We start from the raw sequence: 140,719 nt of genomic DNA on the forward strand, positions 1-140,719 counted from the left end.
GAAGCCAAAAGCAGGGCCGAGCACTGAACTGGGGTCTACTAACATCCTAAGTTCCGGAGCTCCTCAATCCTGCCTGCCCAGGTTTTCCTCCCAACCCGCTAGGCGCAGACCTAACGCGCAGGCGCACAGAGAGACGCAGCACCTCCTCCGCCTTCAGGGCCCGACGCGCTTCTCCGACCCCCTTCCCTGATTGGTCGAGTCGCAGCTCCATCACGCCCCCTCGGCCCCCGTGCTCAAGGTTGAGGAGGAAGCGGAGGGCCGGGGCTTCCGTGCGCGTGCGCATTGCTTCTGCTGGTCCATTGCTGCTATTGCGTTGCAAAAAAAAAAAAAAAAAAAGAAAAGAAAAGAAAAAAAAAAAGAAAAATTTCTGCCTAGGTAGCTTTGGGCCTTTCCTGTGGTAGAAAATCTAAAGGCAAAGCTCTCTGCAGCCGAAGGGACGGCGGAGTAGCGTTACGTCTTCGGTACCAAGGCCGCTCTGGGCTCACCGGAATTTGGCCAACGGGATGAGGGAAGGGCCTTAAGAGTTGAGGAGCGTAGAGGCTAAAAGCCTTAGTTGTCGGCGCCGGGCGTTTGGCAAAGCGTCGCAGGTTCTGTCTCCTCCGTAGTCGTCTCTCGACTCCCGGTTTAAACACCACCCCCGAGCCATACTGACAGTCCTCCGCGGCCGCGGCCCCTCCTCGCAGCGTGTGGGAGCCGCCAGCGCGGCCAGCAGCTAGCCCTCCTGCCGCCAGAGGAGCCTAGCGCGTGCAGCGTCCCCACCCCCTGGCCGCCCTCCCCTCCTGCTGCTTTCACGCACTCGCACTGATTGTTTTGCCCGCTCCCGCCGCCGCCGCCGCCGCCGCCAGAGGACCAGCGGCGCTTGTGCAAACCGGGGAAGATGGCGGCCGGCGGCGGCGGAGGCAGCAGTAAGGCCTCCTCCTCGTCGGCCTCGTCCGCAGGGGCCCTGGAGTCCTCGTTGGATCGAAAATTCCAGTCGGTGACCAACACCATGGAATCCATTCAAGGCTTGTCGTCCTGGTGTATAGAAAACAAGAAACACCACAGTACAATCGTCTACCATTGGATGAAGTGGCTCCGGAGATGTGAGTGTGGGGGCGACTAGGCAGGGGGAGGCTGGAGAGATGGAGGAAATGCGGCTCCCAAAACACTCTGGGGTTTGGCCACCGAGCCTCTGCATTCAGTTGGGGTTCACATTAAAGATCGGGCGCGAGTGTCCCCTAGCCCAGACTCCATCCTAGGCACGGTTGCCCTGCTCTGCAGGGGGCTCATTGCTTGGAATTTTTCAGCCTCACATTTGGCGTGACCTTGGGCCGTTGGGCCTAGACCCGTAGAGATTTACGCGTTTCCTTCCGAGCCCTGGAAGGTGTGCTGTTGATTATCCTGAACCTTCACGAAAATGGTCGCGTCCGTTTATTTCTTATAGGCCTTGACGTGTTAATGATCTCTGGGTTTCCTGTTGGCTAGTCTAGCCATGGTTTAAGCTGTCCACTTCCCTGGAATATGTTAGACCCGGCAGTGTTTTCCGCCGACGTGAAACTTGGGTTATGTCGAGAAAGGGGCCTTCTCTTGATGTCTGTGGGTGAAACTTGGCGTTTGTTTTAAGGAGGCTTTCCCTGGATGAATGTGAAGCAATAGGAGCTCTACAGAGCTGTGAGGCGACCACCTGTTTTCCTTTTACCTGTGTTTGCAACACTAAAATACAGACTACGGAATACTGACGAGACACAACTGGGAGACTGTAATCATCATTGGTACCGAAGTATAAAATATATCCGGCCACTTTTTAATCGCCTGAAGTACACTTTACAGAATTGAGTTGTTTGCATAGGCAATCAAAATGGGAAATGTGGGTTTTAAAATATTATTTATTTGTTTTAGTATATAACCCCCCATCTCAAGTTATACTTTTTTGTCTTCAACCTGTGGGGTTCTCCCCACAACACTGCTCTAGTATAGAAAAGAGGTCTTCTAAAAATATGAATTGTTAAACTGGGCGTGGTGGCTCATGTCATTTCAGAGGCTGAGGCAGGAGGATTGCTGAAAGTTTGAGGCCAGCTTGTCCTACCCAGTAAATTTTAAGAAATCATAACCCCAACTCCATACATATTTATTCAAGTTGTTGTTTGCTTCCTATCTATATAGCCTCTTGCCAGTGGTACTCAGCTAACAGTTTTCTTATTCCATGTCTGTCTTCACTTCTATAATATTTTTGAGTTTGTTAGTGAACAAGTGGATAAAACTTCAAAATTATAGGCCCCAAATTCAAAATCTTTTGCATTTAAGACAGTTGTTCTGTGGTTCTTTGAAATATAGTGTTGAGAAGGATATTCGAGAGAAAGGACAGGATTAGTTAGTCTTTATTATTATTATTATTATTATTATTATTATTATTTTGGTTTTTTCGAGACAGGGTTTCTCTGTATAGCCCTAGCTGTCCTGGAACTCACTCTGTAGACCAGGCTGTCCTCGAACTCAGAAATCCGCCTGCCTCTGCCTCCCCAGTGCCGGGGCTAAAGGCGTGCGCCACCACACCCGGTTTAGTTTTTATTTATTATTGTCAGATTTTTTTTTTTGTTTACTTCTTGCCAAGAGGTTAAACTAGAATCTTCAATATCTGTCACCTTCAAAGACTCACATATTATGTATCTGCCACATGCCTGCCATTTCCTTAGTCCTTCTAATACACTTTATAGTTTGTTGAATTACACATGAGGAACCTAGGGCTCAGAAATGTCAGGTAAAGCGATGTGGTTAAGGTTGGGCTCTGTTAGCTTTGTGAGACGGTGCTTGGTGTATTGAGTGTATCAGTGTAGTAAGCAGTGCTGATGTGGGGACATCTTCCACCGTTTTAAATCATTTTACCAAACTATGAAGCATTTTTACATTCCTTACTGTTGGTCTCCAGTGCTTAAACCCCGTGGTTATATATTTTCAAGAATAAGTTGGTCCCTATCTCTGCGTTGTGGGATCACAAGTGACAATTACACTTTTTTTTTTTCCTAGTCAGGCATAATGAGAAATGCTAGGACCAGAATTTTCCCTGTCTCTGCTGTTGTTTTGTGTCTGAGTTTATTTCCTTTGTTGGTACTAAGAGTAGGAGGGTAATTTTTTTATCTGAAAAGTGGATTCTACATAATTTAAATGAAGTGAAATGCATTTGACTTTTTAAAGTCTGCAATCAGTTTCATAGTGGAGTGAAACTTAAACTTTCTAAAATGGCTAAGAATAATTTGTGGACATTTGTGTTTACAGGTGATAAATATCTGCCTCACGAATAAAGCCAGAGTGGTGAAGGCTAGGATGCAAATGGCTGTTCTATTAGCCCAGTATTTTCACCTAATGTTTAGACCTTCACAGAGTTGCTAAGTTTGCTCAAGCATTCCCAGTCTTTCTGTCCATTTCCCTGAGGCTACTCCTGCTTCTTCCTTTTCCTATGACATCCATTATTTAGTCATTTAGGTCTCAGTTAAATTTAAGTGACTGTACTAGAGATATCAGGAGATGTTTTCTTTTTTGTTTGTTTGTTTGTTTTGAGACAGGGTTTCTCTGTATAGCTCTGGCTGTCCTGGAACTCACTCTGTAGACCAGGCTGGCCTGGAACTCAGAAATTCGCCTGCCTCTGCCTCCCAAGTACTGGGATCAAAGGCGTGCGCCACCACTCCAGGCTGGAGGTGTTTTCTTTCTGTTATTTTGTGGTATATCTAATTCTGTGCAAACACCACCATTGAGCTACACCACCAGAGGGGTTTTCGTTGAATTATGGTGTGTAATACTAGTAACGGGCTTTTTATTCATTGTAAAGGAAAGCCTTTAAGGAGCAAGCATGCTTCCTGAAGATGCATTCCATAGGCAGGCTCCGCTGGTTTCACCTAGGCATGTCTGTAGCAGCCATTAGCTTCTGTCAGTCTGGGTTACCTTGACTGGTTTGATATTTAGTATGTAGCCCACATTAGGCTTCAGCCCAAGCATCTTCTCTCAGCCTTCCTGTTGCTAGCCTTGTAGCTATTCACTGCTTATTCGGCAGCCATGATTTTCTGAAGTGGTCTTTCTATGGTATGAACAGATATTATGCCTCTACTATCTATCTATGTATCTATCCATCCATCAATCCATCCATTTAGAGACAGGGTCCCTCTGTAGTCCTGGCTTTCCTGGAACTCGTTATGTAGACCAGGCTGGTGAATTGAAAGAGATGAGACTGTTTCTGCCTTCCGAGTGCTGGGTTAAAGATAGTGGCTGCCATGCCCAGCTCATGCTTCTACTTTTTAACCTTTCAGTGATCTCCTGTTGCAGTAGAGTTAGGTTATACATTTTTGTACTGTGGTCTCTCCAAGAGCCTGTCTTACCCATACTGCCTGCTTCTCAGGCTTCTTCAGAATCTGCCACCTTCTCACTAGATCTCATCGAAAACGTTCCCTCCTCAGGATGGCCTTCTCTCATTACCTTCAATTGCTTTTATATCATTTTTGTTTTTGTTTTGGTTTTTGGTTTTGGTTTTTGGTTTTTCGAGACAGGGTTTCTCTGTGTAGCCCTGGCTGTCCTGGAACTCACTTTGTAGACCAGGCTGGCCTCGAACTCAGAAATCCGCCTGCCTCTGCCTCCCAAGTGCTGGAATTAAAGTCGTGTGCCACCACCGCCTGGCATATCTTCCCTTTCTTGTTTTCCTTCCCCCCCCCTCCCCCAAAGACAGGGTCTTACTATGTAGCTTTCTGGCTGTCCAGGAACTCACTATGTAGACCAGGGTGTCCTAAAACTCAAAGATACGGCTCCTCTACCTCCTGAGTGATGGGATTAAAGGTATTCTCCACCATACTAGACAGGCATCTTTTATTTTATTTTATTTTTCCCAGCATGATAAATTACTGTATTGATTTGTCATGTCTTTATTGCTTATTTATCTCAAATGTCAGGGTTGTATCTTGTTTGTCTCTCTATCCTGAACCACGTGATACAGATCAGTAACTATTTGCCAAAATAATATTGCAAAATGGCGAATAAAATTCTTGTGCGCCACCATGAGTGATTCATTTTTATCTTAAATTATGTGTATATGTCTGTCTAGGGGTATGTGGGTTGGATCCCCGGAACTGGAATTTGAATGTCTGGTATGGGTGCTGGGAACTGAACTCAGGTCCTCTGTAAGAGCAGTGTGCACTCTTAGCCACTGAATCATCTCTCTAGACCCTGCCCTGTCTTGTTTCTAACCTCTGAGTGGTATGATGTGTTGTAGGAAGCAGAGTGAGGATTTAAATGAGCTCCTACAGGAAAGTAGAAGCCTAATTAAGTCTGTAAGCTACAAAATTTCTTAATGCTCCATGTAGCTATTAAAAATATTCTTTTGGATTTGTTTTAGGGAAGGGGACACACCCATGCCACAGGGCATGTATGGTCAGGGGACAATTTCTTCCTCCGTCTTGCGGGTTCCAGGGATGGATCTCAGATCAACAGGTTTGATAGCTGACTCCTTTCCCACTTGAGCAATCACCCTGGCCATTTCTTCAACTATTTTTAGTTAAATTTACAAAAAATAGGCACCGAGGTATGGTGGTGCTTCCCTGTAATCCCAGCATCCAGGAAGCAGAGGTGGGAGTAAAGCAGAGCCTGTCCACAGGACACACGAGAGAGGAGGAGAAGGGGACAGACAAGGAGACCCCTTTCTGTTCAGTTCAGTGATCTTCATACAGACTTCAGCATGTACAGCTAACACTTTTTGTTGTTGTTTGCTTGCTTTTGGACTATGTAGCCCAATCTAGCCTGGAGTCACAGTTAAAAGCCTTTGGTCTATGGGATGGTTTCTCAGTTTTCAGTTCAGGTTCTAGAGTAGACCATAAGGCTGGCATGGTTTTATAATTGTCTTTGATTGAGTGCTTCCTATGTCTCATGCTCTGTTCTAAGAAGCATTTTACACATACTAACTCAGAATGAGACACTAATCCTCAGAATAATTTTTAAATTCTTTTCTCATATATTACATTCTTACCTCTACTTTCCCTCCCTTCTCTCCTCCCAGGTCCACTTTTCCTTATTTCCCTTCAGAAAAGGAAAGGGTAAGCCTCCCACAGATATCAACCAAACATGGCATATCGAGTTGTAATACAACGAGGCACATCCCCTCATATTAAGGCTGGACAAAGCAACCCAGTAGGAGGAAAAGGGTCCTAAAATCAGGCAAAGGAGTCAGAGAGAACCCCTGCTCCTACTGTTAAGAGTTGGAATGAGGGCTGGTGAGATGGCTCAGTGGGTAAGAGCACCCGACTGCTCTTCCGAAGGTCCAGAGTTCAAATCCCAGCAACCACATGGTGGCTCACAACCATCCGTAATGAGATCTGACGCCCTCTTCTGGTCTGTCTGAAGACAGCTACAGTGTACTTATATACATAAAATAAATAATTGGGGAAAAAAAAAGAGTTGGAATGATTCTTAAAAGTAGGTGTTGTTAGGAGATCCACTTTACATTTGAGAAAATAGGAACAGAGAGGTGATGTAGTTTGCCTCTGGTTACATAGCTAATAGGTATGTAAACTAGAGTTAAACCAGGCATTTTCAGCCACTATATATATTATGTAGCCTTTTTTACTGGTACAATCTATCTATCTATCTTTCTTTCTTTCTTTCTTTCTTTCTTTCTTTCTTTCAAGATTTATTTATTTATTTATTTATTGTGTACAGTGTTTTGTCTGCATATATGCCTGCACACCAGGAAAGGGTGCCAGATCTCATTACAGATGGCTGTGAGCCACCATGTGGTTGCTGGGAATTGAACTCAGGACCTCTGGAAGAGCAGTCAGTGCTTTCAACCTCTGAGCCATCTCTCCAGCCCCTTACAATATTTCTATAATGCAGAAAACTTTTGATAATTTGCTTACCATTCAAGTCTAGGCCATGTAGATTAGCCAGAATGTTGAGTTATTGTTTCTTGTATTTTAATCTTTTAGGGCTTCATGTGCTTCAGCCTGGCCTTGCATTCCTTATTCTCTGCTTCCAATGTTGGCATTATAGCTGTGTACTGCTATGCCTAACCTTAAAACAACAAAACCCAGGGTGTTGTTGGCTGTCCTGAAACTTACTATGAAGACTTGGGGGTTACACTTACTTAGAGATCCTCCTGCCTCAGCCTCGTGAGTGCTGAGTGCACACCTGCACCACCACACCCTAAGAACCTAAATTGTACATACTTGTGTTCTTACTGTATAGTTATATATTTATATTGTATATAATGTTCAAACCAAGGTGAATGTTATTTTCTCAAACACTTGTTTATTTGTGGAGAATGTTGAAATTTTTATTTTTATTTTATGTATATGAGTGTTTTCCCTGCATGTGTGTGTGTGTGTGTGTGTGTGTGTGTATGTGTGTGTGTACCACTTGAAGGCCTGGTGCTTGCCTAGCCAAAAAGTGTTGGATCGTGTAGAACTGGATACAGGTGGTTGTGAGCTGCCATGTGGGTGATGGTATCATATTTTTGTTGTTGTTTGCTTGCTTGTTTGTTTGCTTGCTAGCTTCTTTGACTATGTAGCCCAAACTAGCCTGGAGTCACAGTATTGTCTTTGAGCTATGCAGTGATTTCTTAGTTTAAACTTAAGGTTCCAAAGTAGACCTTACAGAGGAACCCAGGACCCTCTTTTTAGCCTTGAAAGGTTTTAGGTGTTTGTTTTTTTATTCCCCCACTGTGATAAAAATAATTATTTAATGTTTTGAAAATCATGTTTGTTTTTAATCTAATGAAATAAGAAAACCAAGTTGAACATATTTAAGCTGAGTACTAAATAAAAGCCTCTCTGAATGTGAGGTTCATTTACATTAAATAATAAAAGGAAGTCTTGGTCACATAATGTCTGGAGTGCATGCTGGTCAGGAGGGAGTTCAGTCTGTAATCACACATATTTTGTGGAGTAAAGTGCTTGGGATTGTACCTAGAATCTTGAGGTGCCAGTCCTGTAGTCTATGGTACCACTGTGCTAACTCAGGCGGCCAGCTTACCTCTGATTATGATACTTATCAAAGATCCAGGACCACTTTCTGCAGGTCTGGTTTCTGAAAGGTGGTTCTTCCCTTAACTATTTACGTTATTTGTAATCTATATGTTGTAGCAGGTATCTGGGCTAGATTTGAAGGATACAGCAGTACTACATAGATACACAGAGTTTATGTGAGTCATACAGGTGAAGCAGATACTGCACTCAACTTTGTTATGAAAACTTTCTGTGTTTTGAGATGGAGTGTTGTCTGGGCTTTGTTCGGCTCAAGATCCTCTTATCTTAGCCTCCTAAGTAGCTAGACTGAGAGGAGTGACCATAGCATCCCGCTGCAAGGTACATTTGCTTATAAGTCTCTTCACTTTATCTCTACTTTCCCAATAATTATTTCCAGTGTATTTAAAATTATAAATAACTGTACACATTTGTTTGGTATAGTGTGATATATTTGTATTTAAAGATTTTATTTATATGTGTTTGAGTATTTGTCTACATGTGTGCATTTGTACCACATGTTTGCCTGTTATCTGTGGAGGCCAGACAAGGACAAGGATCTCCTGGAATTGGAATTACAGATGTTTGTGAGCTACCATATGGATGCTGGGACCTCTCATCAAAGGTCTTAATAGGAACTTGAAGGACTTTGGATTTTGCTTTTTGTTTTTATTGTTGTTGCCTTTGTTTTTGTTTTAAACAGTCTCTCGTGTAACCTAGGCTGGCCTCACACTTATCTTGTAGCTGAGCATGACTTTGAATTTCTGATCCTCTTGCATCCAAGTCCTGAGTGGTAAGATTGCAGTCATAACCACTGTGTCCAATTTATGTGATGTTGAGGATTGAACCCTCGGCCTTGTGAATTCTAGGCAAACCCTCTATGAATTGAGAGTTCCTTAGCCTAGGACTTTTATACTTAAAGCCATTGAGCAGAGGAGGATCATCTGATTTATGATTGTGTCTGTGTCTCTGTGTGTCTGTGTGTGTGTCTGTGTGTGTCTGTGTGTGATTGATTGATTGAACCAACCAAGAGCTGAATATATGCTGATGTTCATTTGTTTTTTAAGACAGAGTCTTACACAACCCTTTGTTTTTCTTCTTTTTTTTTTTTTAAGATTTTTTAAATTTTATGTATATGAGCACACTGTAGCTGTACTGATGGTTGTGAGCCTTCATGTGGTTGCTGGGAATTTGAATTCAGGACTTCTGCTCGCTCCAGCCAACTCCGCTTGCTCTGGCTGGCCTACATAGCCCTTTCTAAGCTTAAAGATCTTAAACTGATCTTTCTGCCTCCCAAGTGCTAGGATTGCCTGTGATAGAATGTAGGATATCATGAATGCTACCCAAGCATTCTACAAACTGAGCTGTAGGTGCTGGAGAGATGACTCAGCAGTTAAGAGTACTTGTTGCTCTTGCAGAGGACATGACTTTGGTTCCCAGCACCTCACATGGTAGCTTACAACCATTAATAATAACTTCAGTTCAAGAGGCTCCCAACAGCCTCTTCTAACTTCCGTAAGCACCAGGCACATGTGGCACACACAGATACATGCAGGTAAAATACTCACACACACACATAGAATAAAATCTAACAAACTGAGCTATATCACTTGTCCCTGATTTAAGTATGTGAAAGGTTATTCTGGTTGCTGCAGAAACAAGGACACTAGTTAGATGACCACTGTAATCTGTATACAATGTTAGCGGCTTGGACTGTGTTTTCCAGGTAGCTCTAACCAGATCTTTATATTAATTAATATTGTGTCATATAGCCCAGTCTGGCCTTGAACTCACTAGGTAACTCAGGCTGGCCTCAAATTTAACAGCATTCTTCCTGTCTCAGCTTTCTGAATGTAGAATTTGAAATGCAGAGTCATGACACCTGCCAACAAGATTTACTTTTATAGTTATATATTCATTATAAGGAATGATAGATTTCATAAAAATCATTCCATACAGGGATATTGCGTAGTGTTGGGTGGATTCGATCTGGGCTAAGAAGAGTAATTATATGAAATGTCTTTGAGTTTTGCCTCAGTGACTACAAAGAATTAGTGGTTACTGGTGAAGGTTGCAAATGGAACAGAATTTGAAAGGTATATTAGAAATTTAGTTTTGAATATGTTAAATTTTTGGATGTCTGCTTTTTAAGATACCTTGAGATACAATTCATGGCTGTAAAATTCACCATTTGACCTTGTTTTAGTGCATTCACAGTAATGTTTAAAGTCACCATATTACCTGAAGTTGAGACATGAGGACTGTGAATTTGCAGCCAGCCCCGGCTACATACCAGAACAGAAAACATGCTTCATATATTCTAGACATAATAATTAAGTTTCATGCTTGGGCAGGGACTGACTATGAAGTAAGTGGTGGAGTTCTCACACTTAGATCCATCCTCAAGCATGAGGGAAAGAAAGAAAGAAAGAAAGAAAGAAAGAAAGAAAGAAAGAAAGAAAGAAGAGAAGAGAAGAGAAGAGAAGAGAAAAGAGAGGGAGAGAGAGAAGAAAGAGCTTCATCTTTTTGAAACATTGCCAAGAAACATGGAAAATATCTGTATCTCCAGGAACCTAACACACTCAGACAAGAAAAAGGTGATGCAGACATTCAAAGGGAAGACTGGAGGACATGGCTCAGTGGGTAAGAGTGCTCGTTGCTCTTCCAGAGGACCTGAGTTGAGATCAGAGTCCCCATGTTAGCTGACTCACAGTCTTCTGACAGTCTAACTCTGACAGATGTGATTCTGTCCTCTGGACTCCATGGGCACATTCATGCACAGGCACGTGTACACACTAACATGCTCATATACATAAATAACAAACCTTTAAAAAAAATCCCTTTACCCTCTATCCCATCATACACTCTGAACTGTCTGCTAATGAAGGCCCATCTTAACTGTTTTCCAGCCACAAATGTTTCACATTGTTCCTTTAACTCAACAGGCATACTCTAGCTCAGGAACTTAGTCTTTTTCTGTTCTTTTAACTTTTTAAATTATATTTATTTATTAGGGCACCATGGGATGTCCCCTTGTTTCTGGTACTTTTATTTCTGCAGAAATCAGAATAATCTTTTACAAACTTAAATCAGGAACAAGTGATATAGCTCAGTTTGTTAGACTAATTTTATTCTATGTGTGTGAGGTTTTTTTTTTTTTAACCTGCATGTATCTGTGTGTGTCACATGTGCCTGGTGCTTACAGAAGTTAGAAGGGGCTGTTGGGTATCCTGGAGCTGGAATTACTATTGATGGCTGTGAGCTACCATGTAAGTGCTGGGAACCGAACCCATGCAATACTCACTTCATGACTAAGCTCTGCAGCAGCTTCTACTCAGCGAATCCATTGGAGATGTACCTGCTTCTGCCTCCCTAGAGTCAGCATTAAAGCTGTGCACCACCATGTCTGGTGTACTCATTTATGTTTGGTGATGTGGCTTCCTGTCATGTACAAATTAATATCCAAATTACTTTCCCTCTTAGGCTTTTGTTAACCAAGTGATTATTATTTAGCAGTAGTACTTCTAAAAAAGTTCAGCAGGGAGGTTTGGAATTATTGTAAAAATTTGACTGTGGGGCTGGTTAGGAGCATGGCTATTCTTCCAGCGGACCCAAGTTTGGTTCTCAACTCCCACATGATGGCTGGTGGCTCACAGCTATCTGTAGTTTCAATTCCAGGAGGTCTAGAGCACTCACCTGGGCTGTGCAAGTACTACCCGCACCTGTTACCCATTAACCCCCACAAGCACACACACATAAATTAAAAAAAAAAAGTCTAAAAACAAAAGTTTAATGGTGATAGCTAAGTGCATGTGAAATTTAATTTGTAGAAGGGCCTCTAAGATTCTAGTAAAAACATCCGAAGAATTATAAAAATACAAACCAACAGCTAGACTGACTGGTCATCTATCATCAGAAAGGAGCAGTAGGTAGTGTTTTGTCGTGTTACAGAATCCAGCACCCCCATAGAGTTTAGTTAGAGAACAGGTAAACACATCTTGTACAGAAAGAGGTAGAAACTAGCTATTTCTCTCAGAAAAGCAGCTATTTCTTTGTGCTTTGAAACATTACAGCTTTCAGGGTAAGATAAAGATTTTTTAAACTGCCCCACCTTCCTAAGACAGGCTTTCTCTGTGTAGCCTAGGGTGGCCTTGAACTTAGATTCTCCAGCCTCAACCTCCTAAGTACTAGGATTATAGCTGTGCACCTCACTGGGTTGAGAAGTAGAGGCTTCTTGCTTTGTTTGAAACAGGGTCTCTCAGTGCTAGCTTGAAAGTCAGAAGTTTCATCTGCTTCTGCCTCCCATGTGCTGGGAAGGCATATCACCAAGGCTACTGACAGAGGTAGATGTTTTTAAATGAAATAAACTAAATCATAAGCGCTGTCTTTAAATGTTACTGCTAGTTGGATTATGGTCTGTCCCCCTAATCTGTATTTCTCCTTCTGTTTTACTTCCTTGACTTAGTTCACTTTCTAGGTTTTTTTCTTCACTGTTCAAGGTTTATTTGGTGTTTTCATTGGCATGACACTTAAGTGGTTGGTACAGTCATCCATATGCAGATCTTATATTTCAATATACGCTATAATATATAATATTGCAATGTATAGTACAGACACTGTAATACATACAATAGCCTGTAGAACAGTTATGCACAAGATATGCACAGTGAGCTGGGTGTGGTGGCGTATGCCTTTAATCCCAGCACTCTATTATCTGCATCACTACCCAGCTCTGGGTTCAGAGACTTCAGGGAGACACCACGCCACACAGGCACAATGGAGTCTCCAGTTGGCAGAGGCAGGTGGATTTCTGAGTTTGAAGCCAGCCTGGTCTACAAAGTGAGTTCCAGGACAGCCAGGGCTACACAGAGAAACCTTGTCTCAAAAAACACGCTGGAGCCAGGTTATGACTAACTGGGAACTTGTTGGCCTAAGCATGTTTGCTGAGAGTGCATAGCACAACAATGAAGCAGGCTCACAGGATGATCAAGGCCTGCAAGCAGTTGGCAGTGTGTCTTGGAGACAGTGGGACTGTCACACTAACCAGGTTACCACTACACAAGTACCACCTAACAGCAGGGCAGAGCTGTGGGGACTGAGATTTTTCCGCAGACCACCTCAACACCATTGTACTAACTACAACTCAGATGAGAAGGGTGTGGTCTCCACAGAAACCCTGCTGCAGCCTGGACAGTGAAGTGCTAGCACACTGGGAAGACTTTAGAACTGCAGCTCCTTCTGGATTCTCCAGAGGGTATCTGCACTCTTCTTCAGGCCAGCCTCGTCCTCGGGAGTCAGTCACAACATCCGAGATTCCATTTTGTCCCAGGATACATGGAACACTGAGGAAGACATCATCATTGATTCCATAGAGACCCTTAATCATGGTGGAAATGGAATGCACCTGCCTAAGGTTCATTATGCTCTCAACCAAGTCTACGATGTGTAACCTCTCAGCTTGATCACCTCGTACGCACTGTCAACCACCTGCTTGTGAACCTCCTTCCACTGCTCCTTATCTGCATCGCTACACAGCTCCGGGTTCAGAGACTTCAGGGAGACACCACGCCACAGAGGCACAATGGAGTTGCCATGTTCTCTCAGGACCCACCTGTGACAGCTCAGCGGGTGACCTCCAGCCTTTCTCCCATCAGGTAATGGAACCGAGCTGATTCCAGATTGCAACCACTTCCAGTAACTCGGCTTTTGGGAAAGCCACTGATTTTCTGAGCCACGTAGGTCAAGATATCCACTGGATTTGAGACAATAAGCAGCTTGCAGTGTGGACTGTGCTTCACGATGTTGGCAATGATGAACGCAAAGATGTTCACGTTTCACTGGAGCAAATTGAGTCGGCTCTCTCCCTCTTGCTGACAGCCCCTGCCGTGATGATGACCAGCTTGGCGTTTGCAGTCACACTACAGTCTTTGCTGGATACAGTTTTTGGTGTTTTAAGGAAGAGGCTGCCATGCTGGAGATCCATCATCTCTTCCTTTGCCTTCCATGACGTCAACCAGGGCAAGCTCACCCGCCAAGTCCTTAAGATACTGATGGCACCAGCTGTGCCAACAGCACCAACCCTAGCAACTGTAGTCTTGTTCTGGGGCACCTGGTGTTTTTCCTTGGTCCTTGAGGGTTGCCATCATGGACTTGGAATCTTTTGAGACTGCTAGTTGCACTGTCCAGGCATAATGGTACTTGCTTTTATCTTAGCGTCCAGCATTCAGGGTTCCAGCACAGCCAAGGCCACACAGAGAAACTCTGTCTCAAAACCAAAGCCAAACAAACAAAAAGTTACAGTGTTCCACAGAAATAAAATCTTTTTTTTTTTTTGGTCATTGTTTTCTGAGACAAGTTCTCCTGTGGCCCAAGCTGTCTTCACCTCCCTGTAGCTGAGGATGGCTTTGAGCTGGTGAATCTCCTGCTTCTGCCTTCCACGGGCAGAGATGCCGTTAAGCACCATGTAATTTACCATGGATTCGTTTGTTTGTTAATTAATTTGAGACAAGGTCTCACTGTAGCTTCTTAGGCCAGGCTGATCTTGAACTCAGAGATCCATTGCCTTTGCCTCTAGAGAACTGGAAATAAAGGCCTGTACTACCATTCCTGGCATAATTTACAATTCAAATTTTATTATTTATTTGGTGGTATTGAGAGTCCAATCTAGAATCTTGTCATGCCAAGCAAGTATTCTACCACTGAGCCATATCCCCCAGCTTTTCCCTTTTAAAAATAAGTTTGTTTTCTTAAAAACAATTTTTAAATCTTATGTGCATGAGTGATATGCCTGCATGTATATATGTGTGCCACATCTTTCCTGGGAGCCTGCAGAGGTTGGGAGAGGGTGTCAGTTTCCCTGGAACTGTAGTTATAGATGGCTGTGAGCCACCGTGGGGGTGCTGGGAGCTGAACCTGGATCCTATGCAAGAACAAAGCCATCCAGCCTGTAAAAGTATCTTTCACCTGATGTAATTGTCATATTGGAGGCTTAATATCCTTAGTCAGGGGCCTAGTACTGAAAGCTTCTAGCCTCTGTACAATCTTATCTAGGCCTAGAATATTTTCAAGCCTATGAGAATTGCTGCTGAATAAACTCACTCCTTCCTAGTTCTGTCTGATCTCTGGCTGACTGATTTAGCTTGAAGTTATGGCTCATACTCCTCTCCAAGCTGACTGGTTCAATCTAGCTTCTCTCTCTTGGCCTCCTGAATTGCTCTGCTTGGCCTCAAACTAACTCTGGCGTTCTCTTCTAGTCTTCTCTCTATTTATTTATTTACTTTATGTGTATGAGTGCACTGTAGCTGTCTTCAGACACACCAGAAGAGGGCATCAGATACATTACAGATGGTTGTGAGCCACCATGTGGTTGCTGGGAATTGAACTCAGGGCCTTTGGAAGAGCAGTCAGTGCTCTTAAGTGCTGAGCCGTCTCTCCAGCCCCCTCTTCTAGTCTTCTCCTATCCATTCTCTGGTTCGTTCTTTCTTTACCCATGTCTAGCTTGTTCTCCCTTCAGCTGGTCTCTGTAAAACTCTCTGTAACGCTGCCTTCCTCTCCTCTGCTCTGCCCCTCAAGAAGCCTCCTCCCCCTCTGAGGAGACCCGTGCTGTCCTGTGAGTCTTCCCTGACCCATCTTTGTCTGCCACTCAGCTAGTCATCACTTTCAAACATGACTGCTTCCTTCTGCAAACTAACTCTACCTTCATTGTTTGAGATTAAAGGTGTGTACTAAGGACTGAGCCACACCACAACTAGAAACAGGTTTTTTCAATAAATAACACAGTCTTGGGGTTTCACAGTATGATTAGATATTCTGTAACACCAGCCCCTTAATTATCTATCTATCTATCTATCTATCTATGACAGCTGTCCAGCTGTCTTAGGGTTTCCATTGCTGAGAAGAGACACCATGACCAAGAAAACTCTTATAAGGGACATTTAATTGGAGCTGGCTTACAGGGTCAGAGGTTCAGTCCATTATCATTATGGCAGATGGCAGGAATCATGGCAATGTGCAGGCAGACATGGTGCTAGAGAAGGAGCCAAAAATTCTATCTCATAATGTAAAGAAAGAAGACTGATTTTCAGGCAGCTAAGAGGAGGACCTCAAAGCCCACCCCCAAAGTGATTTACTTCCTCCAACAAGGCCACACCTCCTACTAGTGCCACTCCCTGGGCCAAGCATTCAGACCACTGTAACAACTTCATAGTCACTCTAAGTCCTGCTTTCCCTCCAGACGCCTCCCATGCCCCTTTCCAAATTTTTGGTCTCTGATTATTGTTGTGTGTCTGTGCATATGAATACTCCAGTTAGTGTTGCTCCTATGTACATGTCTAGGACTGGTCATTTGGAACTAGACCTGTTATTTGGGAGCTCATACATGGAGAGAACTAACTTTTCTTGTCTCAGTAGCCACTGACCACCTGTATCTCTTTATCTGGGGTGGAACCATGGAGAATTTTTGCTGCCCAACCTGGCAAATAAACTGTGTTGTCATCATGCTGGTCTTGTTTAGGCAAGCATTTGTCTATCTAAAATTTTATTGGTTCATTTTCCCTGTCATACATACCTAGAAGACATTATCTAGCAATAGATGTTTTATGCCTCTGGCTCTTTTTTTTTTTTTTTTTTTTTTGGTTTTTCAAGACAGGGTTTCTCTGTGTATCCCTGGCTGTCCTGGAATTCACTCTAAAGACCAGGCTGGCCTCAAACTCAGAAATCTGCCTGCCTCTGCCTCCCAAGTGCTGGGACTGCCTCTGGCTCTTAAAAATCTTTTCTACCCTTCTGTCATGATTTTCCCTGACCGTTAGGTGTAGGAATTGTGTTGTAGATGTATTGGTTGGGCAACCCATGGTTCCTTATGTTGCTGAAAGATGCTTTATTGATGAAGGGTAAGAACTACACATCAGACTGGGCTAGGCACAGGATGTCTACAGTTACTTATTTGTGTGGGTATGTGTGCCTGTGTGCACTTGTGCTATGGCATGTATGTGGAGGTGAGAGGACAACTTGCAGGGGTTTATTCTCTCCTTCCACTGTGTGGAACTCCAGTCACCAGGCTTGGAGGCGCCTGTTGAGCCAGGCTGCTTGCTTGTTTACGCTCAGAGCTCTCCCTCCCCCTCTCTCTGGCACTAGGAATTGAACACAACAGGTGGGCAAGCTACCGTTTGTATGTTTGATTTTGAGACTAGGACCTATGCCCATGTTGGTCAAAAACTGTTAGCATTTCCTCTGCCTTCGATAGTTTAGTGCTAGGATTACAGATGTGCTCAACAAAATTCTGTGTGTGCCTGTTCATATGTATGGGTGCACTGTGTGGTCTTCCTCCAGAGAGCATCGTTGGTGATCCTGGGACACTGACAACCTAGGTTTGTTTTTTTAGATTCATTTTAATTTATTTGTTTGAGTTATTTGCCTTTGTGTATGTATGTGCAGTGTGTGTGCACGTGATGCCCACAGAGGTCAGAAGATGACATCAGAACCTCTTGAACTGGAGTTGTGAACCACTGTGTATGTGTCAACAGTCTAATAACCCAAGGCCTTAATTGCTAAGGAGACTCCCCTCACTCCCTTTGTAAAAGACAGGGTCTCAGTGGCCAGCTGCTTGGCCAGTGGGCAGTCAGCTAAGTAGGACTACCTTGCCGGCCAGTCCTAACCAGCCGCCTTCCCCACCAAATGTCGTTTTTCTTTCTTCTTTTTTTAATGTGTAAAATCTTTTTTTTTGTTGTTTTTTTTTGTTTGTTTTTTTGGTTTTTCGAGACAGGGTTTCTCTGTATAGTCTTGGCTGTGTCCTGGAACTCACTCTGTAGACCAGGCTGGCCTCAAACTCAGAAATCCTCCTGCCTTTGCCTCCTAAGTGCTGGGATTAAAGGCGTGCGCCACCACCACCACCCGGCTAAAGTGTAAAATCTTAAGTTTGTCAATTTATTTTACCAAAGACCATAAAATGCTACGATTGGTTTAATTACTACTGTTTTACAAACTGTTAGAATTAGAAGCACAATATCTCAGAGTAAAGAATTATAATCTTTAAACTATTTAAGTTGACCTGTTTGAAACGTGGCCTCGATATCTTTGCCTTCCATATTGGAAATGTCACCTTTATAGTTCCCGAGTGTGCTGTCCTTTTCTGCCCTGGACTTACGTGTCTTCGGCTTCACTCTCCCCTTCTGAGTAAATAGTCCTCTCAGAACCATTTGTTTAACCAGTACTTCAAAGTTTCTAAACTTTAAGTGGAGGCAGAGGAATTCAGGGTCATTTCTGGCTTCATAAGTTTGAAGTCACCCTATGCTACATGATCCCGTCTCCAAAAAGAGAAAGGAAAAAGAAGAGTGAACTTTTAATTTTCTCTTGGCTAACTTAGGAGAGATTGCCCTAATCCTCTGTAAAGTACATTCGGGGGCTTTTCTGTTACTCCTTTTATCTCCTAAGTAAATGACATGGAGACCTGGTATATGTATTTAAAGCGTCAGGCACTAAGCTGGACAGGTTCTGAGCTGTTCTAACCCCCTATAGCTCCCTGGCCTACTTCCCTGCCATGTGTCCGGTTACCTGCCTTCGTCTGTGTCCTCATGGAAACTCCCCTGGCAATCTCAGGGTGAATCTTTTTCTTTGGTCCTCACCAGAGACCTCCTTGGGATTGGAAGTCTCACCTTATTCTTTCCTGCCCAGCTGTTGGCTGATCAGCACTTTATTAACCAATCAGATGATGGAAAACAGTTTTTACACAACATGGAGACAGGAGATGCTTGACAGTGCCACCATCCTGACTGGTACCAGATCTCTGGGCACAGTCATCAGTATCTGAATAAACAGTACACAAAACCCTTGCCCAGCAATCATGACTCCTTTTCCTTTTCTTTCTCTCTCTCCTTAGGGTCATATTCTGTGAGTTATGAGGTGGGGTACTGGGATTAAACCCAGGGCATTGTAATGCTGGGCACAGAAAGGCTCTACCACTGAGAGAGTGACAGGCCCAACACTCTTGACTTGTAACTACAATAGAGAAAAGTGAGCTGGGAGTTTCCTAGGCTGGGTGGCAGAGAGGGTAGGATTTGTGGTGAAAGTGACATTAGGGATAGTTGACATTAGAATAATTAAGAGACATTTGTGTTAGCAGAGGCAGGTAGATTTCTGAGTTTGAGGCCGGCTTGGGAGAGTTGGTGAGGCCCCATTTTTTTAAAAAACAAAACAAAACAAAACCAAAAAAACCCCAAGAAAGTAATGAAGCTTGATGTGCATGCTGTAATACCAGCATCAAGGGAGCCAAAGCAATAAGATTAGAGCCAGCCTACCTTATGTTCTGAGTTACGGGAAAGCTGGAGCTAGGCAGTGAGTTAGTGGGAAAGATACAAAGCTGCTTCCGTTTTATATCACCAGCATTACTGTATTTTATGAAGCCAGATGTGCCCCCATCTGCAGAGCACAGCACTAGGGGATGGAGGCAGGAAGATCAGGAGTTGAAGGCTGTGCTTGATTGTATAATTTAAGACCAGCCTGGGCTACATAGACTCTATCTCAAATAAAAGGAGGAAAGCCCTGTAGTCTGTTATTTAAAAGAGCACTGCAAAGTGCAGTATCTGAAACTGATATTGGTTACTAAAAATAAGAGTGAGTTCAAGGCCAGCCTGAACTTCATAGTGACACAAATAAAATAAAATAAATGTTAGAAGGCTCTTACATAATCTGACCAAGAAAGTTGGAATTAAAACAGAGAGAAAACATCTAGAAGTATTTAGGAAATAGAGCGAGACAAGCTTGACAAGGTGGGTGTTGTGGGTGGAGGGAGAGAAAAATTCAGAAGATGGATTCTCTGTGTCTGGCAGGGAATTTAGAAAGAACAGATGAGACAGATGTGAAACTAAATGGAGCTGGAGGTCTGTAGTGTCTGACAGTTGTGTAGAGAGAATTAGCTGCATACAGAGCACTCGAGCACACTGCCAGCTCAGACTTTAGCAGTCATGTACTAGTGCTGAAGTTGCAGTTTTACATGTTTTGAGTCACATAATCTTTTTTTTTTTCCCAGACAGGGTTTTTCTGTGTGGCCCTGGCTGTCCTGGAACTCACTCTATAGACCAGGCTGGCCTTGAACTCAGAAATCCTCCTGCCTCTGCTTTCCCAGCGAGTCATATAATCTTGACACCAGATAGAAACTATTATTGCTAACATATCATATCCATGAAGATACCAAGATCAGTGTTTGGAAGGCTCACAGAGCTGAACAAGAGAGGCTGCCTGGTCTTCAATCTAAGAGACATAGATTATCTTGGTTTGGTTTGGTTTTTGGTTTTTTGCAAAAGGATTTCTCTGTATAGCCCTGCTGGCTGTCCTGGAACTCACTCTATAGACCAGGCTGGCCTCGAACTCAGAAATCCGCCTGCCTCTGCCTCCCAAGTGCTGGGATCAAAGGCGTGCGCCACCACACCCGCTGAATAAGTGCTTATAATCTAAGCATTTAGTTCAAACTTCAAAAATACTTTAAGAATATTACAAAGAGCTTGTATATACTTTTCCTCCTGTACCCCAGGATAACCTGAAATTTGGTATGTGTTACTAGAATGACCCTCAAGTCCTATTCCTCCTGCTTTTGTTCACTCCCCAGGCTGGGAATACAGGCGCCTGCCCCCACGCAGGCCTAGCAAGGTGTTTTGTTTGTTTATTTGATGGTTGGGGCTGGGGCTGCTGCTGCTGCTGGTCTGTCTTTGTTTTGTTTGAAACTTGAGTTGTTCACTCTTTTGGGCTTCCACTGAGGGTGTCAGGATTCCTCTAGGTAATGGGATGGGGATGCTGCACATGTTCTTTAGAAGACAATTCTCATTTAATGCTACTTTGTATATAACATAGCATGTATGCTTATGTCCCAAGAGTGAGAGATCTGTGTCATAGAGTCCTGGGTGGTACATTGTGAAATACTTCTTAGAGCAAGTGAGAGAAGCCACTGCTGAAGGAGGAGCTGTTACAGAACGGGCTCATTTGTAGGACATTAGTCCCCTTCTTGTGTACTTTTCCTTTAGTGGAATCTAACAGCAGAATTAGAGGTACAGCAGACTGTGGCAGCACATACCTGTAAACTCAGTGCTTGTTAGGTGGGGTCAGGTTGTTCTGGGGATCAGGAATTTGAGGCCACCTTGGGCTTTTCAAGACCCTGCCTCAGAAACAGAACAGAACTCCGGAGGTAGAAGCAGACAGATCCCCAGAGTTTGAAGGTAGCCTGGTCTACATAGCAAATCCCAGGCCTTACATAGTGTGAGACCTTGTGCTCAAGACACCATGACCAAGGAAATTCTTATAAAAGAAAACATTTAGTTAAGAGTTTGCTTACAGTGTCAGAAGCTTTGGTCCACTATTGTCATGGCAGGGAACATGGTGACAGGCAGGAATGGTGGTAAAGTAGCCAAGAGTTACATCAGGATCAGCAGACAGAGAGACCGTACACAGAGAAACAGAGAAACTGGGCCTAGTATAGGATTTTGAAGAACTTTTGAGACCTCAAAGCCCACCTACAGTGACACACTTCCTCTAATCCTTCTAATCCTATCAAAGAGTTCCACTCCCTGGTGACTAAGTGTTCAGATACATGAGCCTATAAGGGCCATTCTCATTCAAATCTGCACACCTTGTCTCAACACAAAACAAAAATCAGACAAGAAGGTGCTAGAGAGGTGGTACACATTGTTGATGTATATGCATCAATGATGTATACACACATTGTATGTATACATGCATGCCAAGCACACATAAGGAAAAATAATAAATGTAATTTTAAAAAACAGAAAAGAAAGGTACAGGAAAAGCATTCATTTAGACTCATCCAAATTTAGGGTTTTGTACTAGAAAGCTAAATTAGGTAGAAAAGGAAAAGAAAATGAGGGTTTTGGTAAGAGTAATTTAAATAATGTATCAAATGCAGTGGAATTCTTAGAAATAAATGAATTCTGAAGGAGATGGAAGAGGTAGAGAGCATGGACTGCTGTCTGAGGTTGTAGAATGGTAGAATGGGAATGGGTGAGTGTGGTCAGAGACAGGGCTGTGTGAGCAGATCCTAGAAGGCAATGAGTGTGAGGGTGAGGAGGAGCCTGAGTGACTGTAGAACACTGGTCATCCAGGTGAATGTTAGAATTGCCCAGCATTTTAACAGTGAACCATAGGTGGGTTGAGCCTTTGAAAAGCTTAACTAACCTTCGTGTAAACCTGGAATCAAATTATCCCCAGAACATTCAGATATTTCAAATAGCTTCAGCCAGTAAATGGGGGCCTTAAATGTTTTGTGAGAAGTGTCTGGATCCGTATATGGAATACTATTAAACATGATTTGCAGTTATTTTCTGGTTTGAGGTCAGTGTTGTATAAGAATAGTTTTCTTCTAATCTTGGTATTTTTACAAGTTCATTCAACTCCTTTTCCTTTCTCTTCTTTTCTCTTCTCTTCTTTTCTTTCTTTCTTTGTCTCCACAAATACTTGGGGAAACGATTTTGCTTTGGTTTTATTTATTTATTTATTTATTTATTTTACAGTCTAGATTTTATCCCCCTCCTGGTCCACCTTCTAACTGTCCCCCATCCCTACCTCCCTATCTCCATGAGGATGTCCCCATCCCCACTCCCCCCCCCCCCCCACGAGACCTTCCTATTCTCTGGGGCCTCCAGTCTCTTGAGGGTTAGATTGCACCTTCGCTGACTGAACCCAGACCCTTCAGTCCTCTGCTGGATATGTGTTGAGGTCCTCATATCAGCTAGTGTATGATGCCCAGTTGGTGGGTGGTTCAGGGTCTGAGAGATCTCAGGGGTCCAGGTAAATTGAGACTGCTGGTCCTTCTACAAGTTCACCCTCCTCCTCAGCTTCTTCCATCTTTTCCCTAATTCAGCCACAGGGGTCAGCAGCTTCTGTCTATTGGTTGGGTGTAAATATCTGCATCTGACTCTTTCAGCTGCTTGTTGGGTCTTTTGAAGGGCAGTCATGGTAGCTCCCTTTTTGTGAGCACTCTATAGCCTCAGTAATAGTATCAAGCCTTGGTGCCTCCCTCTGAGCTGGATCCCACTTTGGGCTTGTGGCTGATCTCCTTTTCCTCAGGTTCTTTTCCATCTTTGTCCCTGCAGTTCTTTCAGACAGGAATAATTATGGGTCAGAGTTTTGATTGTGAGATGTCAACCTTATCTCTCACTTGATGTCCTCCTGTCTTCCTGCTGGAGGTGGGCTCTGCAAGTTCCCTCTCCCAACTCTAGGGCATTTCATCTAAGGTCCCTCCCTTTGAGTCCTGAGAGTCTCTCACCTCCTAGGTCTCTGGTACATTCTGGAGGGTCCCCCCACCTCCTACCTCCTGAGGTTGCCTGTTTCCATTCTTTCTGCTGGTCCTCAGGGCTTCGGTCCTGGCCCTCAGGGCTTCAGTCCTTCCCCCCACCCAATACCTGATCATGTTCCCCTTTTTCTCTCCCTGACCCCTTTCCCCCTCATGAGTCTCCCTCCCTTCCTCCCCACCTTGTGATTGCTTTCTTCTCCCTCCCAAGTAGGAATGAGGTATCCTCACTTGAACCCTTCGGCTTGTTAACCTTTTTGAGTTCTGTGGACTGTATCTTGGGTATTCTATACTTTTTTTGGCTAATATCCACTTATTAGTAAGTACATACCATGTATGTCCTTTGGGGTCTGAGATATCCTCACTCAGGATTTTTTCTAGTTCCATCGATTTATCTGCAAAACTCAAGATGTCCTCATTCTTAACAGCTGAATAGTACTCCATTGTGTAAATGAACCACATTTTCTACATCCATTCTTCTGTCTCTAGCTCTGGGTTGTTTCTAGCTCTGGCTATCACAAACAAGGACATAATGGAACATGTGCCCCTATGGCCTGGTGGGGCATCTTTTAGGTATATTCCCAAGAGTGGTATAGCTGGGTCTACAGGTAGATCTATTTCCAATTTTCTGCAGAATCTCCAGATTCATTTCCAGAGTGGTGTACCAGTTTGCAATCCCACCAGCAATGGAGGAGTGTTCCTTTTTCTCCACATCCTTGTCAATAGGTGTTGTCACCTGAGGTTTTGATCTTAGCCATTCTGATTGGTGTAAGGTAGAATTTGCTGTTTCCCTGATCATTAAGGACTTTAAACTTTTTTTTTTTTTCAGTGTTTCTCAGTCATTCAAGATTCCTTAGTTGTGAATTCTCTGTTTAGTTCTATACTCCATTTTTTAATTGGGTTGTTTGGTTTTTTGGTGGTTAGCTTCTTGTTTTAATTTCTTTAATGGATTTTTTTTTTTTTTAGTGCCAAGTGTCTACAGAATGAGGTGGTCTACTTGGAAGAGTACCTTGAACACAAATTTAACCTCAAATAGCTAAGGGTTTTTTGGTGCATTTAATAAATTATCCATTAGTTAATTACTTATTACCCCCTCCATGTAATTAGTCCATGTAAAAGCAATTACGTGAGGCTGGAGAGATGCTCAGGTTGGAAGCACTGGCTGCTTTTAAGTTCCTTTCTGGCCTCCATGGGCACTACATACATGTGATGTGCATACAAGCAGGCAAAGCACCCATAAGCATAAAATAACAACATGTAGTTTTTAAAAAGTTAGGTGTTTGAAAACAGTATATTTGGGGAAAGTTAATGACTTTTTTTTTTTATCTCTTCTCTCCAGCTACATATCCCCACCGTTTGAATCTCTTTTATCTTGCCAATGATGTCATACAGAATTGTAAACGGAAAAATGCAATCATATTTCGTGAATCATTTGCTGATGTGCTTCCTGAAGCAGCTGCTCTAGTGAAGTAAGTAAATCTGTATTGTACTTGGGGATTAATTTTTTTTTAATTTTTATTTTCTTGTTTTTGCACTTACTAGCAAAAACTTAAATAATTGTGCATACCTCAAAACCCAAGTAAAATATTGTGTTATTGGACAAGTGTAATGGTGTTTGTTTTTAATTTCAGCATCTGGGGAGCGGGGAAGGTGGAACTCTTAAATTTGAGACCTTGTTTCAAAAAAGCAAAAATGGGGTGAGCATAGGAGGCGGTAGCTCATTCTTATCTCTCTCTGGATTCATTCATAGTTTAGTTTTTAGTGTTCTTCACTTAGAGATTTTTTTTTTAAATAATGAAGCAATCTCAGCATAAAAATATAAGGAAAAGAATTAGAAAACACCAGGGTTAGTGTTTTATAAAAGTTCAGTATAACTTTGTGTTTTGTGTATATGTCACTAGGTAGCTCTATGTACATAATATCACAGACGGTAGAATGCAAGCAGGAAGTCTGCCTCGCTAGTTGCAGTTTGCTTGGTTTGGGGCTGGTAGGGCGTTCGTTGTTTTATTTATTTTAGTTTTTACTTACTTATTTTTTATGTGTATTGGTGTTTTGCCTGCATGTATGTATGTGCACCATGTGCAGGGCCTACAAAGAGCAGAGAGGGTGTCAGATCCCCTGCAACTGGAACTTATAGATGGTTGAAAGCTACAATGTGGATACAGGAAATTGAATCTGAGTCCTTTGGAGGAGTAGCTAGTACCCTTAACTGCTGTGTCATCTCTCCAGTTCCCCTGTTTTAATTTCTTTTAAGGCATGATCTTGTCATGGAGCCCAACCTAGCCTCGAATCATAGCCATTCTTCTTTCTCTGTCTCCCAAATACTGGAGTCACAGGTGTGAGCCACAGTCAGGTTAATTTTCTACTCTTAATACTGGAGTGTCTGTATATTTTGGTGGGTGTGCTTTAACCATGGTGGCTCTGTCGCCTTTCATGGGTATGTCGGTGCTGGTTGCTCTCGCATCCTCTCTCCTTACTTTGCATTTTGAGATCATATCAGTTCAATTCCTCCTTTTTCTTTTCTTTCCACCATGCCCAGCTCATTGACTTGTTTTTGTTTTGTTTTATTTTCCTGTGTTGAGGGTGTTCTCTTTAGATTTATTGGCCTTTCTTTTGTGTGTGTGTGTGTGTGTGCATGCCTGCCCGTGAGTGAGAGGCTGCCATCCGTTTCTCAGAGCTACTGTTGTAAGGTGGAGCTGATTCATGGTTAGTGCTCAGGAAACCTTAAGGAAGAAAACCTTAGTGTTTCTTCGTACTAGTGCAGTTATTTTGGTTTTTGTATTCATGTTTTGTTTTGGTGTTGAAGATGTAAAACCGGGCCTTTTGGATGGATACTTGGTAGGCCAGTGCTGTGTCACTATGATATTTCCCAGCTCTTTGTTCTTTGTTTGGGTTTGTTAAATTTTTATTTTTTTATTATTTATTTATTTTTGGTTTTTTGGAGACAGGGTTTCTCTGTATAGCCCTGGCTGTCCTGGAACTCACTTTGTAGACCAGGCTGGCCTCAAACTCAGAAATCCACCTGCCTCTGCCTCCCAAGTGCTGGGATTAAAGGCGTGAGCCACCACTGCCCGGCCAAATTTTTATGTGTATGATTGTATGCCTATACATACACGTGTGTGTGTGTGTGTGTGTGTGTGTGTGTGTGTGTGTGTGTGTGTACACCATATGCATGACTTGTGTCAGTGGAGACTAGATCCTCTAGGACTGGAATTACAGAGAGTTGTGAGCCCCTTGTGGTTCTTCTGTGAGAACAGTGAGTACTTGTAACTGCGCATTTGTTACATTTACTTAGTGTATGTGTGCCCATACCACAGCATGCATATGGAGCTCACGAGGACAACTTTCAGGAGTTAGTTCTCTCATCTCACCTCATGTGGGTTCTAGGGATAGAACTAAGCTCTCAGTTTTTTGACCAAAATCTTCCTTAAAATTTATTTTAAAAATTTTACTTGTTGGTTGGTTGGTTGGTTTATTTATTTATTTTGGATTTTCAAGGCAGGATTTTCTGTATAGCTTTGCCTGTCCTGGAACTATCTCTTTAGACCAGGATGATCTGGAACTCAGAGATCCACTTCCCTCTGCCTCCTAAGCATTGGGACTAAAGGTGTGCACCACCACCATCCCACCCCTGATTTAAATTTCTTTTAATGCCAAACATAATTACAACAGTTGGGAGGCAAAGGCAAGCAAAGTGTTTTTCTGTGAGTTCAAGGACAGCCTGATGTACAGAGTGAGTTCCAGAGCAGCCAGTATTACAGAGTGAGACCTTGTCTCAAAAAAGAAAAAGAAAAAGAAAAAGAAAAAGAAAAAGAAAAAGAAAAAGAAAAAGAAAAAAGGAAAGGAAAGGAAAACAGTAAACTTGGGGAGTGGGGGGATATGGTGTCCATGAATACCAGAAGAGGATGTTAGATCCCAGGAGCTGAAGTTCCAGGCAGGTGGAAGCTGCACGTGTGGGTGCTGGAAACCCAACCTGGGTCTTCTGCAAGAGCAGTGCACATTGAACTGCTATGCAGTCTCTCTGGCCTCATAGTTTTATTTTGTTAGATTCAACTTTTCCTTTGTAATGCTAATAGTTTCAGGCATTGACTAGACCTTTGAATTTCATAAGCATCACAAAGTTTATTATATATCTGTAGCCTTATTTTTGTCATTGATAAAAGTATTAAATAAGGACATTTTCCTTATAAATAATGCATGAAAAATTATGTAAAGATCTATACAAAGTGAGAGAGTTGGCTCAGTACTTGCTGATCCTCCAGAGGACCCAGGTTTGGTTCCCAGTGCCCATAGGACACTCAAAACCTTCCCTAGTCCCAGTTCTGGGACATCCATCATCCTCTTCTGACCTCCTTGGGTACTGGACACATATGTGACACATGTGTATATGTGCAGACAAAACACATAAAGTAAATAAATAGATCTTTTTTCATAACTAAAAATATATGTAACGCAGAAGAAATTTGGGTGATAGTAAGTTGTTGAGTATGTAACACATTTCTAGTTTGAGGATAAGTCAACTTTTTGTGTTGTGTTTGATTTCTGAGGTTGGATTTCTCTTTTTAACAGTCCTGGCTATCCTGGAATTTCCTTTGTAGACCATACTGAACTCACAGAGATCCACCTGCCTCTCCCTCCCATGTGCTGGGATTGAACAAAGGCTTGTGCTACCATACCCAGCCCATAAGTCAACATTTTTACATTTTGCTTTTCTTCCAGGGATCCATCTGTCTCTAAGTCTATAGAACGAATCTTTAAAATCTGGGAAGATCGAAATGTGTACCCAGAAGACATGATTGTGGCTTTGAGAGAAGCTTTAAGTAAGTTCCTTTCCTTTCCTAAAAGAATTTAAGTCAGTCTTTACAGTTCTGTCTATACTCATATCCTTTCTGTTGTATAACACTAAAGGGAGTGGAAGAATCTGGATTGATTTGTTTAGAATTGAATACATAAATGTATGAATGTTTGCACTCAAAATAGAACTGGATGGTGTAGGGACTTGGATCTTTGTCTCTGCTGGCTAAAGCAGACATGTTAAGTGAGGATGCCCATCTGGCTCTTCCTGTATTTGCTTTCATTAAGTATTTCAAAGTATTCATTGGTTATGTGTAATAAATTCTGCTCTGTCTTCTTACTGTTGGAGAAAGATTGGGCATATTTTCACAGCTTTTCAGTTGGTGGTGAGCATGCTTGAGTAGTCTCTAATCTCCATTTGACTTAGAGTTGCAGTAAGTTATATATCTATTCTTGGGTTTGTGTGCGTATGTGTTTGTATGTGTGTAAGTAAATTAGTTCTTACATATAAGATTTAAGTAATTAAATCACCAAATAGAAGTTGATAGTAATTATTACTGTGACCATTATCAGGCCATCACTAGGAATTTGGTTTTAAAAGAACACCTTCTAAGAAGCTGTTAAATCCTTCATATGATTTTGTGTTCTATTCAAAAGTAACTTATTTTTAGCATCTGACCTTTTTTTTTCCAGAGTTGGAGGTTTCATTAATTATATTTTTTATATTTATTTAATAGCTTCTTAGATTTGGTGGGTGTTTTCTGGTTTTGTTTTTTGTTTTTATAAAACTGAAAGAAAAGAAATGAAAGAAACTACAGAGTCACGGATTGCCTTTTTTCATGCTACAACTTTGGCACTGAAGTGGACAGACAGAGCAGCTTCCCATAATGCCAGACTGCAAAAACTGCAATGTTTTCCAGGTACCACTTTCAAAACTCAGAAGCAGCTGAAAGAAAATCTGAACAAACAACCGAATAAGCAGTGGAAGAAATCACAAAGTAAGGAACAAAAATCTCAACTAACATAAAATTACCTCCTCCTTTTGGAGCAGAAGAAAATGTAGACCATTTGACATCGTACCTGGCCTAAACCATGGGCAAGCTTGTGTTTTCCAGGCCTGGGAGGCTCCCAGTGACTTAGACTAATCAAGCCAGCATGAAGTTACTTCTTTTTTTAAAAAAAAAAAAAAAAACTACTGTTAAAGGAAATACAGAAAAGGGTTTAATTGAGTGAAGATCCAGGAGTAGTTGGGGTATTGAAAGAAGAAAAAAAAAAAAATACTTGCTAGTACCCAGGCAATTCCCACATTCAAAGATTTGTGAAATTAGAGGCAGCTGGCATTGCAGCACAGAGCGGAAGAGGAGACTAGGCATTAAGAAGCGTTTCTCTGGGAGCCATGAAAGCCTTCAGATTTGGGGATACACTCTACCACATTAGACATGGGCCTCCAATTTTGGCCAGAAACATTCTCTATGTGGAGCTCCTGTTGTGTTTGTCCCATTTGCCCAGCATGATATCAAGGGAGCGGATGCTGCATGTGATAGACTGTTGTGGGCAAACTGAGCAATGTCGAGAAACTGGAAGGTTTGGAGGGATGAAGGTGAAAGACAGTGGAGAATTGGGAGGTGACACCAGAGAGTTGGGATGTTTGCTCCGTCAAGCATGTGATACTCACCATGGTTAAGGGAGTCCTCTGGCATCCTTTTGTCATACATTGCATGCTTAGGAACAACAGGACCCATCAGTTTGGCCAAAGTTCAATCACAGTGATAATGCGTTTAGACCTTTGTTGCTATGAACTGAGTCAGCTAAAATATAATCCAAACTTAACCAGATGGGAATTGATATTTGTAGAGAATCGTCTCCAGCCAGTGCTCAGGATTAATCGGATGTCCTGTCCCTGAGCACTCTTACACTGAGACACTGAGAGTCTCTTACACTTGGTGAGACTAGGAGAAGGTGCTTCATGTACCTACCTCAGTCTCAGTCTGTTGGAGGTAAGTTGGTTAGACTTATCGAAGTAGTTTATTTTTCTACTGGCCATATTTAGGAGTGTTAAATTTCGTAGTTAATTTACTGCAGGATTATATTATGACTATGTATGCATGGCTGCTGTATGTTTGCAGAGTATACCCTTCACTCTACATTTCAGTTTTCCTGGATTTGGTTAAGTCTTTGTGCTGTATTCTTAATGAATTTTAATTTCATTCAACAGCATCCACGAATCCAAAAGCTGCTCTCAAATCTAAGATTGTTGCTGAGTTTCGAGTAAGTTACAGAATATGCTAAGTATACCAAAGATCATTTACTCACCTATGAAACCAGGTCCCTGTTATACTCATTTCTGCTCTGTTGTACATTGGGAATCCAGAACAGGAATAGATGGCCTAGAGTTTACCTGCTTTCCTAATGGAGAGACAGCCTTGCAGCACTTCTGCTGCTGGCTTAGCTCTGTGCGTAGTTATGATATCAGGAAGCCTCCTTTTTAAATTCAGCGCTATTAAATTTAAGAAGGGTGTTAGGATTTATTACAGTGTTAATCTTATATCTGTAAATTAGTTTGAATAATTAGGGACTGGGGAGGGCCACCAAGCCTGCTAACCTGAATTTGCTTCCTGAAACACACATGAAATGAGTCAACTCCTGCAGGAGTTGTCAGCTGACCTCTACACATGCACTATGGCACCCATGTGCTGCACAGATGAAAAATCAGTGTAGAGTTTAAAAACATATTTTTTTGTTTTGTTTCATTTTGTTTTGTTTTGTTTTTCGAGACAGGGTTTCTCTGTGTAGTCGTGGCTGTCCTGGAACCCACTCTGTAGCCCAGGCTGGCCTCGAACTCAGAAATCCGCCTGCCTCTGCCTCCCAGAGTGCTGGGATTAAAGGCGTGCGCCACCACGCCCAGCTAAAAACATATTTTTTAAAAAAGGATTTTTTTTTTAAGTATATAACTTGCTGATTGTGGTGGTGAAAGGCTTATCCTGTCACTCAGGAGGCAGGAACGCATTTGAGACCAGCCTGGTCTTTGGAGCAAGTTTCAGGGCTATGTAGTAAGATCCCGTCTTCCAGAACCTAAAAGTGTGTAGCTAAGAGTACGGTTTGACATGAGCACTAAAGATCAGTTTCTGTTTCCCCTTAAGGGGTTTGCTAGTCACTAGTCTGATGTATCCAGTGGGTAGAATATGGAATCCTGTGAATGGAATTTGACTGTGGTTTGTGTTCAGTCTCAGGCCCTCATTGAAGAATTGTTGATGTACAAACGATCAGAAGATCAGATAGAACTGAAGGAGAAACAGTTGTCAACCATGAGAGTGGATGTCTGCAGCACAGAAACTCTCAAGTGTTTAAAAGGTAACACACACATCTTTTCAAGTAAAATAGCTCAGTGTTTCCTTTCTTTGATTTTTGTGTAATCAGACTAGTTCGTCCCATAAGGAGAATTTTCGATGTGTTTCTGGGATGAATCACCCAGTGTTTAAAGAGAGGTAGGGTGAGACAATTTTCAGAACCCTCGTGGTTCCACTGATTTCCCAGGTAGCAGTTTGACTTGTATAAAGCTTGTAAATCATTCAATAAATTTCCCTGGGGAGAGGTAGGAATTTGGTTTTGTTTTTTGTGGATTTTAAGATTCATCTTATTTTCTATGTATCAATATTATGCTAGAATATATGTCTATGCGTCACGTCTGTGCCTGGTGCCTACGGAGGCCAGAAGAGGGATTGGATCCCCTGGGGTTAAGGATGGTTATGAGTCATCATCAGAGTGCTAGGAACAGAACCTAGGTCCCTTTGTAAGAGCAGCAAATGCCACATGAAACTGAAGAAGAATGAAGACCAAAGTGTGGACACTTTGCCCCTTCTTAGAATTGGAAACAAGCACCCATGGAAGGAGTTACAGAGACAAAGTTTGGAGCTGAAACAAAAGGATGGACCATCTAGAGACTGCCGTATCCAGGGATCCATCCCATAATTAGCCTCCAAACGATGACACCATTGCATACACTAGCAAGCGTTTGCTGAAAGGACCCTGATATAGCTGTCTCTTGTGAGACTATGCCGGGACCTAGCAAACACAGAAGTGGATGCTCACAGTCAGCTATTGGATGGATCACAGGGCCCCCAATGGAGGAGCTAGAGAAAGTATCCAAGGAGCTAAAGAGATCTGCAACCCTGTAGGTGCAACAACATTATGAACTAACCAGTACCCCGGAGCTCTTGTCTCTAGCTGCATATGTATCAAAAGATGGCCTAGTCGGCCATCACTGGAAAGAGAGGCCCATTGGACATGCAAACTTTATATGCCCCAGTACAGGGGAATGCCAGGGCCAAAAAGTGGGAATGCGTGGGTAGGGGAGTGGGGGCGGAGGGTATGGGGGACTTTTGGGATAGCATTGGAAATGTAATTGAGGAAAATATGTAATAAAAAAAAATTAAAAAAGAGCAGCAAATGCTCCTAACCTGAGCCATCACTGCAGTCCCTGGGTTTAGTTTTGTTCTTTCATTTTTGTGGGGTAGGGAGTTGTTTGTTACAGGGTTTCATACTGTAGACCAGACTAGGCTTTGGGCGGGGGTGGCGGGGGGGGGGGGGTGCGAGACAGGGTTTCTCTGTGTAGCCCTGGCTGTCCTGGAACTCACTCTGTAGACCAGCCTCTGCCTCCCAAGTGCTGGATGGAACTAAAGGTGTGCGCCACCACCACCTTGTCTTGAACTCACAAAGATGTAGATCATCTCACTACCTGCCTCTGCCTCCTGTGCACAACTCCGCCTGGCTTCATATACGCATTCTTATTCTCAGTGTCTTGCTGTACTGAGTTATGAGCTCTCAGCTGGTCTTTCTCGTTGGGGCTCATTGGCTCTGTTCTTTAGCACACTGTCATCTTGTAGCGTCTGCTTAGTTTCTTTCCTTGTTCACATTATGATAGTTTAAATTGTTTTATAAAGATCTATTTATTATTATATGTAAGCACACTGTAGCTGACTTCAGACACTCCAGAAGAGGGGGTCAAGTCTCATTAGGGATGGTTGTGAGCCACCACATGGTTGCTGGGATTTGAACTCAGGACCCTCAGCAGTCAGTGCTCTTACCTGCTGAGCCACCTCACCAGCCCAATAGTTATAACTACACTCGTAATTTATTAGGATGTAAGCGTCTTGCAGTCAGAGATTACCTGCTACTTGATTTTGCTCTGCTCTAGTGCTGTGTATTTGGTCTCTGGAATGAGTAAGTGGTAATTAGCTGCTCACTTTTGTATCTGTTTTACTCCTGTACCATGCTTTGATTTTACTTAGTTACTTGTAGAATTACAGAATATTTTACTAGAACATGAGATTTATAGGCATTTCTAGATAAGCCATACAAAATGGTCACAAGCTCTTTTTCTTCCAAAGAGTGAAATCTACACTTCATAGCAAAGTCATAATGCTGTTAGTGAGGGTTGTGGTATTTGTTTAATATTCCCATTTTGCTTCAGACAACATTTACAGTGTCTATATGAAGTTAGACTTGGCTAAGAATGTATCCTAAACTGGGTAGCTGTGTTAACAGCTCGTGAGGGAAGGGAAGGTGTGTGCGGCAGCCAACACATACACACACTGTTTATAAACAGTTCACATTGACACAAAGATGCTTCTAGCTCTGCTCCTGCTTTACCACAGGGATGTAGATCTTGCACATTTATTTTGTAATGTTTCTAAGGGTGTGTCGATTCAGTATAAACAGAATATCTTGGCAGAACAGAAGTAAGTGATAATACACTTGAGTGGCTTCAGTATTACCCACTCATCCCTGTCCTCTGCTCCACACTAAATTGAATATAAGATGTCTAACTCAATCCTAATCACGATGCAGAAGCATCCTGCAAAGCTCTGGGATCCCAGGGGAGAGCTGAGGTCTCATGAAGGTTTCAGCACTCACCAGGAAAGGAACATGTGCTGGACTTTAAGGACACTTTGCAGAGAAGAGTGAAGAACTTTTGTCTGATGCCCCAGAGATGATGTAGCTTCTCTGAACCTTAGTTTCTCATGGAAGAGACATGTTGTAGACTATTCTGCACTGCAGCGCAGGGAGAAGAGTGGGCCTTTGTCCTGTGACCCACGCTACCGTCTCGCCAGCGAAAACGCACGCAGGCCACTCGGATCCTTCTGCAGTAAAGCTTTAATACATCTCGAGAGATAGATGATCAGCTTCAGGAGAGGAGACCCAGAGAGCAGAAAACCCTTCCCTTTTATAGGCTGCAAAGAATGGTTGGAAACGTGCACCACCCGGATTGGCTGCTCACTATCAGTCAGTTAACGCCACGAGAGAGGCAGGGCTCAGGTAATGGAAAGATACCCTGACGCCTGCACACACTTACGAGCAACGGATGTCAGCGCCATCTTGTAATGGCGACTGTGAGGGCAACTCCTCACAGTCCTGATCTTCCTGAGAAGGAGTATGGAGAATCTTTGCAAAATGAAGAATGTGGAACAGAGAGGTCCAGTGGTTAAGAATATTTGCTGTCCTTCCAAAGGACCTGGGTTCAGTTCCTAGCACCCATGCTGGGTGACTCACCACAATGGCTGTAATTCCAGTTTCTCATGTGCTCATATACATAAAATAAAATAAAAAGTTAAAAAAAAAAGCAGTTCAGCTAAGCTTTGTCTTAATTACAGACACCTCATTCACTCTCACAAATTTACATGGAACTGTTTCTGTCGGTCTGTGCTGAGTGTGTTAGGGTGATGGTGGGGAGATTTGGTTTATAGTCTGGTGGCACAAATCTATAATATTAACCACTCAGGAGAAGTTAAAGGACAACCTGAGCAACTTCTTGAAACTATCTCAATAAAAGTTTAGGCAAGAAATATTACACACTGAAAGACATGTGCTGGCACAGGCTAGTGCTCTCAGCATTTGGGAAGCTGAGGCAGAAGATCATGAGTTTGAGGCCATCATGGGCCTCATACATATGAGTTTAAGACATGGTTGCTCTACATAGTCACTCTCTTAAAACAAAAATAACTGCACACCAAGGCAACAAGAAAAGTGTCACAGAACAGTAAGAACTGTGGCATGGAAAGAAATTTCACTCAAAGGTTTTGGTTTTGTTTTGTTTTGGCTTTTAAGTGAGTTAGTTTAATTCAAAGTGGTACAGAATTCAGAGTACAATGAAGATGGAACAGTAGGCTCTGGTGGGATTCCAGACTGGGTTCACTTTAAATTCACCGGTTGAGGTAGGACTTGCTGAATACTGGAGACAATGAGCCATTGCATTAGTCACTTTATTCGTTTTTTTTTTTTTAACAAAAATTTATTACAATGTACAACAGGCTCCAAGATAACACTCCATTCTAGCTATTAGGTGGCAAAGATGTTATGACAGGGAATCCAGATGTTTGACAGGTTACAGGATAACACTTCATTCTAGCTGTAGTGGCAAAGATGTTATGGCAGGGAATCCAGATGTTTAAATAGGAATGGAAGAGGGGGTTCACCATCGCCCAAGATGTGGGGGACAGCTTTTTGCCAGATTTCTTAACTCCACCTGTGGCCAGGGGGCTCTTCCCCTCGACCTTGGCTTTTAGCTCCTCGAGTTTCTCCTGTTCCTCCTTTTGTTTCTGCCTGAAAGCCTTATCTTCCTCGTCCATCTCCTTGGCCTGCTTCTTGGGCTTAAAACAAAAATAATTGCACCTTATTAGAATAATTTCAATGGCTTCTTCTTGCCACCTTCCTGGTCTGACATGGTGCCTCCAGCCACTTCCTTCTAATCGTGATATAAATACTTTCTCCATTATTTCAGATAAAACAGGTGGAAAGAAGTTCTCCAAAGAATTTGAAGAAGCAAGTTCCAAGCTAGAGGAGTTTGTGAATGGATTAGATAAACAGGTGAAAAATGGGCCCTCACTAACAGAAGCATTAGAGAACGCTGGAATTTTCTATGAAGCACAGTACAAGGAAGTGAAAGTGGTCGCTAACGTAAGTAATTCTGGCTGTTTCATATTGAGTGCTTACTGTGTGTCAGATACTGCTGATACGGGTGACCAAAACTGAGGATAAGCATTTGGATCTGTAGGAGTATCCTCATCCAAGACATTATAGCTGGTAGATCAGATTAAAACGTGGATCTTGGGAGCCGGAGAGATGGCTCAGTGGTTAAGAGCACTGACTGCTCTTCCAGAGGTCCTGAGTTCAAATCCCAGCAACCACATGGTGGCTCACAACCTTCTGTAATGATTCTCTTAAAACGACATGACTCTTTCAGATACTGACACTCGTGTGCATCCTGAAAATTGTGTCTTAGTATTTTTTTCTTTTCCTTTTTTTTTTTTTTTTTTGGCTTTTTCGAGACAGGGTTTCTCTGTATAGTCCTGACTGTGTCCTGGAACTCACTCTGTAGACCAGAATACATTTAGAATAAATATACATTTAGAACATTACAAGGATACTTTTTGTTTGTTTGTTTGTTTGTTTGTTTGTTTTGTTTTTTGAGACAGGGTTTCTCTGTGTAGCCCTGGCTGTCACTTTGTAGACCAGGCTGGCCTCGAACTCAGAAAACTCAGAAATCCGTCTGCCTCTGCCTCCCAAGTGCTGGGATTACCACCACACCCAGCTACAAGGATACTTTTTAAAGGTGGGGTACCATAATGACTAGAGGTGCTGTAGTGATTTTTTAATTACTTTGTAAATTTAAATTTTAATGCAAGTGGTCAAAGAGGCAAAGATTTGATAGTTGAGGGTGCTGGAGTGAAGTAGTTCTCCTGAGGAGAAGTGGTGTCGTGACCCTTGCTCCACCAAGTCATGCATACGTACAAAGATACCAGACATAGACACATAGAAGCTTAGCCCTATGGGGACAGACCTTAAGGAAAGCCTGCAGTCATTTCCTAGAATGTTTTAATGAAAGATTTCAGCTTCACTAACAGGAAGTACTTCCTCTGACCTCCAGAAGTGTATGCGTTACCATAACAACTCATATTGTAACTAGTCCCTCTGCTTTTGATTTTTTATCATGCCTTAATGTTTCTTTTTCCTTTCTATTAATTTTACTCTTTTAGAAGTTTACAGTGTTATAGAAATGAAAACTAAAACTAGAAATATATATGGTTAAAATATATCTGATTCTGTACATAGATATCTGTAATAGTTTTAGGGTCTGGTGAGATGGCTTAAAGGGTGGTAAAGGCACTTGCTGCCAAACTTGATGCCCTACTCACATGCTAGGAGAAAGCCAGCTTTCCCACAATTTTTTTTTCTGACTGCTGTATGTTTGCTGTGGCATACACTCACCCATATGCCCACCTCCAGAATAAATATGTGTAATTTATATATTTATTGAAATATGTATTTGCTATTATATAGTATATATAAGTTTTATAGAGATGGGGGGAGGAGAGAAGGAAAGGGAGAGAAGCAGAGGTCCATGAAAAACTGGGTGGTGTCACATGCCTTTAATGTAGCACTCAGGACGCGGACGTGGAGGCAGGTGGGTCTCTGAATATGAGGCCAGCCTGGTCTACAGAGTGAGGACAGCCAGGGCTACAGAGAAATTTGTCTCAAAAAAAGTGTGTGTGTGTGTGTGTACATACATACACATACATATATATTTTTATATGTATACACACACACATATTTTTATATATACACACACACACATACACACACTTTGTACTGGCTGGTTTTGGGTATCAACTTGACACAGGCTGGAGTTATCACAGAGAAAGGAGCTTCAGTTGGGGAGATGCCTCCACGAGATCCAGCTGTAAGGCATTTTCTCAATTAGTGATCAAGGGGGAAAGGCCCCTTGTGGGTGGGACCATCCCTGGGCTGGTAGTCTTGGGTTCTATAAGAGAGCAGGCTGAGCAAGCCAGGGGAAGCAAGCCAATAAAGAACATCCCTCCATGGCCTCTGCATCAGCTCCTGCTCCCTGACCTGCTTGAGTTCCAGTCCTGACTTCCTTCAGTGATGAACAGCAATGTGGAAGTGTAAGCTGAATAAACCCTTTCCTTCCCAGCTGCTCCTTGGTCATGGTGTTTGTGCAGGAATAGAAACCCCGACTAAGACACACTTTTAAACTTTATTCTTATTGGGTGGCATGTGTGAGAGAGAGTGGGTAGGAACATATCCTATGGCACATGTATGCATCAGAGCATGACCTTTGGGAGTCAGTTCTCTTCTACGTTTGGATTTCAAGAAGCAGTTGGCAACAAGTACCTTTATCTGCTGCGCTTCCTGGACTCTCAGAAAATATCATGAAGGAGAAAACAGTAACAACAAACAAAAAGTGGTTAAGTTAGTTCTGCCTTCCTCTTGTCAAAATCTCAGCCATTTGAGTATCTAACTTTGATTCCTTATACTAAAAAGACTGCTAAAAGCCCTGCTCATTAGTGTACTTGACATTTTCTGTCTTCTGTTTTGGATACTCAAGTTTTTACACTGCTCCCCAAAAGCCAGACCTCAGAGAAAAGAACACTACTGACATGAACCAGCTTTCCTCATGGTCTTTCTGCTGGTGCCGGCAGTTTCCAGTACATCCAGATAGATGCTGATAGTCGTCATTCGTGTGTTGTATAAGAAGGTGTGTGCATGTGCAGTGCCTGGGTGTGCACAGGGGACGCCAGAGGTTGTTGACTTCAGGTGTCTTCTTTTTTTTTCCCCCAAAGATTTATTTATTTTAATTTTATGTGTATAAGTGTTTTGTCTACATGCATGTCTGCACCATGTGCATACTGTGGGTTCTGAGTGAACCTGGGTCCTCTCCAGCCCTCTTCTTTATTTGAAACAGGATCAGTCTTTCACTGCACATGGATATGACTGTTTCAGCTAGAGTTGCTCACCAGCAAGTCCTTGGGGTCTTCCTGTCCTGTCCTGACCCTTCCACCCACAACACTGTGTCAGAGTCACCACACAAATCTTTAAATGGGTATTAAGTGTCTGAACCCAGGTCCTGAGGCTTAAATGCAAAAACATTGAGCCCAGTGAGACATCTCCCCTACTTCTGAGTTCCATCTGTCTAGGTTCTTTTGGTGTTGGGTGTGTGTGTGTGTGTGTGAGTGTGTGTGTGTGTGAACAAGAGAGAGAGAGTTGAGGGAGAGAAGGGGGGAGGTTTCTCTGTGTAGCCATAGCTGTTTTAGATTTCACCCTCAAACTGACCTTGAATTTGGAGGCCTGCCTCTACCTCCTGGGTACTAGGGTTAAATGTGCATGACACCACGTCAAACCTGTGTTCTCCCCATCCCACCCCCTCTCTTAAGATTTATTTATGTATGTGGGTGTTTGTCTTCATGTCCATCTGCACACCAGAGAAGGACATTGGATCCCATGGGACTACAGTTATAGACATTTGTGGGCTGCCATGTGGGTGCTGGGAATTGAACTCAGGACTTCTGGAAGACCAGCCAGTGCTCTTAGCCACTGAGCCATATCTCTAGTGCATGTGGCCCCATGCCCACCTGTCCTACCTCCTGTCCCTTTTGTAAGAATTTTTTGAGATTTTATTTATTTTTACTTTTTAAAATTTACTTAATGCCTCTGTATGCACATCTGTGCACCATATTCAGTGTCCTTGGAGTCTAGAAGACTGTGTCAGGTCTACTGGAATCTGTAGATGGGTAAAAGCCACCCATGTGGGTGCTAAGAATTGAACCTGTGTCCTCTGGAAGAGCAATCTGCTCTTTAACCGCTGAGTCATGTCTCTAGTCACATGCCTTTGTATATGAATGTTGTCTACATGTATGTATATGTACATGATCATAACATGTGTGCCTTGTGCCCTCAGAGACAGAGTTAGATCTCCTGGAGCTGGAGTTACAAGCAGTTGTGACTTACCATGTGGGGTCTGGGAAACTGAATGCAAGTTCTCTGTAAGAGCAGCCAATGTTCTTATGTCCTAAGTGCTGGGATTACAGACATGTGCCACTGTGCCCAGTATTTTCCTTAGTGTCTTTTAAATAATGTAATAATGTTTTGAATATCTAATCAAAATAAAGTAATACCTACAATGTGACAGTTCAAAACTCTCAAAACAAAAGGAAGGGGAGGGTTAAGGTGGCTTACTGTGTAAGCACCTGCCACCAAACCTAAAGGCCTGGGTTTGATCTCTCGGACCTTAGCAATGGAGGGGAAGAACCAGGACCCACAGGGTGGGTGAGAAAGAACCACCTCCCAACAGTTGTCCTGTCTTAGGGGTTGCATGTCATGGTGCATATTCACACATGTACATATACAATAAAGTAGTAAGAAAAGGAGCCAGGTGCTGGGCTTACATCAGTATCAGCCGTGAGGAGTTGGTGAATGAGTTAGAATGGCAGCTCTCTGCTCTTCCCCCAAAACACTTGTGACCTCTGTCTAATCATAACAGAAGTCACAAGACAAACATCAATTGACCTTTCCAGTATTCCTCAGAATTCTTAAGGTAAATATATACAGTTGTTAAGGTCATCAGAAACAAAGAAATTTCAAGAATGTCACACACAAGAGGGACCCGGGAAAACATGACTTAGAAAAAGAAATAATGGGTAAAAAAAGAGAAAATCTGGACAAAGTAAAAAAACTTTAGTGAATAATTAACTGTGACTAATAGAGCATTTCTATCAAATTAAGCGAAGTCTCAGCACATACAAAGCATACAAGCCTGTTGAGACTTGAGTTTGATCCTTGGAACCTGATTAAAGATGGAAGAAAAGAACTTATCCTAGCTTTCCCGTGAGTTCCACATACATGCCATGGCCTGCACACCCACATCCATCATACACACGTACGCAATAAACTTTTAAGAGATCTCTAACAATTGTGGGTAGTAGTATTCATTGAGCAGTAGATGCCCAAGGCTGCTCTGTGCTCTGTGATGTTCTGGCTTTGTTTAAGTCTTGTCAGATGATACCTGGGTGGGTGTTCCTCACGTCACGGAAATAAGCAATATTCTCTCTCTCTCTCTCTCTCTCTTTTAGGCTTACAAAACCTTCGCTAACCGAGTAAACAACTTAAAGAAGAAGTTGGATCAATTGAAGTCAACCCTTCCTGATCCTGAGGAATCACCAGTCCCCTCTCCAAGTATGGATGCTCCTTCCCCAACTGGTTCTGAGTCTCCATTCCAGGGCATGGGAGGTGAAGAATCCCAGTCACCAGCCATGGAGAGTGACAAATCTGCCACACCCGAGCCTGTAACAGATAACCGTGATGTGGAAGACATGGAACTCTCAGATGTGGAAGATGATGGATCAAAAATCATTGGTAAGGCCTGCTATGGTTACTAAGTAGCTTATTGTGTATTGTCCCTACAGTTGATGAGCACACAGAGCAGGTAAAGGTGTCTCACTGCTGTCTTTCTCAGGGCTGGAGACCTGACCAGGGCCTGACACAGGCAGTGTGCCAGTGCTCAGAAATGATTTTATTTCTATACAGTACAGAATAAAGATAGTTTGGGTATATTGAATAAATTATAATACTAGAATTTGTAACATTAGAGTATTTTTTGTTTGTTAATGTAACTAGTGTGAATACATGGCTCAGCAGTTAGGAGCACTTGCCAGTCTGCAAAGGACACAAGTTCATTGCCTAGCACCCACAACTGGCTGTGACTCCTGTGCAAAGGGATCTGATATTCTCTTGTAACCTTGGACACCAGGCAAAATGCACATGTGAATACAGGCAAAATACTCATACAGAGATAAATCAAAAAATAATGTAAATAAAAAGAACTCAAAGCTGCAATTTATTAACTACCTTTTCACAACTAACCTGAATTGATTTTTATCTGGCATCTGTACTTTTATAATTGTTCTTAATAAATGCTTTGTCTTCTGTTGAATTAAGCTGCTCACTATGCTCTACACAGTAGTAAGAGGCGTATGGTCTAAAGTGGCTTTTTGGTTTTTTACACACAATATTTTTATTGATTATTTGGAAATTTCACATTACGACCTGGGTCATACTTACTTCCCAGTTCCCTAGGTCCCTAACCCTGTCCCCTGCCCCACCCCCACCCCCACCCCCCGCCTTGTGACATTCACTAGCAAAAAAGGGAGAGAGGAGTCCAACCAAAGTTTTTTTTGTTTTGTTTTGTTTTAAAGATTTATTTATTATATATGTAAGTACACTGTAGCTGTCCTCAGACACTCCAGAAGAGGGCGTCATATCTTGTTAAAGATGGTTGTGAGCCACCATGTGGTTGCTAGGATTTGAACTCAGGACCTTTGGAAAAGCAGTCAGTGCTCTTAACAGCTGAGCCATCTCCAGCCCCCAACCCAAGTTTTTAAGACTTAAAACATTGCAGTTTCAAATGAGTGCCTAGGGGATGGACCGATGCTCAGCAGTAGGAGCACTGGCTGTTCTTCCAGGCTCCAACACTCAATGGCAGCCCTCTGCTGTCTGTCAGTCCACTTCCAGAGAATCTGATGCCATCTTCTGATATCTTGGGGCATTGCATACACATGGTACACAGGCAGACAGACAGACAAAAATACCCATATACATAAAATAATTTTGAAAAATAATTAGTGTTCATTATACTCACAGTTGGACAACTTGTAGAAACAAAATACTACTACTAATATGTATGGAGTTGTTGTTACTAAGAAAGTTCTAGAAAAATGGAAGAACAGAATACCTTGGCAAACACCATCTCCTTAAAACAGTACAAATAAATAGCAAGGAAAAATATGTTGTCAAGAATTTAAGGGGATGCTGCTGCTGCTGCTGCTGCTGCTGCTGCAGTCTTTTCAGTTATCTTTTTCTCCCTGAATGTCCTCATCTCCCTCCCTGGCATCTCCCTCTTGTTGGGGAAAGATGGATATTTATATTTAGTACTGCACCAATCATAATATACAAGAGAATTATTAAAAAGTAAGATGCAGTTAATTGGTGGGATGTCATAAACTATATAGACTGATCTTCTTTATCTTATATTTCTTTATGTGTATGAGTGTACATCTATGTGAATACATGTGTATGCATATCAGAGGGCATCAGCCCCATGAAGCTGGAGTTTCTGGGTGTTGTGAGCTGCCGAGTATGGCTGGTAGGAACTGGTTTGTTTTGTTTTGAGGCATAAAACTAAGTGGTGTAGAACTTTGTGCCCTCAAATTAGGAAATATTATGTCATAAAATTATCTCCCTTGTTTGTTCAAACAGTGGAGGACCGGAAAGAAAAACCTGTGGAGAAACCTGCTGTCTCCACTGGTGTGCCCACCAAGTCAACAGAAAGTGTCTCGAAAGCCTCACCGTGTGCCCCACCGTCTGTGCCCACGACAGCAGCTCCACCTCTCCCAAAGCCTCTGAACACTTCACTTCTGTCCCCTTCCCCAACTTTGGTTTTGCCAAACCTGGCAAATGTGGATCTGGCAAAGATCAGTTCCATCCTTAGCAGCCTAACATCAGTCATGAAAAACACGGGTAAGTGAGCCACTGACGATGCTGAGCCACTGATTTCCGTCTTTGTTTCATTGAACTAGCAAAGTGGGGGGGGTTTTTTGGTGGTGATGGTGGTGATGAAATTAGTACAATTTTTTTCATTAAAAATACATTAAAAATGAATAGACACCCTAGAAAAGCCAAAAAATAATCTTACTACACCAAAGAAAACCACCTATATATATATATATATATATATATATATATATATATATATATATATACATACACATGTATGTGGATTTGAGAGATTAGATATTTAGAATACTTTTTCTTTTAATAATTGAAACATTGCCTATATTATCTTTAAATCAGCTTATTTAAAACTTAAGTATGTATGACAAAATTTTAGTTATTAAATATTCATTTAAACAGCTGCTGGTTGTGGTGGTGCACACCTGAAATCTCAGCACTTGGGAAAAGAGGCAGGATATGAGGGGTTCAGGGATAGCCTGGGCTATATGAGGCCCTTTCTGGACAAAAATGATGGAGATGGGTAGGAAGATGGTTCTGTGAGTGAAGTGCTTGATTTCGTAAGCCTGAGGGCCTGAGCTTAGATTGCCAGCACCCACACAACAACCAGGCTTAGCTGTGTGTGCTTGTAGTGCCACTGTTGAGAGTGAGTACCCACTGGTAGATACTGGGGAGAAGCAGCCAGTCTAGCAAAAACCTGAAGTTCCAGATTCAGTGATTGACGTAATCTCTCCCAAAATTAGATAGTGACAGAGAAAGGCACACAGTTTCATTTTGGTCTCCAGGTACACACAATGTGGGAATGTATAACTGTGCATGTACCACACACAAGAAAAGTCATGTGCATCAATCTTAATGGCTATTGTAGTATATGGTAATTCTTGTTATTAGATATTACTATGTTTTCAGCTTTTCATTTTATAAAGAATACTGAAGTCCTTGCCATGCAAACCTGATGAGACCTACATTGAATCTCCAGGATCCATGTACAGGTGGCAGGAGAGATGTGACTCCTCAAAATTCTCCTCTAACCCCCATCATCCACACACTAGCAATGATAATAGTGCAGAAGGACAGACAGGAACATTGTATCTCATCTGCGCCATGCCCGCAGTAGTATTTGGGGGAATTAATCAGCATGAGAACTAGACCTGTGACCCGAGCCCTGAGGAAGCCAAGCAGGAAGAGTAAGAATTGAAGGCCAGCCTGGGGTATATTGTGAGTCCCTGTTTAAAAAACACAAAACCAAAAAGCAGCATGTAGCTTTTTAAGTTGTTACCTAAGAGCATACTATTTTATATACCTAGTGTTTGGAAATTTAATTGTTCCTAACCTTTTCCATTGTCACGTTCAATCTTGAAAAGATAATATTTTAATTAAAGATTTTTTTCATTTGTTCATTTATATTTATTTGTAAAACATCTGTTCATAGTGGTTTGGTCATATTTTAAGAAATCAAATGTTGTTCTTGTGTCTGCGTTTACCTTTTTACTGTGCTTTGAAGTGTAAAGTGTAAAGGCGTTTATTTGTATAATGTCACCTTAAAGGCTGTGTAAGAGGAAAACCCTTGCCACTCCCATAGACATGCGGTGACGGTGCTCTGCATTGGTAGTGCCTCTGATGCTGTCGTCCTGCTGCAGTCACTGAGCACCGTGGGTGCAGAAGCAGGTTGCCGCTCTGAAAACCAAGGAATGTGCATGAAAATAACATAGTGCTTGTTTGTTTTAAGAATATTCCAAACAGAAACAACAGTTCATATTTTCAGATGTTTTTCTTTGTATGTGTCAAAACGGGCACTATTTGTGGATCAGTCACCAGAATTACTATTAAACAATCTTTCATTGACTGGAAAGTGTCATGAATTGAGTATTGCATTTTCTTGAGTTCATCTTTCTGCCACCAGGGGTCAGTTCTGCATCAAGACCTTCTCCAGGAACTCCTACCAGTCCCAGCAACCTCAGCAGTGGCCTGAAAACACCTGCACCTGCCACAACACCATCTCACAACCCTCTGGCAAATATCCTGTCAAAGGTGGAGATCACCCCAGAGAGCATTCTCTCTGCTCTTTCTAAAACCCAGACACAGTCAGCCCCTGCACTCCAAGGTAAACTGACATGTGCCAGAGGGACTTGAATTGTGAATGTTTGTCTCCAGGGTAACCTTGAATTCTAACTCAGAGGAATCCAAAGTCATGAAATGTACAATACACTTAGTTCATTACTGTCTTTATACTTATAATTTATGAGGTAGCAGAATTGCAAATGTCAACACTAAAACAGACTCTAAATATTATCTAGTAACACCCTCCCATTCATGTAAGGAGACCAAGCTCATGAGGTGATGTGGTTGGTTAATGTAATGCGTTTGTCTGATGTGTGATGAACTGAGACTAGAAGCCAGACTTCTTGGTTTGCTAATAATATTCTATCCTATAGCAGGGCACTACTGTAGCTTACATTAACCCTAGCTCTTAGTGCAGGGTAGTGTGTGTGTTGAGTTTTAATATATAGCCTATATCAAACATAACCTATATATCTTGTTTTCTCCCTTCTGTTTGTAATCTCTGCCTCATTTAAACTTCTCCTTTTTACTTTCTCAGTTGTCTTGTACATACAACTGCCTCAGTTTTTCATGAATCACTTGATCTTTCAATTCTTATTTTCCAGATTCCTACACAACCTTCTTAAACATCTCAGTATAATGATGCAGTTAATTGTAAATACTAGAACTGTATCGTTGTTAAAGCCAGGGACTTCTAGGTGACATTTAGTAATAACTAGAGATACTTTTGTTTGTTACAACTGGGACAGAAACTCCTAAGCACTAATGGGTCAATGTCAGAGAAATGTCATTGAATATCTTATAATGCATAGAATAGTCTCCAACCACAAAAATGTATCTATGCTAGAATATCAGCAGCGATAAGGTAAGGAACTCTGTCCTTATGAGTAGAGCATATAAATAGCTATTACTTTCTGTTCCTGAACTGTCCTGGGTCAGTCTATTACTATTGCTTTTTCAGTAGTCATTCAAAGAGAGTTTTATTTTACAGAACTAAATAGAAGATCCATGATCTTCTGAAATCCTTCTCTGTTGGAACTAGCAATTAAGAATTGATGTTTCCAGTAATCCCAATTCTTAGACGACTAGATCCCCAGTTACAGGCTAGCCTGTGCTGCAGTGGGATATTACTGTTTTTTCATTTTCCTTTTTCTTTTTTTAAAGATTTATTTTATTTATATGAGTGCACTGTATTTTTTTCTTTTTTATGGCACAAAATATTGATGATAATCTACAATATTTGATTGTGTATAGCTCAAGAGATTTTGATGCTTTTGACTTTGCACTTTCTGTTGCCATCCTATATAGATACAGAAAATCTTGAAGTCACGTCTATTAGTTTCTCCTATAGATGCAACACAGTATTTATAGAGTTCTTTTTGCTCTGCAGATTGCATGTGGTCCTTTTTGTCACTTGAATCAGTTCTGACAGGATGAGAAATAAAAACACAAAAAATACCTCCTTATGGAATAGCTGAGTTTGTCATTTTTCTTTTGCTTTTAGAAAGTGGAATTCCTAGCCAAGTGTGGCATGCTGCAATCCCAGCACTTGGAAGGTAGAGGCAGGTAGATCTCTATGAATTCAAGACCAGCTTAGTCAACAGAGCAAGTTCCAGGGCTACATAGAAAGATCATGGAAAAAAAGGAAAAATTCCATCTTCGTGGGAGAAAAAGAGTGGAGTTTTTCCTTTAAAAAAAAAAGACTTATTTATTTGTTTTATATAAGTACACTGTCACTGTCTTCAGACATACCAGAAAAGTGCATCGGGTTCCATTACAGATGGTTGTGAGCCATCATGTGGTTGCTGGGAATTGAACTCAGGACCTCTGGAAGAGAAGTCAGTGCTCTTAATCAGTGAGCTGTCTATCTGGCCCCATGGAATTTTCCTTAACCGTTCAATATGCTAAAACGTAAATGCTCACGTTTACTCAACACTATAAACAAAAATCTTTCAGAGGCTAGCAAGATAGCTTAGTGGGTAAAGCCACGAGCTGCCAAAGCAGACTACATGAGACCCACGTGGTGAAGAAGAGAACCAGCTCCCTAAAATTGTTCTCTCTCTGTCACACACATACACACAGTACAGATTTTTAAGGCTTTAATTTTTTTTTTTTTTTCACAAGAAAGAAATTTTTTTCCAGGTGGTGGTAGTGTATGCCTTTAATCCCAGCACTCAGAAGGCAGGGGACAGGCAGATCTCTGGAGTTTAAGTACAGCCAGGGCTACACAGAGAAACCCTGTCTTTTAAAGAATTTTTTTTCTTAGAACTTTATTTTTGTTATCCACAGTTCTATTGATAAATTTAAAAAAAAAAAAAAAAAAAGACTTCACAGCTTGTTGAGGTAAAATAAATGTAGAAAAGACCAAAAGAATTTCCTGTCTTACAAAATATAAGTAACAGCTGTCTCTTTAAGTTCACTTATTTATAGAGGAGGGGTTATATCTGCTTTCATGCTTATGGACTACCGAGGGGTATATTACAAGACTGCATCACAAAGATCCTCCTGAGCTAGGAGTGTACCTCAGTGTAAAGTACTGGCCTAAATATGTGAAGCAAAAACAAGAATAATAATAAAGTTTGTTTCCAGTGCCGTGGGTTTGTAAACATTTTAGCCACTGTGAAATTAAGGATGAACTTTTCAAGAAATGCTGAAAATGGAGCTCTGGTGAGACTCAGGTACTTTTGCTCCTGAGTTTACACTTGAAGAACTCAACACACAGAGGTTCTGTTGCCTTTAGCAGTTAAGGAATGGAGCCAGCCTCGGTGCCCATCCACAGATAGTTAAAGTATGCACATATGCTCATATGGATTCAATTCAGCCATATAAAGAAAATGAGAAATACAGTATTTGCAGGGAAATGAGTATAGCTAGAGACCATTGTGTTAATCAGGGTAAGTCAGACACAGAAAGACAACCAGTAATTTGGGCCCTCTGGAAGAGCAGAAAATGCTCTTAACTGCTGGGTCTTCTTCAGCCACTCTTCTGGCTTGTTTGTTTGTTTTATGTGTTTATTTTTGAGGTGGGGTCTCAACTACATCGTTCTGACTGACCTTGAGCATGCTGTGTAGACCAGTTTGACTTTGACTGCATGGAGATTCACTAGCCTCTACTTCTGGAGTATTGGGATTAAAGCCATATGCTACCACAGCCTGGCTCTTTTTTCTATTTGTGGCTCTGATATATCTAATGCCTTCTGTCCTCCACATCTACATAAACATACACAAATAAAAACAGGCAGATCTCCATGCATTCAAACCCAAACTAGTCTGTACATTGGGCTCCCAGCATTTAGAAAGTGGAACCAACGCCGGGCGTGGTGGCACACGCCTTTAATCCCAGCACTCGGGAGGCAGAGGCAGGTGGATTTCTGAGTTCAAGGCCAGCCTGGTCTACAGAGTGAGTTTCAGGACAGCCAGGGCTACACAGAGAAACCCTGTCTCGAAAACCAAAAAAAAGAAAAAGAAAAAGGAAGTGGAACCAAGAGGATTAGAGTGTAAGGCCACTTTTAGCTACATAAGGATTTTGAGGCCAGCCTGGATTACATAAGAACTTCCCACCCCCAAAAAAGACAGGGCCAGAAAGATGATGCTCAGGACTAAAGAACTCTTACTACTCTTACAGAGGACTCAAGTTTGACTCTCAGCATCCACATGGCAGCTTATACCCAAGCCTAGCTAAGGAGATCTGATTCCCACACACACACAACTCATACACATAAAAAAATAATTTTTTTAAAAGAGAGAAGGTGGGCAAAGATGCTTCAGTGGATAAACACACTTGTCACAAGCCTGATGACCTTGTTCAGTACTGGAACCACTCTATGCACGCTGTGGCACATGTACAAACACACAAACTCATACACAGTAAAAATATAATTTTAAAAGAAAGAAAATGTTCCTTAAAAAATTCCAAGCTGGGTGTGGTGGCACACGCCTTTAATCCCAGCACTCAGGAGGCAGAGGCAGGTGGATTTCTTGAGTTCGAGGCCAGCCTGGTCTACAGAGTGAGTTCCAGGACAGCCAGGGCTACACAGAGAAACCCTGTCTCCAAAAAGAACAAAAAAAAAAAAATTCCAGTCTCTGGCTTTGGTGATTCAGACCTTTAAGCACGGCGTGGGAACAGGGGAGGTTGCGCAGAGGCTGGTGGATCTCTCGTAAGTTCACGGCCAGCCTGGTCTCCATAGAAATGTAAGAATATAGAGTGAGATCCTGTCTCAAAAGAAGGGTACACCAGAGACAGAGACTCGAGAGATGGTTTGGTGGATAAGAGCACTGGCTATTCTTCTAAAAGACTTGGGTTTGATTCCCAGCACACTCATAGCAGTTTACAACTGTTGGTAACTCCAGCTCTAGGGATCCAATCCCTTTTTCTGGCCTTCTTGGGCACCAGGAATGCATGTGGTACATAGACATACATAAGGACAAAACACCCACAAACATACAAAATAAAAGCCTTGATCTAAACTTGTTGGAAAAATGTATTCCAGACTGAAGTTTTGGGTATGTTCTTTTCCCCTTGAGAATAACAGTGCATGCTCACATGCTGGCATAAACTAGAAGATGGAAAGGCGGGAATATCCTTTTGTGTTTGGAGAGATTCCACAGCTCAAACACAGACGCTGGTTGAGAATGTTGTGTTAGGAAGACTTTGCTTCCTTTCCTCTGCTGCTTGGCTTTGTTAAGCTGTGAATGATCCTGACATTAAAAATCCCTCTCCTTCCTGATTCCTTTCATTACAGGACTTGCATCTGGAATGTTCTGGGACTATCTGAGTGCTTTGCTGTCTTAGATTGATAAATAGACCTGTTTGGTTTTTGTTTTTGTTTTTCGTCTCAGCTAGGCACTGCCTGTTTAGTCTAGATTCCTTTTAACTTCATATTTTAAAGTCTGTCCCACCAGAGTGAGTGATAATATCTAATAAGCCTGCCTTGTTTTCATTATAATGTGGGTAGTTGTTCTTTTTAACCCCTCTAATCTGTGTTTCTGCAGGCTTGTCATCATTACTTCAGAGTGTTACTGCGAACCCTGTGCCAGCCAGTGAAGCCACTTCCCAAAGCACCACAGCCTCCCCTGCGAGCACCACAGGCTCTGCCGTAAAGGGGAGAAATCTACTCTCCAGTACCCAGTCTTTTATTTCCAAAAGCTTCAACTATTCTCCTAGTTCTTCAACTTCTGAAGTCTCTTCGACTTCAGCAAGCAAGGCGTCAGTTGGGCAGAGCCCGGTGCTCCCAAGCACTACGTTTAAACTACCATCCAGTTCTTTGGGATTTACAGGTACCCACAATCCTAGCCCTGCTGCCCCACCTACTGAAGTTACCATGTGCCAATCCTCAGAGGTCTCCAAGCCAAAGCCAGAATCAGAGTCCACCTCTCCAAGCCTGGAAATGAAGATCCACAACTTCTTGAAAGGTAATCCTGGTTTCAGTGGCTTAAACTTAAACATCCCGATCCTAAGCAGCTTGGGATCCAGTGCCCCATCAGAGGGCCATGCCTCAGATTTCCAGCGTGGTCCTACTAGCACTTCAGTTGACAGCATCGATGGAACTCCTGTTCGGGATGAGCGGAGTGGGACACCCACCCAGGATGAGATGATGGATAAGCCCACATCCAGCAGCGTAGACACCATGTCCCTGCTGTCTAAGATCATCAGCCCTGGTTCCTCAACACCCAGCAGTACAAGGTCGCCACCTCCTGGAAGAGATGAAAGCTACCCCCAAGAGCTCCCCAATTCTGTGTCTACATATCGACCGTTTGGCATGGGCAGTGACTCTCCCTACAAGCAGCCTTCTGGTGGAGTTGAGAGGCCATCATCACTGATGGACTCTTCACAGGAGAAGCTCTTCCCAGATACTTCCTTCCAGGAAGACGAGGACTACCGAGATTTTGAGTATTCAGGGCCGCCTCCATCTGCCATGATGAATCTAGAGAAGAAACCAGCCAAATCCATCCTGAAGTCAAGCAAGCTTTCTGATGCCACTGAGTACCAGCCAATCCTGTCTAGTTACAACCACAGGGCCCAAGAGTTTGGGGTCAAGTCTGCCTTCCCTCCATCTGTAAGGGCCCTCCTGGACTCTAGTGAGAACTGTGACCGTCTCTCATCTCCCCCTGGGCTATTTGGTACCTTCAACGTAAGAGGGAACGAACCTGGGTCTGAGCGGTCACCATCACCAAGTAAAAATGATGCATTTTTCACCCCTGACTCCAACCACAGTGGCTTGTCTCAGTCTACTGCTGGGCATCTCACGTTGCCACAGACACAGTACCCAGACTCTCCACACTCAGCCCCACACCGTTCCATTTTCTCTTCACAGAGTACCCTTGCCGCTCCAGCGGGCCACCCACCCACATCAGGTGTGGAAAAAGTCCTGGCCTCCACAATTTCCACCACATCGACGATTGAGTTTAAGAATATGCTTAAAAACGCCTCACGTAAGCCCTCAGATGATAAGCATTTTGGCCAGACACCCAACAAGGGTACTTCAAGTGATGGTGTCGGTCTGTCAAACCTCACCCAGCCCAGCTTGCCCACCACTGACCAACAACAGGAAGAACACTATCGAATAGAAACTCGTGTTTCCTCCTCCTGTTTAGACTTGCCTGACAGCACAGAAGAAAAGGGGGCCCCTATAGAAACTCTAGGTTATCATAACGCAGCTAATAGGAGGATGTCAGGGGAGCCGATACAGACTGTAGAGTCTATACGAGTTCCTGGGAAGGGAAATAGAGGACATGGGCGCGAGGTTTCAAGAGTGGGTTGGTTTGATCTGAGCACACCAGGCAGCTCTTTTGACAATGGTCCCTCAAGTGCCTCTGAGTTGGCATCCCTTGGGGGTGGGGGCAGCGGAGGCCTCACTGGCTTTAAGACAACGCCGTACAAGGAACGGGCACCCCAGTTTCAGGAGAGTGTCACCAGCTTTCGTTCCAACAGTTTCAACTCAACATTTGAGCATCATCTCCCCCCATCCCCTTTGGAACATGGGGCACCCTTCCAGAGAGAGCCAGTGGGGCCGTCATCTGCCCCACCTGCCCCTCCTAAGGATCATGGTGGTATCTTCTCTCGAGAGGCACCCACTCATCTGCCCTCTGTGGATCTTTCGAACCCCTTTACAAAGGAGGCATCTCTGGCCCACACTGGCCCACCACCTCCTCCAGGAGAGCACAGCGGAGTCCCTTTCCCTCCACCTCCCCCTCCTCCACCCCCGGGGGAACTTAGCAGTGGAGGGACTGGTGTCCCCTTTGCTACTCCAGCCCCGCCTCCACCCCCTGTTGACCACTCTGGGGTTGTACCTTTCCCAACTCCACCACTGCCAGAGCATGGAGTGACTGGGGCTGTGGCAGTTTTTCCCAAGGACCATAGTTCCCTCCTTCAAGGGACCATGGCTGAGCATTTTGGGGTGCTCACAGGACCCAGGGACCTCAATGGCCCTGGTCTTAGCCGTGCACGAGAGAGCCTGAGCCTGCCTTCCCATCCTCTGGAGCACCTGGGCCCAGCCCTTGGAGGAGGTGGGGGAGGCAACACCAGCAGCAGTGGCCTTCCCTTGAGTCCCGCACACAGAGACGCCATCGGCCGGAGTGGTATGATTTTACGGAGTCCCCGGCCAGACTTTCGGCCTAGGGAAGCTTTTCTCGGCAGAGACCCATTCCACAGTTTAAAGAGACCCAGGCCACCTTTTGTTAGAGGCCCTCCGTTCTTTGCACCAAAACGCCCATTCTTCCCTCCCAGGTACTGATGGAAATCTGGGGAAGGCATTTTGAACAGTCTAGAGAGCATTGGAAGTAGCAGTTTGGGTTTTTGTTTAAATTTGTTTTTCCTTTCTTGATTTTTTTTTTTTTTTTGCTTTGTTTTGTTTTGTTTTTTGTTTTTTTAAATGAAGGGCCTTCCTTCCAAATTCAGAAAGCATATATGGTAACAGTTTGCTATTATCCAGTCCTCTCTCCACACTTAGGGCCTTTCTAAGTTGTTTGTATTTTTTCTTTAAAAAAAACAAAACACACACACAAGTAAACATAACCAAAGCTACATTATTTGGCTGGGGGAGTGGGGAGGATAACAGTATTTATCCCATCTATTGAGAGATTACTTACATCGAAATAAAACTTGGGTCAGTCCAGGTAATAACGTGCAATGCTGGGGTGTTATTTGGGTCTTGGCCTTGCTGATGGTCAGTAGGAGCAACCCTGTCTCCTTCCCTCTCCAGCTCAGCAGCTTCTGTAACCAGCTTGGCTCCCCGCTTTGTATTTTCTACTCTGCAGAAGACCGAGAGTGTTTGCAGAGGGGAAACATGGGCAGTGTGGGGCCTGTCGGGTTTATTTGCTTTATTCTAAAGGCATGTGGAGACAGAATGCTTTCCTCTTTCCTTTTTTAAGCAGCCTCGTCTGAACTTTTACCAGGCAGTGACTCTGAGGCAGTACAAACTTCATTATGTGCAGTAAAAAGTTTTCTCTTGCTAGATGTGGTAGCACACATAAGTCCAGCACTGGGAGGCAGGGCCAAGAGAAGGGCACCTTTGAGGCCAGCCCGGGCTGTAGAGTGGAACTTTATCTCAGAAAGAAAGGAAAGTTTCTTTGTTGAAAGAAAAAGCTGAATATAATAATTTCAAGGTTAAAATGGGAAATGATCACAATATGTAAAGCTAGGGACGGACCACTCAGTGGTGCTATGTGACCAACTGTCCTTTGTAAACAAGGAAAAGGGAAATATTTTGATGGTTCTCTGTATCTATTCTAAGCCCTTGTCTCCTGCTTTCCCTTTTTCTCCCTCAGTTATTCTGACTAAATTGATAATGAATGTAGGTAAAATGTTGTCCCTGCCTTCTTAAATATTTAAGTAGACACTTAACTTTACTATGGTGCCTAACTGGTGGTTTTCAGCAAACATTAACTATTAGAGAAAGGAAAATATTGTGTCTTTATAGTTTCTTTCTACCCTCACCCATCTCAGTCCTGTATTCATCCTGTTCTTGCTGTTTCAGAGGCGATTGGGTGATATCCTTACATGATACTGTGTAGGTGTGTCTTAGAGGCAGGGGGTACTGCTGGCTGTGTCTTTACTGAGAAAGCAGCGTCCTGAGGAATCCATGTTATCCCTCAGCAAATAGTATCTTGGTGCTTTCAGTACCCACCTCTGACCCTCACCCTCACCCTCATGGCAACTGCTCGTTGCCTGAGTGAGTCATTGCTGTGGAGGGGAGAGCTTTCTTCCCTGCATTAAAAGGTTTGTTTGTGGTTCTGCATCAAATCCCTAAGGGGAAGACAATCGTGGAGCTTGGAGTGCTTCTATCTTTGTATCTGGGAAGCAGACACTGCACACTAGGTTTTCTGGTAGTGTGTTGCACTGGGGCACACACTGAGGACCTCCATCTAGGTGTGCTGCACCAGTGATGAGCTTTTGAAGGAATTCCAGCAAGTTCACACAGAACTCTACAGAGGAAAAGGAGGGCTTTGGATTCCTCAGTGGGGTGGGTAGCGAATGGAGGGAAGGGTGGCCTGTGGTTGAAGACAATCCTTTTGTCTCGGAGCAAACCACTTTTTTTTTTTTTCCTGAAGAAAGGCTGTCCAGCAGAGCCCCGGAGCTGTGATCTGTGTGAGGTACAGCAAGACATCCTCAGAATTCACATCCATTTTGAGCCAGTTCTTCTTTCCTCTCTCAAGCCTTTCTGCCCTATAGATCTCCACAAAAATGCATGATATCATGACCTCGTGTTTGGGGTTGGGTATAACATAGCAAAGCAAAGGAAATATAGTTATATATTGAGTCTTAAGACATTTGTTTAGTAAAAAAGAAAAAGGTATCAAACAAAGAGAATGGGGGCGGGGGCAGGGAAATTGTGACTTTTAGAATTGATTTTTTTTTCCCAGAAATTAAGTGGGGGTATTTTTCAGTCTAGAATAAAAGAATGTGAATTCTTTCTACTGCTCTTATTTAAACTTAAATATACTGTTTACTTGAAAAGGCTCTCTGACTATTTGATTTTCTAAGAAAACAGGGAAGTATCAGGAAAGTGGTTTCTGAGGTGTTGAAGCAGGATAACTGTCTTCAAAAGCATAGCGGCCGTCACAAGACAGGAGTGCGCTGTACAGTTCAAGGACGGACTTTTCAGGGCTTGGGGTTTGTGGGATATTTTTTGTTTTGTTTTTGCCACAAGATCTTCAGTGTGTTTGTTTCAGGGTGGAAGTGGGTGTTATATGAAGCTATCAGATATTTTAAGGAAATCTTCCTACAACAGTAAATGAAGACACCTGTATATATGTGATATAGTGAAACAAAAGACATTTCTGGTATTCATAAAGATAAAACAAGGATTTTATTCTTCCTGTGTCTGTGATTTAAACTCGGTACCATACTCTGGCTTTTGTATTTCACCCTAAGTTTAAAAATAAATAAATAAACAAGATATTTTTTAAAGAATGCACAACATAGTGTGTCTTAGCAAGGACATGAGTCATATGAAGCAGAGTGAGTAGTTGTCACTAAGTTCCTTGATGCTCACTGTAAAAACACAAAGAGTTCCACGAATACTCTAGTACCACACAGAAGTACCACAGTGGTGCTGTGTCAAATAGGACCCTGAAGGATTTTCTGAGAGTTGATTCAGCTTAGATGGGAGCTCCCTCCCTGCAACTCTCTGCCTTCCTGGTGTCAGCAGAACTTGGTTTGACTCCTAGGAAGGTATCATGAGCAGACTAGGACTTTTCTCCTCTCTGAACCCAGAAACCTTGTTTATGAAAAGTGTGGTACAGTAAGCTGGTCTCGACCATGTGAGTGGGCTCAGGTTTCTCACTGCAGAGTATCCACCCAGTCCTAATATTACCTGTTGATGGAGTTAGGCCTCAGCTGTTAGTTTTTGAAGCGGCTGTAAATTACTGCTCCTCCCCCACCATCTTCATATTTTTAACTGGTGGGGTTACCTGTTAAAATTTAAAAAAAAAGATATGTTGGATTGATATTCTCTCACGTGTTCAGTGTGGAAAACAAGTACATGCTTTAGAGGCAACAACAGTGAAATCCTTTTGGAATGTGTATTAATATCATTTAATAAAATAACTAGTTCTAAAGGTTTGACATTTTTCTTTGAGATTGGGGCTTTGACCAAGGGCCCTTGGCTTTTCTGGTAAGTGCAAGCAAAAGTGACTTCTCCAGGAGCCAAAACTGCAGCATTGTAGCACAGACCTATGGTCAGAGATACTAAATTTCCTCCGTTGAAGATGCATCATGGCTATCCAGGGCCAAAGGTGAAACAGGCTACAGAATGGAGAAAGAGTCTGGGGACAGCCCTGAAGATGCCACTAGACTGCCTTTCCACCTGAGGGTATGTGGGAAGGACAAAAGGTGGTATGTGTGGGCACACACACCTGAGGCACATGTGCCGCAGACCCCCACCCCAACCCTGTATGTTTTCTTCATAGCCACTTGCACTTACCTCTCCCAGCGTCTTGGAAAAAAACAAACTGTCTCCAATACTTTGTTTTCCAGCTTAATAAAATATGTTTTTGTTTGTTGCGTGGTTAACTTTTCCCCTCTCACATTGGCCTTTGCCAGCTCTCCTCTTGACTCGTGTATTTGTGTCACTGAAGTCTAGCTGAGCCTCTAAGATCCTGATGGCCTTCTGGGTTGTTTGTTTGATCCTCTATATTGTCATAGGTGGGATGAGACCATGGTGCTCTGGAGGGTGGTCGGTATATACTATGTAGATAATTGTGTTTTACAAATACTGTACCTTTGTGAACCAAGGGGGAAAAAAGGTTTTCATTGTAGCACCTGAGTGCCAGGCACCCTACCATTGAAGTACATCCCTAGCCTTCAAGGAACATTTTTAAAGTAATCATAGAATTGGAGGGAATGTGTGGAAATGGGTCCTTCTGGTCAACTATCCATATCTGTCCTTGGTGTCATATTGGTGATTGATATGTCATGCAGAAACCATACTTAGCTCTTCTCTCTTACTCCATCCTTTTTCATAACCTAGTGAGGCTTAATAAATGGAATGTCGGCTTTAAAGGATCACAAGGGATAGTCACTTCATCTGGGCCAGGCCTGGGTCACTGGCAGGGTAGAAGACTCTGAATAGCAGCTCTGAGTTCATGAAGTTCCATGTGTCACGAGATCTCAGAAATAGCAGCAGTCTGGCGAGCACACCCAACTGCTAGAGTGTTCTACTATAGAGACAATGGAATCTGGCTCCACTTCAGAGTTCAGTACCTAGCTGACAGCTCTACCTTTGAAAGAGCACCAATTTTTAGACTTCTTCCTTGGCTTCTGCTCCCCGCCCCCAGATTGTTTTATACACAGCAGGAGTGAGTTACCTCCTCTTGTGTGTAGACTTAGTAACGCCATCAGAATGGGTTTGGGGGTATTAGGGTGTTTCTCATACTTATGAGTAACTAGAGACAAGTCTGGTCAGTTGCCGTTCACAATTGCTAAGGAATAACTCACACGGATGCTGTGGAGATGAGGCTTCTAGAAGGTCACCTGTAAGAGCCATCTCTAAAGTAAACATCCTGTTCTGTGTAGAAGGGGAGAACATGACTTAAAGGAAGAAGTGTGATTTTTTTAAAAATGACGTCAGAGTTACTTGTGGAAAGAACTTTTTTTCCGCCTTGGCCGCAAAGATGAGGTTGGGAGGGCAGGCTGATTCATTGTAGAGCATCTGCTTAGCACATAAAAGGCCCCAGTTTGATTCCTTAACATCAGGAAACAAGAAGACTGGAATTTATTTAGACATAATTATGGTTACCTGGGGGGGGGGGGGAACAAAGGGGATTGGGTTGTGATTTGTTTGGGGTTTGTTTTCTTTTTTGTGCTTGGGGTTGAACTCACGACCTCATACATATTAGGCACTGTATCCCAGCCCCTCCTGGTTTTCTCTTTGTTTTCCTCGTCCCTTTGTTCTCACCTAGGCTGGAAAATATCAATATGGGTGGAGGCACTAGTGACAGCTGAGAAACAAAAGCCACATCTGTTCATGTTTGACTCAAAAGGATGCTGGCTAACCCAGTCCACCCTGGACTTGTAGGTTCAGGGCAAACCAAATGTTCTCAGCCTCTTTTATTTTCTATCTCTTGTATCCTGTTGTATTTGTAAGATGCTCAAGTTCTTTGTCAACTGGTCTATGGAAAACAAAGGATCTGATGCTCTCTGTCTTTTTCTTAGGGTACCTATGAGAATGAGGAGAACATTGACAGCATCCAGTCATTCCCCCTTTCATGTGCTAGAGCCCTGGGCCCCCTACATGAGAGTCCTGTAAAGCAGCTGGTCCTTGCTGAGGGCAGTAGAAATAAAAGTATAAAGCTGGCCCCGTGTTAGAATGTACACAGACAATACTGAATAGTCTTAAACCCGAGTTACCAGCACGACTTATGGACTGGAGCTATAAGAGTGGCAAAGTTACCATTTTTGAGACTCTGAGCCCCAATGTCTCTTGGGAAAAGTGGCAACAATTTTTCACATTTTGGGTGCTAGTAAGCAGAATTTGCTTCCAATAGCTAAAATGAATTTGGGACTATGTACTGATCCCGATAAATGAAAAGTATTCATTGGAGATAGTTACAAGTAGTTTGAACCTATAAAATGAATATTTTTTTTTTTTTTTTTGGTTTTTTGAGACAAGGCTATACAGAGAAACCCTGTCCTGGAACTCACTCTGTAGACCAGGCTGGCCTCGAACTCAGAAATCCGCCTACCTCTGCCTCCCGAGTGCTGGATTAAAGGCGTGTGCCACCATGCCCGGCCCCTAAAATGAATATCTTAACCAAAACTTTGATCAAGTGAGGATGCCTGGTCTAAAAGTAGAAGAAACCTGAGGAGTTGCTTTATTTTAATTAAGGATTTGGGGTGCCCTGTATTGCAGACTTCCTTCTCCTTCTGTGGACCTCATTTACTCAGTGTCTGTAGCCAGTTTGTAGGAACAAGTTAGGAAACATCACATTTCTTGACTTTTTCTTGAAAGTACTTCACTCTAAAAGTCCTGTGGGCACAAGTGTCTGGGCCATGTGCTTCAGGGAAGGAAAAGGAAAGAAATGCATGTTAGCAAGCATGACCCATTATGAGTATGGTCTTAGAGAAGTGATGTGACTCTGAGCAACCCAGGCTGTGGCTTTGGACAGACTAGGACTTGGCCTTGAGATCATTTTCCAGGGTTTCAAGGGAGCATAAGAACACTACTGACAGAGTTGTTCTGGGAATAAGATGGAATTGTGAAATAGTGCCGCATCTCGGGATCCTGGCAGGCAAGAGTGGGCTGAGCAAGAAAGTTGCAGAGGTGTTTTCCAGGTAGACTAAAAGTTTAATACCTCCTGAAGCCAAGGCATGTACAAGGAGAACAAGTATGTATTGGCCTTAGATACCTGGCTTGCTACAGTGGGTGAGGGAATAACACAACATTCCTTCTTCCACTGCAGGTTGTGTGATGTTGGTAGCTGAACAGTCAGCCCAGTGCACTGCACATAGTAAATGTTAAAGGATGCGTGTAAGAAGCTGTCATTCCAGGGTGGTCCCCCCCTGTGATCCTAACAAAAGGACACTGTAGAATCATTTTTTAAATTGTGACAAAAATCTCTACCTTTTGAAGTTTCCAGTCACTACATGATCAGTACATATTTAACATATATTTATTGAGCACCTCCTAGTTTGTTGTCTGCAGTATGACGCTACCCTGCCTCTCTTATAGTGCCACAAGAAAATCTAGGTCTGCCATTGCCATTCTTTCTGAATGCTGCACTCTGACCACAAGAACACACACACACGATCTTCCTCCCCACAGCCTTGTCTCTTTCTTTGTATTTCAGGATGCCTAAAATATCAGAAGATGGAGCCCCAGAGTGGCCTATGACTCAAGTCAGCTGCCCTCCTCAGGCAGAACGAACGTTGGGCCTCTTTGGAAGCCTAGGTTAAGCAGCTTGTACTGACAACTCTTCCACAAGACCCCATGACCCCATCACCACTGCAATCTGGGAACGGACTAAGTGTCCCCACCCCCAGGTGAGGGACAAATTGAGCCTTCACAGGTGCTAATAAGTTCATTTCCCTTTATGCTTCTCCACACATCTGACTGTGTTTCTGTTTTTACTGTGTAAAGCTAATATGCCTAGCTCTGCATCTGAGATTTAATGGAGAGAGATCAAAGAAAGAATAAAGAAAGATGAAGGCTGGGGTGCTGATGAGAGACAAAGGCTTATGTAAGGAACAGAGAACAAGATGTTGGATGTCTCTAAGATGGTCAGGGAGTCTATTGGAAATATGGAAAGAACAAGGTAGTTTGGAAGAGTGCACACTGCAGATTCATCAGCACGCATGTTTTTTTACCTTAAACTACCTTCTGTGATCTTTGAATTCCACATCTGAGACCTGTAAGATGGATCAGCAGATAACAGGTACTTGCTGCCCAAGCCTGGCAACGTGACTTTGACCCCTAAGACCCATGTAAGGTGAAAGGACAGAACTGGCCACAGAAAGGTAGCATGTGACCTACAAAACTGTGCCACCCACGCCTTCAAAGATTCTTCACACACACATAATAATGATTGATTGATTAAATTCCATATCTGTGATATTAAGAGCTCTCTAAAGTTCCTCCCCCACGACTGCAAAGATAGTCTTAGAGTTGTTACATTCAGTGGTAATAACAGTGTCTTGCAAGCCGGGCAGTGGGCGTGCACGCTTTTAATCCCAGCACTTGGAAGGCAGAGGCAGGCGGATTTCTACACTTGATCTTAGCCAAAAGGCCGAGAAGCGATGGCAGGCGGATCTACAGAGTGAGTTCCAGGATAGCTAACAACATAGAAAACAACAACAAAAACCAGTGTCTTGCTGCTGGTGCTAATTATCATATAGCAAGCACCTAGATGAGCAATTTACACAAGATGTACCTTCAGAGCTGGAACATATATTTTTATTCTTGTTTTATAGATTAAAAAAAATCGAGATTACAGAAAGTTTATTTAAAAAAAAAACAAAACTTAATGCCAGATCCAGGATTTACACTAGATGTTTAGTTCCAGTGTCTATACTTGTTTCTTGCCAGCTTTAAGGATGCTTAATAAATTTTATAATTAAAGGAAAATGACTAACTTCCACTTCCTGTTTTTCTCTCATTCTTGCCCCCAGGAGGTATGCCCTGTCCTCAAAGTTGGATGCCTTCTTGTCACTTTGGGAACCTAGACTGCAGGTGTGTGCTACAGCTTCCACTTTCCGGCCAACCGGAACCTTTCCCAGAGCGGCTGCTGCTGTGTGGGTCCTGCCTCAGCGGAGTTCCTGGGGGTGGTGCCCGGCCGGAATGGCGGCTACGTTATCCAATAGGAAAGGGTATTACTGGCTTAGAAGCCAATGAGGATCCTGGTGAGGAAGAAGCGGTGATCTGAGCATGGAGATACCGACTTGAGACAGCATGGGTCTCTGTCTGAGGTGGCGCCGGCTTGGGTTCCCACTCCCAGAGTTCCGCCGCTGCGAGCTCCACACCGTGCGTGAGGTACGCCAAGCTCTCAACCATCTGGTCCAGCAGAGTCCAAGGGGGCAGGCTATCCAGCCCCTCCTGGACCCTGCTGCCCCACTCGGAAATGTGCGGTCCCTTTGAATCCCCAATTTAAGACCTAGTGTCACCCAGTTCTCACCTTAAAACCAATGCTTCTTAAACACCCATAACCCCTACCTCCCCCATTCCGGAGTAGTGGAAATAAGCCCGCGATACCTCCTAACGTGCCTTTCCCTTCAGGCCTCTGCACCAACTCCTCCACATTGGTTGGCAGAACGATTTGGCCTTTTTGAGGAGCTATGGACCGCTCACGTGAAAAAGTTAGCAAGTATGACACAGAAGAAAGCCCGGGCTATTAAGATATCACTTCCTGAAGGCCAGAAGGTAGATGCTGTTGCATGGAACACAACCCCTTACCAACTGGCCCATCAGATCAGGTATCAAGCCAGCCTCTACCTACAAGAATTATTTTTCTGTCCTTTTCTGCACCCGGTCAGAAAAAGAAAGCATCTTTTTGTTTCTCTTTGGTTTTTCGAGACAGGGTTTCTCTGTGTAGCCCTGGCTGTCTTGGAACTCACACTGTAGACCAGGCTGGCCTCAAACTCAGAAATCCGCCTGCCTCTGCCTCCCAAGAATTGGGATTAAAGGCGTGCACCACCACTGTCTGGCTACATTATTTTCTTTTTCTTTGTTTTCCATCAGAAAGGTGTAGTCTTTGGGCAGGGAGAGGGTTAGGGTTGGGGAGGGGCTCAGTAACTCATTTAATTGATTGTCACACAAGCATAAGGACCTGAGATCTGAATTTGATCTTGCAATCCATATAGTGGAAGGAAACTGACTCCTAAAAATTGTCCTCTGACCCCCCCCCACACACACACACTAGCTTGTGTGCCCCCCACCCACCTATAAATAAACGAAACAATAGTTTCAGGTTAAAAATAAAAAGGGTGTGGTGACATGTGCATGTAATCCCAGAACTGGATAGGCAGAGACAAGCAGATCCCTGCATTTTCTGGCCAGCCAGCCTAGCCTGCTGGCGATGCTCTTTGCCAAAGAAAGACCCTCTTCTCAAGGCATGATTGTTGACTCCCGAGGAAGAATGCACACCTACTCCCCCAGAAAAGCATCTTGTTAAAAGAAAAAAAATGGCCGGGCGGTGGTGGCGCATGCCTTTAGTCCCAGCACTTGGGAGGCAAAGGCAGGTGGATTTCTTGAGTTCGAGGCCAGCCTGATCTACAAAGTGAATTCCAGGACAGCCAGGGCTACACAGAGAAACCCTGTCTTGAAAAACCAAAAAAAAAAAGGGGGGGGGTGTTGGCTGGGTGTGGTGGTGAATCCCAGAATTCATTGTCAGAGGCAGGTGGATCTCTGAATACAAGGCCAGCCTGGTATATCATCTTCAGTTCCAGGACAGCCCAGGCTGTGTAGAGAGGCCCTTTTTTCTAAATAAATAAATATGATTTAATTTTTTTACATTTGTGTGTGTATGTGTACACAGACATCCTTGTCCAAATGCTCACATGTGTGCCCCTACAAATGCAAGCACAGTGTACATGTGGAGGTCAAAGAAAACTTTTGGGGGTAAGTTCTCACCCTCCACTGTGTGGGTTCCAGGGACTGAACTCAGTTCGTCATGCTTGGGAGCAAGCACCCATAACAGCTCACAAACATTTTGAACACCCCAACTTTGAGCTGTATTGATGAGTTTCCTCCACTTCCTGGGTTCTAAGGTTATAGGTATATACCACCATTTCTAGTTTCTACTCCCATATAATGCTGGGAGTAAAACCCAGGGGGTTGCTGTTGTTTTTAAGTGTCGCGGACAATTTTATTTTAGTTTAAATTAAAACTTTCATGGTAGGCACACTGTAAATCTTAGCAGCTGCCCTGAATAAAACAAGGAGAGAAGAGGATGAAGCCGTGCTGGTTTAAGTTGTCATGGAGGTCAGAATAAGGAAAGAGGGCAGGAAACAGTGTGCCTTTGTAACTCTGGCCACAGAGGAGTGCTTATAGCCAGCCACACCTTGTGGTGGCTTCCAAAACGACACCGCTCCTCCACACTCCCACTACTGAGACTGCCTCACTCCAGCCTGGCCTTGAATTTAGGAAAACCCTCCTGCTTAGGCCTCCCACGTGCTGAGATTGCAGGTGTGAACGCCTAGGCTCAGATAGTCCTTCTTGCCAAGCATAGTGCTACAGGCCTGTAATCTTAGCATTCAGAAAGTGGAGGTCAAAGATTCAGAATTCAGGGCCAGCCTGGGCCAAACAGCAAGACCTATCTTTAAAATAGAGGGTAGGATGGGGGCTTTTTTTGTAAGGATTTGTCTTTATAGTTTCAGAATTTTTGCCCTTCCCAGTGGATACATTGGGAAAAGAAATAGCAGGTCTTTACTGCTCTGGAAACTTATTTCCACTCGGCAAATTAGAGTTGCTGAGAGAAGTCAGCCTCCTCCCTGCGGATTGTAACACTGTCTTCATTCCCACTACCCTCCTACTGCTACAGTGTAACACTGGCTGATACTGCCGTGGCTGCTGAAGTAAACGGAGAACTTTACGATCTGGACCGACCCTTGGAGACAGATTGTCACCTCAGATTTCTGACATTTGATTCCCCAGAGGGCAAAGCGGTAGGTTTCTCCCATATGGTGAGCACAGTGCCTAATTATCTGAGTGGTCTTTAAACGGGAAAATTCAATTCTTCTTTTGCTTCACTCTCTCAGCTCAAAAGTGGGGAGGAGACGGATTATTCCTGTCGAGCCTGGAAAGCCTTCATGGAGGCTTTTATTTAGCATTGGTCTGTGAAGCACATACCTTGTGTGCTAGTGAAAGGGGGAGAAAAGGCTGAGAAATAGGATAACGTGCCTATTCAACCTCTTGTGCACACAGTGTCAGTCATCCGTGATGTCTGCTCAGCTCTCATGGGTTCCATAACTGAGCACAAAACCCAGGGACCTTCCGCTTCGTTTGTTATTAGAGTCCAGAAAAATATATTTATCATCTAAATGTGACTAGTGAACCAACCCAAGAATAGTTCCATCGCAGCAGATCCCAGGAACAGAAAATAATGGCACTAAGCAAAACAGACTGCTAGGACAGCTACTGGGTGGGGCCCCGGTGTGTAGCAACAACACACAACGCAGTATCAACAGCAGCAAAGCCAGAAGTCTAAAGAACTGTGGGTTGGTTTTGTCTTTTTAAGACAATGTCTGGCTGTGTAGCCCAAGTTCAGGCTCCAGCTAGAGCTTTCCCTCCAGCCAGCACATGTTTTATACGTAGTATACACTGAAGCCCTGAAGCTTACAGGAGCAGCAAAGGCCACCGGCCTGGCCTCCTGGTCCAGGAAACACTGAGGATGTGTAGGGTGGACCCACACTTCCACTCAGTAGCAGAAGAAACAATACTGACCCTCTGCTTTCTGTAAATGTTTTTTATTTGGGGCTGGAGAGATGACTCAGCAGTCAAGAGCAGCAGCTATTCCTCTAAATAACCAGGATTCAATCCCAGCACCCACATGGCAGCTTCTAACTGTCTGAAACTCCAGTTCCAGGAAATCCATGACAGCAGGCATGCATGTGGTGCACATACCTGCGCAGGAAGGCACAGTACCTATATATACGTGTGTGTGTGCATTACATGCATGTGATTACATGCATGCCTGGTGTCTATAGAGTCTACAGGAGGGTGTCAGATCCCAGGAAATCAGAGTTATAGGTGGTTGTAAGCTACCTGATTCAGGTACTCAGAACCAAAACTGGGTCGTCTGCAAGAGCAAGTGTTCTTAACCATTGGTCCATCTCTCCAGCCCCCATTTACAACAACTGTTTACTATTCCTTCAAGTCATCTTGAGACATGTAGGGTCTGGGTTCTGTGGCAGGCAGTCATAATGCAAGCATCCCAGCTTTGCCAGCAGCCTCTCTGAGGAAAGCATTAGTGCTGGGACTTAACAGGAGTTTGAAGCGCTCAGACCTCGTTCTTGTGAATGCAGGTGTTCTGGCACTCTAGTGCCCATGTGCTGGGGGCTGCAGCTGAGCAACAATTGGGTGCTGTTCTCTGCCGAGGTCCAAGCACAGATTCGGGCTTTTACCATGACTTCTTCCTGGGAAAAGAACGGTGAGCAGTCCAAAAAAAGGAGTCTGGTTCTGGGGTGGTTTCTGGGGTCTTGGTTTAGAGGAGAAGCTAAGAGATCTTCTAGGCACCAAACAGGAACTTCCATCCCTTCTCCAGTGTGTCTCTCTCCTGACCGCTGAAACTCACCTTTTCTGCTCTTCCCAAATTCAAATGTTACCTCACCCTCATTACTCTTTTCCATCTGGCATTCCTCTCTCAATAGACACTCCCTCCCCTTCCCTTCCTCCCTCCCTCTCTTTCTCATTTTGTAGCCCAGGCTGTTGTTGAACTCAGATCCTCCTGTCTTGTCTAAAGAGTACTTGCCGAGGATGAGCAAGGCCCTGGGTTCAATCTCCAGCACCATACACACAGAGAAAATCTACACTTGCTTTCCTATTTATGTTTAAGTTTGTCTTTGCCAGTAATTACAGATTTGTCAAAGGTCAGGACTTTACTCCCTAGCTAGCATGTCATCACTCAGGAGTTGTCTCTGAAGAAGCAAGTTAACAAACTCCCTTTTCCAGGACAGTCCGCAGCGCAGAGTTGCCCATTTTAGAGCGGATTTGCCAGGAGCTCATAGCTGCTGCACAGCCTTTCCGAAGGCTAGAGGCTTCCCGGGATCAGCTTCGCCAGCTCTTCAAGGTGAATCAGCTGTGTGAGAGAGGAACTTGGTAAGGCTTGAAGGAAAGGGTGACGCCCAGGGCGTCCTATCGGATTCACGGTCTCTGTCTGCCTTCTTCCAGGACAACCACTTTAAGCTTCATCTGATTGAGGAGAAAGTGACAGGCCCAACGGCAACAGTGTATGGGTGAGCCTTGTCAAGAGGGAAAAACGCAGGGGCGCTCTGAGGAGGCCAGACCTGGGGTAAAGGAAGGGTGGCGGCAGATGAACCACACTGCTCCAGAAAAAGAAATGGAAGGAGAGGTTTGTTTTTGTTTGCCATTGCTCTGTCAGCAAGACAGTTCTCTCCTCAACACCTCTTCTGTCAGCTGAAGCCCTGAAAGGGAGGAGAAAGGGAAACAGGAGAGCCTGGGAACCTCCTTCTCTCCGGTGTGGCATGTCGGTTCACTGGCTCACCTTCTCTCAGGTGTGGCATGTCGGTTGACCTGTGCCGGGGCCCCCATCTTCGGCACACTGGACAGATTGGAGCACTGAAGCTGCTCACGGTGAGTAGTGGGGTTAGCGTTAGGGTGGTACTCCCGTTATCCCAGGAGAAAGCTAGAGAATGGAGAGGGTGGTCCTTTCTCTCCTACCCCATCTCTGTTCTCGTGGCTGATGAGGGGATCTAGGAGAAAAGAGGGTTTTCTCCATTCTGAAATCCCAAGGTTTCATGGGAGGTACTGGAGCCCCTGCCAGAGCCCAGAATTCAGTTTAGACTCTGTAGTCTGGATCTGCATTAAGGGAAATAAAGCAAGAGACCGTGAGCAGACTAGACAAGGTCATGTGGGGTTGGTGACACTGTTTGACAGATACTAGGGAAAGCTGTGACCAAGGAGCGGTCGTGTCTTCCCTGAAAGTGCTGTCCCTAGACTTTGTGTCACTGTATGAGACACAAAGCTGAAGCTGAAGCTAGCAAGAGACAGATGTATGTGTAGAAAAAACCTCCTGTAAACGCAACAACTGCAGTCTGATTCTGCTACTCATGAGGTATGCAGCTTTGGCCAGATCTCCTTACCTGCTGTTTGTGTCTATAAAACAAGACTGACTATTCCTGTAGCACTGGTAAGGCCACACCATACAAACAGAGCCATCAAGCTCAGACAAGAGTGTTTAAGGGAAAGGCTATAATTTGTCAGTTTGTTCAAGGCAGGCATGTGGCCTGTGATCCCAACACTTGGGAAATGGAGGCAGAAGACAAGGAGTTCAAGGTTATCCTTGAATGATACATCAAGTTGAGGTCAGCTTTGACCGTTTGAGACCCTGTCTTAAAACATCAGCAAAGGTTCTTAGTTAAATTGGGTTGTTTGTTTTTTGGTTGGTTTTTCGAAACAGGACTTCCCCTGTGTAGGTAGCCCTGGCTGTCCTGGAATTTGCTTTGTAGACCAGGCTGACCTCAAACTCACAGAGATCCAACTGCCTCTGCCAAGTGCTGGGGTTAAAGGCATTCACCATCACACCCGGCTCTTACTAATAACAGGGTTTCTCTGTTTAGCCCTGGCTGTCCTGGAACTCACTTTGTAGACCAGGCTGGCCTCGAACTCAGAAATCCGCCTGCCTCTGCCTCCTGAGTGTGATGGGATTAAAGGCCACCATGCCCGGCTTTACTAATACTCTTAAAGAGCAAGCAGAGGCATTTGAATGTCATGTAGCTAGGAGTACTGTGTAGTGTGGAAGATTGGCTTTCCCAGCAGCTGTATGGAATATTGATAAGGAGTGGTGGACAGGCCGACGTTTGACCATAGTTTAGTTTTTCTCCTAACAAGTCATTAATTAGGAGGTGGAACTAAACATAAGAGGACAAGGGTGCAGTGGGCAGTGAGAATGTAGAGAAAAAGATGGCTGTGTGACATTACACCTCGTGCATGCATGCATGCATACATACATACATACATACATACATACATACATGGGATATATAAAAGACATGATCCAGGTAAGATGCAATCCCATGGGTATTAGTAGTAGGAAAAGTAAAGAGGTGAACTGATCTTCATATGCATCCATACATATAAAACATGATCCAGGTAGCCCAAGGAGGAACATGCAGTCCTATGGGTACTGATGGTAGAAAAAGTAATGAGATGAACTGATGTTCAAGTTCATCTCTGAACTGAGAGCATCAGAGACTTGACAGGAGAGCCAGTGTCTCTGGTCTGCCTCATCTTCCCTTGACTCCCTCCACCCTCACAGAACTCCTCAGCCTTGTGGAGGTCCTCGGGAGCACCTGAGACACTGCAGAGGGTGTCAGGAATCTCTTTCCCCAAAGTAGAGTTACTGAGGAACTGGGAAGCTCGAAGAGAGGAAGCAGAGCTAAGAGACCACAGACGAATTGGGAAGGTACAGAGCACGGGAGAGTGGGCAGGTGCTGGAGGGTGAGGGCAAGGAATGTGAGCTGCTCTTCTGTTGGCTTTTTATCTTGACTTTTGTTTCAGTTTTCATTTGTTTTAGACAGGTCTCATGTAGACTGGGCTGGCTTCCTGCTATAGCTAAGACAGACCCAAACCCTCGACCTTCCTCCACTCCCTCCCAAGTACTGAGAGTAAAGGGTCAAACAACCATACCTGGTGGAAGAGTGTGATTGTAACCTGCCAGAAGATTCGGTCAGAGGGAGTAGCTCTGACACTTGCTTCTCTAGTTCCAAAGCCCTCCCCCACTTGAGTGATGGTCACATTCTTTCCCCAGGAACAGGAGCTCTTCTTCTTCCATGAACTGAGCCCTGGGAGCTGTTTTTTCTTGCCACGAGGGACAAGAGTCTATAATGCCCTGGTGGCTTTCATCAGGGTAAGGTGGACACGAGTCTAGGGGAAAGGGATGGAGCCAAGGTGTTTGAGTTTGGCTCAAGCACGCAGGCATGTGCCTAGAGTCCTAGCACCAAGAGACTAAAAAAGAAGTGTCATGAGTTTGAGGACAGCCTGGGCCACATAGTAGGATCTTGTCTCAAAGGGAGAAGGAGTAGGGAGTGAGAGCAGAGTCTTGTAGAGGCCTGGTGACTTAACCAGGTGCTCCTGCTGTGTACTCTGAAGCAGCTTAGAGAATTGGTCGGCATGGTATTTAAAAGCTTTTGGCTTTGGTCAGCATGGTCTGAACCTCCAAGAGAATCACAAAGCTTTTATCTCCTCTCCTTCCAGTTACATTTGATATTTGATGTCTGTTTTCACCTTTGCAGGCTGAGTATGCCCGCCGTGGTTTCTCAGAGGTGAAAACTCCCACACTGTTTTCTACAAAACTCTGGGAACAGTCAGGGCACTGGGAACACTATAGGGCAGACATGTTTTCCCTGAAGCCCCCTGGCACTGATGGTGTCGACAACTCCCAGAATGGCCATCCTGCCAGGTGTCCCAAAGACACACTTGCTCTAAAGCCCATGAACTGCCCTGCACACTGGTGAGTTGGGGGTCAGGAGGGCAGCTCCTCCTGGGCTGGGATACAGGTCACCAAATGTAAAGTAATAGAAAGTACTTTGGAGCTGGGCGAGGTGGCGCACGCCTTTATTCCCAGGATTCTTGGCACAGGCAAGCAGATTTCTGAGTTTGAAGCCAGCCTGGTCTACAAAGCTAGTTCTAGGATAGTTAAGGCTACAAAGAGAAACCCTGTCTCAAAAAACCAGAAAGGAAGGAAGGAAAGAAGGAAGAGAACAAACCTTGGAAAGAATATTGAGGCATCTAATTTGGGCCTTGAATCTACATCCAGTGGATTCAAGTTTAGCCAAGTGAATTTTGGGAAATTATTCTATTTCTTGGGCATGTGTGTTCTTAGGTAATGGCAAGGCTCTGTGCCCATCTCAGAGTATGGACAGTAAATGCCTACTATGGTGTGACTAAGGGTCTAACTCTTTTTTTCTAGACAGGGTCTCACTATGTAACCCTGGTTGGTCCCAGACTCACTACATAGACCAGGCTGGCCTCAGACTCTGAGGAGAGCATGCTGAGATGGGGAGGGTGACAGCTAGGATTGTAGAGAAAGTGGATACTCAGTGTTAGGCCTGGTGGCACACAGCTGTAATCTCAGAACTGAGGAGGCAAAGGCAGAAAGATGATGAGTTTGAGACCAGTCTAGAACACAGCGAGTTCTAGGTCAGCCAAGGTTGCATACTAAAGCCAGGGTTCATTTTCCCTATGGCCCTGAATCTGTTATCATCCCAATCTCAGCCTGATGTTTGCCCACCGGCCCAGATCCTGGAGGGAACTGCCTGTGCGACTGGCTGATTTCGGAGTCCTGCATCGGGCTGAGGCCTCTGGCAGTCTGGGAGGATTAACGCGGCTGTGGCGCTTCCAGCAGGATGATGCTCACATCTTTTGTGCACCCCATCAGGTGGTTTTCCATGTTCATTAAAAGTGTCAACTTTCTTTGCCTTTTTTTTTTTTTTTTTTGGTTTTTTGAGACAGGGTTTCTCTGTGTAGCTCTGGCTGTCCTGGCACTCACTTTGTAGACCAGGCTGGCCTCGAACTCAGAAATCCGCCTGCCTCTGCCTCCCGAGTGCTGGGATTAAAGGCGTGCGCCACCACGCCCGGCACCTTTTTTTTTTTTTTTAAAGACAGGATCTCGTGTAGTTCAGGCTGGCCTCAAATGTACTTCGTAATGGAGGATGACCTTAAATTTATGGTCCTTCTGCTTCACCTCCTGAGCAATGAGATTTCTGGTGTGTGCTACCATTCCTGATGTATACAATGCTAGAAATCAAACCCAGAACTTCATGTGTGCTAGCCAGCTCTTTCCGCAGGCCCTAGTTGCCTTCTTGGGTTTTTTTGTTTGTTTGTTTTTTGTTTTTTGAGACAGGGTCTCTCTGTATTGCCCTGGCTGTCCTGGAACTCACTCTGTAGATCAGGCTGGCCTCGAACTCAGAAATCCGCCTGCCTCTGCCTCCCGAGTGCTGGGATTAAAGGCGTGCGCCACCATGCCTGGCTCCTAGTTGTCTTCTTTATACTGTGGTTTAGCTACCCCTCTAGTTCTCCCCTATTTCCCCCCAAACCACCCATCCCTTCTGATTTCTAGTTGACATGCAGCTAACATCTCAACTTCCTGTCTCCAGCTGGAAGCAGAGATCCGGGGCTGCCTTGATTTTCTCCGGTGTGTTTACTCGGTTCTTGGCTTTTCCTTCCACCTGGCTTTATCTACCCGGCCACCTGGTTTCCTAGGGGAGCCTTGCCTATGGGACCAGGCTGAGCAGGTGAGTGAGAGAGAGGGAAGCGAGGCAGATAAGTCCATCCCTAGGGCAGAGCAGGGGTATGTGGCAAGGTCTTCAGAAAGCATAAGCTGCAGGTGTCAGTTTTCACAGGCCGGCAGGTTACCCTGCTCATTACTTTCCTGACATGTTCCTCTCATCTTGTTCCCTCAAAGGTCCTACAGCAAGCCTTGGAGGAGTTTGGAGAACCCTGGGACCTCAACCCTGGAGATGGGGCTTTCTATGGGCCTAAGGCAAGCTGGAACCACACTTGAGAGTTGTACTAGGTTATCTTGCTTTATTAAGTTGTATCTACAAAAAATTGTTTTAAAACGTGTGTAAGAGCCAGGCAGTGGTGGCATATACCATTAATCCCAGCACTTGGGAGACAGGCAGAGGCAGATCTCTAAGTTCAAAAACCAGCCTGGTCTCAAAAAAAAAAAAAAAAAAAATTAAGATTTTTATCTATAGCCATGCACAGTATACACACAGCAGCACAGGTGAGTGGACCTGACCTACATGGTGAATTGCAGGCTAGTGAGGGAGGGCTACACAGTGAGTCCTTGTTTCAGAAACAAATGTGGGAACCTGTATGGTGTAAGGCTACAACCAATTCCCAAAGTTGTCCTCTGCCTTCTATATTTTTACTCCATACACATACACACAGAGTAAATAAATATAAAAAATTAGTAATGATAATTTAAAATATAGGTAACCAATATAGTTGGGTGGTGGTGGCACAGGCCTTTAATCCCCGAGTTCGAGGCCAGCCAGGTCTAGAGAACAAGTTCCAGGACTCCCAGGGCTACACAGAGAAACCCTGTTTTGAAAACCAAAAATAATGATAATATATATTTATATAGAGAGATAGATATGAATCTTGTTATACACCTATAATCCCAGCACTCAGGAGATTAAGACAGGAAAATGTTGAATTCAAAGCCAAATTGTATCACATAACAATACCTTGTTTAAAAATACTAAGGGAAGAAAGAATTCTGTCTCTTAAAAAGTCAAGAGTTGGGGGTCTAATGTGATGGTTCACTACATGCCTTGAATCCAACACTTAAATCTTGGGAGACAGATGCAGGCAGATCTCTGTGAGTTCAAGACCAACCTGGTCTATATATCAAGTTCCAAACCAGCCAGGGCCACATAGTGAAACCCTATCTCAAAAATCAGATTGGGCTCATCTCAGTTGGTGATGGCTCAGTGGTGAAGAGCACCCACTGCTTTTGCAGAGGATCTGGGTTTGATGCCTAGCAGCCACATCAGGCCATTCACAACTGCCTAACTATAGTCCGTCGGAATATGGCATCCTCTCCTCTCCCCACTTCCATGGGATGTATAGAACCACAGTGCATGCACACACACACACACAATAAAGATAACAAATCTTTGTTTGTTTTTTGAGGCAGGGTTTCTCTGTAGCCCTGGCTGTCCTGGAGGACACTCAGTAGACCATGCTGGCCTTGAACCTGATTCCACTCCTCCTAAGCTCTGAGATTAAAGGCATGTGCCACCACTGCTGAGCAAGCTGCTGCTTTGTTAAAAGGGGGATGGAGAGGCAGTTCTGAGTTAAGAGGGCTTGCTGTATAGACCATGAGGACATGAGTTTGGAGCCCAGCATCCACTTAACAAGCTCCCCGTGGTCTCATTATTGCCTATTACTCCATTGTTGTATGTCTTAGAGATAGGAAGCTTGCAAGCTGCCAGCCTAGTGAGGAGAAAACCCCCAGATTCAGGGAGAGTCTCAGCTTCTCGTGCTGCTGTGAGCAGATACTCTTGGTAAAAGCACCTTAAGGGAGAAAGAAAGGGTCTATTTGGGTTCACAGGCCAGGATCCAGCCCTGCTGAAGCTGGTGGCCTCACTGTACCCACAGTAAGGAACAGAGCATATTGGATGGACCCAGGGCCTTAACTCTTTTCTCCACTTTATACAATCCAGGCCTCCTCATAGGAAATGGCCCCCCACTCAGTTAACCTAATCAGAATCCCCTATATCCTAGGTGAGTCTAGATCCTGTCAACAGTCGACACTAACCATTACACTGCCTCAAGGGAACAAGGCCAGAGAACAGTAGAAGACACAGGCTGCCTGGCTCTAGCTTCATGCACTTGTGTATGTGCAGGCATTCTCACACATAGCAGTTAATAAAATGAAATGGCTTGTGTTGTTGACAGAATCAGTCAGAGCTATGTAACACCGACCCCCAGACTCCCACCAGGGTCACGCCCAGACAGTCAGGTACTGATGTGGGGCAGATAGGAACACCAGAAGCTGATGACCTCTGGCCTTCAACTCTCTCTTACTGTTCTGGGGCCAAAAGCTGATGGCTTCTGGCAATGACCTCCTGCTGATAGCAGCAGGGGAAAGAAACTTAGTTACTTGGGTTCTTGTCTTTTTTTTTTTTTTTTTTATTACGTATTTTCCTCAATTACATTTCCAATGCTATCCCAAAAGTCCCCCATACCCCCCCCCCCACACGGGTTCTTGTCTCTTTGACTTAGGGACCCCTCACAGGCCAGTGAGAGCTTTGAGTTCATTAACTCTTCGTGAGTCAGAGAGAAAAAGAAAAAGTCAAGCACGCACAGACACAATCATACAGATGAAGTAGAAAAAGGTTACACCACCACTTTATTGTTGTTCTTACTTTTTATACTATCTCTAAACTTACATATAGAACTATCAGGTAGAACCATTACAACAGGATAACTGATGACCTGGTTTTCTAAGCACTTTTACATTTCATGAGTTCATAGTAAGTTTAAGGCAGTAGTTCACATCATAGATTGATAAGGCTTAATGAGTTACAGCAGAATTGTTTACATGTCTTTCCAACAAGACGTCTACCTGACTAAACATTCATAATCTGTTCCTGGTTCCATGAGTTCATTATAAGTTTAAAGCAATAATTTTTATGTCACAAGTTAGCACAGTTTTGTCAGGAGACAAATCATCTGCCTTGTGTCTTATTCTTTTGAAGTCTTGTATAGATAAACTTGCCCATCATTTATTTCCTGTCCTTGCTCCTACAATAAATTGTCCATTCCCAGTTTATGACTTTTAGTTACTAGATAGTGGCCCCTTGCCTAACCTAGAAGGAATGTTTTCCTTTACCATAAATTTGTTCCAATCCTGTTTTCTTGTCCTAGTGCAGTTAGCCCGTGACACATGAAGGTTTACAGAGCTACTTGCAGCTTTTATTCTGTCTTTAGGGGACTTGAGATTACTTGTGTCGATTTAGGAATTCTATAAAATCATTATCAGGAATTATGAAATCAGTTCGTCTACACAGCATTTCTATATGCAAGTACGTCTTCATGTTGATCTGCAGGAAATTTGCCCAATAGGGTGGGCTGAATCCCAGGCATCATTAGGCTGTGTTATAGTGACAGCAGTGGCACACCAGCAGCAAGGAGCAGGCCTGGGATGATGAAGTCTCTGCTAGATCTTGCACCTTGCATCTTAGAGCTCACCCACCGAAGCCATGCAAAATGGTGGGCCATCTCCAGGGAACTCACTTGTTTGTCATTCCCTTTCCTAGACAGCTTCTCTCTCCTTCCTCTCTCTCTCTCTCTCTCTCTCTCTCTCTCTCTCTCTCTCTCTCTCTCTCTCCTCTCTCTCTCTCTCTCACTCACACACACACACACACACACACTGAGAGAGAGACAGAGAGAGCGAGAAATAGAGAAATCAGGTAAGCAAGCTATGGCTGAAAGAGGAAAAGGTGTGAAAATCCTCAAGGAGAATAGAGCAAAAGGTTTTGCATGGGATCAGTTCAGTCTTGAACTGATTTCTATGGTGGTATCAGTCTTTGCTTTGGCATCTGTGGCAGGTGGCGTGTGACATGCTAAGTGGCCCTTAGCAGTTGTACTGCAGGGCTGAGGACATGGGAGAGTAGAAGACTATCAGGATAGGGCTCTGTCTCATCCATCAGCCAACAAGCAGTGGGAAGGAGGGGAACTGGAGAATATTACAGCTGAGCAGGGCAAAAGTGGGGGATGGGACTGCCAATGGGAAAGGGGCTGCAGAGCCAGTCGTAGATTGTCAGCTATAAGAGAGTTTCCGACTGCCACTGAGGGAGCAGATGGGGTGTGGCCCAGCATAGGCGAGGTGTAGGTCTCAGGAAGAATTAAGTGGCTGGGGTATGGATAGTCTCTCATCATAGGTGGAGAGGAAGGAAGGAGTATTGGCTGTCTGCATGGCACGGCTTTCCTTACAGGGACAGGGTAGAGAAGAATGGCTGATGGAGCTAATGAAAGCTATTGGGTCTGAGTCTTTCCCCTTCCCATCTTCTCTAGATTGATGTGCACCTCCACGACGCCCTTGGTCGGCCCCATCAGTGTGGAACAATCCAGCTTGACTTCCAGCTGCCACTGAGATTTGACCTACAGTACAAGGGGTACAGACCCTGGCTCAGCCCCCACCCCCGCCTTTGACTGCTCCTCATACTGAGCCACCCCTCCATACCCTGCCCCATCAGAGAGAGTTTTTGGTAACGGGAAGTGATTGGGTTGCTCAGGTTGTGGCACTTTCACCGTTCACCCACTCCCTTTCTCCTTCCAAGGCCGGCGGGGACCCCAGAGTGTCCAGTCCTTATTCATCGAGCAGTGCTTGGTTCCGTGGAAAGACTGTTGGGAGTGCTGGCAGAAAGCTGTGGGGGGAAATGGTGAGTCACTGGACACCAGAGTTCTGCTCTTCTCTCCAGCCAGAGAGTCCGTGCCTTAGGTTCTGACCTTATCCTATGTATTTTCTTTTCAGATCTCCCTACAGCTACGCCTAAGCCTAATGGCTAAAGCCAAAATGAATAACTTCCTGCCCCTTTTTCCTGCCAACAGGCCCCTGTGGCTGTCCCCGCTCCAGGTGGTGGTCATCCCTGTGAGGACAGAGCAAGAGGAATATGCCAGGCAGGTGAGTTGAGAGAAAATTGGGAACAGCGGGGCATCTGCCATGCATCCCTGGTGAGACAGGCTCTGCAGGAGAGTGGGAAGGGCCTGAGGCAGCTTTCCCGTGTGCTAAATAAACATTCTCCATCTAAAAATTGAGTTCAGCCTTGGCTTCATAATAAGACCCTTTTTAAATAGTTAGGGGTGAGCCTAGAGCTCAGTTGGCAGCATATTTACCTAGTGTGCAGAAAGCAGTGCGCTTTGTGCGCAGGCTCACAGCCTGAGCTGCGTGAGGTTCGCTATGGAGAAACTTAAGACTCTGGGCGGACAAGAGTTGCACAGCTGCTTGGGAGATGGGTGCCTAACAACAGACAGAGCCCAGAGAATAATGGAGGGTTCACTTTCTGTGAGAAGCACACAAAGGTTTTAGGTCAGGGATGGGAAGGAGGCCTCAGTATCTCAGAGAAGAGGCAGTCAGCCAGCTCCTGAGAGGGGGAAGTGGGGATGTGAGACAAGTATCCGAGGAAGAATAGTAACCAACCGACATAGCTCAGCTTCCATTTGGATTTACTCATCACCAAATCTGTACCCCAGGTGCAACAGTGCCTGCAGGCTGCTGGACTTGTGAGTGATCTCGATGCAGACTCTGGCCTGACCCTCAGCCGGAGAGTCCGCCGGGCCCAGCTTGCCCACTACAACTTTCAGTTTGGTAAGAGGGTTAGCCATAGACCTCAGAGCCCCAAGCTCTACATTCTCTCTACTAACTCTATTGTTTAGCTCTGTGTACATTGAATTAACTGGGACTCATTACCTGGGCTGGGTGGGAGCCTGACTAATCTGCCTGCCGTCCATTGCTCCTTCCCACAACCTATTCCATCCCTCAGAACAGTTGTCTTCTCATTAACCCTACCCTAGGCTGTTTCTGTAAGTTAATTAACCAGGCCAGCATCAAAGAGGAAGGGACAGGAGAGGATTAAGAAGGCATCAGTTGAAGCCAGGCATGGTAGGCACACCTGTAATCCCAGGATTTGGCAGGTACAGGAGGGAGGGCAAACATGAGGCCACTGTGGGCTGTATGTAGCAAGATTATCAGTGAACCAGAAGCTGTAGTGCTCTGTGGTGGAGCACTGGCCTCCAATGAGTTAGGTCCCAGCACCAAAACCAATAAAGGCATTAATTAATTGCCTTGTTTATTGTTGTGTGGGTGGAGGCAGCTCTAGGGGACAAGAAAGGTCTTAGGGAAGGAAGTTGCTCCTGACTCTTGGGCCTCTGGAGGCAAGAAGCAGAAACTCCTAGCCAGACCGCCTGACTGGGGCATCACACATGCTCGTTGCCTTGGCAGCACTGACAGCAAGCCCCGCCCTGCTGTTTCCCCTTCCTGTACTGTACCCCTCCCCCCAGGTCACACACATACAGTTTTTCTTTTTGTGTAGCTCTCCATGTTTGTCTCTGTCTGACTGACTCTGTATCTCCCAGCCCTGGGCTCCTGACCTGCAGGGATAGGGGAGTAAAGCCCGGCCCACTTCCTTATCTCCTCAGAGTGGACAGTCAGCAGCAGGGCAGGCGAGCTAAGCATGAGCTTCAGCCACGGCTAGGCTCTGCTCCTACCTTTCCTAAAGATTCGGGAGTTTGAAGTTTCTGCAAAGCAAAAGGAAACAACCCATAGGGTGACTTTTGTTGGGTTTGCAAATCTTTCCTCTTCCTGCAGTGGTTGGCCAGAGAGAGCAGAGTCAAAGGACAGTGAACGTGCGCACGCGAGATAACCGGCAGCTCGGAGAGCGAGGCCTGACCGACGCCGTGCAGAGACTGCTGGAGTTACAGAACGCCAGGGTCCCCAATGCAGAAGAAGTGTTCTGAGTCATGTCCATTGGTGACGTACAGACTCATGAGAGCCGTCCGTCCCTTTCCAGGGAACACTAACCCAGCTGGCAGCCCCGCATATGCCCGAGGCCTCAGAACTGCTCTCTGAAAATAGACATGGTGTGGGGGCTCCCCACTGGAAGGAATGCTGTACTGACTGGGTAGAAGGAGAATAAAAATATACTTGAAGCCATGGCTGTGCCTTTATCTGACTCTGAATGCTTGTCTCCCTCTTTCCCAGACCTGAGGCAAAGGGATACCGAGGCCTCTGACCAGCAAGAGAGCTGCCTCAGGAAGCCATTCTCCTCCCACTCCCACTCAGGAGAGTGTCAGATCCCTTCTTTATAAAGGACAGTATGCAGATGGGAAACTGAGGCACAAATTAAGGGTCCAGATGCCAACTTGCTCCATGATCCTCTGCATCAGTTTTGAGGGGACCCAGGAGTGTTCCTTCCATCACCTCCATTCTTCCCAGGCTAAGGAGGCTCCAGGAGTCTGGGAGGAGTGGCTGTAAGAGGAGGAGCAGCAGAGACTGAGTCATTGCAGGAAACAGGGGGGCGGGAGATAGCATATAAAGAGAGACAGACAGGAGGCCTTGAAGTTCACAACGGCTGTAGCAACAGCCAGAGGAGCAGGCTTGCAGCAAGTGGCCCAACCCCTTCGAGTCTAGATCTGCCTGTGACAACCAGCTTCTGGGTGACCAGTGACCAGTCCTTGCCCCAGGATGGGGACCGTATCCAAAGCAGCCTTGATCTTGGCCTGCTTGGCTCTTGCTTCTGCTGCCTCTGAGGGAGGTGAGTCGGGGTGGGGTCAGCAGTTGCTTAAGAGCCTGGCTCCAAAGAGCTCAGCAGTTGGGTGATTGGCTTCCTTTATATGAACATGTCATTGTGAAGTGGGGCTGAACCTTTAACCATGGAGGCTGGAACAGGAGCAGAATAGCTAGAGGTAGTTGCTAAGAAACACAAAAATTAGAGTCAAATAGACACCACAAGACAGGTGAGTTTACAGGGTGAGGATCCTCCTGTCGGAACACGTGAGGAGGGACGAGGAGGCAGGTGAGGAGGAAAAGAAGCCCTCGGGCTGCTAAAACTCAGCCTACCGAGCCAGGGAGCCTTGACTGGCTCACTCTGGTCAGAGGACGAGTTAGAGTTCACCCACGTTCACCCCCTATTACACACACACACTGCTTTGAAGTCTGAACAAAAGGGAATACCAACTCTGGACAGGACAGACTCAGATCCTTCTATAGATAGCCATGTCTGAGACAGCTCCACCTCGCTGCTGTCCTGGTTCCTAGGTTTGTGCCTTCGGCTCAGCTCCAGATGGCTCAAGCCTAAAGTTGGCAGTGAGATGGCTCGGTATGTGAAGGTGCTTTGCCAGCAAGCCTGGTGACCCGTATTCCATCCCAGTAACCCACATGGAAGGAGAGAAATGACTCCCACAAGTTGTTCTCTGACCTACACACATCACCACAGTGACACTCTGGCCCTCTCCACACATACACAAATAATATTTTTCTTTTTTAAGAAACCTAAAATAAGCTGAGATTGACAGGGGAAGGCGCTTAAACATTTGGCTGACCGTCTCACCCAAAGGCTGAAAGTATTTGTAAAGGCCTATAGGAAGAAGTTTGGAGAGAGGTGGGTCCTGGAACATCAGCGCATTGGAGGGACAGCAGCCACAAGCCCCATCCAAGGGAGGTACTGACAGGAAATTAGATCTCCATTCCCAGCCAGCCACTCACTCAGAGGGGAGGTGTGTAACAGGTGGCTCCCCCACAGCAGGCTTTCCACAGTCTCGGTCGGCCTCCACAGCCTCCCCTTCCTCTGTCCAGGACCAGGAAAGGACGCCTCAAAACTGCCCCTGACTTTTGTCTTTCCTTCCTCCAGCCTTCAAGGCTTCGGACCAGCGAGAGATGAAGCCAGAGCACCTCTTCCAGCACCTCCATGAAGGTGAGAGCCTCAGAACTAACCAGGTCGGATGAAGACAGGTGCTCAGGACAGCATGGCTGTAGAATTTGTGGGGAACAAGCATGCAGTTGGGAGGCTCTGAGTGTCTCCCCTCTTGCCTTTAGTAGGTTATGCAGCACCCCCTTCCCCACCACAAACCCGGAGGCTCCAAGTTGACCACTCTGTAACTTCTCTGCATGACCCTCCCCTCTTTGAGGAACAAAGAGAAGGTGAGGCCACCCCAAAGCCCTCCCAGTTACCCTTGAGACCTCTAATCTAGTGTACTTCCTGCTCCTCAGTCGGGGAGGGAGGGACCCCCCTACCCTACTGTCTGCCTCACAACTGCCTGTTCTGTAGTGCAGCCCCCTTCCTCTCCGGAAGACATCCCTGTGTATGAGGAAAACTGGCCCACTTTCCTAAACCCTAATGTAGATAAAGGTGAGTGCTTTCCTGTCCCCCAATCCCCACCCACCCCACTGTGATGCTGACACTGGCCTGACCTCCCTCCCTTGTGCCCTCCCCCATCTTGCAGCGGGTCCTGCTGTCCCTCAAGAAGCCATCCCCCTGCAGAAAGAGCAGCCCCCTCCCCGAGTCCATATTGAACAGAAGGAACGTGAGTGACTGCCTCTTTCCTGCGGAGCCCAGAGCATGGGCTTGGGGAGGAACGGCGTGGGACTTACTCTCCTGAGCTGCTCAGTCTCTATCTGTGCAGCCGGTGGAATGCTTGTCTGACACAGCCCAGGCTGGCTTTGATCCCCCACACTCCATCAACTAGATGTAGTGGCACTGGCATGAACATCAGACCTTCAAAGGTTGTTCTTAGGCTGGGCAGTGACTTTTAATTCCAGCACTCAGGAGGCAGAGGCAGGCAGAGCTCTGAGGGTATATAGCCTGCTTGGTATATAGAGCAAGTTCCCAGACAGCCAGGGTCAGCGTTACTGAGTTCAAGGCCAGCCTGGGAAATATGAGTACATGAGGCCCGGTTTTAAAGAAGGAAGAGAAGGGAAGAACGGTTGGAAACGATGCCTGTCCAACAGCTCTGTGAGTCAATGGTGTAAAATAGCAGTCGTGTTTTTTTTCTGGCCTCTATTGTGTTCCTTCGTGCATGGGAACTAGCAGGAGCCTGTGTTTTAGAGGAGCCCATTCCAACAAGCCTTTTGCTTACCCACTTCCCTCTACCCCAGTAGACCCGCCTGTCCAGCCTCAGGAGGAGATTGTCCAGAAAGAGGGTGAGTGACCACACTGGTCTGTCTGTTCCCACGGTTAGCCCCTGAGCCCCAGGAAGGAGCTAATGCTGGCCTGAGGGTCGCAGTTATCTTTCCCTTTCAGTGACCCTGAACTGAAGAAGCCCTCATACCATCCCAGCCCTTTCTCTTCAACCCCAGGTCTCTCAATGCTCTCTGCTCAGTCAGCCTGCATGTGGTCCTCCCCACTGTTTTCTCTGTTCCAGTGAAGCCGCACACCTTGGCGGGCCAGCTTCCTCCAGAGCCCCGGACTTGGAATCCAGCCCGTCACTGCCAGCAGGGACGGAGAGGTGTCTGGGGCCACCGGCTGGATGGCTTCCCTCCTGGCCGGCCTTCTCCAGACAATCTGAAGCAGATCTGCCTTCCTGAGCGTCAGCACGTGGTCTACGGCCCCTGGAACCTGCCACAGACTGGCTACTCTCACCTTAGTCGCCAGGGAGAGACCCTCAATGTGCTGGAGACCGGATACTCCCGCTGCTGTCGCTGCCGCAGCGACACAAACCGCCTAGACTGTTTGAAGCTTGTGGTAAGGGTTTGGCTGCTGCTGCTGCTGCTGTTGCGTGCGTGCGTGTGTGTGTGTGTGTGTGTGTGTGTGTGTGTGTGTGTGTCTGTGTGTGTGTGTGTGTCTGTGTGTCTGTGTGTCTGTGTGTCTGTGTGCATGCGCATGAGTGCTCCACACTTCACCCGGGGTACAGATGGAGCACAGGTCGGCTGTACTGCTATTTGCCTGCCTAGGGTCCTTTCCTGGAGCCTGGGAGGAGGCAGAAATATGAACAATGAGGTGCTCGGTTGACCCACCCCTCTCACTCTAGTGGGAGGATGCAGTGACCCAATTTTGTGAGGCCGAATTCTCTGTCAAGACCCGCCCCCACCTGTGCTGCAGACTGCGTGGGGAGGAGCGATTCTCTTGCTTCCAAAAGGAAGCTCCTCGCCCAGACTACCTGCTCCGACCCTGCCCGGTCCACCAGAATGGCATGTCCTCAGGGCCCCAGCTGCCTTTTCCCCCGGGGATGCCCACACTGGACAATGTCAAAAACATCTGTCTCCTGAGACGCTTCCGCTCAGTGCCACGCAACCTCCCAGCTACTGACGCCATCCAGAGGCAGCTGCAGGCTCTGACTCGGCTGGAGACGGAGTTCCAGCGCTGCTGCCGCCAGGGCCACAACCACACTTGCACATGGAAGGCCGTAAGTGGGCATCCCAACCACCTTGGGAGCCTATCTGCCTGCCCACCCAACTCCAACTGCTGATTCCACAGCCATTCATCCACTTTCGTCTGCTTGTGACTGTCCGTCCGTCAGTCCATCCGTCCGTCCCTCCATCCGTTGTGTCTGTCATCCAAGTCTGTTCACTTTGAGTCTTCGTGCTTCCATCCTGACTTCATCCACCCGTGACCCCACATATGCATCTGTCTGCCATCCATCCGTCCAGCTATGGCTTCACCCGACCCTCTGTACCTACTGGTCCAGCTCATCTCCAGTGGCCAATTAGGAGCCTCATCTGTGTTCCTCCCTTTGACCTCCCCTTCTAGCTCCTGGGGCCTCATCTCATAGCTGAAAGGATAAGGTGTGGTAAGGAGAAGGAGCCAAGCAGCAGGCTTCTTTCTCACTTCTGTCTCTCTCTCCACAGTGGGAGGATACCCTGGATGGATACTGTGAGCGGGAGCTGGCTATAAAGACCCACCCCCACTCGTGCTGCCACTACCCTCCTAGTCCTGCCCGTGATGAGTGCTTCGCCCACCTAGCTCCCTATCCCAACTATGACCGGGATATCTTGACCCTTGACCTCAGCCGAGTCACCCCCAACCTCATGGGCCAGCTCTGTGGAAGTGGAAGGGTCCTTAGCAAGCAGTGAGTCCTGACACTCTTGCCTATCCACAAACCTCCTCCTCCCCTGGGGGGGTTCCCTTGGGGAGGACAAAATCATGCCTTCCCAGTTCCATTTGAGCTGTGGGGGTGAGGAGGTGTTTATTTATTTTGAAAGTTTCACTCCGTGGTCAAGGCTGTTTTGAACTGGACCAATCTTCTTTCCCCCCGTACTCCAAGTAATGAGATTACAGGCATAAGCCACCGACCCCAGCAGGCTTTGGGTGATGTGGAAGGGACAGAGACCCTGAACTCTTCCTCTTTCATACCAACCACAGTAAACAGATTCCTGGGCTGATCCAGAATATGACCGCCCGCTGCTGCGAGCTTCCATATCCAGAACAGGCCTGCTGCGGTGAAGAGGAGGTGAGTGTGTGTGACATGCGATTCCACGGCTCCAGGGAATCAGAAGGCTAGAGGTAGAGGTCACCCCTCTTTTTAGTACCTCAAGCCTGTTTGCAGAAGTCAGGTTAAGTGGAATAGATCATTCCTCAGAGTTCTAGAAGGCTTCTTCCTTCCTGAGAACCTCTTGTCCCTGCCCTAGCTTCTAGCATTTCCAGATGTACACATCTGTCAGGGACAAGCAGGCAGTCCTGCTGTGGAAAGGAAGCTGGCAGCCTCTGGGCCTCCAGAGGGATCCAGTGGGCAGCCATGCCTCCCCATGCCCCAGCATGCCCCCTTTACATTGCTTTCTCAGAAACTGGCCTTCATCGAGAACCTCTGTGGTCCCCGGAGGAACTCGTGGAAAGACCCTGCCCTCTGCTGTGACCTCTCTCCTGAAGATAAACAAATCAACTGCTTCAATACCAACTACCTGAGGAATGTGGCTTTAGTGGCTGGAGACACTGGGAATGCCACTGGCCTGGGGGAGCAGGGCCCAACTGGGGGAACAGATGTCAACCCCGCCCCTGGGTCCAAGGAAGAATGAGTCACCCTGAGCCTCAGAGGATTAGATGGGGGGAACTCCGCCCTACTCCACCCTCCTCGAACACTCATTACAATAAATGCCTCTTGGATTTGGCATCCTCATTGTCTTTAGCGCGCACACACACCCTTGTAAGCTCCCTAAGACTGGCCCAGTGGCCTGCTCCCACTGCCTGAACAGAAGATGTTCCTTATGTGATGGGACCAGAACTAAGTGGCTTGACTTCACTTGTCATCATGACCTTAATCAAATATCTTAATAGAACTCCACCCCAGTAGCTAGCTAGCTGTTGGGAGTCAAAGTGAAAAAGATGTAGTCTAGGTTGGGCTACAGCCTAGCCCGCCATTTTATTTTGCTTGGGATCCAACCAGCATCTTGACAACTAGTCACATGGTCTACCACCGAGGTGCATCCCCAGCCCAGGCTGTGTGGTCTCAGTGTGTGTTTGTGAGTGTGCATATGGTGTGCATGGAGATATGCACACATATGCTGTGGGGGCCAGAGCTCAGAGTCCAGAGCCTTTGTCTAGGCACCCCATTTTATCAAGGCTCTCTCACTGAATCTGAAATTCACCAATGGCTGCCCCACTGGTCACTGGGGACCCACAAGGGTCACCTGCCTGGGGACTTAACAGATTTGTACCAGCATCTCTGGTTTTCACTTAGGTGCTGGGGATCCCAACTCAATGGCAAGCAGTCTCCCCAGCCCAGGTCGGACAGTTTAAATCACTTCTGATCCTTATGTGAGATCCCACTTTGGCTTATTATCAGTCTGCTGAACCGCTGTTTATGATCATGTTAAGACTTGGGAAATATACATCTTAAAAACATACAGTTTCAGCCCTGGCTATTCACAGTCCAAGAACCTGTTTGCAGGTTTGACAAGTTGTTGCATAGGGTGGACAAGGTGCCAGTGTGTTCTGAGCAGGACAGAGCCTGAGTAGGGTGGGGTTGAGCTGGAGGCAGCACACCGCACTTGAGATAGCATCTCAGCCCTGTCACACAGCTTCCATATTGGAGGTGAAAGGCCACTGGGAGCTTCCAGTAGAGAATGTGCTCTGAAAATGTCTAGTTAACAGCCAGCCAGGCAGGAGAGCCGTGCTACTGGGCGAGAGGGCTGAACTCCAGTCCCGAGATGAACCAGAGATGGCGACCCTCAGCCTTGGCCCCTGAATCCTAAGCCTCAAGGTTGGGGATAAAAGAAAACTATTGGGAGCCAGGGTTCTCTGTGACCTGACAGTGCATCTTTCCAGAAACACAGAGTCCCAGTTCTGGCTGGTCATGGACCTTGGCCGAGACCCAAGGCACACCAGCCGCTTCCTGCCCAGCCACAGCTCTTATTTATTTTTTGGTCAGTGGTTGTTTCTAAGCAACTTCTTAGCAGATTCTTCTGTCCATCAGCACTAGGGCCAATAAGCAGGCGATGTCAGCCCATCGTCCCACCCCAGTCCCTGTCTGAAACTCAAGAGCTCCGGTACACCTGCACCGACGTCCCAGGCACTTTGCCCAGAGGAAGCGAGCTGGGGAAACTGAGTCAAACCTGTAAACATTTCAAACCTGTAAACATTTCTGTCTTTACCAAGATGTAGCCCAGGGCCAAGCCACACAGTCCTGGCCACTATGGTTCAGAGTATGGGGAGGAGACAAGGGAACTGGAAGCGATAAGTAAACAGTCAAAAAGAAGGACACAGTAGCCAGGGCTGAGATGGAAGCTCCGAGCGTGAGCATCAGTAACTAGGCGGTGAGTTTGAACAGCGAGTGGGTTGCTGTTGCCAAGGAAAGGAGGAAGTGTTTTTTTTTTTTTTTTTTTTTTTTTTTTTTTTTTTGGTTTTTTCGAGACAGGGTTTCTCTGTGTAGTCCTGGCTGTCCTGGAACTCACTTTGTAGACCAGGCTGACCTCGAACTCAGAAATCCACCTGCCTCTAGGAGGAAGTGTTAAAACGTATAGCAATGAGATGTGAAAATAAACTATTAAGATAGAATTAAGGTTTTGGGGAGATAAAGCTGGGTGGTGGTGGCACACACCTTTAATCCCAGCACTCAGGAGGCAGAGACAGGCAGATTTCTGAGTTCGAGGCCAGCCTGGTCTACAAAGTGAGTTCCAGGACAGTCAGGGCTACACAGAGAAACCCTGTCTCGAAAAACCAAAAAAAAAAAAAAAAAAAAAGTTTTGGGGAAGACACAGGAATCAGATCTGAAAAGAACTGAATTCCACAGATCAGTTAAAGCTTGATGGTGGGCGAAGGGAGGTGGAGGGTGATGGAAGGAAGAGCATTGGCTACAGTAACTCCAGTTCCAGGTGATCCAACCCCCTCTCACACAGACACATGCAGGCAGAACACCAATAAACCTAAAATACATCTAAAAACAAAAAAGCCTCAGGGGCTGGAGCCATGGCTCAGTGGCTAAGAGCACTGGCTGCTCCCAGCATCCACATGGTGGCTCACAACTCTGTAAATGAAGCAGGGATCTGAAGCCCTCTCCTGGCCTCTGCTAGCACCAGATACATACAGGCCTGCAGACAAAACACGGAATTAATCTTTTCTTTAAAAAAAAAATTAACAAAAAATAAATAAACAAGTTCAGATTTTGTTGGAGGGGATTGGAGAGATGGCTCAGAAAGTTAAGAAAACCTAAGTTCAGTTGACAAGCCATAGAAAGGTCACATCTGCATGTAACTACAGATCCCAGGGCCCCACTGCCTCCACCAGCACACGCTACACACATGGCAGACTTTTGGCACATGAACAATGAAAATATTAAAACAAGCTGGGGGGAGGTGGCATATGTCTTTAGTACCAGTACTCAGGAGGCAGAGGCCAGTGGAACTTAGTGAATTTGAGGCCAGCCTGGTCTACATAATCCCAAGACAGTCAGGGCCACATGAGCCCCTGTCTCAAAATTAATAAATGAAAAAAATAAATAAAAATGGAAAAATAAACTGGATAGGGATGGTGCACACCTTTAATCCCAGCACTCAGGAGGCAGAGGCAGGGGGATCTCTGAGTTTGAGGCCAGCCTGGTCTACAGAGTGAGTTCTAGGACAGCCAAGACTGCACAAAGAAACCCTGTCTCATAAAAACAAAAACAAAAAAACAAAAAAAGGAAAATGAATGAATACTTATTTAAACCTGACTGGAAGAAAAACATCAAGAGAAATCAGGTGAGATGGGAAACCCTGTAGCTGTGGCCCGGGAAGGTGGGGGTTAGAGCAGTACCTGAGTTCAAGGCTGCCCTGGAAGCCCGGGTGTAGTGGCAATGCTTTTAATCCCATGGGGCATGCAGATCTGAGCAAGGCTAGCCTGGTCTACAAAGTTGAGTTCCAGGGCAGACAGAGCTAGGGAGATAGTTCTGCCACCAAAACAAAAACTCAAACAAAACAAAAAACCCATTCTGCTCTTGCTCGGCCTCCCACGGGTCAAAGTGTTGGGATTACGGGCACATCCACTCCCAAACTGTGAGGTTGGACCCTAGCAACCCACACTCACAGGCTTAGGAGTTAGAGTAGGTCAGATGGATGACCTAGTTGTTGTTGTTGTTTCTCATCACAGCAGCCTGTGATAAAGTTGAGGGGGAAAGGGTTTCAGCCTAAAACTTGAGGTCTATGGTGAAGGGAAGTCTGTGGGGATTCAAGGAAGGCACCTGCAGGCAGGAGAGCGAAGCTCCTCACTGGCTTGCTCCCTATGCTTTGCTTTGCCCAGGCCTGTTCTCACACAACCCAAGACCACCAGCCAAGGAAGAGCAGCAGCAGCAGCAGCAGCAGCAGCAAGCAGCTGGCAGCACCATTCCCAGGGTGTGGGCTGGGCCTGCCCCGCCCACAGCAGTCATCAATCAAGAAAATGCCCTACACAGATGCCTACAGGCCAAGCTGACTCTCCACTGAAGGTCCCTGTCCTGAACAGCTCATGCCTGCGTCAGTCTACAAAGACTGAACAAGCAGCACAAAGTGCGAGGGGCAGTGTATAACAGACGGGAAGGGAGCAGCTCAGAGGTGAAAACACAATTCCTCATCGTTAATAATAACACCTTAAAAACATCCCAGACATTTTCGGTACAGAGAAAATAAAGAAGAGGACAGCCAAGCATGGTGCCCTGTACCTGAGGTCCCAAGTATTCAGGAGGCTGAGGCAGGAGGATTATAAATGTAGGCCTGTTTGGGCTATGGAGTGAACTTAAGACAAGCCTAGGAAACTTAGTGAGGCTGCCTCAAAATAAAATTAAGAAAAAGAAGGCTGAAGCCGGACCTTAGGCCTCAGGACCAGAGCACTGGCCTAGCCTACATAAGCATCTAAATTCAATCCAGAGTACCATAGGAAAATGAACATGGTGGCTCATGACTGTCACAATAAACTTGGGAAGTTGAGGCAAGAAGAACCATAAACTGGAGGGAGGATGGACGGATCTATGGATGAATGGACAGACAGACAGATAGACGGACTGATAAGGCTGAATAGATGGCTCAGAGGTTAAGATACTGCTGATCTCCCAGAGGACCCAGGTTCAATTCCCAGCACCCATATGGTATCTCACTATCATCTGTAGCTCCAGTTCTAGGGGGTCCCGTGCCCTCTGTGTCCTCCACAGATACCAGACATACATCTGGTGAACAGTATACTTACAGACAGTCTGGGTTATACAGGAAGACCCTGTCTCAAAAACAAAACCAACTTTTTTTTTTTTTTTTTGGTTTTTCGAGACAGGGTTTCTCTGTGTAGCCCAGCTGTCCTGGAACTCACTTTGTAGACCAGACTGGCCTCGAACTCAGAAATCTGCCTGCCTCTGCCTCCCAAGTGCTGGGATTAAAGGCGTGCGCCACCACGCCCGGCCAAAACCAACTTAAAAGCACCGTCCAGATGTGATATTAAGTCTTTGTTTTAATAATTCATGAAATTCATCTAAGCTACGCGTGCCCCACCAGACTCACCAGAAGTTAGTTTTACGCTTTCTGGGTTGAAAGAGAGGATGAACCTCCATGACCCTACGCACACAGAGCTTTGTTTCAAAATAGATCTATGCTTAAATTTGAATTAAAATATTTTTATTAATAATGATAATAAACATTATGGCTAAAAAATGGCAACAATTATCTGAACCACTGGAAGACATGGTATGCTTCATCGTTCAAAAACCTCCAACTAAAAAACTATCACTGAAGAAAACTATAAAAGAACGATAAAATGACCAATACTACTACTACTAATGATAATAATATAAAAAGGAAGGAGAAGAGGGAGGGAGTGGTGGCCCACACCCTTAGTCCCAGCATTTGGAAGGTAGATATAAGAGGATCTTAGTGCATGTGAGGCTAGCCTGCTCTACAAATTGAGTTCCAGGCAGGACAAGCTAGACACCAAAACCCTGTTTGAAAACAAAAATGAGGAAAGACAGACAGAGCAGAGAGGAGAATAAGAAAAAGGAAAGAGCCTTGAGGCTTGGCAGTGTTGCTCAGTGGTGTGGCTCACTGGCATTGCATCTTGGTGAGGCTGCTGTTTACAGCCAGGTTTCCATACCACACATAGCACTGAGACCTGGCAACGCCCCACCTCCCTACAAGGAGACATTGTAGTCAGTGCCTGAGCCTGATTCAACTAAGCCACTTCCAAAATTCCTAAGCACGGAATCTGCAATAACATTTTGCTGTTTCCATTTACTTAGTGTTGGGCTAATTAGCTACATACTGATAAATCACTGATCTCAAAGGAAACCTATTGAATGGTTGACATTCATCCATTTGTTACTGGAGCTCTGAAGGTACCTTTTAAAGTTTCTAGTACTTTGAGATCAGTTTACCTAGTTAAGCTAGGCTGGCCTTGAACTTATGATCCTCTATCCTAAAATGCATAAATGCTGGGATTGCAAACATGGACCCTGCCTGACTTTTCTTTTTTTTTTTTTTTTTCTTTTTTTTTTTTTTTTAGCTAGGGTCTCTCCATACAGTCCTGGCTGACCTGGAACTCACTATGTAGACCAGGCTGGTCTCAAACTCTGTAGAAGAACTTAAACTCCTAATTCCTGTCTCCACCACTCAAGTGCTAGGTCTATAGAGATGAGCTAACATGCTCGCCCGGCTTCTTTCTACATCGATCAGCCAGACATAGGGGCTCATGCCTATAATCCCAGCACTGAGGAGGCACAGGGGATCTCTGCAAGTTTGAGGCCAGCCTGGTCTACAGAGACAGCCAGAAGTACATAATGATTTAGAGATAGGTAGGTAGGTAGGTGGGCAGGTGGATGGGTGGGTGAATGGGTGGATGGATGGATGGATGGATGGATGCAGAGGCTTTCTCACTGTATAGCCCCAACTGGCCTTCGATTCATGAAGATCCACCTGTCTTGGCTTCCAAATGCTGGAATCAAAGGCAAGTGCACCCCTGCCTGCCCTCCCCCTTCCATGCTGACTCTTTTTAAAATCTGTAGGAAATAAAAACAAATGGTGGTACAAACCTGTCATCCAGGAATTCAAGAATTAAGAATTTGAATTCAAGAATTCAGTCTTAAGTTCAAGTCAGCTATGGCTACCAAGTAAAAAATAAAATAAAAAATGAAAAATAAACTTATCTCAATAAATATAAAAATGAGTAGCCTTGGCCAGCTTTGAATTTGTGACTTTCCTGGACCTGAGATGATAACATGTGCCACTGTGTCCAGTCATTTTCTACCCTTTTTCCTCTTTGTGCATCTTACTGCTATGTCTACATACTGCTAAAAATTTGTTCTTGTTTACTTTGTGTCTTCCTGGAAATTGAACCCAAGGGCCCTCACATGCACACCAGCAAACACTGTCACGGCGCTGTATTTCTATCACTCCAATTGGTCCTTATTTAAGATCTCTGTAATTTTTAGTTCCCAGAATTCACTTTTGCGTGAGTGTATACATCGTGGGCAAGCATGCTACCACTGAGCTACATCTCCAGGTCCCAGAATTCATGTCTGTGTTTTGGTCCTATTTAAATTTGCTATGAAGATGAGAAGGTAGCTCAGTGGATAGCATTCAAAGGGCTCTGTGTTTGAACCCCAGAACAGTGGGGCTTATCTATAATCCCAACACTCCAGAGGTGGAGACAGGAGGATCAGAAATACAAGGTCATTTTTGGCTACATACCAAATTCAAGGCCAGCCTGGGTTACATGCTGTCTTAAAATAAGTAAATCGGGTGTATCTTTTTTTTTCCCCTTAAACATTGTTTTTTATCTGTGTGAGTGTTTTGCCTGCATTTATAGATGTATACCACATGTGTGTTTGGTGCCCTTGAAGGCTAGGGTGGTCATGGCTCATGCCTTTAGTTCCAGCACCTGGAAGACAGAGGCAGTCAATCTCTGTGAGTTCAAGGCCAGCCTGGTCTAACAGCCAGGGCCACATAGAAAAATCCTGTCAAAAGAAAGAAAGAAAAGGGGGGGGGGGAGGAAGAGAGAAGTCTAACTTTGGTTACTCAGGAAGTAAAGCCAACAATCAGATGACGGAACCTCATGAAAGGCTTTTGAGGAGCAAAGGAAACCATTAAGTAAAGACAGCCTGCAGAGGGGGAAATCATTAATATCTGGAATAACTACATGAAGAACTCAAAAAACTAAATAAGCAACCAACCAATCCAAGGAATAGGCTTATGAAATGAGCAGGCCATTCTCAGAAGACGGAACACAAATGCCCAAGAGTATGGAAAATGCTAATCTCTCTGGTTGTCAGGGGGATATGAGTCAGACCACGCTGAGGCTCCATCGCAGCCTCGTCAGAATGCCAGTCATTGAGAAAACAAACAAACTGCCAGTGCTGACAAGGATGTGGACAGAAAGAAACCTCACACACGGCTGATGGGAATGTGAACTAGTCCAGCCACTGTGGACGTCAGGATGGAAGCTTCTCAGAAAATTGGAAACAGGTCTTCCTTATAATGCAGCTATTATGTAAACTCAGGGGCATTTATTTACACAAGTCACAGTGACACTCGCTGTTTGGTGTTTATCACGGTAGTGCCCGACACAGCCAAATGCCCAACAGCAGAGGAGTGGATAAGGAAATATGGTATGCGTGTGTGCCCATGTGCATGTGAGGGCACATGTGTGCTCATGCACATGGACGCCAGTGGCTGGTATCAGCTGTCTGCCCCAAATGCTCAGTTAACCTTTGTTTTTGAGACATAGTCTCTCAGTGAGCCTGCAGCTCATGGATTTACCCAGGGAGCTCCAGTGACCCGATGTCTGCTGTCTCTGCCTCTCTAAAATTTAGATTACAGGCACAAACCACCAGGCCTGGCATACATACATACACACACACACGTATACATGCACTTATACATATATATGCACACATACACACGCACATACATATACACAGACATACACACACACATACATATACACAGACATACACATATACACATACAGATACACATACACACATAAATATACATGCATACAGGTACACACAGACACACACAGGCATGTGCTAGCAACCCTGAGTCAGTTCTTAAGCAGCAGGCACATTACCAACTGAGCCATTTCCCAGCTCCAACGTGGCTTTTTTTTTTCAACCATAAAGAAGAATGAAATCACGTCATTCTCAGGAAAGTGGATGCAATGGGAGACGGCTGTACTGTTAATGTCTTAGTCACTGTTAGTCACTGTTCTGTTGCTGCGAAGAAACACCATGGTCAAGGCGGCTTTTTATAAAAGAAAGCATTTAAGCATCGGGAGCGTACTTACAGTTTCAGAGGTGAGTCCGTGATCTTCGTGGTAGGGAGCAGACAGGCAGTAGCTGAGGACTTTACATTCTGTTTACAGGTAGCAGGCAGAGAGAGACAGAGAGACAGAGAGAGAGACAGACTGGGTGGGCCTGGCATGGGAAGAAAACATGGGACAAAGGAGACAATTGTGGGGGTGGAGGGTAAGGAAGGGAGCAGCAATGTGCTCAGAATTCAATGTGTACATCCTCAAAAGATTTTTTTTTTTTTTAAAGAATGAGAAAAAACAATGAGGTTGACCGGTGCGGTGACACCTTTGATCCCAGCACTTGGGAGGCAGAGGCAGGCAGAATTTTGTGAGTTCGAGACCAGGCTGGTCCTACAAAGAGAGTTCCAGAACATACAGAAACCCTATCCCCCCAAAAAAAACAAGCAAACAAAAACCAAGCAAAGCAGCAAGGAACTCTAGAGCCGCACCTCACAATGCTTACCTGTGACCCCAGCACTTGAGGCCCAGGCTGCAGGACCAAGGTCAAGATCACTGACTATAACAGATCAGAGAGCTGGGCAGTGGATGGCTTTGCTCTCAACTATTCAGGAAACTGAGGCAGGAGGATCACAAATCCAAAACCTACCTGGGCCACAGAACAGTTCTAGGCCATCCTGAGCAACTTAGCTGGACCCTGTCTCAAAAAACTGAAAGTGAACTGACACCCTGGGTGCTTTCTTTTGCTGTGATAAAGGGGACGCCAAAGCACTGTAAGGAGGAAAGGGCTTGCTTCATCCTAAAAGGTCATGGTGAAGGAAATTATGGCAGGAACTGAAGTGAATACCATGGGGGAGAAAGACTCTTACTTACCCGACTCTCAAGCTTGCTCTGTTTGCTTTCTTCCACAACCCAGGACCACCTGCCCACAGCTGGCACTGCTCACTGTGAGATGGACCCTCCCACAGCAGCATTAATCAAGAAAATGGCCCACACACTTGCCCGCAGGGCAGGTTGATGGAAGCATCCTCTCTGTTGAAATTCCCTCTTCCCAGGTGACCCTGGCTTGCATCGAGTTGAAAACAAAAACCAAACCAACCAACCAGCCAAAAAAACTAGACACACACACACACACAGACAGACAGACAGACAGACAGACACTCCTGACTATTCAATGTACAAATGCTCTGTAATCCATGCTGTCCATTTTAGTATCTGGAGACCTTGTGAGTCTGTTCTATGATCTATTATATCTACTATTTTCTGGGTGTTAGTTTGGTTTGCTAATTTGTTTTGTACGTAGCCCCAGCTGGCCTGCCTAGTTTTGACTGTGTCATCAGAATCGGATGGCCAGGAATCCAGGATCCTTCCTCTTGCAACCCTAGTGCCGCATCGTCTCCTTCACACCTTCTTTTCTTAGCGAGGCTGTGTTGTGCACCCCAGGCAACTTTGTGTGCTCAATATTGGTTTTTTCTTTATTGCTAGAGTCTTTATATGTTGTCCAGGCTGATCTGGAACTCTTGGAGTCCCCTGATCCTCGTACGTCAGTCCCCCAAATACCTGGGAATACAGGTCCTTCATCTGGCTCTGGCTCCAAGATATTGTTTGGTTGTAGTTTGGTTTGACTTTGCACTTTTTGATTTCCTAAAAAAAGATGATCCCACTAGCCTAAGCTGGCCTTGAACTCACTGTGTAGCCAAGGATGGCCTTCAACACCTGATTCTCCAGCCTCCACAGCCAGGGTGCTGGGACTACAGGTGCGCGTCAACAGTCCCGGCTTTTGCTGGGGATTGTACACAGGTGTCCTGTCTGCTAGGCAGGATTTCTTTTTTTCTTTATTCTTTTTTCTTTCTTTCTTTCTTTCTTTCTTTCTTTCTTTCTTTCTTTCTTTCTTTTCTTTTTTTTTCTTTTGAGTGGGGAGGGGCTGGAAATGACAAGAATCTGCCTGACTCTGGTCCCAAGTGCTGGAATTAAAGGTAGATGCCACCATGTCCAGGTTTTAAAATAATATATTTTAAAAATTTGGTTTTGTCCAGGAATGATAGTGAATGGCTTTGATCCCAGCACTCAGAAGGCAGAAACAGGCAGATCTCTGTGAGTTCACAATCAATCTGGTCTACAGAGGGAGTTCCAGGACAGTCAGGGCTATGGCAGAGAAACCCTGTTAAAAACAAACAAACAAACAAAATATAGTAATAAAATCTTGCTTTTGAAAATTTGCATAAATTCACTAAATTGAGCACTGTTGTCCACGTCCATAATCCCAGCACTTAGTGAGAGCATGGGCATTCAAAATCTGAGACTATCCTGAGCTACAGAGGCAGCTTGAGCCTAGCCTAGAATACAGGAGACTTTGACACAGAGAGAGATAGATGAAGGGAGAGACAGAGACAGAGAGACAAAGAGGAAAAGGAAAAAAAGGAAAGTTCTGTGAGGCTCAAGACAATATCATCTTCCACTAAAGAGAACTTTAAAAAAATATTTATTTTATGTATATGAGTACACTATCACTCTCTTCATACACACTAGAAGAGGGCATCAGATCCCTTTACAGATGGTTGTGAGCCACCATGTGATTGCTGGGAATAAAACTCAGGACCTCTGGAAGAGCACTCAGCGGTGTTAACTGCTGAGCCATCTCTCCAGCCCCAAGAGAATGTTTTTGTTTTATTTGTTTGTTTGTTTGTTTGTTTAGAGACAGCCTCTGGCTGTGTCTCTCACCTAAGCCTCAAACTCCTGAACACCCTGCCAATGACTACCCAGCTGCTAGCTTACAGGTACGTGCACCACACCCTTTTAAAGAGAACTTTTTGCTACTTCACCAAATTACTGAAGGTATTGGCAATATGTAATCAATCACCTTACATCAAGTTCGGGCACGTGTTTTCTGTGTCGCTTTAAACTTAGCAGACAGGATTTAGCATCGCACTTGGAGCCTGGGTCTTCCTGGTATCCCCACTCAGCACTGAGGCCAGGGAGAAAGGCCAATATGGCAGCAGGATGTCTTAGTTATCTTTATGTGTTTATGTTGGTGTGACTTAAAAAAATAAAAGGCAGAGGCAGAGGCAGGCGGATTTCTGAGTTTGAGGCCAGCCTGGTCTACAAAGTGAGTGCCAGGACAGCCAGGGCTATACAGAGAAACCCTGTCTTGAAAAAAAAAAAAAAAGCCAATTTAAGAAAGAAAGGGGTGCCGGGCGTTGGTGGCACACACCTTTAATCCCAGCACTCGGGAGGCAAAGGCAGGCGGATTTCTGAGTTCGAGGCCAGCCTGGTCTACAGAGTGAGTTCCAGGACAGCCAGGGCTACACAGAGAAACCCTGTCTCAAAAAACCAAAAAAAAAAAAAAAAAAAGAAAGAAAGGGGTTAGCCTTCTCTCCTGTGTATTTCCTGGAAATACCACAAACAAGACCATTACGTTTGTTTACAGTGGAGACAGCCCAGCTTCCTGTGTTTCTGATATCTACATTTTATAGTATCAACTGCAACCCCACTGGGTGTTCCTGGAGAACCTGGGACCTCCTCTCAGTCCCTACCAACTCTTTGAAGACCTCTCAGAATGACATCCCCAGCTGTTGTGAAGACATAAACCCGCGTCTTCACGGAAAAGCTTGCTTTCCTCTAGAGTGTGGCTCGAGAAATCGGAACACTTGAGCTTAAAACCTGAACTAAAATCTCCTCAATTAACAGAGTGCCTGCCTAGCACAGGGAGGCCGGAGGCTCACTCCTCCAAACTGCGTGAGCCACCTGTGCTGGTGCAGGCTTGTAGCTGCAGCACTTGAGATGTGGAGGCAGGAGGACCAGAGGTTCAAGGTAATCTTTGTCTGCATAGTGAGTTCCAGGGCAGCCTGGGATCCTGGGACAGATGATATTGTGTCAAAGAGAAGACAAAGGTCTAGAGAGATGAGGCAACAGATGAATATTGCTGCTCTTGCAGAGGACCCCAGGTTGGTTTGCAACACCTGCATGGCTGCTCATATAAACCACTGTGACTCTAAATTCAAGAGATACATCACCACCGCCTTTTTCTCCTGCTCCTCCTGCTCCTGCTCCTGCTCCTCCTCCTCCTCCTCCTTCTCTTTTGTTGTTGTTTTGGGTTTTTTGGTTGTTGTTTTCTTTTTTGAGACAGGGTTTCTCTGTGTATTCCTGGTTGTCCTGGAACTCACTCTGTAGACCAGGCTGGCCTTGAACTCACAGTGATCCGCCTGCCTCTGCCTCCTGAGTGCTGGGATTAAAGGTGGGGGAAGGGGGGCACCATATCCAGGAGGGCTGTTGTTGTTTTGTTTGTTTCTGAAACAGACTCTCTCCCTGACCTGGGGCTTACTAATTTGGCTGGGCTGGTGGAACCTTTGGAAGTCTTACTGAAACTAGCAGAGTGACTGATCTCCAGTCTTTGACGTCGATGGTGAAGTTGCGGCTTATGACCTCCTGCTTATGTGACAAAGAACCAGCCCCTTGTTGAGCATTTTATTTAAGTTTATTTATTATTTATTTATTTTATTTTTGAGATGTAGTCCTGGTTGGCTTGGAACTCAGAAATCTGTCTGTCTCTGCCTCCTAAGTGCCACGGTATCAAAAGCACTTGTCACTGCCTGCTTGATTTTTTTTTTTTTTTAATTTTTAATTATATATAATGTGGGGTGAGGGGACCAGATCCAAAAGAAACTTGAGACAAATGGCTATCTGTGTGCCTATTAGCATAGCAAAGCACGTGCTGACCTCTAGGCTCACCCGTGGTAATGGTAAAAACCACACACTGCTGTCCAGAGGACCCCAGGTCAGCTCTCAGCACCCATGTCAGATGGCTCATAAGCACCTGAAACTCCAGCTCCAGGCAGATGCAGACACGTCTGGCTTCTGCTGGTCTATAGCTTCATGTGCCTGTCCCCACACACAGACACAAACACATAAGGACTCCTGGAATAGCGCAGTAGACCAGTGAGTCAAGTCATCGGGTTCTGACCCAAACAATATTTACAGAAAACACTGCAAGCACTTGTCCCCAGAGGCGATAGCCTTCGACACGGTCAATAAGAACCATGTGTGGTACATTGCAAAGTGCGCTTACAGCTTTCTCAATAAACAGAACATTTTCAACATGAAAAACAGAAGTAACTCACATAACTAAAAACTAAACTTAAGACAGGAAGAGGCCGGGCGTGGTGGCACACGCCTGTAATCCCAGCACTCGGGAGGCAGAGGCAGGCAGATTTCTGAGTTCGAGGCCAGCCTGGTCTACAGAGTGAGTTCCAGGATAGCCAGGGCTATACAGAGAAACCCTGTCTTGAAAACAACCAAAAAAAAAAAAAAAAAAAAAAGGAAGCAAAAGCGAACAGTCAAGGCTCTCCTGGCCCTGCCCTGAGTGAGCAAACAAAAACCAGCTAGTTCACGGGCTTCCCTCCCCAGCTTCTCAACCCCTTCAAACCCTCCTCTTGTGGCTTGTGCGCTCTGTTGTCTGTCTCTCTTGGTCCGCTCTCTCTTGATCTACTTTGCCCACACTCTCTCTGTCTTCCTCTCTCTCTCCTCTCATGGCCAGGCTGCGTTCAGCTTAGTTCTCTCTCTGCTCTGAACTCTTGCAGATACCTCTGGCTGTGCTCCTTCCTCCTCATCTGATTCTTTTAAGATGAGTTCACATCCAAGCCATGGTGGTGCACACCTTTAAAGCCAGCATTTGGAAGGCAGAGGTAGTGGTAGGCCTCTGGGAACTCAAAGAGACTCTGGTCTACACAGTGAGTTTCAGGCCAGCTAGGCCTACAGGGTGAAACTCTCTGTCCCTGAGATTGGGCCAAAGGCAAGGTTGGAGGGCATTTTCTTAGTGACTAATGGGGCAGGGCCCAGTCCAATGTGTGTAGTACTACCCTGGCAGGTGATCCTGGGTTCTATACAAAAACCTACTGAGGAGCTGGAGTGAGAGCTGGAGAGATGGCTCAGTGGTTAAGAGCACTGACTGCTCTTCTGGAGGTCCTGAGTTCAAATCCCAACAACCACACAGTGGCTCACAACCATCTGTAAGGAGATCAAATGCCCTCTTCTGGTGTGTCTGAAGACAGCTACAGTGTACTCACATATGAGGAAGGAAGGAAGGAAGGAAGGAAGGAAGGAAGGAAGGAAGGAAGGAAGAGAACCTGCTGAGTAAGCCATGAGGAGCAAGCCAGTAAGCAGCATCCTCTGGCTCCTGCCTCAGCGCCTGCCTCCAGGTTCCAACCATAACTGCTTTTGACGATGACCTGTTATATGGAAGTAATAAGTAAAACAGACGCTTTGCTCCCTACGTTTGCACTCAGTCATGGTGTTTGGGAGGGCACGTGACCTGTGTGTATCCCCCAAAGACCCAAGATGAATGCCCACGCCCCTGTGAAAGAAGGCTGTTCAGGGCTGGCTTAGCTTTGAGACTGTGTTTTCCATAAGGACGTTCCAGTCAGCCTTCTTTTGACTAAGGGAAAACCAAGAATATTGCACTTGTCAGTTGGTGGTTTTGGATACTTTTGTTACATCTTTATTTATGTACTTATTTTCTCACCGTGCGGGCGCATGTGTGTGTGTGTGTGTGAGAGAGAGAGAGAGAGAGAGAGAGACAGACAGACAGACAGAGAGACAGAGAGAGACAGAGAGAGAGAGAGAGAGTATTGTGTATGTGCGTATGTCTGTGTGAGTGTGTGTGTGTGTGTGTGTGTGAGAGTGTGTGTGTGTGTGTGTGTGTGTGTGTGTGTGTAGCTTATGGCAGTCTGTTTTCTCCTTTCACCTCGTGGGTTCTAAGGCCTGGCCCTGGCCATCCTTGAGTCCATGTGAGTATCTGGGAACCCTTTGCTTCCATGTGCTCCAGAAATGGGAGGAATCCTTAGGGCTTCATGCTCTAGGAAACACACACAACCTGGGAGGGGCTCAAGGCATTTCTGATTGTCACATCTCTCAAGAGTCTGTGTGAATGTCATTTTCTCACGGAGCCATCCCCAAGGACCTCAGGTCAGAGTATTCTAGAGTCCTCTCACCTTCCCCACATTGTAACTGAACAACTATTGAACATCCGTCTCCCTCTCTGGCTCCTGAGGAGCAGAGAACTGTTGCGGAGTAATTTGCCTTCCCAGAGAGGAAATGCTTGGTCCACTAAAAGATTAACAAAGGAAAAACCAACTGTGTTGCAGCTAGCTCTGACTAATGCTCAAAGAGGAGCTGGCCAAGAATAGGTTTCACTAACTTCATATACACTGTCCTTTTTTTTTTTTCATATTTAGTGTTCTATACACTAATTTCATACACACTGTTGACCTTAAATCTCTCAGGTCCCAGGTTGCACTCTGAACAATTTATAGAAGAGACTGTAAATCTACACACTTGGGCAGGTAGGAGAAACTTACATAGCAAAGATATTGCCAGGATTATTAAACACACCACTGTTGTTCTTTTTAAGTAGTGGTTACCCAAGTCCATCTTGCGCAGTCAGAATTATCTTCCCTGATAAGAGCAGAGAGGACTTAAGGGCAGCCTCAATGATAGTTGTGACCCTGCAGTGCCTCTTGAGCTGTCCTGCAGAGCTCTGCTTGTAAGACAGTATCCTCTTGTTGTTATGGGAATGGAGCCTAATTGGAGGTCAATCACCATTTATCAATGATGCATAAACATTAGCAGAGACTTTCTCAGCAACCCTAAACTTCAGTCATGGCACAACTTTTTTTTTTTTTTTTTTAAAGATTTATTTATTTATTATATGTAAGTACACTGTAGCTGTCTTCAGACACTCCAGAAGAGGGCGCCAGATCTCGTTACGGATGGTTGTGAGCCACCATGTGGTTGCTGGGATTTGAACTCTGGACCTTCGGAAGAGCAGTCGGGTGCTCTTACCCACTGAGCCATCTCACCAGCCCAGGCACAACTTTTTTTAAAGATTTATTTATTTATTATATGCAAGTACACGCTGTCTTCAGACGTACCAAAAAAGGGTGTCAGATCTCATTACAGGTGGTTGTGAGCCACCATGGGGTTGCTGGGATTTGAACTCAGGACCTTCAGAAGAGCAGTCAGTGCACTTAACTACTGAGCCATCTATCCAGCCCCATGGCACAAATTTTTAAATATACTTTCTAATCAGCCTGCTTAGTCACTTTGTATCTCTAGTCATCAGAGAAACAGCCTTCTTTTAGCTAAATTCTCCTTTATGTCACTTAGTATTTCCTAAGAGCATTTATTAGTGAATCATCTAGAGCATCAATTTTACCACTACTTGCCTCCCCCTGCATCAAGACCAGTGTAACGTCCCAGCATCTCTCCCAGTGTCAGGCTCCTGAATCAGAAGATGAGCCATCAGTGGGCATGGAGGTGCACACTCTGTAGTCTGAGCATTGGAGAAGCAGAAGCCAGATGACTAACAGTTCGAGGCCAGTCTGCACTACAAAGTGAAACCCTTTCAAAACATTAAGAATGAAATCAAGCCAGGCAGTGGTGGCGCAAGCCTTTAATCCCAGCCCTCGGGAGGCAGAGGCAGGCGGATTTCTGAGTTCGAGGCCAGCCTGGTCTACAGAGTGAGTTCCAGGACAGCCAGGGCTACACAGAGAAACCCTGTCTCAGAAAACAAAACAAAAACAAAAACAAAAACAAAAGAATGAAATCAAGCAGGTGTGTTGGCACAAGACAGTAATCCCAGGACTCAGGAAACAGAGGCAAGGAGGATCGGAAGTTCAAAGAGGATCGTAGCCTCATCTACAGGGCATCTTTGAAACCAGACTGGGCTACATGAGACTTTCTCTAAACAAACAAACAAACAAACAAACAAGCAGGTAGGGGAAGGGAACATGATAAAAAGTACTGAGGGTGGGAACTAAAGTCTGTGCATTAGTGCCTCTTCAATGACACAGAAACTTTAAAGCTTAGTTAGTCGTTTAGAAGGGCTTTGAGCTGGCCGAGGTGGGAACTGGGTGTGTGCTTTCTCTGGTCCAAGGAAGAGCTGCCAAGCAGCATGAAGACTGCTGGGCCTGGGAACCATAAATGTGCATTGGCAGAAAGCGGCAGAATTACAAGTCTTTCTCCACAGTTCACTGGGTGTGGGAGAGAGGCTAGGGGATTAGATCAATCCAAAAACAAGGGCTCACGAGCTGGCTGTGTTGTGTTCTTAGATGAAGCAGTGCAGGGTGTTTTTCTTTCCAGTGAATGAACCCTTTCAGAGCTCCATGGCTGGTCTTTTGGTTCTACACTGAAGACTATTCCTGGGTTTCAGCATCCATCCTAGAAGTATTCCTAACTGATGACTTGCCTGTAGTTAGGATTAAACAACAGCTTGAAGGGAGTGTGTGACTTTCCTAGAAAGTAAAATGTGTATGTGTGTATGTGTATGTATGTGTGTGTATGTATGTGTGTGTGTGCATGTTTATGTGTGTTTGTATGTGTGTGTATGTATGTATATATGTGTATATACGTATGTGTGTATGTATATATGTATGTATATGATCTGAGGGATCTCTCATCCAGGAACATGGGCCCGCTCACTTGAGGTTAGACTTACTGGATCCGGATTTGACTGATAGACAGAAACATCCTTGCTAGTCCATAAGCCAGAATATGACACAGGCAGAGGGAGAAACTTCAGGTCCAGAGGTTTGGGCTGTGACACCTTGAGGAAATCACTCAGTCCCTTGGGTGTTTATCTTCTTGAGAGGGTTATAACAGTTAAAAGAGCTTACACAGTGGAAGGTACTTATGAATACCACTGAAGGACCAGGGTCAGCACTCATACACAAAGGGTTTCTCCCTTAAGAGACAGAAGGAAAAAGAGAGAAAGGGACAGGGTTTCATTTGCAATCACACTCAGCTATTACTTCTCCTTAGTTAGTTAATACATCTTATTATTGGGGCTGGAGAGATGGCTCAGTGGTCAAGAGCACTGGCTGCTCTTTCAGAGGACATGAGTTCAATTCCCAGCATCCACACAGTGAATCACAACAGTTGAGTCCCATGGGATCTGACATACTCTTCTGGTGTGCTGAGGTAGATGCAGACAAAGCACCAATGTACATAAAAAACATAGCTAAATATTTAAATTTTCATAATGGTCACTGTTGCTGGGTTTTGATTATTCTAAGCCTTATTTCCTCATCTTTAAACAAACATTTTTTTTTTTTTGGTTGTGTTAACAATCACACATCTCCACCACCTGCCCCTGGGACCCAGCGACAGTAGGGTACAACATCACTGGCTGCTGAGATGCGACACATTCCCACAGTCACCTAAAAGGCCCATCTTCCCCCTGCACATGCACTGCATCCCCTTATAAAAGGCCAGTCTCTTCTCTCCTGATAACTTTTCCCCTCCACCCTAGCCTAGGGCACTGGTTGCTGGCCACTCCATGCAGTAATGACGTTGGCATAAACACTTTCCTGGACCCGAGGGAGTAACTGTTGAACGTCTGGCACCCCTCTGGTATTCTTGGAAATGGAGGTACTGCCAGCCACAGTTTTGAAGGCTATGGTTGGCCCTTTTCACCGAGCTGATCTTTTCCCTTGGGTGAGGCTTCAGTTTTTTTCAGCACGGGTTTTTCTCTCTCTCTTGTAAATCCGAGAAGTAGGTGGACCATGTCTGTCTGGGCTTTTAGCCTTGGCCCCTGCCCAGCACTGTGGTGACTTACTGGATAGCTTGTGCCTTCTTTCAATCCTTCCCGTGTCTTTGGGATACCCTGGGCTCTAGCCTGACGCCTCTCCTCACCCAGGGAAACAGTGTCACCCACCTCCAAGATGCCCCCTTTTGGAGATGTTTCATGGAGAACCTCAGGCCACTACACTTAGTGCTTGACTTAAAGGCATCTAAACTTATAGGTCTCTGCAGCTGAACTTGTCCTCGATACCCCTTAGATAATCACCCAAATGGCTGCCTAATAGCACCTTGGATTCTGATATTATATGGGCGGTCCCTGTGTCCAAGCTCTTCTCTTCTCTTCTCTTCTCTTCTCTTCTCTTCTCTTCTCTTCTCTTCTCTTCTCTTCTCTTCTCTTCTCTTCTCTTCTTGCCTTCCTCTGTTCTTCCTGGTCTCTATTCAGCTCCGTCTAGCTATGATGTCTCAACCAGATGACGTCTCTACTTCCCCTGATCTTGCTAATGAACTCCACTTACCCCCCTCTGCCCCTTACCAGCCCCATCCCACAGCCCCCCTTCTCCTCCTCTGGCTTCTTCAGACTCCTCCCTCTCCAGCTGTAGGCCACTCTAACCATCCCACTCTGACACCCACTTTCACCCCACCAGCAGCCTTCAGTCCCCCACTGCTCCCTCCCGCTCTGAGGTGGGACCCCTCCGACTCTCCCCACTCAGCCTTACCCAGATCCAGGTCTTGCTTTTTGGGAGATCACTAGGGTGGATGGCCTGGTCAAGCTACAGGTCCCCATTTCATTAAGTGAACTCTCTCAAATAAAAAAGATCTGGGGTCCTATACCTCTAGTTCCTCTACTTTCATTAAAGAATTCCAATATACTACCCAATCCTATAGTCTCACCTTCTGTGACATAGATGATTCTAACTAACAACCTACTCCAAGGAGTGCAGGTGAGTTTGGGAACAGACTAGAGCACATGCAGTTGAAGTCCACCAAACTAATGGTACACACCAGGCCAGAGCTGAGGAGGTCCCTGAAGTGAAAACTTAAGGGTTCTTTGGAAAGCCAGTTGGGGTGTTTGTTAGGGCAAACACGTGAGGGAACGTTTCGTTAGAGTGGACACAGGTGTGAAAGGCTAACGCAGACTCATGAAGGAACATTTCGCTGAAGCAGACGTGGAAGAGAGGATGTTCCACTAAAGCAGGCATGTGAAAAGACATGTGATAAAAGATTCTGGGGCTGGTGAGATGGCTCAGTGGGTAAGAGCACCCGACTGCTCTTCCGAAGGTCCAGAGTTCAAGTCCCAGCAACCACATGGTGGCTCACAACCATCCGCAACGAGATCTGGCGCCCTCTTCTGGAGTGTCTGAAGACAGCTACAGTGTACTTACATATAATAAATAAAATAAATCTTAAAAAAAAAAAATTCTTTGCTAATGACACGGATGTATTGTTCTACTTTACATTGTGTAGTTGAGCTCTGTTTGATGGGGGTCCGTAGAGAGAAACACACCAAAAAAACTTCTGGTGGTGTGCTGTAGTTTCTTGCCATTTCCAAGGACTTGAGCTGATTGGATGCCCATGCTGAGGCATGACCTCCCACACCCACTCCAGTGAAAACTGCGTGGCAGGCCCAAAAGCTTGGACGCAGTCCTAAGGCAAAAAGTTTCACAAAAACTTAGTCTCCTGGGGCCTTGGCATCGGGTAGCACGAATGGTCCAAACTTGTCCTTGCGTTAGTCAGTGAATGGATCTGTGTGCTTTCTTTCAGTATTGTTTTATTATAGGTGCCTCCAAGGAATGGTTTGACAAATAGCTAAGTTAGGTTGAACTTTGCTTCCTGGCCTTCACCAATGTCCTAGGCGGTCCTTGAGCCAACCCTGGGCTTGGAATTTAGTAAGAATGTTACCTATTCAGATGAATTGCCTCCAGTATTGAAAGAGAGATAGTAAAAGAAATTAGGCATTACTGTCTACTTACATAGAGTTAGAAATCTCAGGGCAAGCTTAGCAAAGTAAGTTTAGAATTCTTATTATAGTTATGTATGGCAGACTACATTACTTATTAGTAGAAAGTCCCCCCACTCTATCACTTAGAATAAAAGCCAAGTCACTCCCATATACAGGAATTTACAGTGGCCTAGGAAGAAGGAGGGTTATGGTTTAAGGAGGAACTACAGTATTGCATTATTCATGGGCAAGAGCAGAACCTCCTGGTGCAAGCTTTCACACGGCTCAGAGGAATAGCATAAATTGTGACTAGGGTGTGAAATCCTCACCTGGTTCCCTAACGGCTGACTTTAGAAAGGGTCACCTTTTATCTCAGTTGTAACCACTGCCTGGTTCCTGATAGTCTTTATGTATGCATTTCTCTGTTTTGTGTCAGATAACTTCACTGTACCTTGGCTGATGTCACCTAACTTCTTTGTTTTCTTCTGTAATATAAGTCTGATGCTCACTTTGAAAAATTACATTCAGATACAGCACTCTCTCTGTGTCAGTGTCTGTCTGTCACTTTTTGCTGACTCCTTGTCCATCTGATTACTGAAACCCTGGTTCCCCGTGGGTTGGGAGACCGACTGAGTCCAGTCTGTGGCAATGACCTATGCTGAGGGAAGGCATGTGGAGGACACGTGATGTTTGGAGGTTATAAATAGGACTCCACAGAATGAGAGAGACAGAGCTTGGCTTGCTGGTAAAGCTAGCTGTACAATGCTTATGGGTCTCATATTTTTGCTGATCTTCACTTCCCTGAGAGAGGCAGAGCTGAGAACTTCTCCTGGTGTTTTTCCTGGTCTCTCCTGCTGAACTCTAGCCATGGCTAAGGCCTGGCTGTCTCTGCTAGGTAGTGTCATGGCTGTTGCTATCCTGACTCTACTGAACTGAACTGCTGGTGTATCCATGAGGTGTTTGCGAATGGATCGAGCTGCCACTGCCTGCTGACCTGTGAGCTTAACTGATGATTTCCAGACAACGCAGATGGGATTTGCTCCAAAGAACCATTTCTGAACAGGTCCACTTCCCCTGTATCCTTTCTTTTCCACTACTTCTGGTGGGCGGTGGGTACAAGGGAGGTTAAAGCATTTAAGAACCATCATTAAAAATAGGATTTGAAAAAATTAAAGTTATAGGTCCCTAGCCAGGATCCCCAGTGGAACTATCCCTGAGCCATTCTAGCTAGATATCAGTTTACAACTTGCCTCCTGGCCAGTCTTCATAAGGCTGCCCTCAAATCAGTAAACAATGAGAAACTCCAAGAGGTCAAACATGAAAACCTGTCTCAATTCCTAGAACTTTCTCACAAAGGCCCTCTTGCAATACACAGATCTATACCCTGAAAACCCCGAGAGTAAACAGTTCCTCATGACTTGTTTCTTTTTCCAACGTTACAGCCAAATTTAAGTGCTTGGAGAGAGAACCCCTAACTCCACAGGCAGAACTTTTAGTGCTGACCTTTAAGATGTACCATGGGAGAGATGAAAAATCCTGCAAGCAAAAATAACAATTGCTGGCCAAGGCCATTCAACCAGCTTTCAGTGACTGCCCAGGCTCCGCTGCCTCCTGAGGCTTGAGGACCACTGGGTCCCTGCTTCAAATATGGTCAGGAAGATCACTGGGCTCAGGCCTGCCCTAACCATGCACCCCAATAAGCCACCCCAGCCATGTCCACCCACCAGCCGACTTCCTAGGTCTGGCCATGTATGAAGGAAGGGGAACAGGCTCCCTTGGCCTGACCACTGTCATCTCTGACAGGGAGCCTCCAGTAGTCACTACCGTATCAGGGTGACACACCTCCTTCCTCCTGGACACTGGGGCCACTTACTTGGTGTTGATGGAGTTTTGGGCTTATGGTTCTTGTATCTTCATATTTCCCTATTTTCAGGGTAGGTGCTTACCAGCCTCACCAGACCCTACCACTCAGTTGTGTCTTTTTTTTTGGGGGGGGGTGTTCGAGACAGGGTTTCTCTGTGTAGCCCTGGCTGTTCTGGAACTCACTTTGTAGACCAGGCTGGCCTTGAACTCAGAAATCTGCCTGCCTCTGCCTCCCAAGTGCTGGGATTAAAGGCGTGCACTGCCACCTCCGCCACGCTCAAATATGCCTTTCATGTCTTCCTACATATAGCCGGATCAGGACACTGCTCCCTTAAGATTCAGAGAAAGCCAGAGGTCAGCCACCTTGTCCCCAGTCCCAGAAGAATGAGGCCTCACTTTGGCCGCCCTGCTCGACTCTCCTGGAGTGGACACCAATGTTTCCTCCTTTTCCTCTTGTCTGCTTCTCTCCAGGGTAACTCTTACACACGGAGATTCGAGGTTCAGGAAACCCTCACTTATAACAAATGGTCCCTTCAAATAGGGTGGGGAAATTTTTCCATAGCAGGCCATCAGGAGCCAATCAATATTCCCATCTCCCCTGTATCCACCCCTCCTCTTTCATTTAATGACTGTTTGGTCTGCTTCCTCTTTGACCAGACAGAAACTTATTGTAAAGAGTGGCCAGGGTGCTGGAGAGGTGGCTCAGGGTTTAAAGGCACTGACTGCTCTTCCAGAGGTCCTGAGTTCAATTCCCACCAATCACACGGTGGCTCACAACCATCTGTAATGGAATCTGATGCCTTCTTCTGATGTGTGTGAAGACAGCTACAGTGTACTTACATAAAACAAATAAATAAATCTTTAAAAAAATATTTGAGAAGATAAGAGCAGTGACTAAGTGGTTAAGAGCACGGGCTGCTCTTGCAAAGGATATAAGTCTAATTCCAGGCACCTATATTGTGGCTAATAAGTGTCTGTAACTCCTGTTCCATGAGACTTAATGCCTTCTTCTGACCTCCAAGTAGGCAGGCACATGTTGTATATAGCCATACATTCAGGCAAAACCCCCATACAGGCATTGTGGCATATGGTTGTAATCTTGACGGTTCAGTTGGAGGTAGAGAGGATTGATATAAATTTCAGGCCAGCCAGGGTGACACAGGGATGACCCAGTCTCCATAAAACAAATAAAGAGGGTGATACTGGCAAATACTTCATGGTTGACCTGGGTTTCCCTGAGGGCGGGCTTGGGTGGGTGACTCACATTCCCAGAGAGCAGGCTCTTTACCGTCAGGTTCTCATCTCCTTCTGTCTTCTGGAACCTTCTCAGCTTACAAAGCATCTTCTCTCACATGTGTCTCTCACCACAGCCCGCAGACTGAAGAACTGAACCACAGAGAGAGGAAGTGACTAAACCCAGGGCCCTCTCCTGTCCCTTCATCGTGGCATTCCCTGACAAGAAATTCCACTTTAGGGTCATGAAGCCCTTAGGATCCTGAAACATCTTGCAGTCTACCCACCATGGTATGGGTATCTTGCCAGCGTGTTTGACCGTGCACTGAATATGTGCCTGGTGCCTGAGGAAGACAGTATCTGTTCCCCTAGGGCTGGAATGAGCTGCCATGTGGGTGCTGGGAATTGAACCGGCGTCCCCCAGAAGAGCAGACTTATGCCTCTTGCTGGCTGAGCTATCTCTCCAGACCTTTTGTTTTTGTTTTCTGAGGCAGGGACCCATGTAGCTCAGGCTAGCCTTAAATGTGTTATGTAGCTGAGGATAACCTTGAACTAGTAATCTTTTTCATACAGTATATTCTGATCACAGTTTCCCTCCCCCAACTCCTCCAGAACCTTTTTACCTCCCCTACCCACCCACCTTCCTTCATACCTGCTTTCTCTTTCTCTTTAGAAAAACTAACAGGCAAACAAACAAAAAAAGCCAAACAAACCAGAGAAAACAATTTTAAATACAAAATCAGAAACCAAAACCAAGCCAGGCAGTGGTGGCACACGCCTTCAATCCCAGCACTTGGGAGGCAGAGGCAGGTGGATTTCTGAGTTTGAGGCCAGCCTGGTCTACAGAGTGAGTTCCAGAACAGCCAGGGCTACACAGAGAAACCCTGTCTTAAAAAACCAAAACAAACAAACAAACAAAAATAGCACAAGGAACAGAGAGACACTGGCTGGGAGTGGGTGGGGGGTGAGGGTGGGCAGGGAACAACAGCAAAAAAATAAAAACACAAAACCAGAAAACAATACACAAGCAAAATAAATAAATAAATAAAAATTTAAAAACAAAAAACAAAGCAATATGAGACAGACAAAAAGTGTACAAAAGTACATTGAGTTTGTTTTGTGTGGGGTGGGCCATCTGTTGCTGGGCACAGGGCCTTCCGGTAAGTGTGGTTAATATACTCAGTGAGATTGTATTGGGGAAAATCTGTTTCCTTTGCAAGTAGATGTCGGTTGGAGACCGCCTTGGTTAGGGATGGGAGTCCGTATCCACTTCCCCTTGTAGCAGTGGCTTCCCCTCCCTCTTGCACTGTGCTAGCCCATGCATGCTGCCACAGACTGAGAGTTCACATGTGTGTCAGCCCTGGTGTCTGGAGCACACTGTTTCTTTGGTGTCATCGTCCCTGCTGGCTCTTACAGTTTTTCTGCTTCCTCTTCCTCATAGCTCCCCGAGCCCTGAGAAGAAAGGTTTGATGAAGGCATCCCTTTTAGGACTGATGGCTGTTTTAGAGACAGGTTTCTCTGTGTCGCTTTGGCTGTCTTGGAAGTCACTATGTAGCTCAGGCTGGCCTCAAACCTAAGATTCTCTTGCCTTAGCCTAGGTTTCAGGTATGCCATCACACCAGCATTTTCTTTCCTTTTTCTCCCTCTCCCTGAGTCTGTTACTCTCTAATTATAAAACTGTAAGCTATTCTAGCATGGTGGGTTATTGTAGAAATTTTTAATCCCAGTCTGGGATTTCTACTCTGCCTTTGATCATCCTTATCCCAAATAAAAGACACATAGCCTTCATATTTATAATAAGCTTTAAACAGCACAAGAGTTGGGCAGATAGCTATTTTCTATGTAATTAGAATCTACTTTTTATCACTAATCCCGAGTTATTTGCTATGTTTTATTTATTTGGGCTGTTAACTCCTATTGGCCAACCCTCAGGGCCATGGTTTTGACCCCTAACCCATGACATCTAAGTAAGTGTGTCTTTTATCAAGGCAGGGTAGAAACCCCAAACTGAGATTAAAAATTTCTACAACAGTGGGTCTTGTCTTTGTCTATAATTCTAGCCCTTTGCAGGGAGGTGGGTAGAGGCCTTGAGGATCAGGAGTTCAAGGCCAGCCTCAGTTACAGAGAATCTGGTTAAGAAACAAACAGCAGGGCAGAGACTATCATGAAAGTCTTCAGGAATCGGTACATCACCTTTGCATGGGACCATTCAAATCTGTGAGACTGGTTGTGACTTTACTACATGGACTTGTTATGGAGTTTGTGACCCCTGGGAGAAGATCATAGACTCAATCCAAATTTACAATTTAAAGATTTATTGGTTACTTTCTAGCAAGATGATTCAAGGTTGCTATGTAGAAAGGATATGGGTATGGGTAAGGGCTTTTTTTCCTTCCTTCCTTCCTTCCTTCCTTCCTTCCTTCCTTCCTTCCTTCCTTCCTTCCTCCCTCCCTCCCTTCCTTCCTTCCTTCCTTTCTTTTTCTTTTAAAGATTTATTTTATTTATATAAGTACACTGTCACTGTCTTCAGACACACCAGAAGAGGGCATCAGATCCCTTTACAGATGGTTGTGAGCCACCATATGATTGCTGGGAATTGAACTCAGGACCTCTGGAAGAGCAGTTAGTGCTCTTAATCACTGAGCCATCTCTCTAGCCCTGATTTATTTATTCTTTTTTTTAAAGATTTATTTATTTATTATATGTAAGTACACAGTAGCTGTCTTCAGACACTCCAGAAGAGGACATCAGATTTCGTTACGGATGGTTGTGAGCCACCAGGTGGTTGCTGGGATTTGAACTTGGGACCTTCGGAAGAGCAGTCGGCGCTCTTAACCACTGGGCCATCTTGCCAGCCCGATTTATTTATTCTTATTTTATGTACATTGATGTTTTGCTACATGTACGTCTGCATGAGGGTGTAATTCCAGAACTGGAGTTACAGACAGGTGTGAGCTGCCGTGTGGATGCTGGGAATTTAACTGGGTCCTCTGGAAGAGCAACCTGTGCTCTTAACCACTGAGCCACCTCTCCAGCTCCTGGGGAAGGACTTCCACAGGCAAACAAGCAAAAACTATTCTGTTCTGCCAGGTAAAGTGGTTAAGGCAACTCAAAACAATCTTTGGATAGCTGTGTAAACAGTTACAGAAGCTAAGTACTCATATCATAACAGGTAGAAAGTCATAGCTGTACATTTTTAAGTGGGGGTCAGAGTCAGGGTTACTGGGAACTTATCTTCCAGTAACTGGAGTCACAATCAGTTGATATGCATCAAGATGAATGCTTAGCAGAAAATGGAACTTCCTTGGCCATAATAGGCTTCAACCACAGGCATGAAGCTAAGGTCTTGATAAAAAGCTTCAGTGAAAGAAGCAAGGGTTTCCAGGAACTCACACCTCTACAGAGAGAGAAGGTTCATCGCCCAGAGAGATACGAAACAGCTTGGAGGTAGAATCACACCACATGTAAGGTCCTTAGGTAAATTACCCGAACAAGAGAGAGATAAACCAGGTATGGTGAGGTCGAGGCTATGGAATCCACTGGGAAAGACCAAAGGCTTAGATTACATGAATTTATTCTTACTGCTCCCAGAAGGACCACGGCCTTAGAGCCAAACATCATGCCCTGCAGGAGGAGGTTATGGTGGGGTCTTAAGAACATCAGAAAGGTCTGTGTTACACTGACCATGGAATCCACACCAGGCAGGAAAATGGTTTTAGCTTCCTTGGTTTCTTACTTTTCAGCTCTACAGTAATAAAAAAAAAAAAAAAATCTTACCCCTTTCCCACAGCAATTAGCAAAGGCAGCTGTTAGGGCTGGAGAGATGGCTCAGAGGTTAAGAGCAGTCAGTGCTCTTCCAGAGGTCCTGAGTTCAATTCCCAGCAACCACATGGTGGCTCACAACCATCTGTAATGGGATCTGATGCCCTCTTCTGGTTTATTTATAAAATAAATCTTAAAATTTTTTTTAAAAGGCAGCCGTTAATACCTCATGGCCCATTTTCCTATTCTAATCTCACCTGCAGGCCACTGGGCTCAACCGGGCACACAACTGTAATACTTTCAATGTTTGCTGTGCATTGGTACTTCCTTACTGCTAAGCCCCTCACTCCATCTCTCTTATCCTCTAGTGCTGTGGATGCCCACTCGCCAGCAAGTAAGACGCCACAACAGGATCCTTCTACAACACATTTATTGGGAGAGCATGGACTGCGTAGGCGAAAGACCCCAGAAATGGCGCTGCTTATATAGACCTAGGAGTGACGTGCCCATACCTAATTGGTTATGATACCAGTACATCATTAATACGCCTTGGGCCAGGCAGTGACTCAGCAAAAAACTCTATGGCACATGCACACATTGGTTGTTTACCAATATTCATGGGCGTCGGCTTACTGAAACCAGCACCATCTTGTAATGGCGTTTGTGGCTTCCCACATACTGCATCTCCCAGGAACAGCCATTTGGCCCCCAGACTCCTTAGGGTGTGCTTGGCTCCATACTAAGTTTCTCCACTCATCATAGGGATGTATCTAAGTTATTACTCAGATCTGAGAGCTTTAGTGACTGGGATAGAGCAGTTCACTTCTGAGCAGGGGAAACCACAGTCCCTTGCAGTTATAGGGCTGGCTGTCACATCCCCACAGCGGCAACTGTAACCCCAAGATTTAAGAGATGCAGGTGTGAGGAGCAGTAACTCAAGGTCATCTTAAGCACTGCTTAGCAAGTGTTTCTCAAGGCCTCTGCTTCATGGCCCGCTGCCAGGTTCCTGCCTTGACTTTGCTCTGATGGCCATCAATGGTGGACTGTAACCTGTAAGGTGTAAACCCTTCCTCTCCCTTGCTTTGGTCATAGTCTTCATCATAGGAACAGAAAGTAAATTAGGACAAGGAGGGCTGGTGAGATGGCTCAGTGGGTAAGAGCACCCGACTGCTCTTCCGAAGGTCCAGAGTTCAACTCCCAGCAACCACATGGTGGCTCACAACCATCCATAACGAGATCTGGCGCCCTCTACTGGACTGTCTGAAGACAGCTACAGTGTACTTACATATAATAAATAAATAAATCTTTAAAAAAAAAAAAAATTAGGACAAGGAGGCATTGGAGGGAATATAGTCAAATTCATTATATTTGTGTACGAAAATAGCGTGAATTGATACAGGTGATTAACCTATATCAGTAAACAAAAAGCTTGAATGTCCAAATGCACAAAAAAAAAAAAAAATCCTAAAAATTATTACAGCTCTGTTCAGCAACCTGTAGCCCGGGAAACCTGTCAGGTCTACAAAGACTTATTGGAGCTGTGATATTTCTTTTCTTTCTTTTTTTTTTTGTTTTTGTTTTTTTCGAAACAGGGTTTCTCTGTGTAGCCCTGGCTGTCCTGGAACTCACCCTGTAGACCAGGCTGGCCTCGAACTCAGAAATCTGCCTGCCTCCACCTCCCAAGTGCTGGGATTAAAGGCGTGCGCCACCACTGCCCAGAAACTGTGATATTTCTAAAGCAGCTTAAAGGGACAGGAGGCAGAAAAGACAGGGGCCTGACCTTCAACTGCTAAGACACACTATATTTATTAGTACACTTAGCAAGAGGCAGCCTCTCTCCCATGGGAAATTGAGGGGTCTACAGAGGGTAGAGGGAGCTGGCTGAAACGGTTTATAGGGTTGGGATGAGGGACTTGGCAGTAAGGAAGTTATTTTCCAAAACAAAGTATCCTTTCTAGGATGTCCATAAGAACAAAAGGTTATCCATAACATTGTAGGAATCTTGTTTTACTGTACCAGGGGTACTTCAGGAGACCACGTGCCATCTTCCAGGGCCCACAGCCTCCTGGTTTTCACAGTCCTGCCTTCTCGACAGTCCCCGAGTCTCCCCAAGCTCACAGTACCCTTAGATTTACTCATTTGGTCTCACGTGACCCTCTGATTCCCTAGACCCCAATGCTACCACCGTGCAGGGGCAGTAGAAGCCCAGCTCCGGGTCTTCAGGGCAAAACGGAGCAGAGTGGAGATTCGGGGCGGGGCCTCGGGGCGGGGTTCTGGACTCTGAGAAGGAAACCTTGAGCAGACCTTTGGACTCAGCTCTGCAGGGAATGGCATCAGCGGTTGACTCAGTCGACTCCCCCAGGCATAAAATCACAAAAGAGTTTTTGTTAGATGCTGATTGGGGAGGGAGTGGGAAAAGGGAGTCCAGGCTCCTTTTAGAAGGCCAGACCTCGGCAGTTTGAGCCAGGGGCCGCCTGGAGCCGCCCGGGACGGCCCAGAACGGCTGGAGCCAGCCCGAGGGGAGCAACAGGGCTTGGAGTGCTCAGAACTGCTGAAGCATCTCTCTCTATCCCTGCTGAGAGTCCATGCAGTTGGTCCTGTGTAGATTCACCAGGTAGTTGCTAAGTGCAATGTTAGCCAAACCTATCAGAACGTTTGTGAAATGTTAAACAAGGGCAAAATCTGGGGAACAGCTCCTGATAATTAGGATTAAACTGTAAATTACTTTAAAATACAAGGCAGTTTATCTTCAATTCCAGTACTGCAGAGGCAGGAGGACCAGCCTGGTCTATACAATGAGTTCCAGGCCAGCCAGGGTACACAATAAAACCTTGAAGAAAAAAAAAAAAGGGGGGGGGGGCAAAGTGGCAAATCAGATACCCTGATGGGATGTGAGATGGGATAGAGATGGCTCAGCAATTCTGAGCACTCACTTGCGTGGGAAGTCGGGAAGTCGTCGCAGTGAAACAGCTGGATTAGACCACTCCTGTGGGTGGAAAAGGAAAAGTTTATTCAAACTGCCAAGGCTATCTCTCAAGGGTCAAAAAGGTAGGGAAAGCCTTGCCAGTTATAAAGAGAGGAGCTAGCTTACCAGAGGATCAGCCAGAACAGTGGTAGAGGGAGATTTGTGGGCCGAAAGAGCCCAGGGGCTTTGATATGTGTTACAGTTTATGTTAATAGGGAACGAGTTGCCACATTCGCCCCATTTGGTAGGGAAAGCTTAGGGAAACGGCTCTACCTGGCAGTCAGAAGCCATTTTGTAGCTTCTGGAGAATGCTGAGTGTACGCTTTAGTTTATCCACAGACAAACTTGTTTTATTCCGAGTCCAGCCTGAGCTGAGCCCAGATTGTCATTTGGGGACACTGTCAGGAGTGCTGCCCTTTTAGGGACTTGAGGGGGTGGGCCTAACATCGCTCTTCTAGAGGACCAGGGTTTGATTCCCTGCACCCACACAGCAGCTCAGAAGTCTGTAACTCCAGTTTAGGAGATCTGACCCCCTCTTCTGGCCTCTTGGGGTTCATGGAGCACAGGCATAGAAGCAAGCAAAACACCCACACAGACCAGGCTGGGAAAAATAAAATTTAAAGAAAATGGGAAGCTGGATATGGTGGTCCATACTTATAATCCCAACACGGAAGGACTGCATGAGGTGAAGGCCAGTCTGGGCCACTAAGGAAGTTTCTAGCTAGCTGGGGCTATCTCAAAAGCAAACAAAATCAAGTAAATAATAAATCCCACCCCTGCTGTGAAGGACTCACTGGAGAAGAACAGATGGGTAAGAGGGAGGTCTCCCCATAGCCTGGTCCTGGGGGACAGTCTCTGCATCCCTAACATTGCTTTCTAATCTGAGGTGGACAGTGATACCCCTCCCTCCAGGCCCTTGGGTGGCCCTGAGTCCCCCTGACCTATGCTCCCTCATTTCAACATCAAAGAACTTGTTGTAGAAGCTGCGCCTCAGCCTCATCAAGGCCAGTTTCACTGCAGTCCTTGGAGAGATCCCTGCACAATGGTACCCTTTGCTCGGGTCACCAAAGCCACTGTCCTCCTCTGACCACACCCTGGGCTCCACTAAGCCCTCCCCTGTTTGGGAGGAAGCCAAAGCCGACTGTCCTGTTGTGTCCTGCTGCAAACCTCATGTACACTCTGCTAAGTTCAGCACATCAGTGGTTCTGGGACAGCCCTGTGCCCAGCTTGCAGCAAAGGCTCTTCCTAAGGTCCACACCCAGCCTCCCCAGAGGAGGCAGCAGGGAAGAGAGCATTCTCCGTCGACCTCCCTGGAGACTTGGCTTGGATCGCTGGGTTCTGGCCAGCTCTGAGGATCCATCTGTTCTCAGCCATCAGGCAGCAGCAGCCACCAGCCTCAGAAGGTGGTATTCAAACCTTCAGAACCCTGAGCCATGTCAGAGGTACAGCCACTGATGACAAGTCCCTAACAAGGTGCAAAGCACAGGACATCCTCCTGGCCCCACGCTGTCTCAACAGAACACCAGGTGTTTAATGGTCAATTAATGAGAGACCGGCTCTCCCCACAGCTTCCACCTGAGGTCCGCAGGGCATCCTCTTCTGAGGAAGGGGGATGAGAGCATACCCCCTCATACCTGTTTAGACAGAGTGTTTTAATGTCAAGGGTGGCAAGATGGCTCAGTGGGTAAGGCCTGAAGATCTGAATTTGATCCCCAGGACCCACACAGTGGAAGAAGATACCCCATTCCTGACAGTTATCTTCTATAAGTGGTAGCAGAGCTGTGCTGGGAGTGTGCAGACCGAAGTTCTGACTCCAGTTCTGCTCTCAAAGCCAAGCCTCTCCCACGTATCCCTCATTCCATTAGTCTGCAACTCCATTTCATAATGTCCTGAAGACAATGAAATGACACAAAGAAGCTAAACTGCCTTTGCAGAGCTCCGGTATGTGGCTGAGTGACAGAGCAATCCCTAAGCACATGAAGGCTCTGAGCACCATCCCTGGGCCTGCTGAGTGAGTGCACAGAGGAAGGAGAGACGTGGGTGAGGGACCGTGCTGGGGAGCAGTCAACTGGGGGTCTCTGAGCTTCTATTTATGGACATTGCCCAGATGTCACCGGACTTAAGTGCCATTCATGTTTCCAAACATGGTCACCTACTTCTTTTTGTTGTTGTTGTTGTTGTTGTTTGAAACAGGGTTTCTCTGTGTAGCCCTGGCTGTCCTAGAACTCACTCTGTAGACCAGGCTGGCCTCCAACTCAGAAATCCGCCTGCCTCTGCCTCCCAAGTGCTGGGATTAAAGGCGTGCGCCACCACGCCCAGCTACTTTTTTTTTTTTGGTTACCTACTTCTATACCCTCTCTGAGTAGAAGGGACATGTGAGCTCCTGGGAAATGTGAAAGATACAAAACTTAACTCGTCTGCGGCCCCACCTGCCCAAGGACCAGGTAACTTGCTGGGATGCTGGGAGTTGTAGTTCTTAGAAAATAACAAAGCCACATGGGAAATACGGTGGCCATATGGGTTTGTCCTTAAAGGACTTTGCAATATGTGTCCTAGGGACACTCAGCTAAGAACTTCAGGGAGTGGTCCTGACCAAAACCCATCCTGGTCAGCATTTAATTAAAGCGTGCTTCAAATCTGGCTCAAAATCGTAGAACCCGTGTTCCTCTATTGGCTCCCGGGATTAACAAATGAAAAATAGATTATATATGTTCTCATATATATAACATATAAATATATAAAGGAAGAACCAGAACACAGAAAAACATCAATCAAAACAAACCTCCAAAAGTGTATCTTGGTGTCCAGTGTGTGGGACTTTCTCAAGACCTTCTGGGCTCTGTTCCGTGGCCTTGGCTCTCTGGCTCTGCCCTCTGTAGCACACACAGCTTCTCTCAGAGGTTCAGGTGAGCTCCATTCCACAGCTCCTGCTGTCCTGGGGGTCATTCCATGGTCTTGGCCTTTCCAACTTGCTAGGATCTCCATGGCAGCTGCGAATACACCGTTACCAATGGCCTCTCATGGCCTACCTTCAGGGCCTCCAGCCCTGCCTCGCAGTGCCAGCCTCAGCGGCTCTCCATGATCTCTTCATGCCTTCAAAGCCAGCATCACCTGAGTGACCATTACTCATCACCAAGTCCAGCTGTCAACATGAAGTGCAGCCGTGCCCCTCTCTGGACCACAATTTTCATTTTACTGACCCTGCAGAAATATTCCCAGATTTTACCTCAGTGATGCTGGTCTCTTGTTAATCACAGTCCCAGCTGACCAGTGTCAGTTATCCCAGTAAAGGCTTCATGTTAGTGGTCCTGGCCTCTTATTGATTATAGCTGGCTCTTCAGCTCCATATGACCAGGACCACAGATTCTTTTATTTATTTATTTATCCTCAGATACTCCAGAAGAGGGCATCATATTTCATTATGGATGGTTGTGAGCCATCATATTTCATTATGGATGGTTGTGAGCATCATATTTCATTATGGATGGTTGTGGGATTTGAACTCGGGACCTTCGGAAGAGTAGTCGGCGCTCTTAACCACTGAGCCATCTTGCCAGCCCCCACAGATTCTTAATAAACGCATGAATGGCCCTGATAGAGTCTTTACTTTCCTCTGAAACGTCAGGAGCCAGGCCTCCATCGTCCACACTGCTCAAAGCATTACCCTCTTAGATCCCACAACAACCTACTAAGTTCTGAACACTCAGTTGTTTTTCTAGCCCAGAGTTCTAAAGTCCTTCCTGGAGAGGAAGAAAAAAAGTGGGCAGAACTATCACAGCCATTTCCCATGAACCTGGTACCAATTTCTGGTTTGGTTTGCTTTCTATTGTGGTTAACACCATGACCATAAACAGCTTGGGGTAGGAAAGGGTTTATTTGGGTCAGCGGTTACAAGTTCAACATCAGGGGAAGCCAAGGTAGGAACCTGGAGGCAGAAACTAAAACAGAGGTCATGAGGGGTGCTGTCGACTGGCTTGCTTCCCTTGGGATTCTCAGCCTGCTTTCTTATACAACTCCAGGACCACCAGTGCAGAGGTGGCACCATGCACAAGTGAGGACTGGTCCCTCTCACATCAGTCACTAAGCAAGAAATGACCTCACAACTGGCCTACGGGAGAATCCATGGGGACATTTTCTCAGTTTAGGTTCTAACTTGTGTCAACTTAACAAAAAACAAAACAAAACAAAACAAACAAACAAACAAACAAACAAACACCTGCCCGGGACATCGATCGGGCAGTGGACTCCTAGACTGGCAAGTCATTTGTCCTAGGGAAACAAATCAGAGGGGACTTGTTGGAAAGATTGGTGCGAGTGGGTATAAAGCTGGATTAGGTGTCCAGCAAACTTCTCAGCACCCAGCAAGAGAGTTAGAGCCCGGGCTGGAGAGATGGCTCAGCGGTGAAGAACACTGACTGCTCTTCCAGAGGTCCTGAGTTCAATTCCCAGCAACCACATGGTGGCTCACAACCATCTGTAATGAGATCTGATACCCTCTTGTGGAGTGTCTGAAGACAGCTACAGTGTACTTACATAAAATAAATAAGTAGATATCTAGATAGATATCTAGATATTTAAAAATAATAATAATTGGATACACATTGAGAGCTACCCAGTGGCCTCTGGGATTTGGGGTGAGTGGTTGGTCCCAAGGAGGTGACAGTCTTCTTTAGTGACTGTGGTATGTCCCCACACACAGCTCTAAGGAGGTGTCAGGGCCCTGGCTGGGGGTGCTTGGTCTGTTTGGAATGGTAAAACTGGAAAGGGGACAGAGTCCTGAAGGACAAGCTTGGTGATGAGCTACGGAGCTGAGGGGTAAGTAAGCAAATAAGATCTGGCCAGCACCGGAGCAGACATGGTCCCTTTTTGCTCTATTCTTTATCCACTGGCATGGTTTGGGGCCGGTGGTCAGAGGCCAAACAAGTTTCCTCCTGCCTCAGCGTGTTTCCTCACAGCAGGCTAGGACTCTCCTACTTCTGACTTCAGGCCCTTGGTATGTTTGAAATTCTTGCCTCTCCTGTGGCTGCCCGGCCCACCTCTGACCACAGCAGAGCTTGCGCCCTTCTCCCTGCCCTTCTGTGTCTGCTGCTCTTAAGTCTTCAGGGCCATTTGTCAAGATTAATTGGACACTGAGCCGGCTCTCTCTGGAGATACAAGGAAATGCCTAGGCGTCACAGCAAGACTCATGTGGGAAAGACTCCCATGATAAGGCTGACCTGTGGCCAGAGGCCGACCCACCACAGCCTAGGAAGAAAAGATGCCTTGTTAGAGACTCTGGGGAATGGAGATCATTTGTTCTGCTTGATCTTTCACCCCCTTCCCATCTCCTGGCTTTTCTCCCTAATTCTTAAAGAGGCACCGCCCTCCAATGACTGACAGAGCCCTTGTCGCCTCCAGAGCTGATCTCTGTGCGTGGAACATTCTTGGTTTAATTTCTTCAATGAGTTGACAGATCCAGTTATCACACAAATCACCCTATTCTCCTGAGACACTTGGAGGGGGAAGGTGAGGTTTATATAACCTTACTTACTCCAGACGAAATGCGATATTTCCCGCCCTTATCCCAGCAGCTGCCATTGATCTGGGAATTGGTCACAGTTCAGCTGTGGCTGCAGTTCACTGAAGTTCCAGGCTGAAGAACGAAACAATAGGTTCCTCTGTATTCTCAACACGCTTTGAGGCCACAGCCCGATCCCCCACCTCTGGGCAGTGCCCACCCCTCCTCCCATGATCTCCTGTCTCTCTCAGAGAGCATCTGTCCTCAAAACCCATTCAAACTCCTCAGCCCAGGGTGACCTCAGGTTCCACTCAGGAAACCTGCTAAGTTTAGAAGCCCTGGTATCCAGTTGGTTGAGGTCCTAGCTCGATGCCCCTAATCCTGGCACTCAGGAGACAGAGGTAGGAGGAGTTTAAGGTCAGCCTGGGCTCTATAGTGATGCCCTGTCTCCAAAAAAACCCAACAAGAATAGAAGGCAGGTTTCACCCAGCCAGCCACACACAATCCTAGTATCCCAAGTACAGAAGCTTGCGTGTGACTGCTCATCTCATCACGCTCACCCAGCCCGAGCTATATGAACATGCTGTTCATGCAGGAAAGGCACCCACAGCTGAGCACCACAGGTGTCAAGACGGGGAACTTTAAGTGGCACATCAGCTAGAAATAGTCTTGCTCTTATAGCATCATTAACAATAACATTGTGCTATTTTTGTAGGTGACTACAGCTTTCACACACATGCTTTCTCTTTTAGTTTTTATGACAACCTATGAATAGATACACAGGATTATGTTAATAATCCAGACTTCATAGAGGAGAAAACCGAAGTGTAAAGTGCTGAAGAGCACAGCCCTCACAGAAGGCAAAGCTCCCTCTCGTGCACTGTCTCCAGGCCCACTGGCCACTCAGCAACAGCAATAGTCGTGAGTACTACAATGGGCTTTGCAGCCACACAACCCTAATGTGTGTGGGCTACTTTGTTCATTAAGACCCTTAGGGACAGGGTTCCATGGTGGCTTGTGTCAGGAGGGGGTGTCCTAGCTACTTAGTCCCCTACTTCGTCATAGCTATACCATTTGATCAAATGTGTAAAATGGGCGCAGGAGAGATGGTCCAGAAGTTGAGAACACTTGCTCCTCTTGCAGAGGACCCAGGCTCTGTTCCCAACACTGACGTGTGGTGGCCAACTCCACTGCCAAGGGATTCCTATTCTGAACTCCATGGGCACCAGGCACATCCCCATGCAGGCAAAACACTCATACACACAATACAGTTTTAAAATTCTGTAAAATGGTTATGTCAGGACAACACCAAAGACATCTGGGAAACCTTCCCAATCAGCTGAGAACATTCTAGAAGCCTGATCCAGAAGCTCTAGTTAGTGACCTTGTTTCCCAAGCAAAAAAAAAAAAAAAAAAAAAAAAAATGTAGGGAGATTTATAAGCATTCAAACATACAACATAATTGCCATAGTAGTGAGGATTATGTAACCCTAATTCGGGTCAAGGTCATGTGTGGTCAGTCCATCCAATATCCTAAGTATGTACTTCCTTTTCCGAGAACCCGGTCAGCAAGCAAACATACTCAGCATGAGGACGTCGGGTCTGGCTGGAAGACACTAGTAGATGAAAATATAGAGATAAAATCAGGAAGGACTCTGTCTTTGTAGCTTTTGACTAAGTTTGGACTTCACAGAGCAGCTGGGAGTCCAGGGTACCAATCCACACTTCAGTCTTCATCTTACCCAATACATCATGTCCTGTCCCTTCATTGTCTCAATGCCCAAGAACCAGCTCACCCACGATGGCATGAGACAGCAGCCAGAAAGTGCTGGAATGTGGCCAGAGTTGTTTAGGAAGCACTTATCACTTCTTGCTTATGGGCTCACCCCACACCCTTACAATAAATACCTACTGTGTGCTAAGTAAGATGGATAGACTCAGAGTACACACAGTAGAGGGTCTCCCATCCAGGCACCTGGGAAGAGAACAACAGGAGGTGGTGGTTCCCTCAGGAACAGTGAGGGAGTGTGAGCTGAGTCAAACCAAAGCTTACAGGTCAGAAGGGCATCATTGATGAGTGTGACAATGTGACAGGACCAGGAAACCGGGGCTAGCGACCAGCCAGGCGTGTCACAGTTGTGAATGGAACATTGCCTGTGGAAGAACAGAGATGAACAAACCATGACTGACTCTGAGAGGGGGGAAAGACAAAGGACAGACTTTCAGGAAATGGTTGCCATGTCCACACACCGGAGGCAGACAGTTTCAGATTCCTTCCGGGGTTCTAACTGTATATACTGGTATTGGCGCCAGCACTTCCTTCCTTGAGAAAGGATAACATCTTTTTAAGATAATTCGCCTTGATATGATGACTAATGCAACACCCAAACAGACTTAATCCCACTGTGTCACTAGGGCAGGTTTGGACCCTCAATCCTCTTGCCTCTGTCAGTGCTAGGATTACAGATACTCTATGCAGGAAAGAAGTGATTGAGTAAAATTATCGGAACTTCTCAAAAGGTTTGCTTGGACACAAGATCTATCGTCAACAATGCTGACAGGATCCCCACACCTGTCACTGAGGAGGTAGAGGCGAGGACATTTGGGGTTTAGGGTCATTCTTGTCTCCATAGCAAATTTGAGGCCTAGGACAAACATAGACAGAGATAACAGGGCCTGCCTAGAAAACTGAGGAGCGGGACTGAGGAGATGACCCATCAGTTAGGGGCACTGACTGCTCGGGCAGAGAACCCGTTTGGTTCCCGGCAGCCTCATGGCAGGAGCTCATTTTCAAGGGATCTGTCACCGTCCTCTGGCTTCCACAGATGCCAGGGATGCACATCGAGCCTAGACAGACATGCAGACAAAACACCCACACGCATAAAGTGAAAACAAGTACATCTTTTTTTTTTTTTTTCGAGACAGGGTTTCTCTGTGTAGCCCTGGCTGTCCTGGAACTCACTCTGTAGACCAGGCTGGCCTCAAACACAGAAATCCACCTGCCTCTGCCTCCCAAGTGCTGGGATTAAAGGTGTGCGCCACCACTGTCCGGCGAAAACATGTAAATCTTGAATAAGAGAAAGAAAAGACTGGGGACGGGTGGCAAACTGGTCCCTACACAAGTGTTTCAGGGAGTTCCCAAACCTGAGCTCCAGGAATGGAGTTCATCAGAGTTACAGGCATGGGCAGGCCATCACACCCCACGTTAGGACTGTTTCTGTTTGCATACCTATAAATAGAGTAACAGTCTTCAGTGCACAGAGCTACAAGACAGAGTGACATGTGTACAAACCCTCACAACGGTCTCAGGCAGAGCAAATACATGCCTGTTGCTAAATTATTATTGATCTGGTGCCGGAGGTCAAACCCGGCGCTTTGATGGGTATGTGCTAAGCCCTATCACTCAGCTTGGCCACTGAGTTAAATCCAGAGGGCATGGTGTTGTTATCATTAAGATATTTTTAGGGAAGCAGGCTCAGCAGTTAAAGAGCACTGACTGCTCATCTGAAAGGTCTTGAGTTCAATTCCCAGCAACTACATGGTGGCTCACAACCATCTGTAATGGAATCCAATGCCTTCTTCTGGTGTGTCTGAAGACAGCTACAATGTACACACATACATAAAATAAATAAATAAATAAGTAAATAAATAAGTAAATAAATAAATATTTAAAAAATGAGTGTTTGCCTGTATATACGTAAGTTCACCACGTGTGCCCGGTGCTCATGTCCAGGAAGGCCAGAAGAGGGTGTTGGATCACCTAGAACTGGAGTCCCAGGCTGTCATGACCCACCAGGTGGGACTGAGGCTGGGTCCTCAGCAGGAGTACAGTGCTCTCAGCTGCTGAGCCTTCTCTGAAGCTCCTTATTAGAAAACCACTATGCTCGGGGGAGTTTGTTGTTGTTTGTTTGTTTGTTTGTTTGTTTGTTTTTGGTTTTTTGAGACAGGGTTTCTCTTTATAGCTCTGGCTGTCCTGGAGCTCACTTTGTAGACCAGGCTGGCCTCGAACTCAGAAATCCACCTGCCTCTCTGCCTCCCAAGTGCTGGGATTGAAGGCGTGTGCCACCACTGCCTGGCTTGGTTTTGGTTTCTGATTTTGTATTTAAAATTGTTTTCTCTGGTTTGTTTGGCTTTTTTTGTTTGTTTGCCTGTTAGTTTTTCTAAAGAGAAAGAGAAAGCAGGTATGAAGGAAGGTGGGTGGGTAGGGGAGGTAAAAAGAAATCTGCCTGCCTCTGCCTCCCGAGTGCTGGGATTAAAGGCGTGCGCCACCACGCCCGGCTGTTGTTGTTTGTTTTGCTTTATTTTATTTTGTTTTTATTTGACAGAGGGTTTCACTGTTTAGTTTGCTGTCCTAGAACTCACTCTGTAGACCAGGCTGGCCTCAAACTTAGAGATCTGCCTGCCTCTGCCTCCTGAGTGCTCGGATTAAAGTTGTGAGCCACCACTAAATGGCGCTTGGGTGTTTTGTTTGTTTTTTGTGTATTTTCTTTTTACTTATTGAGTATATGTGTGGGTCTGTGTGTGGATGTGGGTTGGTTCACATGTGAGTACAGGACCTCACAGAATCCAGAAGAGGATGTTGAATTTCTTAGAGTTAAAGTTATAAATGGGATGCCTACTGTAGGTGCTAGCAATTGAACATAAGTCCTCTGGAAGAGCAGTCAGTGCTCTTTGTTTTTTTTTGTTTTTTTGTTTTTGTTTTTCGAGACAGGGTTTCTCTGTATAGCCCTGGCTGTCCTGGAACTCACTTTGTAGACCAGGCTGGCCTCGAACTCAGAAATCCGCCTGCCTCTGCCTCCCAAGTGCTGGGATTAAAGGCGTGCGCCACCACCGCCTGGCGCAGTCAGTGCTCTTAACCACTGAGTCATCTCTCCAGCCCAGCTTGCTCGCTCACTCGCTCTTTCTCTTTCTTTCTTTCTTTCTTTCTTTCTTTCTTTCTTTCTTTCTTTCTTTCTTTCTTTCTTTCTTTCTTTCTTTCTTTCTCTCTCTCTCTCTCTCTCTCTCTCTCTCTCTCTCTCTCTCTTTCTTTCTTTCTTTCTTTCTTTCTTTCTAATTTTTCTTCAAGACAGGGTTTCTTTCTGTAGCCCTGGCTGTCTTGGAACTCCATCTGTATGTAGATTAGGCTAACCTTTAACTCAGATCTTCCTGCTTCTGCCTCCAGGGTTCTGGAATTAAATTTCACACACACACACACACACACACACACACACACACACACACACACCATCTATAGCAGAATTTTGGAGGGCTTGATCTTGTATACGTAGCCATGCTGAGCACTCACAAGGTTCCCCACTCCTGGTACCAACTTCTTTCTTAGGGTATCCACTGCTGTGATGAGACACCATGACCAAGGCAACTCTTTTTTGTTGTTGTTGTTGTTGTTGTTTTGTTTTGTTTTGTTTTTTTTTGAGACAGGGTTTCTCTGTATAGCCCTGGCTGTCCTGGAACTCACTTTGTAGACCAGGCTGGCCTCGAACTCAGAAATCCGCCTTCCTCTGCCTCCTGAGTGCTGAGATTAAAGGCATGTGCCACCAAGCCTGGCTCCAAGGCAACTCTTATAAAGGACAATATTTAACTAGGGCTGGCTTACGAGTTCAGAAGTTCAGTCCATTATCATCAAGGTAGGAAGTGTCGCGGTGCCCAGCCTACACTGCACCTTCTGAAAGCTAGCTAGCAAAGTGGGACATTCTGTTTTGAGCAGAGTCTGATCAGTAGGGTCTTGTTGTCTGTTTGGCCTTATGGAATAAAATAGCCTTGGCTGGCTGGCTATATTATATAGTCTGATCTCCCTGCCTCCAATTTCCAAGTGCTGGGATTACAGGTATGCAGCACCACACCCAGATCGGTCAGCACCCTTTGTCTTCAATTTGCTCCTTCCCTAGAGATGCTTTTGAGTGGACATCATCTATTTCCTTTTTTTTTTAAAGATTTATTTATTTATTATATGTAAGTACACTGTAGCTGTCTTCAGACACTCCAGAAGAGGGAGTCAGATCTTGTTACAGATGGTTGTGAGCCACCATGTGGTTGCTGGGATTTGAACTCCGGACCTTCGGAAGAGCAGTTGGGTGCTCTTACCCACTGAGCCATCTCACCAGCCCACATCATCTATTTCTTGAATAATCTTCATGAAGCTACTTCATAGCTTGTTCTTTAAAGATAGAGTCTCACTCTAACCCAGGTTGGTCTGGAACTCACTCTGTAGCCTAGGCTGGCCTTAGAGCAATCCTCTTGCCTCAGGCTATCAAATACTGGGATAGCAGGTATGAAGCACTAGGCCCAGGTTTTTATATAATCTTTCTATAAAAAAGCAAAGCAAAACAAAACAAAAGCCTTTTTTATGTATGAGACAGGATCCACAAATTTAAACTTACTCTTCTCAAGTTGCTGAGTCATCACAAAGTTCCCTGGACCACCAAGTCCAGGGGGGTTGACAGCTCTTTGGTACACAGCCATTTTTTAATGGACAGGAGTATTCAGCTCTCAGCAGTCACAAATGTCAAAGGCAGCCCTTCCCTCCTCCCACCCTTCCCCTCCCTCCTCCCATCTTCCTACTCCCTCCTCCCACTCCCTCCTCCCATCCTCCCCTGCCTTCCCTCCTCAAGGAGGTAGAACCCACGCTGTCCTGCAGCCGGTGTCCTTATAGGTAAGGGGCTGCTGATAACAGGGGTCAGCACTGAAAGCTGCCTGGCTTAAAAACCTCTTCCCTCCCCCACGAGGCAGGCGGACTGCCTTTGATCATTCGCCCTTGTGCCCGGCCTGAGTGAAGGGGCTTTCCCTGAGAAGACAGCTCTATCTATAAATACACCACGGGTTGGGACTGTGTGTCCACAGCAGTCCTTAGGGACGCCACACCTCCAGAGAGGGGCATTAACCCATTGCTTTCCCAGGCTCTTCAGGAACAGACACAGGAACTGAGGAGGGTTAAGGAGAGACCCCTTGTGGAGGAGCTTGTCCTAAGAGAGTGGGAGGATTTGCTGAGAAACCAAAAAAAAGTGCATGTTAAATTTCAAATAAAGTTAAAATCTGGATCATCCCAATACTGTATTCCAGACTCGGGCTAAGCAAGAGAAGTTGAAATTTGGGGTCAGCTTGGCTCCATAGCAAGTTTCCTGTCAACCTGCCCTACCGTGGCAGGACCTTGTCTAAGTAACAAATAATACCTTTCTGCCTTGATCAGTGCTGGGAATGGCTGGGAACAGAACCCAGAGCATCCTGCATGCAAAGCTCTGCTTCAGCGCATTATTACACCCCAAGACATAGGGCTGCTTTATATACACACCCACTGCCTTGGGATAGACCCTGCTTCCACAGTTAACATGTCAGCTCCAAAGTGGTCATTTCTCACTGGCAGGATCTGTTCAAACTAGACTTGGAGCCTTAAGGACTTAAACTAGCTTCTGTGCCCTTGAGCACAAAGTGTAAGATATAGCCAAGAAACTAGGAAACATTAGCCGGGGGCACCAGGGGCCTCTGTTGTTTTATGGGTTGCAAGACAACGTTGCTACAACTTCTGTATTTGAGTGTCTTGACATTGGTGGTGAGCCTGGCCTTCAATGGCTGAGCCATCTCTCTAACCTTGCTCTGGTATTTCATTGTTGAAACTGGGGTGGTCTCACTCTGTAGCCCAGCTTGCCCTAGAACTTGCTGGATTTCCCAAGCTGGTCTTGAACTAGTGGTTCTGCTCTCTTGCCTGAGCCTCCCAAGTGCTAAACATGCACTACCATTCCCTATATATTCTCCCCTCCCCCCATGCCCAGCCTCAGCTGGAATTCACCCTGAAGACCAGTCTAGCATCGAACAACCTACACGTTTTGTTTTTCAAAGAAGTTACGAGATTGGACAGGCACGGCATAGGCAGGCCTTTAATCCCACCTTTAATCCCAACACTGCAGTAAGGAATAGCAGGTGGATCTCCATGAGTTGAAGGCTGGCCTGGTCTACACAGTTCAAGCCAGACAGGGCTACAGAGACCCTGCCTCAAAGACAAACAACAAACCAACAATCCATTAAAAGACATATAAATAGAATAAAAAGCATAAAAACCGAAAGCTGTTTTCATCCCTTCCCCACCCCTCCTCAGTCATTCTTCCACATGGAGATGGATAAACATCTCCAAGCCTAATATACACATCAGATTCTCCCATTCTACAGACGACATTGCCGCATTGAAGTTGAAGTGCTTATGAAAGACCACAGAGCTGGCAAATGCTCAAGCTGAAATTCAAATCCAAATTTTGTCTGACTCATAATTCAGCATGCATTCCTCCCGCTAAGCTCCAGGGTGTAAAATTTTATGGATGAAGAAACCGAGGCTCAAAGACGTCCCTGGCCATCAGAGCCACATGGTTCACTGCCCAGTATTGGAAAAAGCGGAGGCGATGGCTTTGGCTGCGTGGAGGAGAGGGCCTTGGCTTGGGCAGATCTGAGTTTGCGCAGAGCTACATGGGTCTAGTTTGCAAATCCCCTTGCTGGTTCGGGGCTAGCCCAGGTTCTTCGAGGACAGGCTCCGCCCAAAGGAGCCTGCCAGAGTTGGTGGGGTCCCGAGCCCCGGGGCGGGCGCGGGAATCGTGTCCGTAGCGTGGCTGCAAGATCTTTAGCTGTAAGGGGCACCCGGGGTGGGTGGTTGAGGCCGGCGCGTGGCGGGCGGGGCACGGGTGGCGTGGGGCGGAGCCTGCCGCGGGCGGTGCTGTCCCGGGGCTCCGGGCCGCGGTGGCCGCTACCGGAGGCAGCTGGAGAGAGCGGGCGCAGAGAAGGTAGAACCTCCCCGACCCCCGCCTGGGCTCTGACTGTCTCAGAACAGCGGACCCTAAGGCGAATTCCTGGGGAGGGGGTCTGGTCCCTGGGACTCCGAGTCCCATCACCCGGGCGAGGGCTTGTGCCAAGATTCCTATTAAGTCACATAGTGAAATTGGAAAACATACCCGGGACCTCCCTGCACGCCGGCGCAGCCGGCTCTTCCCTGAGGGGCTTCGGGAAGATGCGACCAGACGCCAGTACTCTGGGAAGGCAGGGATAGGGTGTCCGGGAGGGATGCGGATGAGTGCTCTTTGCACAACTCAATCTGTTGTGAGAGGTTGAGGGAAAAGACACCTGTTGGGATGGGTTGGGGGGGGGGGCGGGATGCCGTGAAAACCCTGGCATTCTGACAGGACAGCATCTCTCCTCTGCTAGCCCAGCCCTTACTAACTCTCCCTCCACCCGTCCACTCCGCATTGGCTAATTTGCTTGAGGTGAGCCTGGGGTGAAGGGGTTAGCTCCCTGCAAGTCACTTTCCTTGGTGTCACTGGCCCACAAGGGGGTGTGACCAGGAGCAGCATAGGTTTGTGCTCAGCCAGGGTCCACCGTGACTTCAGGATGCCCACTTCCAACCTGTCTTCCTCACCCTGGGCGTGGAGAAAGGACAAACATACATTTGTGCGGTGTGTGTGTGGGGGGGGGGTGTCGGCTCCTGCTCCCCTGTTCAGGGGAGGGTGGGGTGGACTTTTCCAGAGAGGGAGCCAGGACTGGCCCTGGCCCTGGCCCCAGGAGTTCTCGTCACCCCCCACCCCTCACTTCTCCAGAGAGCTGCCAAAACCAGCTCAGGACAGGATTATGTGTACTGGGTAGACCATGGAGAGGTATCAGGGACAGACTGGAGGAGCAGAGAGGCGCCGAGGGAGGTGGAGAGGGGACCAGCATCAGACAGGTTGTGTCCATCACCCTTTTACCCCTGTCCTTCCAGCCTCACTGGGCAAGCAGAGGGCTGATGAGTGGGTTGAACACGGCCACTCGTCCATCAGGGAAGTCGTGGACTCAGTGGCTGGCCCAACCAGGGGAAGAAGGACATGGTGCCTTTTACCTCCTCCCTAGCTCCAAGAACTCAGCTCAGCCCATTTGGTCTCCTCAAATTCCCAAGCCCTGGGGTCCCAGGGAGGGGGAGCAGGACCTAGCTTTGCCTCCCCCACCCCCACCCCCCGTCCTTTGCATGCCCTGAGCTGGCCTACTTTGGCCAGCGATCCTTGGATTCTCATGGTGCCATTCAAAGGCGCAGAAACAGTGTTTTTCCTGGAAAGCAGAACTTAGATGGGATGAGGATGTGGGTAGGCGGGGCCTCAAAGAGCAGGCAGGGATTAGAGGATGGGGGTAGGGAGGGACAAGATTTGAGGACAGGTATGAAGACCCCTGCTACCCACTGTTTACAGCTAGACTTAAGGGTGGACTTTCCAGGGATACGGGAGGGAGAGCCTGGCAAGCATGGGCTGCTATGGCTACATCTCTCCTTCTTAGGTGTCCCAGTTTGGCTGAGCATTGTAAGGAAAAAAAAAAAAAAAGCAGAAAACTAGTTGTACATGAGCTAAGTCACCCTGAGCCAGTGCCTTGTGGATGCTGGCACTCATGGGGAGGATAAGTCACTGCCTCTTCTCAGGAGATGAAGCCATTAACCCATTTAGTTTATCCCTTGGACAAAAAAAATGCCCGGGGCAGCCCATATGAGCCTGGTCCTCCATAAGGAGCTTAGTTAAAGGAAAAGAAACAAATGCTCTTGGGTTCTGTCAGGGGGAGGAGGTTGGTTTTCCTTTTTTGTTGTTTGTTTGTTTGTTTGTTTTGAGATAGAGGTCCCATATCACCCAGGCTGAACCCCTTGAACTCCATCCCAACTGTGGGATTAAGGCTTGTGACCCCACCCCTGGTACCAGGAGGCCTCTGGCTGGCCCCTCATGGGTGACTGGCATAGCCTGCCTCCTCTAGGCCCTAGAGCTCTAGGAGAAAGAAGCTCTGGCCCAAGCTGCCTATGCACAACCCCCACTCAGCCTCCAGAGGAGCTAAGTCCATCTTGGGCCATAGGGAGGAGATTAAACTGAACTGAGAGGCTGAGGTCAGACCCCCACCCTCTAGCAGATGACAAAGACAACGTCCCTTCTTGCTCCCACCCTTAGGTCCTAAAGGGGTGGACCGTTCCTCCCCCACCCCTCCAGGCTGTTGGTGTTGTGCTGAGACAGCCCTTCAGTCCCCCCAGATAGCTGGAGGGGTAACGCCATGCTCCTCCCTCCTCAGAGCACCCTCCGAGCCCCGATGCCAGAGTAGCGACCCTGTCCCCTGCTTCCCAGCCCAGGGGCAGTCACGGGAAGAGCAATGGAGTCTTGGCTGGGCAGGTAAGAAAGAGGGGTAGCAGTGGAAAGGACCAGCTCTGTCTCCGTTAGGGCAGGGAAGGGGCGGAGAGTGAGGTGCACACCTGTAACTCAAGCAGAGGCAGGTGGATGCCTGTGAGTTTGAGGCCAACCTGGCCTACAGAGTGAGTTCCAGGACATTCAGAAATCAGAACTGTTACACAGAGAAACCCTGTCTCAACACACGTACACACACACACACACACACACACACACACACACAGGACACACGAGAGAGATAGAGAGAGAGAGAGAGAGAGAGAGAGAGAGAGAGAGAGAGAGAGAGAGAGAGAGAGGGAAAGCACACAGGAAGGGACTGTGGACTGTTGGAAGGGGTCTGGCAAGTGACAAGGGACGTCTGCTTCCTGAGAAGCTGGCAACCAGGATGTGGAGAGCCTGGGTGGGGGCAGGCAATGTCGTAACACCTCTGGCTCTCTCTGATGTCCCCCACCCCCTCGGTGTGCAGGCTCTGGCTGTGTATAATGCTGCTGCTCCTGCCTCTCCCTCAGCTCTGCCAGGATCAGGAGGTGAGCCCGGGACAAGTGAGCCACTGCTACCCTGCCCAGGGTCCCTCCACTGTGCCCTGGCCTCCCCTGTAGGGTGGCTTCACATTCCCACTGGGAGACTTCGGCCCCTTGTATCAGGTTTGGCCCACCCAGACTGACTCCCTCTCTTAGTCTAATAACTTAGAAAAGGCTGGAGTTTGGCCCTACCTGTAAATGTGACCTTGGACAACGAATAACCCTTGAACCTTGAGACACTAATTCTGACCTTCTCCCCTCTGTAGCTGTTTGGACCTTCTCATCAGCTGCCATCAGAGGAGGGCCAGGTCTCTGAGGGCCTCTGGGGACCTTGGGGTCGATGGGCTTCCTGCTCCCAGCCCTGTGGGGTGGGGGTGCAGCGCAGGAGCCGAACATGTGAACTGCACTCAGCCCTGCCCCTCCCTCCCCGACCCCCAAGACATCCAGAAGCCCACCGGCCCCGGGGCCAGGGCTCCAGACCCCAGACTCCACGGGATCCCCAGTCTCTGTATAGGCCACAGCTTCGGGGAAGGGGTGGCCCTCTTCGAGCTCCTGCTTCTCAAGTGGGGAGAGAGGAGACCCAGGAGCCTCAAGGGGCCCAGAGGTGAGGCTCTGAGGGCAGAGCAGAACAGGGGGTAATGGAAAGGCGCTTCCGCGCTGCAGGCCAGTCTTTCAGGAAGCAGACTAGGGAGACAGGCTAAGAGATGACTAAGTCTACACATCCTCCTAGGTTCCGGGTTCGAGACCCCATCAAGCCGGGGATGTTCGGTTATGGGAGAGTGCCTTTTGCCTTGCCTCTGCACCGGAGCCGCAGGCATCCTCACAGACCCGGGCAACCCAAGAAGTCTTCTACAGGGGAAGGGACGATGGTTCCATCCCAGCCTCCAAGCACAGAGCTGGCCTCTGAAAAGCACGGCCCTCACATGCAGCCCCCTGAACCCCATTCTCACTCAGCTGAAACTCCAAGGTCTGGAAGTGCTCAGACAGAAGTGCTCCCCAGAACTAGTTCTGCTCCTTCCTACACAGGGGTCCCTGCACCTACCTCCTCCTTTGGAGACAGTAGGTCTTTCCAGGGATCCCTTGGGCCAGGAATGCCACCTTCCCCCGGAAGTTGGAGCAGTCCCCAGGGAGCAGAGCGACACCCACCTCGTTTCTCTCCTGTCTCCCGGAGCCAGCAGAGCAGGAGGCACTGGAGACCTCCAGGTCCTCACAGGTCCCCAGATGGCTGGCTGCCCCTGACAAGAGACTCCAGCCCACTCTGGAGCGTCTTTGCTCCCAGTAGCCCTGCTCCAAACTGTTCTGGGGAAAGTGAACAGATGCGAGCCTGCAGCCAGGAGGTGAGTTCTTCTCCCGGTTTTGTGGCCTAGGCGTTCACTGTTCCCTGACCTGGGTCCTCATCTTGCCAGACCAGGACTGGAGGATGGAGGTTCTGACTTCAGGGCGGGAGCCTTGATGTTCTTCTATGGAGCTGACCGACCAGTTCCCAAATCCTAGTCTGGCTGTGGCCCACATCCCAGATTTCTCCTGCAGCTCTGACTCCTGTGTATCTGTCTTCTCAGCCTTGCCCCCCTGAGCAGCCAGACCCCAGGGCCCTACAGTGTGCCGCCTTTGACTCCCAGGAATTCATGGGCCAGCTGTACCAGTGGGAGCCCTTCACTGAAGGTGCGGTTTCTAGCCTGTCCCCCCCCCCCCAAGGACCGACTCAGGTTTGGGTGGCCCCTCTCACCCTTCTGTTGTCTTACTTTTCAGGTCACACCAGACACTTAGCCCAGATCTAAGGAAGGGAGGGGTTTTCGGGAAGTGATGGGTGGATGGTCAGGACTGGAAGCAGGCTGGGAGAGGGAGCTGTCTAGAGAGGCTCTTTCCGGCAGGGGGCGTGACTGTGACCTGTTCACTGGTTCCAGCAGGACACTGTTGCTCCCAAGTTACTATCCACTGGGACTTGTGGCTATGCCAACTCCACACCAAGACAAACCTTCATGAGCTATGAACTCATGATCATACGTGTCAGAAACCCTTTTGAGGAATGGTAGGCTTGGCTCAGTGGGTAAGGAAGCTTGTCTCAAGCCTGGTGACCTGAGTTTGATCTCCAGAATCTGCTCCTGCAAGATGACCTCTTTCTCCCACCTGAACACCCCAATCCTATACAAAACAACAAAAATCTTTGATGTCCAGCTGCCAAACTTATCCTTTTTTAGGAGGACGAAATGGGAGAATCAGTCAAATTCTTTTTTTTTTTTTTTCTTCCGAGACAGGGTTTCTCTGTGTAGCCCTGGCTGTCCTGGAACTCACTCTGTAGACCAGGCTGGCCTCGAACTCAGAAATCTGCCTGCCTCTGCCTCCCAAGTGCTGGGATTAAAGGCGTGCACACCACACCCGGCATCAGTCAAATTCTTAAACCACATAGCATAACAAAAACATAAGACATAAAATCATAAGCGTGGGAAGCTGCCCCATATGTAAAGGCTGTCAGGGCTCTGGGGGGCGTCTTCCTCAAGGGAACCCAGCTAACTAGCCTGTGTCTCCTCCTATAGTTCAGGGCTCCCAGCGCTGTGAACTGAACTGCCGCCCCCGTGGCTTCCGATTCTATGTCCGGCACACTGAAAAGGTGCAGGATGGAACCCTGTGTCAGCCTGGATCCCTAGACATCTGTGTGGCTGGACGCTGCCTGGTGAGGGAGGGCAGGGTGTTGGTTTGTACATGTGCACCTACACACACACACACACACATACACAGACACACACATACACACACACACACATACACACACATACACACACACATACACACACACACATACACACACACATACACACACACACATACACACACACATATACACACACATACACATACACACACATACACACACACTCGTTTAATTGCCACAAGAGTGAAAACACCAGACTGAGGTGGCCAAAGGGAAAGTTTCTGCTGCCCAGTAAGGGTGAGTTGTAGACAGGATCCCACCAGACTTGGCTAAAGCTCCTCCAGACGTAGTGGAGAGGAAGGAGTTCAGAGACTACTGACTTGAAGCACAAAGAGGGTGGCAGGCAGGGGTGAGCTGAGGGCCCTGGGTGGAGCGGAGCCAGGTGTGAGGGATGCCTGGCGTCTGTGTGGCCCCTGCCTCACCTCACTCTCCCCAGAGCCCTGGCTGTGATGGGGTCCTTGGCTCTGGCAGGCGTCCGGATGGCTGCGGAGTCTGTGGGGGTGATGGTTCTACCTGCCGCCTGGTTTCGGGGAATCTCACTGACCGAGGGGGCCCCTTGGGCTATCAGAAGATCCTGTGGATCCCGGCCGGGGCCTCCCACCTTCACATTTCCCAGTTGCGACCCAGTTCCAATTACCTCGGTGAGAAAGAGGACCTCGGTCCTAAGCCCCAGTCTATCCTTTTTCTTTGATCTGCCTACTACACACCCTCTTCAGCCAAACGAAAGGCAAAACAGGAAGAGGCTGGAGCCTTCTCCTAAGCCGGATGGAGGGTGAGGAGGGTGGATGGTCGAGGTCTTTGGGCACAAAGGCTTCAGAAGAGGGTACCACTATCACTCAGCTCAGACATCTGTCTTTCAGCACTCCGAGGGCCTGGGGGCCGCTCCATTATCAATGGGAACTGGGCTGTGGATCCTCCAGGGTCCTATACAGCCATCGGGACTGTCTTCCAGTATAACCGTCCTCCACGGGAAGAAGGCAAGGGGGAGAGTCTGTCAGCAGAAGGCCCTACCACTCAGCCTGTGGACGTCTATGTGAGCTGGGGCAGGTGCTAAATCCTTAGGGAGGGAGGGAGGGCCCTTAGGGCAGAGGAGTGTAGATCTAGTCTAGCGTATGCCCTTCTTGTTACCCCAAACCATTATGATCTTCCCTTCAGATGATCTTTCAAGAGGACAACCCAGGTGTTTTTTATCAGTATGTCATCTCTTCCCCTCCTGCAGTCCTAGAGAGTCCTTCCACAAAGCCTCCAGCCCTTCAGCCTCAGCCTGGTAAAACTAGGATCCCCAGACCCAGAAGAGGAGGGTGAGGCAAGGACGGAGCTCCAGGGTAGCAGGGAGGCATCTAATCTGGTCCCTGGACTTCCCTGCAGAGATGCTGAGGGGGGAGCCCCTACTCCCCTCAGCCCCCCGCCCAGTCCGGGCACCAGGCACCCTCCAGCGTCAGGTGCGGATTCCCCAAGTGCCTCCTCCGACTCGTGTCAGGACAGCCATGGGGTCTTCTGCTGGATACTGGAAACAAGTGGGGCACTCTGAGTGTTCAGCATCCTGTGGCAAAGGTGAGGTTCCACACCTCAGCCCAAATCCCTGTTCTCTATTTATCTATACAGATTCTGTATCCTGGACCACGGGTCTACATTGGACCCTATGTCTGGGACTTCATTGAAACGGGGCTCTGAGCCTTCCTGCCTCCCCTGGCTGCCCTCTTACTCCCTTCAGGTGTTTGGCACCCCATTTTCCTCTGCATTTCCCGTGAGTCAGGAGAGGAGTTGGATGAACAGAGCTGTGCTGTGGGGGCCAGACCCCCAGCTTCCCCTGAACCCTGCCATGGACCCCCGTGTCCTCCATAGTGAGTACGGCCCACAGGGAGGGCTGGCCCCGCCCTTGCTCCCTGCCCTCGGTTCTTACAGCACCTGGGTGCAGGAAGAGTAGATTAGAAAGGTTCACGCCCCGTAGACAGTAAGGAAACCGTGGCAGCCTCCTTCCCAGCTAGAAATGCAGATGCCAAGTGTGAAATATGACTCCTCTCCTATGCGGGTCCCAGTCTGTCACACCCCCACACGTCTCCACCCATCTTTCCCTCTCCCTCACCCACAGCTGGGAGGCTGGCGAGTGGACATCCTGCAGCCGATCCTGTGGCCCTGGCACCCAGCACCGCCAGCTACTCTGCAGACAGGAATTTGGAGGTGGTGGCTCCTCGGTACCTCCAGAGCGCTGTGGACATCTCCCCCGGCCCAATATCACCCAGTCTTGTCAGCTGCACCTCTGTGGCCACTGGGAGATTAGCTCCCCCTGGAGCCAGGTGAGGAGGACCCTTGAGAAGTAGGCTCCAAAGAATTTCCACCTTTTCTTCTTTGTCATCAGAAACTTTACAAACAAGACCTCTATGGAACCTAGTATCAGACAGACGCACCAGGATTGGCAGCCTGGAGGCCCTTGCTCAGCTCTCCCAGTCTGTAAAACTCTGGTTCTGTAGAAGCAAGGCTGGAAGATGGCTGACGCCCAGCCTCGGGTCTCTCATCCTTCAGTGCTCTGTGCGCTGCGGTCGTGGTCAGAGGAGCCGGCAAGTACGGTGTGTTGGCAGTAATGGTGATGAGGTGAACAAGCAGGAGTGTGCTTCCGGGCCCCCGCCGCCCCCGAGCAGAGAGGCCTGTGACATGGGCCCCTGCACCACAGCCTGGTTCTACAGTGACTGGAGTTCCAAGGTGGGTCCTACACTCCTGGCAAATCTGCCTTCCCTGGTGACTGTACCCCAGGCCAGGCTGTCACACCCTGTCCAACACAGCCTTGATAAACTTTGTTCTTGACCTAGCCTAGGAATTCAGAGTTAAATGGGAAAAACTTACATTCACACCCATCATTTTAGTACTTGGGAGGCTGGGCCAGCCTGGGCTACATAGTGAGTTCCAGGTCATACGAGCAGCAGTAGAACTTTTTTGTTCTGTTTTGGTTTTTTTGAGACAGGATTTCTTTGTGAAACATGGCTGTCCTAGAACTAGCTCTATAGACCAGGCTAGCCTCAAACTCACAGAGATATACCTCCCTCTGCCTAGCAAGTGCTGGGACTAAAGGTGTGTGCTACCACCCCTTTCCCCCCTCAATCTGTCTTTTTGTTTGTTTGTTTGTTTGTTTTTTGTTTTTCGAGACAGGGTTTCTCTGTATAGCCCTGGCTGTCCTCGAACTCACTTTGTAGACCAGGCTGGCCTTGAACTCAGAAATCCGCCTGCCTCTGCCTTCCAAGTGCTGGGATTAAAGGCATGTGCCACCGCTGCCCAGCTCAATCTGTCTTTTTTAAACAAATAAACAAACAAACAGATGCAAACTGGATACGGCAGTACTTTTCATCCCAGATAAGGCAGGAGAACTCTCTGTGAGTTTGAATTCTAGGCTAGCCAGGGCTACCCTGCCTCAAAAAACCACGACCAACAAAAATCCAACCAACCAACCAACCAACCAACCAACCAACCAGACAAAAAAGAAAAAATGTGCTGGAGAGATAGCTCAGTAGTTATGGGCATTTTTGTTTTCCTAGAGGACCTGGGTTCAGTTCTCAGTACCCACATCAAGTGGCTTACAATCACTGCTAACTCCAGTTCCAGGAGATCTGGTATCCTCTTCTGGCCTCTGTGGGCATATGTGGTATACACAGACACATACACACAAAACAGCAAAGTAAAACGCAGCAGGGGACTGGCCAGATGGCTCAGTAGGTGAAACTCCTTGTGTGGTAGACCCGACGACAATCTGAGTGAGGCCCTGGATCCCATGGTGGAAAGAGAGAACCTGCCCTTGGGCCCCTGCACTCACACGCAGGCTGGACTCGAAAGCACACACCTTTAATTTCACTACGGAGGCAGAAACAGGAGGGTCTCTCTTGAGTCTGAGGCCAGCCTGGTCCATACAGCCAGCTCCAGGATGACTAGAGCTACATAGAGAGACCCTGTCTTTAAACGAATTGTACATACAGAAACAATAGGTTTCACTCAAATAAATAAATAAATAAGATATGGTGTAGCTCAGTTGGCAGTGTTTGCAAAGCTGGCATGCATGTGGCCCAACTTTTGCTCCCCAGTGTCACATAAACCAGGTGTATGACACACAGTCTTAACCCCAGCACCCAAGAGGTAGAAGCAAGAGGGTCAGAAATTTAAGTATCTCAGCTTTACACCAAGTTCAAGAACAGACTAGAACCCAGCTGTCTATCTCCTCTCCCAGGCTGGTACCCCCAGGGCTTTCTCACCTCCCAACACACAGGCTACTCTCCCTCCCTACAGTGCTCAGCCGAGTGCGGGACAGGAATCCAGAGACGCACTGTGGTCTGCCTTAGGAGTGGGGTGACCCTTCCGGGGGACCCGGAAGCAGGAAGCGCTGAGCAGGGCTGCCCTCTCAGAAGCCGCCCTCCGGATATGCGTGCCTGCAGTTTAGGGCCCTGTGAGAGGACATGGCGTTGGTTCACAGGGCCCTGGAGTGAGGTCAGCTGTGGGCCCTGAGATGCGGGACCGGAGGGAAACCAGTCCTGGTGAACCCCCACATTTTTAACTTAAGAGTGATCTCTCTTCCCCTCCCTTACACAGTGTTCCTCGGAGTGTGGGTCTGGCACACAGCACAGAGACATTATCTGTGTGTCCAAGCTGGGGGCCGAGTTCAATGTGACTTCTCCCAGCAACTGTTCCCACCTACCCAGGCCGCCTGCCCTGCAGCCCTGTCAGGGGCAGGCCTGTGAGGACAAATGGTTCTCCACTCTCTGGAGTCCGGTGAGTGCCTGGCACCCATGCCTTGCTCTCTTTGGGCCTCTAGCAAAGAGGCCTGCACTCAGCCAAGCCTCTCTCGGCCCAAGACAACCCAGTCGACCTTTTGTGTTGTCCCACTTCCCAAAGACTTGCAGGACTGGGGGACCCTCTCCATTTGGGATTTTATAATGTCCCTGGAGAATGTTCTACCACAGTCGTTCAGAGAGGAAGTGGGTGGCCCGGGGAGCAGCCCTGAGAACGTTAGACATCTGATCAGATGGCTGTGGTCTCCCCAGTGTTCTCGATCCTGCCAGGGAGGCGTGCAGACGAGGGAAGTCCAGTGCCTGAGTGGCAACCAGACTCTCAGCTCCCGATGCCCTCCTCACCTGCGACCTTCCAGGAAGCGGCCCTGCAACAGCCAACCCTGCAACCAGCAACCAGGTAAAGAGCGTCCCACCCACCCCAGTAGAGGGGATGGAGTTGGACTACGGGCAGATATGAGAAGGGCTGGTGGG

General features: G+C 46.2%; 4 protein-coding genes, 1 long non-coding RNA gene and 1 pseudogene across 18 annotated transcripts in view; 4 read left to right on the top strand and 2 right to left on the bottom strand.

The window, feature by feature from the left end:
- Positions 1 to 278: 278 nt before the first annotated feature.
- Positions 279 to 56,528, top strand: Rprd2 (regulation of nuclear pre-mRNA domain containing 2). 5 transcript variants are annotated; one of them, XM_085835657.1, is made up of 12 exons: positions 286 to 1,082; positions 24,599 to 24,728; positions 27,979 to 28,079; positions 28,974 to 29,051; positions 30,269 to 30,321; positions 31,278 to 31,404; positions 35,831 to 36,006; positions 40,977 to 41,259; positions 43,159 to 43,419; positions 45,314 to 45,514; positions 50,463 to 51,644; positions 51,785 to 52,121. In XM_085835657.1, exons 1-12 carry the CDS (start codon positions 878 to 880, stop codon positions 51,871 to 51,873), a joined length of 2,886 nt encoding a protein of 961 aa, XP_085691783.1. In that variant the 5' UTR covers positions 286 to 877; the 3' UTR covers positions 51,874 to 52,121. The 5 variants fall into 5 exon arrangements, with proteins under 5 accessions (XP_021012914.1, XP_021012913.1, XP_021012916.1 ...); XM_021157254.3 differs by having other exon boundaries at positions 280 to 1,082; positions 50,463 to 56,528; XM_021157257.3 differs by lacking the exon at positions 28,974 to 29,051 and having other exon boundaries at positions 284 to 1,082.
- Positions 13,191 to 14,113, bottom strand: LOC110290652 (L-lactate dehydrogenase A chain pseudogene; annotated as a pseudogene).
- Positions 56,529 to 61,784: 5,256 nt separating the features above from the next.
- Tars2 (threonyl-tRNA synthetase 2, mitochondrial) lies at positions 61,785 to 78,809 on the top strand. 3 transcript variants are annotated; one of them, XM_085835658.1, is made up of 18 exons: positions 61,785 to 61,936; positions 62,180 to 62,376; positions 64,443 to 64,566; positions 65,926 to 66,050; positions 66,572 to 66,689; positions 66,791 to 66,855; positions 67,135 to 67,213; positions 68,898 to 69,044; positions 69,390 to 69,488; positions 69,874 to 70,091; positions 70,856 to 71,018; positions 71,737 to 71,874; positions 72,045 to 72,122; positions 76,172 to 76,272; positions 76,438 to 76,539; positions 76,709 to 76,781; positions 77,351 to 77,465; positions 77,672 to 77,764. In XM_085835658.1, the coding sequence occupies exons 1-18, from the start codon at positions 61,856 to 61,858 to the stop codon at positions 77,731 to 77,733; spliced, it is 2,085 nt and encodes a 694-aa protein (XP_085691784.1). In that variant the 5' UTR covers positions 61,785 to 61,855; the 3' UTR covers positions 77,734 to 77,764. The 3 variants fall into 3 exon arrangements, with proteins under 3 accessions (XP_085691784.1, XP_085691785.1, XP_021013117.1); XM_021157458.3 differs by lacking the exon at positions 77,672 to 77,764 and adding an exon at positions 78,465 to 78,809 and having other exon boundaries at positions 61,789 to 61,936; XM_085835659.1 differs by lacking the exons at positions 76,438 to 76,539; positions 76,709 to 76,781; positions 77,351 to 77,465; positions 77,672 to 77,764 and having other exon boundaries at positions 61,786 to 61,936; positions 72,045 to 72,155; positions 76,172 to 76,273.
- Positions 78,810 to 79,206: 397 nt separating this feature from the next.
- On the top strand, positions 79,207 to 84,697 carry Ecm1 (extracellular matrix protein 1). 7 transcript variants are annotated; one of them, XM_021157641.2, is made up of 11 exons: positions 79,207 to 79,410; positions 80,506 to 80,568; positions 80,691 to 80,795; positions 80,923 to 81,003; positions 81,098 to 81,178; positions 81,750 to 81,794; positions 82,016 to 82,335; positions 82,622 to 82,996; positions 83,439 to 83,659; positions 83,953 to 84,040; positions 84,372 to 84,697. In XM_021157641.2, the coding sequence occupies exons 1-11, from the start codon at positions 79,341 to 79,343 to the stop codon at positions 84,600 to 84,602; spliced, it is 1,680 nt and encodes a 559-aa protein (XP_021013300.1). In that variant the 5' UTR covers positions 79,207 to 79,340; the 3' UTR covers positions 84,603 to 84,697. The 7 variants fall into 7 exon arrangements, with proteins under 7 accessions (XP_021013300.1, XP_021013301.1, XP_021013302.1 ...); XM_021157642.2 differs by having other exon boundaries at positions 81,753 to 81,794; XM_021157643.2 differs by having other exon boundaries at positions 80,694 to 80,795.
- A 30,514-nt stretch (positions 84,698 to 115,211) lies between these two features.
- Positions 115,212 to 123,239, bottom strand: LOC147005517 (uncharacterized). The gene is made up of 4 exons (XR_015046610.1): positions 123,149 to 123,239; positions 121,129 to 121,230; positions 118,381 to 118,799; positions 115,212 to 115,619 (listed from the first exon to the last, which is right to left on the bottom strand). It is a non-coding gene; the product is annotated as an uncharacterized LOC147005517 (long non-coding RNA).
- Positions 123,240 to 129,775: 6,536 nt separating this feature from the next.
- Adamtsl4 (ADAMTS like 4) overlaps positions 129,776 to 140,719 on the top strand; it is an 11,791-nt gene continuing 847 nt past the window's right edge. The window contains exons 1-17 of one of the 2 annotated variants that reach the window (XM_021158788.2): positions 129,776 to 129,854; positions 132,136 to 132,233; positions 132,715 to 132,775; positions 133,036 to 133,373; positions 133,500 to 134,106; positions 134,329 to 134,431; positions 135,304 to 135,440; positions 135,916 to 136,120; positions 136,340 to 136,512; positions 136,635 to 136,746; positions 136,848 to 137,033; positions 137,194 to 137,323; positions 137,572 to 137,776; positions 138,003 to 138,179; positions 139,749 to 139,946; positions 140,049 to 140,228; positions 140,501 to 140,645. In XM_021158788.2, coding sequence (XP_021014447.1) covers positions 132,214 to 132,233; positions 132,715 to 132,775; positions 133,036 to 133,373; positions 133,500 to 134,106; positions 134,329 to 134,431; positions 135,304 to 135,440; positions 135,916 to 136,120; positions 136,340 to 136,512; positions 136,635 to 136,746; positions 136,848 to 137,033; positions 137,194 to 137,323; positions 137,572 to 137,776; positions 138,003 to 138,179; positions 139,749 to 139,946; positions 140,049 to 140,228; positions 140,501 to 140,645 — 2,977 coding nt within the window. In that variant the 5' untranslated portion in view covers positions 129,776 to 129,854; positions 132,136 to 132,213. Of the gene's footprint in view, positions 129,855 to 132,017; positions 132,234 to 132,714; positions 132,776 to 133,035; positions 133,374 to 133,499; positions 134,107 to 134,328; positions 134,432 to 135,303; positions 135,441 to 135,915; positions 136,121 to 136,339; positions 136,513 to 136,634; positions 136,747 to 136,847; positions 137,034 to 137,193; positions 137,324 to 137,571; positions 137,777 to 138,002; positions 138,180 to 139,748; positions 139,947 to 140,048; positions 140,229 to 140,500; positions 140,646 to 140,719 lie in introns of both variants that reach the window. The other variant, XM_021158789.2, reaches the window with a different exon arrangement.

Source organism: Mus caroli, unplaced genomic scaffold (genome assembly GCF_978045245.1).
Source record: "Mus caroli unplaced genomic scaffold, Mus_caroli_1 scaffold_3, whole genome shotgun sequence".
Classification (NCBI taxonomy): domain Eukaryota; kingdom Metazoa; phylum Chordata; class Mammalia; order Rodentia; family Muridae; genus Mus; species Mus caroli.

What these genes read in the sequence shown, in the direction of transcription:
- Rprd2 (XM_021157254.3), top strand. Translation starts at nt 878, where the DNA reads ATGGCGGCCGGCGGCGGCGGAGGCAGCAGTAAGGCCTCCTCCTCGTCG. An exon ending in GATGAAGTGGCTCCGGAGAT is followed by an intron (nt 1,083 to 24,598) that starts GTGAGTGTGGGG and finishes TCTTCTCTCCAG; the next exon opens with CTACATATCCCCACCGTTTG. An exon ending in GCAGTGGAAGAAATCACAAA is followed by an intron (nt 29,052 to 30,268) that starts GTAAGGAACAAA and finishes TTCATTCAACAG; the next exon opens with CATCCACGAATCCAAAAGCT.
- Tars2 (XM_021157458.3), top strand. Translation starts at nt 61,856, where the DNA reads ATGGGTCTCTGTCTGAGGTGGCGCCGGCTTGGGTTCCCACTCCCAGAG. An exon ending in AGCTCCACACCGTGCGTGAG is followed by an intron (nt 61,937 to 62,179) that starts GTACGCCAAGCT and finishes CTTTCCCTTCAG; the next exon opens with GCCTCTGCACCAACTCCTCC. An exon ending in AGCTTCGCCAGCTCTTCAAG is followed by an intron (nt 66,690 to 66,790) that starts GTGAATCAGCTG and finishes GCCTTCTTCCAG; the next exon opens with GACAACCACTTTAAGCTTCA.
- Ecm1 (XM_021157641.2), top strand. Translation starts at nt 79,341, where the DNA reads ATGGGGACCGTATCCAAAGCAGCCTTGATCTTGGCCTGCTTGGCTCTT. An exon ending in AAACCCTAATGTAGATAAAG is followed by an intron (nt 81,004 to 81,097) that starts GTGAGTGCTTTC and finishes CCCATCTTGCAG; the next exon opens with CGGGTCCTGCTGTCCCTCAA. An exon ending in CCATATTGAACAGAAGGAAC is followed by an intron (nt 81,179 to 81,749) that starts GTGAGTGACTGC and finishes CCTCTACCCCAG; the next exon opens with TAGACCCGCCTGTCCAGCCT.